Here is a 107787-nt window from a genome sequence, read left to right as displayed (position 1 = left end):
TGGGATTATCTAAAAGAGTAATATTTAAGGTCATTAAATGGTTAGAGACGAGTGCGGATGACCACGATGACGCTGGTAGAGAAAAATTTACCTTGAACCAGGAAGTTTAGGGTCAGCCGCTCAGTGTTATTCTTTAAACAATGATCACCTTGATAACTTTTGAGATGAACAAGAAATATTTGTGATTCTCTGAAGAGAGGATGTGGTGACAGATTGTGTCTGCCTCCTGATAAGGGCATGCCAGTTCACAGGACCAGTCTGGTGTTATTAAATGCTTGTTTTATTGTCAACAACCAAAACCAACAATGTGTTAGTTCGTCTCAATACTGTCTACATTTTCTGTCTGAGGCTCTCCGCTCCAAGCCCACCATTTCCGCATGTCGATCTTTTCAAAAAATCTTAAGAATATATAGTTTACATTTTTAGAAAAAGCTCAGCAATGTCCCAAAACAACTGGTCATGGTAGTTTTTATCAAAAAGGATGAAAATAATGCCGCGGATTAATCCATATTTTTTTGGGGTCATGACAATGACCTTTAAAATGAAGCAGTGCCCTCTGCACTGGTTGCACACATAAGTGAGTTGTGAGTTAGACCAACAATACATTATATATATATATCTTTCCATCCTTCAGAGTTATTTTTTTAACCAACTCATTGATGTTTTTAATGGTTTATCACCAGACTTCTCTTTCAAAATAATGCCAAAAGTGAACCCACCAGAGCTTTTATTGCCCCTACTCTAAAGAAAATTGCATGTGTTAAAACTCTGTCCACCATTTACAGCTTCTCCTTTGAGCATTTTGGTGGAAGTGAACAAGAAACTGTGTATATGGTGACATCTCCATTGCACACTTGTGCAACATCATTGTTGTTCCTGTAAAGTATTTCACATACTAACTGCTTTTGTTCTGGTACAAAGATGTCTTAAGTGCTTATTAACACTGGACAAAATGTTGAGCATTGCAGAAATATGGCATGCTTTTTAAAAATATATTGGATAGAATGAAACCTCCATAAGCCTTTTCACTATTACATATTCATGGATTTCATTTTTGTCTCCATGGAATCCTTATGCTCCATCACGCTCTAACTTATCCCACAGTCCTTAGGGAATGACGCACTGTCAAAGCTTCACAGAGGATGCAGTCTTTGAATCCTAACTTTAAAAAAAGAAGGTTAGATCTTTACGGAAGGAAGAAAAAGCTCCTGTTCAGCAATATAATATCCACAATTCATCTTAATTTGTTTTTTTTGTTGATGTAACAACTAAGGCATCTGTTAAGAGTTTCAAATCCTTGAAGTTAATTTGACATTTGCGGCAACAAAGATGCATCATCATCTGGAAGACTGGTTGTATAGATGGCTTGGGGGAGGAGAGAAAACAGTTTGAAGTAAACAACAGAGGTTTAGTTGGACAGGTAGAGACATACATCACTTCTAGCGGAGCATCCAATTTAAATGTCGGCAGTAAAGCTGGTGGAAGCAGCTTCGGTGATAGAGAAGCACTGCGTTTAGTTTCTCAGTTTCTGTTATCATTCTGTTGTTTGTTCTCTAAAAATACATTCAACTGTGTCGTCTATAGAACATGTATGAACAATGAGTCACCTAACATCCAGCTTTATGTGACTCATATACGCTGTACTTTTAACACCCTGTGGAGTTTATTCCCATGGCTGCAGAGTATCGGTACAGAATAACAAAGCAGTTCTAAAACATTTAACAGAACAAAACCTTCAAACTTTTCTAAACTTTCCCTCTGTATTCTTTCAGCTTGTATTCGACATCCTCACCGTAAATGTTATATCGAGTTAAAGTGCCATGTTTTCCTCCAAGGATGTTCAATTCTAATAGAACAATTTCTTTTTAGTGCTGAATCAAGTTTAAATGATATTTGGTACTGAAACCTGGGCTCGAGGCACAGCTGGACAAAAAACTGACTTTTATGAAATCAATAGTACGAGGACACCCTAACTTATTGGATCACGGATGAAAATGAATTCATGTGAGGTTGGAAAACTGAGGTTGTGTTGTTGTGGTTAGGGGATATAGTGGAGTGTTTCAGCTGCAGAAACCTCTTAAAAAATAAAACTAAATGTTTCTAACACTGCGGTTAATTGGTCTTTTTGATCAGTTCACCAATGTAACAATTTCCTTAAGACTATAAGTCTGCAGTCATGGTAGCATCTAAATGGTCATGTCTGATTACGTTATCACAGTGAAAATGCCAAAATGCTCATATTTAGCAGATATCGTTTTGCCGTTTAAACCACCTCTGTTTAATATAACACTAAGTAAAGCTGGGGCTGATGGGAATATCATTAGTTTTAATATGTATTTGGTCTGAACCAAAGTATTGGAGATTTACATGCACTAAAAGGGGACCAAATATCTTAAAAGTTTGAAACCAGCATTCCAATACCCTAACTACTAAACTATTCAGTATGCCAGAAAAAGATTAAGTATGTTTAAAATACACAGTATGCCAAATGCAGAATGCCAAAAAAAATGTCCTACTGAATCCGGGTTGCATTTTCAAAGGTTTAAAATTTCAAGGTGCAATCTCATAATAAAGTCCCAACTGAAGGAATAATGGATGCAAGAATACATACTCTGTAAGGGCAGCTGCAGTATGTACTAAAAGTTAAAAGAAAAAGTACACGATTTGGGACGCAGCTCATGTTTACTAGCAAGCAGTCTTCTTCTTCCCTGCATTTGATGACACATTGCTGCATAATATCGGTGGTTACTCAGGTAATGGGAGAACACTTTTAACGTGCACTACAGTAACCTTGTTACTTTATATCAGAGTATACATGCAGCAGGTCAGTAATTAGATTTCTCCCCTACCCCCAACCTTATTTTGGGAACTTTGGCTATCTAATTTTAACTGCATGATATAGAAACAGTTGCTACCAGACTTTCTTTGGGGGTTGAGTGTGTGAGTGTGTGTGTGTGTGTGATTGTATCAGTGAGTGAAGCACAGTCTGTTTTATTCGGTCTTTGGAAGGTCAAGAAATTGACTTTCTTCAGGAGAAATACCTGTGGAAAACCAGCTTTTTCTAATCCCCAAACAACGGAAACCAGGTTTCTTGTTTACATGATATTTAAGAACTTAGCTTACCATAGACAGAAAATTGTAACCCCATTACTTAATATATGTGTCAAATTTCAAGGCAATCCATCGGATAGTTGAGACATTTAGGTCAAAACCTGAAAAATCCTCCTCACGGGGGCACTAGAGGGAAAGTCATCAGGATGGATACTCTGGGGACCATGAATGTATTCACAAGGTGTAATAGTTGACGAATCACTTTTAACAGTCAGGTAGACCAACCTACAACAAGTCCCACTGTGAAACCAAGACCGTAATTTCCCTTGTGAACCTTGAGCTCATTATCTTTATTTTCTTCTGGGTTTTTTTCTGATTATCTGCTGCACAAGTAAACGTCAACACAATAGTTAGGCCTACATCTCCCATGTTGACCTTCTCTGCTCTCGTCAATCATTTACAGCTTTGTACCAACAACTCCAAGTTCCTGAGTGAATCGGTTGTTTGGCCATCGAGGAAACGCCCTCGGCCACGTTGAGGAGGGAGGGGAGGAGACTTGATCTGCGTCAGCATCGGTGTTTGAAGAGCCAGGGCAGACTGGAGGAATGTGAGGTATGATTACTCAATGACTAACTAGCTGTGGTTGTTTTTCTTGAAAATTGATTTTTACTAAAACTCAATTCAAAACAATAGATAGTCCACAATACATCTGACATGTAGGGAAATATGTTATTTAATTCTATGCTGGTAATTGTTTATCTCAACAAGTTTTGGATTGAATGCCCCTAAAGACAAAGCAAAAAATTAAGAAACAGCTGTGACTGATGATTGAAAATTGACCCAAGTAAAATTGCAACTTTGCTCTTTCTTTTGGTGCCACCCAACAAACTTTACATATTTACTTTCTTGGTATAGTAATATACAGTTAACTTTGAGAATGTTGACTGCATGAAGCGTAAGCTATTAAGTTCTGCAGTCTTAACACATACAGTATATAAAAGCTGCAGGCACCCTTGTTTCAGTTATGACTCGGTTTGCAAATAGCTAGAACATGTTTGGTAAACTTCTGGAAAATGTTCTTGGGAAGTTGGCAGGAAGTATGGGAAGTGTAAGCTTTCATGTAGGTTTTGAGTATGTTAAGTGAATAAAGATATTTAACATGTCTTATGATATCTCAGTTAACCATCAGAAAGTAGCCTAAAGCAATGTACACAATTTTTAACTTTCAACACTTTAGGTTAGTTTTTTCTAGCTAGTTGCAAGCATGTGGATGTAGTTTGATTGAGCATTATAATTGAGTTTCATTAATTCTTTAGTGTCAAAAATATATTTAAGAAATACTTTTTTCTCTTAAAGTTTGCACACAGCCTACATTGATATCTCTCCCCATGTGTTAACTTGCTAGCTAGCTAACGCAACACAGGGTCCATTTCACAATGTTTTTGACAGATTAATGGATTTATAGATTGCAATATTACTAGATTATATACCTAATATGGTGAAAGGTTTGTTTCTATCTGCATATGACACATACAGATTTAGCAGATAACCCTTGTATTTCCTTTTTTTCCTTTTAATTCCCATAAATTCCCATTATTTCCCATGGAAAGTTTCCACCTCGAGTATTAAGCAACCCTAGTTATGACCCTTAAAACATTATAATGTTAGACTAATATTGTTATTGTGGCATGAAAACCTTGTCTCCCCACAACCAGTGATATTATTTTCTCAACCCAGCAGAGGAGTGTAATACCCTTTAAATGTCAACCGCTGAAACACAACATTAATAAAAACTCAACTTTAATGGGTTTCACTTAACATCTTGCAACCTACAGAGCTGGGAAAACACTGTAACTGATCCAGTGACGTCTGCGCAAAAACAGCTTCCTGTTACACCAGAAGTGGAACTCTGCCCGACAGAAGTAAGGTCAGGCTGCCTTTAGAGGCCTGTAGATTACTATCTGTGTTTGTGTTTGCATTGATATGCCCAGTCAGCAGAGGGAGAGACTTGTTTTTCCACTTCTGTGCTTGTTATCAGTTTATCATGAGGTCATCTTATGGATATGTTTGAGAACATGTTGTGCACACAGGTTGAGTACATAACTATGTTTATTGGCATGTCTTCTCTCCACATATTTCCAGTTGTAGCCCCATCTCGTCTTTTATGCAGAAGAGATTTTACAAGATAAAATAAAGGATTTTTCTTTTTAGTTACACTACTTAATTACCAACGCTGAATTTGAAGATGGAGAGTAAAAAAATATAAAATGATCAAAATCAATGCAGCAGAACCAGAGATTTTTTTATTCCACAATGGTCTTGTAAACTCACGTCTTTCTAACTCCACGGCAAAATATATTTTTCATTTTAAAACTTCTAGTCTTAAGGCCAAACTGTCTAAATAACCCTAATGGACTCTTGCTGACTAAGAAACTGCAGCCGACACTTTAATAATGTTTAAAAGAGAATAACAAAACATAAAGACATGCATTATTCATATCTGACAGTTTCATTTACATAACACATAAAAACAAGAATGACAGTCATCTTTTATAAAAAACAATGTACATTCAACAATCCACTGAACTCTTGGTGACTGTTAAAACAACATTTCTGCAGAATAACAATACATCAAAAGGAATAAAACGTCACATTCTTTAAAAACTTGTGCGTCTTAAGCAAACGTTGCTGCACACACACACAAAGCATTTCAAAATCTGATTCTAGCTAATTCCAGTTCATGTGTACAAGTAGATTTAAGCCAAATATAGCACATCTGCATTTATACATTCAGGATGTGTGTTTCACTGCATACTAGTTCTTGTCTGAAGCCAAGTTTTTATCCAAATGCTTTACAAAATTTTAACTGAATTTTGAGAAAATCGGTAAAAGAAAATGCGAATGAATGCATGTTTCCATTCACTACCATTATGCAATTATTAGAAGTTGGTTCATCATGTAAAGCAAATAAACTCAGCATAAGTATAGTTTTGTCAGAAGTTGGCACTGAAAGCTATGCATGGCTGTAATCCACCAGTAAAACGAGTAAAAGAAGTAGAGTTTTTGAACTGGAAACAAAACAAGTTGCCTTGGCCATCTCACTATCTACAAGAAAGGTCTTCAGGAATTTGTTTCAATTGGGAAAGTTTGAATTGTTCCTTCGTGTCACCTAGTGATTGTGCTGTCGGGAGGCGAGAAAAGCATTTGCACGTTATGGGAATATCTGTAAAGAGACCATACAGCAGAAACAGCTGATCCGTCATGTGAGTTAGAAAAAGGCAAAAAAAAAACACCTGAAATAAGCTTAAAAATCATATTTTTCATATGAAAAAGTTTTATCGAATTTTGCCGTTTCCATACAGCTTTCTAATGCGATATTTCAAAATGTGCATAAAATTAGTGATTGGATACACGGATACTACTTTGTTATAACTTAGTTATTTTGGAGGTGTCATCTGATTAAGAAATCTGATGATTATTTGGCTTATATGTGAGATATGTAGCTGTGATTTGTGTAAATAAAAAGGAATTGCTTTCAAATGGAGAAGCTGAAAATGCTCTTATGCGAAGAAAGTCATGGAAAAGAGAAGAAACTTTCTCTCACAACCTGACAAGAATTTTTTCATAATGTCAGAGGGTCCCTTTAAACCTCTCATGAAATCCCACTGAATGTCAGAAAAGCCCACATGTAGGAGTAGTCAGCGAGTATCTTCCAATCACCCAGTTGATTAAATCACTGAGCTGGGGGGGAGTATTAGTCCCCGGGGCTCCAACCTGGCAACCCTGATTATTACCTGTTCTGCTCTGCTGACTTCTCTGGTCACACACAAAAGGTTTTCAGTAAACAGCAAACCAGACGAAACCTGTAAATCTATAAACGAGACATATTTCCGTTTATATACAGTATAATCCACATGCTTTAATCACAACCTGTCACAGTTTGACATTCAGAGTAATCCAAAGCCTGAATCATTGGCAGGAGGTGAACTTCGTGGTTCTGAGTCAAACCTTCATCCCTCTGTTCCACCTTCTGTCCTCCTTGCTCTGCACCTCCTCTTCTAGTAAAGCTGTACGATTAGATGAGCTGAAGGATTTTCTAAAACAAACTGATGTGGTTTGAAAAGGGCGAAGAGGAAGAAGAGGGAGATACTGCAAGGCTTTGCGCTCCATCTTGGCTTCTTCTTCAGTTATTTCTCTGCTGCAGTTCCCGCAGCCTTTCAGAATCCTCCTCCTCCTCCTCTGCCTCAAATAAGCCAGAGCTTTAACAATGAGGAGGAAGAATAGGAGGAGGATTGCTTTAAGCCATCCCTTTGTTTTCATCCCTCCGTATCCCACTACTCTGCTTTGGGGTGGGGGAGATCAGACGAGCTGGAGCAGGAGGTCCTGGAAGGTGTCCAGGCCCCGGCAGGAGTTCCTCAGGGTCTCGTCAGAACCCAGCTGGGCGGCCAAGAGGAACAGCTTCCTGTCCTCGGTCAAGGAGCCCAGAGACAAGGCTTCGCGCAGCTCCGACACGCTCAAAGCGTTGGGTTTATCCTGAGAAGAGGGTGAAAATAGTTCAACTCTGTTTGACAAGAAATGGCTGTCATCTTTTTTCAAGGAACAAAAAAAAAATATATATATATATAATAATATAATATAATAATTGAAATAATTTGATTTGGTTTGTTCTTGTATTCTATTTATTCTAATTTCATCAGTTGTCATTGTATGCATTTCAATGGACAGCACATTTCCTTTATAAATTAAATTGTCTTGGCTCAACTTTTATAAAGAATTATTTATCAGTCAATAAACTTCTCCGGTACCACATGAATATATAATAAACTCTCTGTTCACTATAGCTTTTTGTGTAAAAGTGTATAGGCCCTACAGATGTTCATAGAAAGGTATAAAAATGACCATAACATTATCTATACTCCAATTTTAGCTTGTGCGGTTAGCTTGGACACAGCTTTGTTAGCCAGGTTTGGTTGTTGGCATCAACACAACTGGATTATAATTGGAATCGGTTGCAACTGTTGTGAATGCAAGCAGATAACAGTTGTCCTGGAAGAAGCGAGTTACAACTTTGAGAACCTTTCAAGCCTTTTTTTTATTTTAACTAGATCTTACCTTTCAATTTTATCCCAAAGAAAACCTATCCGTACAGTTTCAGTACAAACTGGACGTAACCAACAAAAGTATTCCACTTTAAAAAGCTGATTTGACTTCAAAAGATGGAATAAATTACTATTAACTTACATATTTCAAAATATGTCATTACAAAAGACTAGATGCCATATTTTCAATGTTGGTTCTCTCAGTTAAGATTAAAGTGTGTATGTGAGGTCTGTGAATTTAACGCCACCCTCCTACACGAACCATTCAACCCCGGCTAGGGACTCGAGATGTCCGCCTCGTTTCTTTGCACCACCACAGTTTTTACAATACCCAGGTTCTGCTGGAAACATCCTTTGTACTGTTTTAAACAGAGCAAGTGCCGAGGCAGAGAACAAAGCAGTGTGGTGGGTGAAAGCCAGTATCACTGTCAAATACAGATCCTCCTCCTGAGGACATTATTTATTTTATTTCACCTGCGTCATGTGCACAGCATGTCAAAGGCAGTAGGCTTGTATTTCTTTTTAACAAATGAAGACTTTTATATATATGTATATATAGTGTTTTAAAATGCCTCTTGCTTTGAATTTTTGACCACAATTTTGACAATTATCTTACTGGAAATCCAACTAACAATGAGTTTTATCTTTTTTGCTAATACTGTGAGTAGCGCTCTCGGCACTGAGGGGATAAAAGCTGCAGCGCTCTGACAGTAGATGTGACAAATATTCCTGCCTCCCCTGGAGGGTCATGTATAATTCCACAAGCAGGGTAGAGAAATGTGATCTGAGGAGGAAATGTACTAATGTTTATTTCACAAGTCTAATTGATCATCACTGCTCTGTAGATGAGGAGGGAACAACGTGTACCTGCTCTCTCCAAAAATGTGTCAATTTTCTTTGAACACTTTTTCTGGAAAATTTTGACTTTATGTGACATCATTTTTTAGTACTCCTGTATCATTTTGGGTACAATTTTTCTAATGTTTTTTAAGAGTGACAACAGGTTTACTCCTGTAACTGCTTTCTTTTCCATTTTTACCAATATTGTGATCCAAGACATTCACAGGAAGTGGTTTTTTAAGTTTTTTGTCCTTAGTTTTACGTCTCAAAACGAAATTCCGAGCAAAGGGATTGCTTCCCCAAGGCTCTCAACATGGCAACGTCTGAGCCGACGGCTGGAAGCTGATGGTGCAAACAACGGCAACAGTGCTGGCAGAGCTAACAGTGTGAGGGGGAATGAGGGTGCTCGTTGTTGACTTTTGCACACTTTTAGAAAATGAGATGAAATGTTAATCGTTTTTAAAGGTTAAAAGCACAACAAGAGCAATATTTGGATAACGGTAAGCTGTGATGTAAATGACTGTACCTGCTTGTTTCCCAGGACGACCACGGGCAGCTGGGGCTCCACCCTCAGCAGGCGGTGCAGTTCAGCCTTAGCCAATGGGAGGCGGCTCCTGTCAGATGAGTCCACCACGTACACCAGAATGTGAGTCTTTCTCAGGTAGTCCGACCAGTAACGTCGAAGGTCCTCACCGCCACCGACTGCAGCAGAGAAAACAAATATGTCATACATCATAAGATATTGACTTTCTGCTTTGTATTCCAACAACTTTCCATTTTTTTACTTTTAATTTCTTTTGGCTCTGCCCATTGAGGTTTTACTCGACCAAAAGTCTCAATACTAGTGTGTTTCATGAAACAAAAATTTACAAATGTATGTGACAATCTGTAAATAATATACAATGTTTTTTCCCTTTCTACAATTACAAATATCCCCAAACACTAATATATGTGAAGTATTCCACATCAAGTGTATTTTTCCAACTCTGAGTGCATTAATCTAGAAACAATCTAGTACACCTGAAATGCTTCTTGTTGTTACATTTGTGTTTGGAGTTATGAGACTTTTTTTTAAATCTTCTGACTCTCAAAATGCATGATGCATTCAGGTGCTGGTAAAAAATGGCCAGCTTTTAAGGTCGTATTCTAAAATTCCCAAAATTTGAATAACTTAAACTGATCACCTCCAAGTCTGCATTCCTTGAATTGTATCTGTGATGAAAAAAATAAATCTTAAATCAAGGTTTACCTTCTAGCTATTTCCGCAATTTTCGAACTTATCAGCGAGTGATCGTCTGTTATCACGTGACAGAAGTTCCATATTTAGTGTTTCGCCAAAATGGTGATGGTCTGTTAGTTTGGTAAAGGGAAGTAGAAATGTCCCTGTGAAAATGTTCAGCCTTGTTTGTTTTTTTCGTATGGTTTACAACGTTTCAATACAAATGTATAAAATCCCAATATACTCTTAACTATGCCATAAAGTGTAGTTTAGACTATTCAAAACAGCGATCTGGATCCAGCTTCTAAATTGTGATTTAGCAGTCCTCGTTGGGTTTTCCATGATTATATAAAAGTTTTAAAAGTGTGAACTAGCCGAAACAGAGATAAACAGGATCTGATGTAATGTTCTTTTATGGATCTTTACGAAAGAAACTTTCCCCACATAGTCAGCTCAAGAAAAACAGCCTCTCACCCCTGACTGATTGCCTTGCTCTTGGGCAATTCAGGGGTGCAGATGTTTTGTATCAGTATCCTTTGTTTAGAGAAGAAGGTTGAATAATGAAATGGACGGATCGATAGGTAGAATTATAAAAGCTGTTGGAGTTCCTCCTTTAATCAAATTGGCCACATATTCATTTCAGATGTGCAACAGACCGAATTAAATCACTAATCTGGTTTTCACTGGGCGAAGAAATGAGCGAAGAGGACACTTGTTATTTATATACAGGTTTCCATGCTGGGAAAATTGACTGGATTTGTTTTTTTCCATCTTGTTGCCTCTGGACATGATACGTCACAGAGCCTGTTGGGCAAAATTGAACGCTGCTACTCGATTTTTTTCCTTTTTATGGTTTACGATTCCTATTTTGTTCTGTTTTTCTAACTTTCTGAGAGCTCTAACCCCTTTTCTTTTTTCCTCTTTCTTTTTTTGTAGTTTTCCTTTCTGTGCACAAATTATATTCTTCTTTTTATTATTATTCTCTAGTTTCTTTTCTGGAAAATTGTATTAGTATTGATGTATTTGAGTCATCCCTTATTAACTGAGGGCATATCTAATTTTGGCTTTTTTGGGAAAATAACCATCTCTGTGTATGACTCCTTGATTTGTCTTCTCACAAAAGGGATTTTCAAACATGGAGGGTGTCAGTGTTTTGGATGATAATGAAGTAAGAATGCTGAAAAGGGATTTTTTTAAGAATCAAAAGGTTTTTTTTCATTCCGTTCTTTTATCCCATTTATCATTTTGTACTGTTCTGCTGGATTGTACAAAGAATACTCAGAAGAGGCCTGGCTCTGAGATTCTTAGAAAGAGGTCCATCTTATGGTTGAGTGATAAGAGATGGTCAATGAATGCAAGAAACATGTGAGCTCAGGTTAGATCAGTGCATGAACAGATAATGTTCTTCACATGGCTTTTTCATAATTGGATAGAAATTGTTATTTTGAAGCAGGAAGCCAATCAAATTGGGGTTCTTTGTCTTTGAGATGCCATAATACTTTCTTGGAGAGAGGCGAGGTCTGTGCTATTGTAATTAAAATAATAAGTATGATTTTACTTTAAACCCTACATGATTTTTTACTTATTTCCATACATGTTGAGTGTTTTGCAGGCAATTTCCCATGTAGCCTGTTTACGCAAATAGCTATCTATCCTGCTCTGTGGACTAATAGTTGACTAAGTCCCTTGACTGATTGATTTATTGTGACTTGATAAAATGGCCCAATAAGGTCCAGTCTAACCCAGAAAAAGAAGCTTATCAAAGCATTCAGTACCAACACTGTTTACACCACACACAGTCACAGGACTTCACCCTTTTCTTAGAACATTGAATTACCATCTTTAGTGCTGGGGAAAGTTGCAAAGTAAGTGAAGGCTTTCACTTCCCACAATCCTGCTGTGCAGAAGAACTGACCTGCGGCAATAATGAGCATCGGCGCTCTGTGGCCCAACAAATCAACGCTCACACACCGGCGGGTCGTCACCGCCTCCGAATTCAGCGCAGCACAGCTCAGCAAGAATTCATTAGTGCTGGACTTAATGGAGATTGTTGCTAGGAAACTGGGCAGCGATGTACTTAGCTGATGTGATGTGGCAGCATTAAATACCTGTGTACCTGATACGGTACAGAGGGCGGACCTGACGCTCAGCTGTGTGAGCAGCTTGTGTTTTATATCCAGAGGGAGCTCAGCAGGACTGCGCTCTACAGGCCACCTTATTAGACACACACACACACACACACACACACACACACACACACACACACACACACACACACACACACACACACACACACACACACACACATACACACACCTACATGAACACACACAGCAGGCACTGAGTCATACGGGTGTGAATGATGCGGATGTGTGTGTATATATCGAACTAAGTTGTAGTTGTAGTCCTGAGGGTAAAACAAACAAACTTAGCAATGTTGTCAATGGAGATTGTGGCTGCACTTTCTGAGCAGCTACACAAGTAGTAGTATCCAAACAGTGGGTTGTTCTTACTCAAAGATTTGCAGCCAAAGTTCAACTGAATTTGACTTTGACCCCAGCATATATGCTGAATCACAAGAAGACATGCATCCAACGGCATAGGGTGTCGTGTCAAAGTCTGTTTCCCCATTGATTCGTGTTTCCCCTGGCCTCTTTTGTAACCTTGACGCAAATACAAAACAGTATTTTATTTCAATTTTTGTCTGGCAGCGGTTTAGATTGTCAAATCTTTGAATCTAGCATATCTATAGACAAAGTGTATTAGAGAAGAGCGAGGTATGTTGAAACTAAGGCCCGTTGAAACTCCTCCTTATAACAAATAAAGGCTGTAAACAGTGAATATGTAACAATCTTGACAGGATTAGTTCATTTTGTACCATGGTATAATAGGGTCTGTTTAAAGGCATCCATGTTGACAGTTTGTGATCTTGAGTTCAGGGAGTTCCTTGAATCTGCCTCGTAGATGTCCATGCATCGTTGTGGTACCTGGACCGTGGTCGTGCCTCCTGCTGTGACCCGGCTGACACCCACTGCTACTTCCATTATTATTATTAGTCACATTACTAATTATTCCCTATATCATTATTTTAATTCTACTACAGTCATTGCTGCTTTTATTATAATTAGTCTTAATTTGTTCCCTTTGTTACTCTGCTTACTACTGTGATTATATGAATCATTTATGTCATATACATTGAATGTGTTGTAACTCTGTTATGATGTTCATTCTGTACACATGACATCTATTGCATTCTGTCCATCCTGGGAGAAGGATCCCTCCTCTGTCGCTTTTTTCTCCCATAGGTTTCTTCCTTTTTGTGAGGGTTCTGGGACAGAGGATATCGCATGTGTACAGATTGTAATTTGTAATTTGTGATTTTGGGCTATACAAAATAAACTGAATTGAATTGAATTGAAAATTGAATTGAATCAAGATGAAAGCAAACTAGTACATAGTGTACTAACACTAGAGTGTCTATTAAAGAGGAAAGCTGGGAACATGGGCCCCAACTAACTTTCCAGTTCCCTTTTAGCACAAACCCAAATGTCAGCTACTGAAAGCCTGATCCTACCTCTCTAACTGATCTGATGATCTGCATCGTTCCATTTAGAGTTTAAAAGCTTTCAGCTGGATTTCTCCAGTGGCTCCCTGTGCACTGTACTGCTCCTGATGCGTGTAAGCGTGCAATAAGCTGTCAACATGCCTCTGCATCAATGTCAGCTCGACAAAGACTCCGACATTCACCGCACCGGGCCGCTGAAGCACTCGGAGTGAGTGGGCGGTGGCGTGTGTTCCTCTGACTTTCAGAGATGAGAAAGGAATTCTTTGCGCCCGCCGATCCCTGTGTTCAGATCATGAATAAATCAGCCGATAAGCGTGACACATTCCTGCGAATACATCCACAGAAACTCCTCTCTGAGACTGACTGGAGCTGAGCGTCTCGCACTCAGACGGTCTTGAATGGAGAGCGGAGTGATTCATGTTATTTATAGTGCATCGCAGTGGCTTTCAGTGGAATGCTAATTGGCAGGATTCATGAGTTTGTGTGTAAATACAATCTAACTGGACTCATCTGCCTCTCCTTTTTGGACCCTTTTCTTTTGATCTCCCCCATATTCATTTCATGCATATATCCACCATCCACTAATTATTCAGCATATTTGCAGCCATTGCACCACCGTAATATTGTTTGATTTATAGATATCGTATGTCGTTGTTACTTGTTGTATTGTTTATATGTATTTATCTTCTTTCTTTACTTTTGTCTAGCTTTGGTGTCATTGTTTTTAGCTGCATTTCTATTAATGAGTATGTACAAGGAGAGAAAAAAAAAAATCACCTTTCTGGTCTGTGTTTTCATACCTGGCCAATCAAGCTGATTCTGATTCTGATTTTAACGAAATTAAATCATTTTTGTGATAAAAAGGCTATAGTTCCAATTTCTCAGGTTCTCTGTAACAGATTTAACTTCCATGCTACTTTGATGCCCAACAGAAGCCCCAGTAACTGAACAAATAAGGTTCCAGAGATAGCCTCTGTGTTGGCAATGATGGATGCAGCGAGCTCTCAGGGAGAAGATTGGTGGCAAACAACCGAACTCTGGATCAGCCAAACTATGAACTGAATCTGTCCATTGTGCCTTCTAGATTTCAGATTATATTTACCACCACTTAGTTACTCATCAACCCTTAAAGCTGATATAATCCACCTTTTGTTAATTACAATGTGAAAACACAATGTGAAAGGGGCTGCTCGTATTGATGAACTTAGAGAATTATCACCCGAACTGCAGCTCCACTCGGCTTAGAGGAGCTTTATAGAGATTTTCAGCTCACTGTTTATCCGTCTGGGCCACAAATGTACTGTTCTGGTTCTCATTCAAAACTCTCTTTGCATAAATTTCGAGAAAAAGCTGTAAAAAGCCACCGTGCACTACCTGCTCAGCAACAAACAGCAGACAGACACAGTCAGAGACTAGCTATCGAATAAAGTAAAGCATTTAGCAGCTAAAGAGACAGATATTTAAAGTAAAGGGATAATATTGGACTAACATTCATCTGCTGGAAAAAACCCAAAATGCTTCTAGTCAATGATGTCACTCTGTATCTGCTGGATGTGGGAAAAGTTTCCCGTATCAACATAAAAGGTGATGATATGTCAGTTTTGTATTATCAACTTGGTAACAGTGCCCCCAAGTTTCCCAAAAACCCAGTTATTTAGGGTTTAAGTTCGTGACATAATAGAGTGCTTCAGGAATGAGACCTTAAACCCGGAAATGAGTCAGCATTTCTGCACTTCCAGTTCCTTGTCTCGAATTTGATATTTTTTTTGAATGGGCTTTTGTTAGATGCTTGACATAAGGTGTGTGGTTAATTCAAGCTTAAGATATTGCTAACAAGTGGCTAAATGAGACTATAAAACGTTATCATGCCTTTACAGCCTCATTGTGTATACTAATGGGGTCATGGTAGAGTTTGAATATATCTTAACGTTAGCTTTTTACTTCTACCAATTGCATTCATGCTTCAAAAATCGTAATAACATTAGCAATCTAACTACTCTAAATTCTAATCATCACCATGTTTATTTCTAAGTTGTTTGCAGCTATTTTCAGTCCCTGACTCAGACTCTCACCACCCACAACCTGCACTTCAGTGTCCCACTCTGGGAGTCAAATGGCGGCCGACTTCACTGAACAGAGCAGTATAAGCTCTTCACAATTCTCCATTCCATGCTTTTTGATAAAACATAAAAGCCTTCCAGACTCCACACAGAGCCTGTAGTGTTTTTATTTCAAGGGATCAAAAGGAGTCTTACTCTCCAGGAAGTCCAGCTGACAGGCGGGGGCGTTGAGGCTCATGAAGTTGAATCCACGGGTGGGCCGGCAGCGTCCCCTCTTAGCCGCCGACTCCCCGGGAGTCAAACCCTGCAACATGCTGCTCTTCCCGGCTCCGTCCAGACCCAGGACCAGGACCTGACGCTTCCCACGCTCCTCCTCCTCCTGCGGGCAGAGCACACAGAGACCATCAAGCTCCAGGAATGTTGGGTAATGTAGAGTAGACGCAGAAATTAACACACATAATTTATTCAACACGGAATGGGGTTATTTGCTCAGTTAAGAGGAGTGATGGTAAGGAAGAATGGCTGCTTTGCCTTAGGGCTACAAATATGATTAATAGTTGAAATGCTTTGGCACACATTAGAGCATATCGAACCACAGCTGAATCTTAACACAGCGCTTTTGGCACACACAGAACAGGAAATCAACAAGTGGCTTTGTGAAAAGTAATACACCCACTGATTTATGGGCAAGCCCCACTATGATCCAACATTTTATGGATTATAAAAAATAACTTATAGATCGTTTGAGGATGAAAATATTCATAATTTTCAGCCCTGATTGTATAAAACCAAACTCTTGTGCTTTTCCCAGCGCCAATCAACATTCATGAATGAGACTGCTGGAGACTGGTTCATCATTATGTAGCAAACTGAATGCATTAATCAGATGGGAATTTGACCATCGGTGTGCAAAAGACACTTCATAATGTTCAGGAATATGAAATCAGTGTCTGCGATCCTCTAGGGGTAAAAGTAGAGATAAAATACTTCAATAAAAGAGCAGCATCGTGATACGCTTCTCTTTATTTCTGCTTCTTTAGGTCCGATGTGAGAGAGACCATACGGAGCGCTATTCTTCAGGATGACTGTATCTGTAGAAGGACAAGAGGCTGACACTCAGTGAAGGTTAGCAGCCGGATTCAAACCTCCACGCTCGCTTTGCACCTGAGACGCCTCAGTCCCTCTGAGATCCTGCACACGTCAGTCATCTCCCTTTTTAAAAAGTCACACAAGGTTAGTCGTTATTCACACCGTGTGCTCATGTGCGGCTGCGGATCCGTGGAGGTTAATTAGCAATTCATATCAGCCCTTTTGGAGCTGGGATGCATCCGTTTCAGCTTTCTTGTTAAAAATATTACATTTAACATTTTTGATTGATGATCAAGCTTTAAAGAGGAGTTGAGATCACCTTAAATCCTCAGAATCAGCTCCTGTGTGATTTCTCGACACATAAATCTTCATAACAACAACCCTTTAATTATATCAGACAAAGGTCAGATGAAGAATTTAAGATGTTTTGGTACTGAATGTAATTTCCTCTGACATGTTTGCGTCCGGTGTTGCCGGGTAAACATAGCATCAGATCCCCATGCTTGCTCTGACAGATCTGTAGCTTGCCTCCATGTTTTTCTAGCTTATTCAGTCCGATGGGAGACAAACCTGAAACCACGACTGTGTTGAGCTGCTTCTGCAGCTGCATAAGCTTTTCCTCTTTTTCCGCACTATCAGAATGGACTTTGTGCAAAGTGATTAATTCTTTGCATATTTGCTCTGCGTCCTTCCATTCTTTTGATTGTATCTCGAAGGTTACACAGGAGACGTTTATATAAAGCTTTTGACCGGACAAGCAATTCCATGTCGTTACTTCTTTTTAGAAATTTCTGACATTTCTTTGGTTAATAAATGGATCTGACATTTCAAGTCAAGCCAGCGCACTAGCCATTTATCTCCTGATCCCTTTGTCCGTTCAAATCCTTCACAGACTCTTTCTTTTATATTTTAACCACAGTCGGTTCTGACATTTCTCATAAAAAATTGTATCGATTTCTATTGTTTTTCCAAGCCCAGCTCAGCTGCAGATCTGCACTGCCGGATCTGACAGGGATATAACGTCTTGCTCAAGGACACTCCAGCGGAGCAGACGCTTTTGTGACACATTGGCTTTATCACAAGGAAGCACTAAAGCCAGCTCGCCTGCAGCACTGAATGGAAAACGTAGAGCTGTATTTTACAGAGGAGAGAGAAGTGATGGAAACTTTGATCCCTGAATATCCTCAGTGCCTCATGTTCAATGTTCCAGGAGTTCCTCTGTGATTCAATGCTTTTATTTTTCGGTATCATTTTCTCTATCTTGTCGGTTTCTTCTTCTTTAGTGAATTACAACATTACATTCTGAATGCCTCTCAACCACCACCCCAGCTTGAACTTGTTGCATTCAGCTTTTAGAAAGCAAGAGCGATAATGTTGTCATAGTAAGAGCCTTTTTATATTACAACCAAGTGTTGTTTACTGAGTTATCGGACATACAATAAATCCACTTATTTTCTTACTTCCAGAGAGTGAGATGAGATGATCACTTGTCTCAGGATGTGGTTGGTTTAGCTTAGCCTATCTTAGCATAAAGACTTGAGGCAGGAGAACAAAGCTAGCCTGGCTTTGACCAAAATTAAAAATGAAACCTACTAACACCTCCAAAACTCACAAATTACCGAACCAAAAAACAAAAAAATGTATAATCTGTAGTTTTAGGCAGAGTAATTTATTACTATTTCCCGCCGAATAGAAATGTATCACTCCACTGCTTGATGTGTCCGGCGAGCTCAGGTTTTGGTTTGTTTTTGTACTATAAACAAAATAGTACCAAACCAAGCAAACCTCACTGTGTTTTGGAAGTGCTTGTTGCACTTGCGTCAACAAGACAGCAAGGATTTGATGAAAAGGCACTGTCCGGTTGCATTATGGGAAGTGTAGGAGCTGCATGATATCTCCACTGTTTCTGCTTTGATTTGGTCGATTTGTATCTATTGTAATTGATGGAAAATCATCTACATTTGTGCAAAATCTACACCAAACAGCTAGATGGACTCAGGACAGTGAGTGTCTGGCCTGCGGCTGCTTGAACAGTTTATCCAGCAGCTCAATCTGTTTCCACTCTTTCAGAGATTGTTTTGTCGCTGCGTAAATGAGCATGTTCCACCCTCCAACCTGCCGAAACTCCCCCAAGGTCAAAAAACAAAACGTGCTGTTAGTAAACTCCCCCGCTCTCTGAAGCCGGAGACGTGATTACAATGCATCTTGGTACAATGTGGCTCCTGGGGATGAAAAACATTTACGCCCCCCCTCTCCTCTGTCCCCTCAGCAGCGAGCTGCTGGCAGACACTGACAACATTATCCTCTAAATACAGACTGAGCCAGATAAGGCAGGCTAAGCTTATTACAGGCCGCGGCTGATTGAATGGGAAACAAGATTAGAGACGTGCAAACAGATTGTATTCAGATATTCAGGCTGCAGCTCAACTGCTCCATTGAAGAGTCATTCATTAAAACCTGGGCGGCTTCGTTTCTGCGTCTGTCTGTGCTGACTACACTTATGTTGGCCTCAGCCGCATGATGTGGAACTGAAAAACACATCTGGGCATTTTAAAGATTTGGGAAGAAATTGTATTCTTCACATCTTCATCACCTGCTTGTTCAATAACATCAACCCGCCCTCGTCATCATCATCATCTTTGAAGGCCACTGCCGTGTCGTCTTTTCGTCACCGTCTTTACCTTTTCACCTTTGTCACTCTCGTCTTCAATGTCAACATTTTCCTCTTCATCATCAAAGCGATCACCTCCATCAGTGTAATCAATACCATCGTCATCATCGTTGCTGCTGCCGCTACATCATTCTTCAACATCTTCACATTCTTCCTGTCACATTGACTTTAACTTCCTCAGCTTCTATTTAGTCATTATCGTCAAACTCCTCTTCTTCATCGTCTCATGAAATCCATCTTCTTCATCGTCAATATCATCTCTATTATTATAATGAATGGGAAGCGTCATCAACATCATCATCATCATCATCATCATCATCATCATCATCATCACCACCACTGGACTCATTTGTTAATCTTCTTCATCGTCATTATTCTCAATATTTTGTATTTTTGACTAGTGTTACCATCATTATTACCATCACATTATCAAAGCCATCATCATCATCATCATCATCATCAGCAGCAGCAGCAGCATATCATTGGCACATCAGTTATTCATAAGCAGCATCATCTCCCTCCTCTTCTTCTTTTTCACCATTCTCCCCATTCACATTGTATTGTTTTCAAACACCATCTTCATCATCATCCACTTCCACTGCCACTTATTCACCAAGCATCATTCCAGCCTCATCATCATCATCATCATCATCATCATCATCATCACCATCTCAATTATATTCATCAGAATTCTGCAGTGTTGCTTTCAGTCAGTCAGTCAGTCAGTCTGTCAGATGTTATATCACGCTCTTCAGGTCCAAGTTAAATAGTTGAATAAACAATAAAATAACATACACCTGTAAATGATAATACTAAGCATAGGGAACATTCCGTGTCACCTCTTTGATGGTGCAGTATTCCGCTTGTGGTGACCATATTCGCCTCTTGTAGAAGAAGTTCAAGGCGATGAAGAGAGCTGAGCCCAGGGCAGCCACGGCGGCGGTCAGGGCGATGGAGATGTGCCGGAGGAGAACCATATGTGGAGCCGGAGGAGCTGGAGGAGCTGGAGGAGCTGCAGGGGAGTCTCTGCTTCCTGAACACCACAGACAGGTTGTGAGACTGACTGCTGCTGATTCCTCCTCCTCCTTCTTTTTCCTCCTCTTCCTCTTGTTCTGCCTCCGCTGGACGCACTACATGTGACTGAGAGCTCTCTGCTTGTTTCTGTTTCGAGACGCGCAAGAGGAGAAGAAGGGAAAGAAAAATGCTGCGTTCAAGGGCAGCTTGTGAACTTCGCTTGTCCTCTGGACTCCTCTGTTCTAGCACATCCAGTTGCAACTTGCAAGAGACAATATTACTATTAAAGACAGGCGATTTAACTGTTTGGAAGTGCTTGTTTAACTTGCTTTTAAGGTAAGTCTGCACTGAATATATAAACTCACAGATGACTGTTATTTTACACCATGTCGCACCTTTAATCAGAATTTTAGAAATACTGGTCATGAGTCAAAATCCCCCCCTGCAGAGGCCACACAACAGGCTGTGAAACTATGGACCAGCTGCAACCAAACCCTGCTACATTTTCTTGATATTTTTAATACTTAATATTTTAATTTTTAATAGTGACATCACTAATAAATGTGTAGCCAGAAATGTAAAAGTAAATAAGTGAGAGAGCAGTGCAGCAGCTGCTTTCTGACCTACATGTTTTGATATTGTTTTTTTTATATTTTGCCTTATATAATTCCTCCTCCACTCAAATAATGTGTTTGCTTCTTGTCACTTCACTTGGATTTTTCACTGCACACAATTCTATTATAATATATTAAGATGATGTGCAGAGTACAAACTTGTCTTTGTTCACTTCATATCTATGTTACACACCTGAATGTACCAGCAGGATTTATAGCATCACAACTATCTTGAGCCTGTGGAGACTTGAAACACATACACTATATGAATAAACTTTTCTTTGAAGTAGGAGACACCTTGTGTCCAGCAGTTGAACTTTCGTAGTAAATAATATTTGCAGTATCCATATATGACACACACCAAGATTTATTATGTTTATTGGTTATTCAAAGCAGAGTTTATATGTCTTAAAACATGTCTAAGGGGATCTTTATGTCGTTCTTTATCTTAATATCTTAATATCCAGGTTAGTTTCACTTTTCTAGGAATGACTTACTCTTAATTTAAGGCACATTCCAAACGTGGAAACAAACAGATAATGATTGACTGAAATGAAAAGGCACCCAGTCTTGAGCATCATGGTTCAATAACTACAAATAATATGCTGAATATGCTGACCTATATGGGTAATCATATTTTTATCACCATTTAATATACTCAGAGTTTTAGTTCCCCACTTTGTAGGCTGATGTGTGCGACAATTGGTAATATTTCCGATAGGACTTGAACGCATCAGGAGCAGGAGTCAGGCCGGACCTGTTCGTCCATTAGAACCATAGACTGTCTGCACGAATCAGAACCAGGGGTTAGACGCCCCCCTTAAGTCTATTTTATTTTTAATAGATACAGATATGCTTTGAATATCAATATAATATGTTCACAGGAAATATGCTCATGTAAACACATTAATAGGGTAATTAAATCAAAACTGTATTATTATAAAACTAAATGTAAAATCACCCAGGTGTAGGTTGAAGCCCACAGGATGGGATCTGGCCTTACAAGTCATTCTGATCTATACAGACTTTGTATTTATACTCAAGATTTATTTTCAACTTAAAGTCAGCTAGTTATATAATAATGCATATCTTACGATTGTTTATCTAATTTTATTAATGTGTGAGATGATGATGTACACTTCCTCAGAAATGTACCATTAGCATTGGTACCCATGGGTGGAGGCATAAAGTGTTTGCAGGCCTTTATGTATATCCTAAAAGAACACAGAAGCTTATTTTGTTCAAATTATTAAAAAAACAAAAACCTCCAACAAGTAAATTGAGTTTTTTGCTATTCAAAGATGAGCAAGGCCAGCATCAAGGGAAATAACTTTTAACTTTGTCAGAAGGCCATCACAAAAAGCCTCAGAGTCTCTCTCCTGTCATGAGAGGAGGCGGTGCACCATCTAGAGTCAAATCAAGTTTAGTTTTATATAAATATATATATTTTCTTGCTTTACAAACACCATCTGGCCTCTGACTCCACACAAAGAATTTTAACAGGAAACTTTCTGAAAAGTTGTTTTCCAGGCTGCTCTCTCATAAAGCCTATTTCTTGGGGGGGAACTAAAAAACATTTTATTCTCCTACCTGGACCACACATCTCAAATAAAAAGGGTTTGAGGATATATTGCATTGTAAAAATACACCATTACAAGTAAAAATCCTGCATTGAAAATGTTACTTTAAACGTAAAAATATATTATATTTATGTAGGCTAAATTAGATTAGTTTAACATGCTTTAATGTGAAAGCAGGATTCTAGTTGGTTGATTTTGGAACTAATTTTGAACTATAAATGAATTATTCTTTTCATTATGGATTAATCTGCTGATTACTTTCTCAATTAATCGATTGATTGTTTGGTTTGTTAAAATTCTGAAAATAGTGAGCGATGGCGTCACAATTACCCAGAGCCCAAAGTGATACCTTCACAATTTTTGTTTTGTCCAACCAACGGCAATAGTCTTGCATTGAGAATTCAAGTTAAAGTTAATTAGTATTATCTGTAAACTGTACTTTAATTATCAATAGTAACGTCAGTTTATGTGTAGATAGCATTATGATTGATTGAGGTGGAGCAAATCTTTAATATTTTGTTTACTGGCACAGTAGTTTAATCAACTTATCAATGCACCATACATATTCAAGTTAAAGTCATGTTGATTTTTGCATGTAAAATAATTGAGGGAAATAAATGGAGATGAGTAAAAGTACAATTTTCCATCTGAAATGTTGTTCTAGTGGGGTATAACTATATAGCATACTCCAGTAAACTATAAATAGATTTATCAATGAAAAATGTTTTATAGAGTCATAAATCAGCACTGCAGCAGAAAATAAATTAATCAACTGGTAATTGAATACAGAAGTAGCTGTATAGTTTTCTGCAGGCAACCCTAAGAAAAATAAATACAGACTCCACCTGTGATCGAAATTTGCAACACATTTGAGGGGTGTCTTTCTACTTTTTAAATCCTTCAAAACAAAAGGTGTGTTTTGTTAAGTGACACAGTGTAGCCTGGAGTCATCCCTCCAAGTTTCACCAGAGCTACCTGAGATGCAGCCTGTAAAAACAGAAACTGAGGTCAGCCTTCATTCCTCAGCAGTGAGAGGATCCATTCGGCAGTTCAGGATGTTTACCTCTAGAGGGCGCTGCGGACTTGAAAGTTTCTTAATACAGAGTCCTGTGAAGGGCAGCATGCTACTTAGTAGAAAACACAGTATTTATATGAGAATAAATAAGTACAGTACCAGTCAAAAGTTTGGACACACCTTCTCATTCAATGGTTTTTCTTTCTTTCTTTTTTTCTACATTGTAGATTAATATTGAAGACATCCAAACTATGAAGGAACACATATGGAATTATGTGGTAAACAAACAAATGCTCAACAAACCAGAATATGTTTTATATTTTAGAATCTTCAAAGTAGTAGAATGAGAAGGTGTGTCCAAACTTTTGACTGGTACTGTATATATATAAATATATATATAATTCAACAGAAACCAAAGGAGTCCAACTACCACAGCAATAAGGAAACTACAAATAAATGCAATAAACAAATAGACTAATCAATAAAACAATTAAAAACGAACTAAAAGTTGACAAAATAAGGACAAAACTGTGATAAGTGACAATAAGAGAAAGATACAGATGAATACTGATGCCAGTTTACACATAGATAAACAAAGTCAATGATGTAGTTTATATCTCAGTTATACAGTACCAGTCAAAAGTTTGGACACACCTTCTCTTTCAACTACTTTGAAGAATCTAAAATATAAAACATATTCTGGTTTGTTGAGCATTTGTTTGTTTACCACATAATTCCATATGTGTTCCTTCATAGTTTGGATGTCTTCAATATTAATCTACAATGTAGAAAAAAATAAAAATAAAAGTAAAGAAAAACCATTGAATGAGAAGGTGTGTCCAAACTTTTACTGTATATATATAATCCAACAGAAAGCAAAAGAGTCCAACTGTCTTAAACTATAAGGAAACCACAACAAATAGGAAACCACAAATAAATAGACTAAACAAATATATAATAATTAATAAAACAATTAAAAACGTAATAAAAGTGGACAAAATTAGAGACAATAAGAGAAGGATACAGATGTATATGATGCCAGTTTACACATATATGGTAAACAAGTCAATGATGCAGTTAAATGTTATACACAGTTATTTATCAGTTGCTTCCCACTTCATCAAGATGACAAACCTTGATCGATTTTGATAATACTAGCCTATCATGTGTTTCAAAACTTTATGAAATGTATTTATTGTCTGTGTCTGTGTAGTTGTATAGTATGTGTATTTATTGTCTGTGTCTGTGTAGTTGTATAGCATGTGTATTTATTGTGTAGTTGTATAGTATGTGTATTTATTGTCTGTGTCTGTGTAGTTGTATAGTATGTGTATTTATTGTGTAGTTGTATAGTATGTGTATTTATGTGTCTGTGTAGTTGTATAGTATGTGTATTTATTGTGTAGTTGTATAGTATGTGTATTGTCTGTGTCTGTGTATTGTATAGTATGTGTATTTATTGTGTAGTTGTATAGTATGTGTATTTATTGTCTGTGTCTGTGTAGTTGAGCTGCTGCAACACTTGAATTTCCCCCATGGGGATCAATAAAGGAATATAAATTCTGAATTTAAAAAAAAAAGTGTGACCGGAAGTGCCCCTAGCTGAATTCACCCACAGAGGTTTTATTTTGAAAAGCCGGCCGGAAGCTGCGGTGGGTGCGTGTGTGTGACTTGACAGCGGTCGACCGGCCGAAGTCATCGGGACTCGGGGAAAGACTTTACCGCCGCCGCTCCTCTCCCGTCCGGTTCTCCACGGATCACTTAAACAAAACAACACAAAAGTTTTGAGCAGATTTTAACGGCCGTGTGGATTCAGTTGTGACTTTATATATTATATATTTTTTTATTTTTTCCTCCCTCAGCGGTGTTCACGCTGCTCGTCTACCCCGCGTCTGGCGGCTGCCATCGGTTACTGCTGCTAAACATGGTGGCCTGTCGAGAAGAGGAGCCAGGATTTTAGAGGATTTAATTTAATTTTTTAAATTTTTTTTAAACCCCACTTGTGACGACTGTGGTTGTGAAACACTACAATCCTGCTCTGCCCGCTGTTTCTATATTATTTTTTTTGACATTTTTTTTTTTTCTTCTTTAGGTTAGTAGACTTCGACGCTGTTTCTGTTTACGGCAGTGGACCGTGGATGATTAGAGTAGAGTTTTCGGTTTACTGCAAAAGTTGTTACTAGGCAACCTCGGGAGTTCTGCGTTCGATTTTTTTTTTTTTTTTTTTGGAAAAAGTTGCAACAACACGCGTTCACAACTGGAAGAACTGGTCGCATAGCAACGCGGCTCTGCCTTAACGACTAATGTTTACATTGACACTCACATGGGAATGAACTGGTGTCTTATATACTGATTTTTTTTTTTATTATTATTTTTTTTATAAACATTTCCCACTTTTAATTTCCATTTCTTGTTAATCTGTGGATTATTATGGATTATTATTATTATTATTATGGCCTAATCCAAACTGCATCAGAGGGATTTGGGGAATAGCTGCCCACACTGTTGATGATGATGATGATGATGATGATGATGACAGAGAAAAGCGATGGTTTCCCTTCGTTATGATTTTGAGTAGAGAGGAGTTAATTACATGGAGACTCGCCTGACATGCCAAGGAAGGAGTTGCCACTACCTGAGGGTTGGGAGGAGGCCAGAGACTTTGATGGCAAAGTCTACTACGTTGACCACATCAACCACTGCACCAGCTGGATCGACCCCAGAGACAGGTGAGAAGCTACTATTGAAGATGGATGACCTTTGACCTTCTGCAGATGCTCATCAGTAACTACACTGTGTTGCCCCCCCCTGCACAGATAACAGTTCAAATGAATGCATATCACAAATCTGCAAAGAAAGCATGAAAATTTTGGTCCTTAAATACATCATTGTAGCACATGCATTGATTGATTTGTATTAATATCAATCATAATCTCACCAATTCAAAATGCAAATATGTTTAAAAAAGGGTTTATTGAATAGTTTTAAGATACTTTGCATTTATTGTACATTGGATGTTGATTATTTTAACCTACCGAAGATGGATGGACTGGTTTTTGCACCTGTATTCAGTCCTTCATTGCAGTTAGCAGCAGATCGATACAGGTGAATACTGATGCCAGTTTACACATTGATGGTAAACAAAGTCAATGATTTAGTTTATATCTCAGTTATACAGTACCAGTCAAAAGTTTGGACACACCTTCTCATTTTGAAGAATCAAAATATAAAACATATTCTTTTGTTGAGCATTTTTTGTTTACCACATAATTCCACATGTGTTCCTTCAGATGTAATATTAGACCATGTACAAAAAAATCCAAAATAAAGAAAAAACATTGAATGAGAAGGTGTGTCCAAACACATATGGAATCCAACAGAAAGCAAAGGAGTCCAACTGTCTTAAACTACCACAACCATAAGGAAACCACAAATAAATAGACTAAACAAATGTTTAAAAAAGAGTTTATGGAATAGTTTTAAGATACTTTGCATTTATTGTACATTGGATGTTGATTATTTTAACCTACCGAAGATGGATAGACTGGTTTTTGCACCTGTATTCAGTCCTTCATTGAGTTAGCAGCAGATCGATACAGTGCCAGTCGAAAGTTTAGGTGTGTCCAAACTTTTGACTGGTACTGTATATTCAAATTAGCAGATACTACAGGACAACTAGGGGCAATGAAACACAGTTTAATGTTCAAAAGACTCAGAAGAAGCAGAAAAAATCTCTTAAAGGTTGTAATTGGCTCTTGCTATGTGCAATATCTTAAAATAATACAAAATAGTTTCAGGAGACAAATGTTTTCGTTCTCCATCTGAGTCATGTTAACTGATGAATATATTTTTCCCTGTAAATTAGAACTTTTTTGAACAGACTCTTGCACGATTACTCATTTTGTCCAACCAGAAGTCCAAACCCCCAAAATATTTAGTTGACTAATATGATACATAACAACGGATGGAAGCTGAACCTCACTTCGGAGCAGCCGGAAACCAGTGATTTTAACTGGAACAGTGATTACAAGAATAGTCCAGAATAGTTGGTTAAAGTAGGCCAAAAAAATGAGTTTGAGTCAGCACAACACAACACCCTCAATCCTCAGACTGTTGGGGGATGAAGATGCTGAGTCAGACCCCTTTTTTAAAACCAGAGACACATGTTTAGCTCGTTTATCCCCGAAACTAGTACGACTGTCTCTGAACTCTAATGACCTTTCACATCACAACGGTCCAGCTGTTTGGGACACATATCAGGCTGTAAACTATCTCACAAAATAATTGCACGAATTGTGAAGATATTGTAATTATATGTGTTTTTTAATGTAATTTCTTTATTAGTTATTTAATTGATTTCATAAGCACATCTTTGTGCTGCTGTAACTTCCCTCCTAAGGATCAATGAAGTCTGATTTTAAATGAAGGTCTCTATCTGAAACACCTTCATCTACAGGGGATTTCTCTTATACTATAAGTATTATTCCTCTGAGGAATATTGTCATTTCAGTCTCTTTTTTTAATAATGTATGGTCTCTCAATCAATCGTTATCTTCCGACACCTGTATGCAGACAGGTGTCGGAAGATTAATTACAGATTAATTACAGATTAATTACAGATTAATTACAGATTAATTGTTGTTAATTTTCTAGCAAAACACCAATTATTAGATGGTTCCAACATCTCACATGGGAGAATGTGCTGCCTGATGTTATGGTTACTTGAATACCTTTAGGGTTTGGACAGTTTGTTTGAAAAAAAACAGGACATTTGAAGATATAAATAATAATTGGTTTTAGCCCAAATGTCAAGATTTATGATCAGTTTATTAGCGAGTGCGACCGGAAATCTGTCAAGTGCGACACAGTGACTTATTTGTTAGGCAAAATATAGTTGTGTAGTAAATTGATGTGTTGACAAAGCCCAGGAGATTATTTTTAATGACAAAAATACTGAAGTTCCAAACGGTGACAAGCAGTAAGAACAACTGCTTAGTCACTCAAACCTTTTCCACCAAGCAGCCCACAAAACATGCAGGACTGGACTCTAATCTGAATGACTTAAAACTCACAATTAGGGCTGCAACTGACATATTTCATGCATTCATTGCAGATTCTTTTTCTCGATAAACTGTTCAAAAATGCCTGTTACAATTTCCAGCAGCTTAAAGGTGACGTCTTTTTTAAATGTCTTATTTTGCCAAAACTAGAGACACAGCTGAGTCTTCCTGCAGCCAGAAATCCAGATGGGACATTTGCATAAGAAACAGTGTTGTTTTAGGTATAATACGGATGTGTGAGACTGGAAACAGCTTTAAGTGAGAGTGATGAACAGAACAATGCCACTGAGAGGGAATCTTAATGAGAACTCGAGCGGTAAACTTTCCTGCAGAAAACGATGTCTGTTATTCAGAACCGCAGCCTATTTTTCCGATTTGAATTAGAAAATTCAACCTTGAAGCCGATCGACATGGTTCGGTGTGTGAACTGAATGCATTAAGAAGATCTTTGGGATAATAAACAAGGTGTTCCTTCTCACAGTGTGCTCCGTTCACAGGTGACGTCTCATTAGCTTTGAAAGGGGAGATGGGGAATAAACTGTTCAAATCATTAGAGACGGAACATGTTAGAACTCACAGGGAAAAACTCTCACGAGACAGTGCCCTTAATAAATTCCCCAGTTCATACACTCACTTGGGAATGAAATGGTGATGCAGTTGAGCTATTTTTAATGTGGTTATGCTATACATAATTGGAATTGTACTTTACACCTGGATTTATGTGCGCTTCTCTGCCATCTTATTATTTTATTGTCTAAAGCAAAAAGTTCAATAGAGAAACATTCAAGCCAGTAACCCTACCACTTAAATACACATCACATTTACATCAACATAGCATACCATCAGTTTTAGATGTCCTGCCTTTCAGTCAGCCATTGGTTTCCATTCATTTTACTGCAGTGTGAAATAAAAATGAATTTACAGAGACCTTAAAAGATATCCAGCATGATCATTGATCATGCGAGTCGCTGCAGGGAAAATTTGAACACCGTAGTAAAAATAAATGGAAGCCAATGGTTGCTTAGAAGGTTGAACACCATAGTAGAATAAATAGAAGCTGATTGCTGCCTGGCAGGTTTAACACCTTAGAGAAATGATTGAAGTTAATGGCTGTAAAGTATATGAAAATTAGAGTAAATGCTTCTTAATGCAAAACCATTGTTACATTCATGTGAAGCTTTACTTTTTGACATCTTCTACACTTTCAGACATCTTGTAGGTGGAGATAACAATCTCACTACAAGGTCCTTTTAGTGGCTTTTTCTGGGGCTTTCAATTATGTGACATGACTTTCACTTTATAGCCTTTTTAAAGGCATTTTTGATTTCAGCATAAAAGGCCTGAGATAATTGGTTGGACACTGCATTGTGTAAAATACAGGAATCAGTTATTAAGATGGTTGTTGTAATAGTGTTCACATTGAGTGGGTTGTTTAGTAAACTCCCATTTGACATCAGTTTAATGCCATAGTCATCAAAATTGGTGTTTTTCTTGACCGGTTATGAGCCAAAAGTTTGTTACAAAATTAGATTTGGCTTTTTCTAAATAACCTACTCAAATATAGTTACTTATAGCACTGAATAAGTAACTTCCTTCATAAGAAAATGGATACATGACGATGCCATTGAGGGTAAAGATTCTTCAAAATGTTCCAAATATTTCAAAATACAGAAAACTCAGTTTTGTTTGTAAAAGTGGACAAACGCTATCGGTCAGGGTTATGATCTTCTTCGCTGTGTTTTTTCCCAGGATACACCCCACTTCATTCACATTCCTGCTATTACAAATCAGGTTTGTAGGTGTGAGTTACCTTTTTTTTTTTTTTTTTTTTTTTTTTTTTTTTTTTTTTTTTTTAACTCATCTCTCTTAAAGACATCCATTGTTGTAATAGGCTTAGAGTGCTAAGCATGCAGCGCTACATGCCACAGTACCACTCGTACAAAAACACAGTGTGGAGGGTAGGGCAGATATTCACGGGGGACTCGTTTTTCGTCTTCACCAGTTCGTTAAGACCCCTCGGACTTTGACACCAAATCCCTTTAATGGCTTATGTCTGGAATTCTGGAAGCTTAGGGTTTGTTTTTTTCTTTTCTGTGTGGTGGTTTGGTGTGAGAGAACACACACATTCTTTACTTATTGCATTAGGTTTACTTTGTCACTGTATTTTATAGGTGTTTGTGTATGTAGTTAATGCTGTTATCAAGGGGGACAATAGCCTTAGTGGTTCTGTCATGTAAAGTCTTCACATGGCTGATAACTAAGTACGAATTTTCCATATCCATATATCCCCTAAAAGGGATCTGCCATGTTCTTCACCAACTTAAATATACTTTAAAATATTCGTCATCCTATTTTTGCTATAATTGGGCAGCCCTAGTCCGTGTTGAGGTTGAGCGATATGCCATTATAAATGTTCTGTAAATGTTCAACGATAGACGTTGTTTTTCAGGTTAATCCGTCGATAATGTTATTGATAAATCAGCTAATCATAATATCTTAAAAATCTTAGAAAGTAATTGGAACCAGCAAACATTTGGAAACCTGTCTAAATGTTCTTGTGGGACACCTACCTGTTATTTAAGACTTACAAATGTGCAAACCTATCCTAGGATTATGTGATTATTTTACTTGTTGATTCATTTTCTTTTCTTAGGTACGACTAAAATCTTAAGCTGCATTTGGTTTTTTGCAGGTAGTGCTGGTGGTCAGGTCAGTTTTGTGTCACTTTGACGAGGTACATTGATTTGTAAGGTATTTATTTTACTGGACAAACTAAAAACAGACAACTTATTTATAGCAAAGTAGTTTCTCGATTGAAAAAGATTGACTTCATCACAATGTAGCCCACTCATAGTCTGCATATTTGATCCTACCTGATGTGTAGTCATGCTTTAGTCCATCTACTGAAATGTCCCCAAGGCTGTTCTGTCTGCCAAAGGTACATCCAGTTCAGGGCCTTTTTGTTTTTGAGTGGCAGCGATTCTGTGTGCAGTTTTTATTTCAATCCATGTCCTTCCCCGATCACTGTCCCACAAATCATCAGTAGTAGCACACAGTGGACTGTCATGGAATTTAAATGTGAATACGCGAAAGGATATCAATACGTGGAATGAATAAAAACACTCAGAACTGGATAAAAGTAGTTTTGTATGTTGGGCTACATCCTAACATTGTGTTGTACAGAGTAATGTATTGGTAGCGTTGATTCATTTTGACTTACAGACACATTCGTCATGCTGTTGCAGTCTTAAGAGGTGGCAGGTGGAATGAAGACTTTCTCCTTTTAGTGAAACTCCTCTGGTTGCTTTTCCACTCCAGACACTTAGAGGCAGCGGGAAAAGAGAAGGAACCCCCAAACAAAGTCCTTTTAAAAAAACTCACATTCCTGAAACGCAACGTGAAGGACCGAGCGGCGCGCAAACTCGCCATCCAAAGGCCCCGATTCATCTGAAATCCTTTTCACTGCATGCCAAGGTGCACGGGGTCAAAGTGCAGCCCTGCAAACTGTTAACTGGGATCCAAACAGAGGCCGGCTCGCACACAGCTGCAGTGTAGTTTTCTTTAATACATAACCAACCATACCATCACGTATTTGTTTGTGGCAGCCTCGCAAAAAACGTTAGTAATACAGACCTGAAAGTGTTTTCCCAAACTGACAGATCACTGCTGGAACGTGAAGGCAGACGGCAGACATTGATGTTGCTTCTCATCACAAAAGCACATTTTTACAGTGTGTACTATTGTTCTTGTGGGAAAAAATTCAATCTACTTGTTCATCTATTTATCTTTTCAGGTCAGCCCATTTATACTCTTGCATAACTGCTGACACAATTAGTTAATATATTGAAATGTCAATAGATTTGATTATATCTTTTTACTGCAATTATTCCCCTCATTATTTTATACGCCATCTCCCAATTTCTTTTCTCTTTTTTTGTGCCATTTTCCCATGCTCCTGTTCACTGATTACAACCTCCGATTTTAAACGTACTACTAAAAATGAACCCCAAAAATGTCACAAGTTCTTCGACTTTCATCCAATCAGTAATGTACAGAGAATTTGATCATAATAAAGAGGTTGACAACTTCGATATTTGATAAATAAGTTAAAAAAATGCAAACTATTTGTTACTAACAGACTCTCAAATGTGAGGATTTGTAGCTTTTTATGTTTTATATATTCAACTGACTTTTTATTTTCCAAAACTTTTAACTGTTGTGCAGACAAGTTAAGCAACTACATGATGACACTGCGGGCCCTAAACTAAAAATCAGCACCAATCGTAAAAAGAATAATTCATAGGAAAAGCTGTGACAGAAAACCCCGCTTTGAGCTGCCACCACATCTGTTTTTGTGACCCGACACGGATACAAAACATTTCTGTTCCCTTCTCCTGTGCTGTGATATTTACCGAAGCCACACTTCACTGCTTCTTCAGTAAAGAGCTGCCAAAGATGTTTGAGATTTCTAAAATATTTCCCACTGCCAGACTTAGTTGTGCTTACAAGAAAAACTTACACTACATGTTTTACCAGTTATCACCCCCCCTAAAAATAGGCCTAAAATATTAGTCACATGTACTTTATTTTTCATCTCACTCTTGTTTTACTTTACTGTTGGCATTTCTTTATGTGATTACTGGCATCTGATATTTGCTTTGCATTACAATGTCAACAAAGACCGTTCTGCCTGTTCAGCCTCCGAAACATTTACATTTGTGGTATTTACATTTTGCCTTTAACCAAAGAAATGTTGCATGAGCGCAGTAAGTGAAATAAGCTTGAGTTCCTACATCGCAAGGGATGCAAGGAGGGTAAAAAAACAGCGTGGAATGATCCTTGATGAGAAAAGGAGAAGCTCTCAGAGAAGTAAACAGAAGCTTAAGAGACAGAAATATAAAAGAAAATTCAAGGACCAGTCGGCTTTGAATTCACTGCGGCAGTCATGTGAAAACCTTCCCATTATAGTCCGAGTTTGAGGAATGAAGAAAGACAGCAAGCCTTATTCTGACACTGACAGCTTTGTGTGTGTGTGTGTGTGTGTGTGTGTGTGTGTGTGTGTGTGTGTGTGTGTGTGTGTGTGTGTGTGTGTGTGTGTGTGTGTGTGTGTGTGTGTGTGTGTGTGTGTGTGTGTGTGTGTGTGTGTGTGTGTGTGTGTGTGTGTTGTTTAAAACTCGTCCTGCCCGGGGAAAGAGTCGCAGATATCTGATGGTATTTATTTGAATATCTAATGTACCTATTGTACTGCTGATTGCATGTGAAATATTCTATAACAGCCATGTTTCTTATTCTTCTTTTTTTTAACATCCCTTTTTTGGGGTTGCCATTTACATTTTTTTTTCAATTGAAACACTTGAAACAACAAAAAAAGACAACCCATTTCTCTAATTAACAATACATTCTGTATCTGGGTCATGTAGTCCCGATTAAAAAAGGTGGCCACAGGCTGTCAAAAAGTTTCTGCTGAACTTCAACAGCACTGATATAAGAAACAAAAGGAGTAAGTGAAAAGAAATTCTCTGGATGTTTTAAAAAAGAAAGAAGAGTATCAGCCAAGGTTGCCTACTCTTCAGAGTGCAATAACATCCATCCGCCCTCGCAGTGACGCATTTAATGCATGTCCTCAGGTGAAAGGAATGTTATCCCGATAACGCTCCGTCACTTTTTTTTTTTTTTTTTACGAGGAGGGTAATGTGCACAGAGACCGAGGCAGATGCTCTAATTCCTTTTTTTATAATAAATTCTGCTTTGTCTGTTAAGCATAATGGATTATACTGTGTGTGTGTGTGTGTGTGTGTGTGTGTGTGTGTGTGTGTGTGTGTGTGTGTGTGTGTGTGTGTGTGTGTGTGTGTGTGTGTGTGTGTGTGTGTGTGTGTGTGTGTGTGTGTGTGTTTACGGTTGGACCTTGAGCGGCTATGAAACATATTTGGAAGCCTTATAACTCCACTTGAGGAATTTATACGCCGCTCTGAATGAAGGTTTCTCTGACTCACCGTACAGAAATGCAGCCAGCCTCTCTGTGTGTTTGCACTTTGCCGCACGCTTTGTCAGTTTGCATTAGAGCGCCGGGGCCCGGCCTGGCTGTTTACCTTGGTATGTGAAACCTGTGTGTGTGTGTGTGTGTGTGACTTGGCTTTGGGTGATATTGGGTTTTATAGGGCTGAAATTGCACCTGTGTGAATAATCCTGCAGATTCATTTTAGACCACTTTGATGCCAAAACATCTCAAGAACTCAGTGTTTTCCGGAGTTATTCTCTCAGATAAGCTTCTTAAAAAAACATGCAGGCCATCATGTGACACCCTCCACGGAAACCCACACTTATTAATTAGAAGGTTTAGCAGTTGTATAACACAGAGGTACCCACTCTGGATATAAGTAGGAGGTTAAACATAAGCATAACGTCCATTTAAAATCGGTAATTCCTCATTTGTGGCAGAGAGAATAATAAAAAAAATGATTTGCCCTTGCTGTATACAGGGTTGACCCTCAGCACAAGACACTATGCTTTTGAGAACACTTTATTAACCTGCCATTAAACCTCCAATGAGCAACCTTGCAGTGCTCGGACTGGTCTGCCAGCAGCATGCTGTCGGTCCACATGGATGACCGGCATCACTGCAAGTCATCCATGTGACAAAAAGCTGTTTCATCTGAGCAATCTGATACCAATCTGCTGTCAAAGACACCGGCCTCAAAGTATTCAACGGCCTCAAAGTATTCAAAGCCAATATATAAAGATCCTGAAACATATCTTGGTGAATTCAGCTGATCTTTAGTTAGGAATCAACCGTAATAACAAGCAAGAACGCTGATTCCTCGACAGCACAACAAACTCATCTTATATTCTTATCAAATATAATACTCTACTGCGTGTTCTCAGGGTTGTTTGGTGATGTCAGTGATGTCACCGTCATTTTCGCACACACACACACACACACCACCACAGGCTATTAATCAATTCATAGTTTGTCATTATCTGGTAACAGCTTCTCAAAAGTGAGGATATACTACTTCTCTCTGACTTATGTAGTTGTAAATGTGTTTTTTGGACTGTGGGATACAAAAAACAAGCAATTAAAAGATCTTACATTGTTTCACATTTGATACACTAAAAGTTGAATTTGAAAAAATATTCTTTCATGGTCATTGTTGTGCTTTTATTAATGCGCTAAGGGTTTGTCTATTATTACCATGATGGCAGTTTTTAATCCACTACCTGTTCCCAGTGTGTGGGGGTCTCCCACAGCCATAGCAGACAGTTAGACCACTACAGCAGTGAAGCGTAGCAGAAGCACTACACGTGGCTATTGAATGACAGTGAAATGGAGGCTGGTCACTCTCCCCGAGGGGACAGCAGTGACGAGTTTAGACTGAGAGTCAGCCTGCGACTCCCCTCGAGTTAGAGGAGAGGATTTAGTGGGTGAGAGGAGTGAAATAATGGGACGTGGACTCCCACCCACCCACCCAGCCAGCCAAGCCAGCCGTTTTTGTTTTTTTCTGAGATCAGCCGTTGGCCGAAGTCTCCCTGAGCTAAATATAGAGCGGAGCTGAGGGGGTCTTCTCTGGGCCCCTTTCATTATTCATCAGCTGAAAAAGGAGCCAGTTCAGTTTCTCTCTCTCTCTCTCTCTCTCTCTCTCTCTCTCTCTCTCTCTCTCTCTCTCTCTTCAGCAGCTCTGTGTTTGTTTGTATCTGCAGTCACGAAAAACACGAGGCAGCAGAGGAGGAAAAAGGCAAAAGAGAAGAGCTTTATACTCCGCTGGTCGTAGTCAGCCATCATGGAATCAATGAGAGGAGGTTCTCATTACATTTGTGTGTGTTTGTTACTGGTGACTGATCCGGTGATGATACGGTCACTGAAGGCAAAGTTTCACTTTTGTTTTTGACCAGTGCTGATATTATATTTGAGTTTCAATACCCAAACCGAAACAATACCTTCATGGTTTGAGCCAGAATGACATTGTGAAAATGACCTTAAATCTTCAGCAGTAGGATCTATATTGTCGGCAGCAGGCTTATCGTTTTAACATTGTTTATATTTAATGTTACTACAGTTAGCTAAATTACAAAAATAGACTATTGGCTGTCACGTAGTACACATGCATTTCAAACCAGTGTCTGTACATTCGGCCACAGATGGTTTGTTGGAGAGAAGTGCCACCAGAATAAGATTATTTTGTGTGTACCAGTACATGTTATTGTTCTAGTAATGCATGAAGCTAGAAAATGCAGGTTTCTATTGCAAACTTGAACATCTTTTTTAAGCAGCACATAACATCTGGTTGTAAATTCCGTCACAAACGATGAATTTTGGATTGCAATGGCGTCTACAGTTACAGTTGCAGATATTCTCTGCTGGTGACGACTCTTTTCTTATCTATATTTGATATTTTCTTTGAATAGTTCCTTTGGTTTTATGAATGAATCTTATAAACACTCTCCTGAAGTCTGATCTTTAAATGGGACTAGAAGACACTGTATACAATAATAACTTCCTATAGTTGTAAAGTTGTTGTGTTTTCCCTGCTGTTGCAGTAGAGGCTAAACAACAACAGGTGGGATCTCCGGCTCACTCAGACTCCGTTATGTCAAAGACAATTGTAAAGTTGAGTTTAGCGTCCCGGCTGCAGTGGACTCTGTGAGGCCGCTGTGAGGCCGAGGGTTGCCCCAGAAACCTCCAGGCGATGCGTCAGCGCTGCTTGTGGAATGCCACGGGCCGGTTTCCTCCTATTGTGACCGGCTAGTGAGACCCCCCCCTTTCTCCTTTTCCCCCTTGGAGGTGAATAGAGGACTCAGTGAAACACCAGACTACCCACCCCCCTCACTCACATTCACTCTCCCTGCCTCTCCCTTTCAGCCTCCTGAAGCTGCTTTCACTGAGCCCGGATGTTTTACTTCAGTCATTTTTCAGACTTATTCTGACTCTTATAATATTTGTAGCATCATGTTCTAGATACTACATCATATATCATACATTGTAGGGGACTTTAAGATTTTTAGAAACATTTAGGGCTGCAGCTAAGAATTGTATAAAAATAAATTGTTTAAAAATTGCCATCACAACTTCCCTAAATCTTGAGTTGACATATTCCAAATAATTGCTGTTTGCAAAAAACAGGAAATCCTCACTTTTGAGAAGAAACAACCAATTAGTGTTTGCCATTTTTCCTTAAATAAATGTCTAAAATGATTGTTTAATTGTCAAAAGTGTTGACTATTGATTTTATTTGTTGATGAACTGATGTAACAGCTGTAGAACCATTTAAAAAAGAAGCTCATTGTGTATAATCTCAATCTCAATGTGAGCACTTTGAATGAACTGAAAGTCGTATAGATTATTGCAGGTTTGATACATTCCTGTGATTTGTACACTGAGTTGGGACGTCTGTCCAAAATGTGTTCACATTAATAAATAAAGTGATCGGTTTGTTATCCCACTGAGGGTTCAGCCCCCAGCCATACACAGCTGGAGCAGAGTGTACTAATTCACTCTCATATTTCTGTGCAGTTTTGTGCGGATAAAGCAGTGATTTGTAAAGAATAGCATTGTTTATTATTATTTTTATCCATTTAATGCTTGACCAATCGAACGTTTAGTAAAATGTGTGAAAATAGGGATGCATACCAAACATTCCAGGGCTGAAACTGTCGATTAAGTCCGTAAAAAAAGTAAAATAAATCTCAAAGGTACTCAATTTACATGTACAACGAAGCGACAAACAGAAAAACTGTAATTTTAAACATTTGTAAAGCTGAATACAGCTATTATGATATAATTCATAATGACACCATCATCTAAATTGTCACTGATTAGTTGTTTGAGAACTGCTTTTGTGTCAAAAGCAACTGTCAGTCTGGTATGAATTATTAAAATCTGGCTTAACATGTTCATTATTATCACATGACACACTATTTTTTCCTTTCCCTTTTCTACCTAGTTTATATCTTTAGTTACTGTTTTTGAATTTGTGTGGAAAGTTGGCACAGTTAGTGTATTTTAAAATGAGCTATCTTACTGTTTCTGTTGTCACACAAACACACACACACACACACACACACACACACACACACACACACACACACACACACACACACACACACACACACACACACACCTGAAATGCTTTGTCACATGTTAGAAAGCTTATGGGTGTGATTAGAGGGTTCAAGTGAGTTTGTATTGTTCAGAGGTGCAGGCACACACATACTTGTACCAGTTTGGACACATTTTTGTTAGGAAAGGGAGGTGAGGTAATATTTATAATCTCCGAAGGGCAATTTGTTACACAGTTAAACAGTCATCGCACTAAGCGGCACACAAACTGATTACAATTTATACAACTTATTCAACAGACCAATAACAGCGAGAACCAATGGATTCTTAATTCTATGCTGTTGCATCTTGGCAGAGATTGGGTCCAAGTAGCCATTAAGTCTCACACACAGTGACTTGAGATCTGACTTGGACTTGCAAAAAATGACTCGTAAACATCTCTGAGTTTTTAGAGTCTTTAGGGATGTCAGTTGGAGAACCAGTGTATAATTATACTGATCAGTTGTACTTTAACTGTTGAATTGAAAAACAGAGAACTGTTATTATTGCCTAATAATGTTAGCAATATGTTCTTGTTACCCTGAGTAACATTAGTCAATATACATATAGGGGCAAAGTACAGTAGTTTACTTTAAAGGAAGAAATGTCATGGTGTGTTTTTTTTAAATAGTGATTTGTAATACGCTTTTTAAAGTGATCGTGTACCAAACAACTTATCAGTGCTGATTGTGTAAGCTCATAGATAAAGGAGTGATGATACAGTACATCTTTTGAATCTCTGTGATATATTTTCAAGGCAGCAACCTCTGGTGCCCCATGTGTACAGCAGAAATAAACATGTTTAAAGCAGAAATAAACATGTTTACAGCAGAAATAAACATGTTTACAGCCTGGTACAAAAACGGCTTGGTCGTGTTCATGCACATGGCAACTGTATGAGGTGATGTTTTGCATTTTAATAATACAAAGGCTTTTTTTTGTACAGTCTGTGACACAGCTCTGCCATGTTCTAAGCAGACCAGATGGCGTGCAGCAGATGATTGAGCGTCCATTAGAACCATCAGAGACTTGAGACTTGACCTGGACTCTAGCTCAAAGACTTGATACTTGTAAACATCTCTGCATCTTGGCAGATTAAATCTGGGACCAGATAAAAAGAAGCCTGAACTCACTGATCAAAGCGTGACTAAGATCTGTAAGCTTTGACCGGACCGTCTTTCTGACTCTTAACCTCGTACACTTTGGAGAGGTCTTATAGATTTATGCCTGCAATTTTACTGCACATTCTTCCAATACCTTCTTATCTGTTCCTGTTTCTCAAGGTTAGAGACGGGTCAGGTTGGGTTAAAGAACAAAACATTCCCATACAGGTGGTGTCAATGGTGGAAACTTTTCAGTTTCCATTAAAAGTACATGTGCTGCCGGGCCTTTTGCACAAACAGCATCAGCTTTTGATTCCAAGGTTAACTTATACCCTCAGTTGGAGGTATTGCATAATAACAGTTTGTTTTTCATTTGATTTTTCATTTGCAAAATCTTGAAGTTACCCACAATCCCTCGAAAATCACCACCGCTTGTTGGTGATTAATGCTGTCTGGTCATGTTCTGTCTGGTTCTACTAAATATTGACCTTTCAATGCTGTGTATGTGTTTTATTTCATTCACTCTTTTGTTCTCTATAAATATTGTATACGTCCCCATACCAGAGGTATGAACATATATGTGTAGCTGAATATTGTGATTTATAATAGAGATGTTATTTCCGTCCCTCAGACTGATGAGGTCTGCGATGTTTGTTGATCACGGCGCAGAGGATTCTGTTTCTGAATCTATTTCTGATTCTGTTTCTGAATCTGTTTTCTGATTCTGTTTGTCTTCAGGCAGACGAAGCCTCTGACGTTTGCTGACTGCATCGGGGATGAGCTGCCGATCGGTTGGGAGGAGGCGTACGACCCCGCCGTCGGAGCGTACTATGTCGACCACAACACCAGTGAGTGTAGTGTTTGGTTTGACCTGTTCTTTCTGCTCATGGCTTTATCTTTATTCTCCATTTCCTCCCCATCTCATTCCTGTTCCTCAAGCGCTTCCCTGTTACCTACTATCTACATCTAACTGTATGTCTGATGTATGTCATTTAACCTATTCTTTCCGTAAACAGAAACCTAAAGAATACAAAAATCCTCAATGAAATTAGGAAGCCATTACTTTTCAATAGTCCACTGGTTGTGTAATTGTATTGTTTGAATTGCTCACTTGGATACATCAGTTCTAATAATCAGGAAGTGTCTTATCAGTCTTTGACATTGTTATGTCAACTCCTAAAATGTATTCATTGTTAAAAGTTAACCACAATTACTACAAGTAATGAGATAAGTCTGATAACTCATCATCATGTGTCAAACACGTCATGTTTGACACGTTTTTGGAAAATATTCAATAACTGGAATTTGACCACAGACATCTGTTGATTTAAACAACACAGACAGCGATGTGAAGCTGATCATCACAATTTCAATATAAATGTGCAAACACACAAATATGCTCAAATCCTAAATCCTCTTCCTTCTCCACGCATTGTCCATATAACTTTATGTTTTTATTATTTTATTATTTGCTATTCTTGGGTTGTAATCTTTAATGAAACTCTTCCTTTGGGTTAAATAAACTTCTATCTTATCTTATTTTATCTAATCTTATAATTTTCTTCCTCCCCTTTGCCTTGTTTTCCTCCAGAGAGCACCCAGCTGGAGGACCCGCGGGCCCAGTGGCAGCGGGAGCAGGAGTTCATGCTGCGGGACTACCTGGCTGTGGCGAGCGACGCACTCAGCGCCCAGAAGGAGATTTACCAGGTGAAGGAGCAGAGGCTCCGCCTGGCGCAGCAGGAGTACCGGCAGCTCAACGATGCGTGGCGGGACAAGTCCACGTCACAGACCAGCTGTGAGTACTGTGGAGGGACTGAGGGAGGAGAAACCACAGACATGGTGCAGCTCGGGTTATTTAACATTTAGGGACATTTTTGGAAGTGAGAATTGGAAGCGGAAAAACTAATAAGGACGTGCTACTTGGATCTGACTTCAATGTAACACACAGCAGGTGATACTGGAGGCTGAGTTGTCCGTAACAACAGAAATGGATTCCCCCCAACCCAAAAAAAAGGCACAATGCTCTGTCAAACTACAAAACTTAAAAATTGTTAGTTATTGTGGCCACCCGATTTAAAAACAAGACCAATGTGAGTACACTGCAAACCGGTCCTCTACTGGGTCAATCAACCACACAAAAACAAGTCAATAATAAAAGAAAAGTTTCAATCACACGTGAGAATTTTCTCTGCTACATTCGACATTCATTATAAGATAAGATAAGATAATCCTTTATTAGTCCCGCAGCGGGGAAATTTGCAATCACTGAAATTTGCAATCACTGAATAAGTGAACATTCTGTCAATGATAATGTTGATGAAAACATTTATACATATAAAAAGATTTCAGAAAAACATAAATGATGTTATTCTGAAGGTCATGCGGAGGAGAGAGGATAAGCAGCAGTGTTATGTCAGTTTCAGATGATTCGCTCGGCAAATCAGAAAACAAATTCTGTGTTTCAGGCTGAAGTTTGTAGAATGCTTTGTGGGGTTCTTTTGCCATCAGTGTTTCTTTATTTTCTATTAGAAGAGGGTAAAAAGTTATTAACATCAGAAAGGTAGATAGTTCCTTATTTGTGATAGTTTACTTTTTCTTTTAAAGTCCTGGCAGAAAAATACAAGTTGACATATCTCGTGAGATTTATGTAATTTAACAGATTTTAACAGAGACTTTAGTTTATGGCTGTGATGATGTCTCTGTCTCTTGGGCCCAGAGGTTTCTTCCGTCATCTCTCTGTGGTGAAATACAAAAACAGCTGTGAAATAACCAAATGAGAGAAGGATAGAATGGGCCGTTCTTTAACACCTCTCTTTCCTCTTCTTCTTCTTTCCTTTCCTGCAGTGAATTCTAGATCGTCGTCGTCCAGCAAGTATGACCCAGACATCCTAAAAGCAGAAATATCCACAGCCAAAAGTCGGGTAAGAGCCTCTCCTTCCTGCTCCAACCTCGTCTGACTAATACCTGATTTTTGAATTATTCTTTTAAGATTAACGTGTTCAGTAGGACCCAACGGGCTTGAGACACAAAGCGACAGAGGGACTGACACTTTGTTGGTTTTGGTCTTTTCATGGAATTTGTTGGCAGTAACAAAAAAATATGAAATATCACCGGGCTTATCCTTTAAAACATTTCCAACACTTAACATCTCTTCTCATCTCTGTGTCTCAGGTGAACAAGCTGAAGCGGGACCTGGCCTGTATGAAGCAGGAGCTGCAGTACAAAGAACAAGGCTACGAGACCCTCAAAGAGTAAGTGTTGCATCCTGACCTCCTCACACGGATACTGATCCCCTCGCCTCGCTGTTTAGCCCCTCTTTGTTTAGGAGGTGGTTGTTGTTAGAGTGTGCTTTCCTGTCTAGCCTCCCCCACCTTGAACTCTTGCTGAAGAACATTTTGACAGGTATATTGCTTGACAGCCGACTCTGGGATTTGAGCCTCACGCTTTTATGCTACCACCGGCCTTCCTAATTTAATTTGACGAGCAAAGCAAGACAGTCAGAATCTGACTTGAATAGCAAGTGTATGTGTGACCTTCCCTCTGTCTTTACAGGTTTATCTTCTGCCTGCAAAACACGTTTACTATGTGGTGAAGTGTCAGGGCAATCTTAAATCACCTTCTAGGTTCATGTAATATAATTGTTTATATATTATACAAAAATATCTCTTTAGCAAGTACTTTATAGGTCATTTCCCCCTGAGAATATATGTCACATCTTTCTGTTTTGGCCATGAGTAAAGACTAAGGCAGTGTTTTTTGACAGTTCAGAAACATGATCTCTAGAGTGGATCATTGTGATATCATATATCATATTTACTGCAGACAAGGAAATAAGGTGTAGTTAAGCAATGATGCAAGTCAGGTTGAGGTCTGTGAGGTTGTTAAGTGATGGCCCCCTTAAAGCGTAGTCTTTATATAAGACGTTGATGTAGTCATTGCGTCGTCACCCATTGGTTTGTGAACTGCCGTTTAGAAGCCTTGAGCTCGTCAATTTGGTCGTCGCCATCTTTGTTATTGGTCATCGCCATCTTGGTTTTTTGAAACCAGAAGTGACACGAGAGGGTGGAGCTAAGTACAATCGAATGCTGATTTAGACATTTTTAGGCTACCAAAAATGTTAAAGTTATCTTTCACAAACTGAAAACACACTGTGAAAGTGTTAAAGTTACAATTCAAGAAAACTGACAACTCCCAGACCGGACAAAACTGTGGTAGCGACCTGTCAATCATTAGGTGGCGACTTCCTGCTTTATCGTCTGTTTTACTTTGAATTGGAGCATCATTTACTAAATGAACATCATGCTGGAATGAAGAAGACTTGAAACTAGCGATTGAGACCATAAGCTCACAAAGCAAAGTGAGTAGTAGGTTCATTTTCTCGTAGACTTCTATACATCGGACTTCTTTTTACAAACATAGGAGTTGACCCCCGCTGGCTATTAAGAAATAACAAGTTTAAGGCACTTGCTCATTGGCTTCACTTTTCAGAACCGAAATGTGCCGGTGGTTACTTTCTTAAAGACCTCGGTTTCATTCTCTTTGGCGGTTTTTTTATGTATGTTTTTGGTGCTGCTGTGAATGTAAATATGTGTTTTGAGTGACAGCGAACAAATAACACACCAACTGTGTTCAGATTTTTGCTAAGTCCTGGTTGCTGCTAGGATGTACATTTTTCCAACTATGCATATTAAAACCAGTGAGACTAGATACAGACATCTGTCATATTTAAAGAGCCTGACGATAAGCTTACAGCTCCTTTTAAGATGACACTTTTCCGTCTTCTCTAACTCTGTCTGTGATCACCAAATTAAAAGTAAGCCACAGCTGATGTTGTACACCTGCATTCATTTTCATTGTCAGACATCAGTGTAACATCTAATGGACATCCTAGTGGAGCAGGAGTCATGTACACCTTATATCAGCTGTTATCAAATCAATGTTTTGTGCTCATTTAGTTGCCTAGCAACAGAAACAAACATGTCAATGAGCACCTAATCTAATCTAAATTTGACTGTATTAAAACAAAGCATACATGATCGGGAAGAGGTCGAGGGGATTTAATAGAGGTTTCAGTAGCTGAGACTCAAAACACATGTTGGCTCTCATCCATTGTTTTGTTGTTTGCTGGCAGAAAAAGGGTGAAGATGAAGACATATAAACATTGTCCTGTTGTTTTACTGAACAAAGATCGTAACAACATCTCCACACATTAAAAACACATAAAGGCCTTTTTGAAATCAGCCGTATTAGTGTTGATGTTGTTTGGAACGTGTTTCCTCTCCCCTGTTTCTACTCTGCTCACTCTAATGTGCTCTTTCTTCAAAGATTTTAGCAATATCTCAACCTAGCTCTCAATTTTCATTTGTCTTATCCTTCTCAATGACATGTTCAGGCATCAGAGGAAAGTTTTTATACTGTGGAAATGAAGGAGCACTTTTTGGTATTTTTACTGTTAAACAGTAAATGCGAATGTGTTGAGTTCAACGGATGAAAGTAAGCTTGAAACTGCAGCGCAGCGGACTCGCTTATCACCTCAGTTATTGCCTCAGCATTATCACACATTCCATCCGATCATTAAACACTAACACCTCTATAAAAGCACCCATGGAACAACGGCTGAAGAATGTGGATTTTTTTAAAGGGAAACACCCGTCCTATCTGGCCTACTTCCACTCCTCAGATTATGAAGTGGGCTTGTCAGAAATAGCAAGGTGTATCCAGGAAGGAATGTTGATTTGAAAGGGATTCCTTCTTCCATTTGTTCTTTATGTCAGACTGTGGGCTGATTTGTTTTTTTGTTTTTGAAATTAGCAACATTGGGAGGCTGACATGCTGTCGGCCCATGTTGAATTGAACAGGAATGTCCGGTCTGTTTGTCTTGCCTCACGCAGCACAGTCAGAGTGTCAGGAGGATTAAAGAGTAGCCGAGGCAGAGTGGTCGGACGGCATTCCTCCGTGACTTTCCTCTCCTGTTCCAGTCATCGGACGGCATTCAACAACCAATCGCTGTTTGCATAAATACGAATAGGCTTAGGATGGAATGCAGCCGAACACTCTGCCGCTGTTAAGATTTCACAGAATACTGGCGCATGAGAGCCATGATGTTTTCTGGTATGTAGAACAGAAAGGTGACAATATAAAACACTGCATGGACAAACACTTCAATGAGCTTTTGTCTGGGTCTTTTTTTCTAGGTTTAGGTTATGTCTCTTAGTTAGAATGAAGGAGAAGAACGTTTTAGACCAGTGGTTCAATAACAGAAATATTTCTATGTTCCAAACCAGGTTGTACAGAACATCAGCGGGTTTCACAAGATGATTATAAGTGTAGGAAAGCAGAGAGAGCATTTGTACTCCTTAATGTTATGCAAATGTTTTTCACATTTTCCTCTAATCTTTGCCTTTTTGTTTGTAATTTAGTGGATGATTTTATTTTAAATCACTTTTTTGGGGGATTACAAGCCAGAAAGGTTTGGAAGTACTCAGTATGACAATAGTGTGCTTCCAACTTTGTGCCAATGGTTTGTGTTTATCCTGTTCCGGTTTTTAACATCTCTGGTGTATCTTTGTAGGCCAACCCCGAAGGTTCCCTCGACAAAAAGCCCCTGAACTGCATGTATTTAAATTATCTCCCAAAAAAGTTTCTCTTTCATCTCGGCCTCGTCTTGCTTCTTGTGGTGTGTGTGTGTGTGTGTGTGTGTGTGTGTGTGTGTGTGTGTGTGTGTGTGTGTGTGTGTGTGTGTGTGTGTGTGTGTGTGTGTGTGTGTGTGTGTGTGTGTGTGTGTGTGTGTGTGTGTGTGTGTGTGTGTGGCGACAACAGTCCTCCGTAGCGGCGTATTCCGCTAAGCCCGCCCACTTCTTGGCGGTCCAATTAAATGCCAAGTATTGGATTTAAATCCCTCTTGTAATTGTAAACCCCTCAACTATTTTGTCTCGCTTTGAATTACGTCACAGTACAGAAGCTAAAGATGCTCTGACTTCAGACTCACTGGGACTTTAAGCTTGTGTTTACAACAGACCTGATTTCAGCGATCTAACAAGAAACCCCCTTCAAAAAACCCCATGACTTTGAGACGAGGGAACTGGAAGTTCAAAAATGCTAAGTCATTCCTCGGTTGTAGGACTTATTCCTGCAGCACTCTGTACAAAGCCAGCTCAGTTAAGAAATGGTCTAACCACTTTGGTGTGGAAGAAGTTGACTGGCCTGCACAGAGCCCTGACCTCAAACGCATCAAAAACACCTTTGGGATGAACTGGAACGCAGACTGTGAGCCAGGCCTTACACCCAACATCAGTGTTTTTAGACCTTTTTCAAAATCTCAGGAAATAAACCTTGATGAAAGTTTCAGGGGTGGACTTGTAGATTTATAGAAACCCTGAAACCAGGCAGGGAGGGTCTAACAGAGGACGGATTCTTCTTTTTGATCTTGACCCATACTGGAGATTAAAAGTCAGCATAGCTCGCCCAATCACCCCCTCACCCACACAGGGAGGGATTCTGTGTTTGGGATTTTTTGATAAGCAGATGTTTACTAAAACAGGTGAAGGCGCTCCCTTGACCATGAGACCATGACTCCACCTGTTAGTCCAAGAAAAAACAGTATTTTACTATTTACATTGTGGAACTGTAGTTGGTTAAATGCTTCAGCTTATTCCTTATCTGTTAGATGTTTCTCTGTCTCTCTGTTATTGGAAAGAGGTCATTGTGATTGTAATTATAAAAAGGTTCATAACACTGTTTTCTCTCAGCACAAGTCCGTGTTTGAGAAGGACTTAGCGAGGATTACTTATCGTCTCTGCCTGTTACAGACAAGTGCCTCTCTCCCTCCCTCACTTCCTCATTCTCTCTGTACCTTGTTTTCTCCCTCTCTCTCTCTCTGTCCAAGCCTCCCTCCCCCTCTTCCCTCTCTGAAGAATGTGGAAGGACCTGTTATTCAGATGCATGCATGACTTGCTGATGACAGGGTTTACATAGCTGCTGCTGCCTCTGATGGCTGTTTCCTGCAGCAACTCTTTCTGTCTGTTCCCCCTGAAGCCGGGTCTTCCCAGACTGCCTGCAGCCAAAAAACAGGGTCTAACGTGTGTTCACCAGAAGTTACAAGCTGAGCAAGCATTTAATCCTGTTCCCAAACTGGTCAAGAGTCTGTCCTCACTAAGCATTTTAACCGTTAAATAAACTTTGCTAATGTTTTAGCATTTTCAAGTCGTTTTTGAACGTTGCTGAGTCACCTCCTGCTTCATGAACACCTGTGCTGTTCAAACAGCTGAACTCACAATTTAGCTGTTTTCTCTAGCCTTTTCTTTCATACATGAAACATTTCCAATACTAGCTGACATGAAAGAACAATTCAAACTTGCCTAATTCAAACAAATTAATTAAGACCTCTGTGTTTTTTTTCTCGTTTGTGGTTTGGATGGCCAAGATAATATGTTTGGTTTCTGGTTTGCAACCTCTACTTCTACTACTCTGTTTTTTGGCAGGCAGTCAGGCATTGCACCATCTTTTGACCAATCTACCGTGTAGTCGAGTTTGTTCGCTCAAGCCAGTTGATAGAAACGTGTTTTATGCACATTTCTTTTTTGCAACATTCCAAAATGTAATTTCAAATTTGCCTGACAATTGAACACGGCTATTAACACGTTTCTTGCTTTTCTGTTGTGAGATACCAGCATGAAATAGTAATTTCATTGTCACTTATTTTGTACCGGTTGTCACTGAGACGTTGATCCAATCAGAAATGTATGCATTTAAACCCATCTAACAACAGGGTTTGTGCAAGTCTCGTAAAGTATCAAAAAGCAGTGAAATAAAAAAAAAAAGAAGGTACCCTTAGAATTGACAGGCTACCTGCAGTATTCAATCATTTTAGGTTTAAATTATTCATGTTGAGATCTTACATCTATAAACTAAAAGTGTGATCGTTAAAACATTGGATTCTGCTGCAGGAGGCTGTTCAATCATTTTTTTTTGTGGAGCTTCAGTCGACATATTCAGACCTGCAGCAAACACTGTCACTACTGTTGAATACAGCAGCTAAGAAGCTCACTCACAATGGGAAAATGTTAATTAGAAATAAGGCTTAATTATTTTACTTTTAATTGGTTAATCCATAGATACATTTTTGCTGCTTATTCAGGTCCAGTTCATGTTAATTAAATGAATGATATCATTAGGAATTATTATTATTATATACTTTCAGGAAATACTGAAAAGAAATTGATACAATAATAGATATTTTTCGGCTTTATTGTTACATTTTATTTTCCATCATACTTTCACATAATGGTAAAACAGGTGTTAAATTGGTCTATGATATGTTAAAAAAAGATCTGATAAAATCTTTGATCTTGTGAAACCTGAAGTTTATTTCCTTGTCCAACATTGTGGGATCGGCGGAAAAACCCCATGAACTCTGTATTGAAGGGTTTATTGTAGATAGAAGGCAAAAAACAGTTAGAAAAAGATGCATATTCAAATAAGCCATCTTAGTGTGGAGGCAGTCTAAAAGCCAGCTGAATGTGCTGCAGTCCCCAGCTGATGAAAATGCAGGATTTGATGCTGAGGCTGCAGGTTTCCAAGCTTTGGCCCATCAAGGTATCGTGCGTCTACAGGTTTTTCATTCCCTCTAGAGGAGGTACACCGATAAGAGGAATCAGCTACTGCAGCGGTCGATTTTGGGAAAACAAAGACTTGCATGTTCTCTGGCCTCAGTGTTTGAGAACCCTGAGCCTAGAAGTTTAAGAAACAAGACTATTGAAGTTCTCAGGTGGTGCTGGCAGTTAATTACCAAAATATACCTTTTTTTAATGGATTGCTGAGTGTTTTAAACGCAGTTTAGCGTTAACAACATTCTCAAGATAAACCCAGACATTGTATCCTCAGAGAATAAGTAAACACAAAAGAGCAGCAAGAAAAATATGTGCGAGGAAAGTGAACGAGCAATGCTGCGCCACCACCTGCTGTCTAAGTGCCCTTGAGCGAGTTGTTCTACCTTCCTACGTTTCCAGTGAATCCTGCAGAGTAGAAGGCTGTGTTTACCCCCGACAGCTTTTTATTGACACTTCCTGTAACTGTATGAAAATGAGTCAAAGTGTTGCTGTAATGTGTGTACGGTCACCTGACCCAGTTCCTTTTGTAAATATTAGAAAAAGCACCTAATTAAGAGTTATTTACCTGATTATCTGTCCAGAGCTGCTGACAGTGAACGAGGGGATTTGGGGGCATTGTGACAGGATGATGGGCTGTGGCTGAAACAAAGCTCATACTTACATTGTTCTAATTTATCATCCAAACTGACCTTCATATCTCCCGTCTTTCTTCCTCTCTTCCTCACCCCCCCTCCCCTCCTCCCGATCCACAGGATTGACCTGAAGGTGTCCAACAGCCCATATGGCTACAAGCTGCAGGAGGCGCAGACCATCCTCAGCGAGGTCCGCTCCATCCGAGACGCCATCAGCACTGGAGAGAAGGAGAAACAGGAACTCATGCAGGTAAAATGACATTTGTAATGAAGGGAACAAACCCAAAAAGTCACTCAAAAAAAAAAGAGAGAATGTCGTATAGGTCCTACCAAATTAAGTCAGATCAAAAATCTAATTCAGTGTACTTAGGCCTTACTGAAGGAGTACCATCATTTTGTTCTAGTGAATCAACACATATTTCTGTAACAGCTCATCCCACTTATCTAAGACTGAGCCCCCCCCTCACCAAAACACTATCTCCAGCTGTTATGCGTGTAGAAGCTCAGCATTGTTTAAAAGTCGCTGAAGGCAGGACGTTGAGTTGATCAGCTCCAGTATCAACTCTTAGACGCACAAAAGATGAAGGAAAGAGGAGACAGATAATCCAAATACTGACATGTGATACAGAGAGCCACGCGGACCATGTCAGAAATCACAGCAAGGTTGAATCATCACGTTGATCTTTTCATTTTATATCGCTGTAGTTTGGACAACAAACTTCTTGAACAACTGCTTCGTGGTTGACCGAGAGTTTGGCTTGGAGGGGGAAATCTATTTAAGAGCATTTCCTTCTCATCCCAGGTCTAAAATAGTCCCTAAATCCCCTCAATAGATTGAAATGTGGCAAGAACCAGAATTGAAAGGCTCTGGCTTATTCACCCATAGATGGACTTTGCATTGAGGTACAGTATAACTCCCACAGTGGCAGGAAGTGATTTGTGACAAAGAGTAAGAATAGGAAATGAACATCGAGTAGGAGACGAGGCTGTGAGGCGAGGAGATGAGAGCTTCAGACGACTCCCAGGAGAGTGTTTACGCGTGTTAAAGCCCTTTACATTATATTGCTGTGAGAAAAGGGCCAGCTGCACTAAAACAGATTTAGTGACTCGCCGACAGTAGCTGAGGCTGCAGGGAGGCAGGTGGTGTTTTTTAGTGTCGTGCCTCAGTCGTTGTGATGACAGCCTGTCGGGTTCACTCAGGAGAAGATGAGGGCTGTGTTTGTGAGGGTCGGTTTTGAGATGAGTTTTCTGGAAAGTGCAAAAAACAATCTTGCTGATGGCAGCGACATTTATCAACTGTGAGGTCTTTTCCTTTTTTGTCGTAGTATAAACTCTTGAGTGGAGGACTGTGAGTTAGGAGGTGCATTCAAGGGCTGTTATTTCTGTCAGTGCTGATACTTCAGGTGACACTTCATCTCAGAACACCCAACGTTTGAGTTTGGAATGTGATTGAAGGATGTAGGATTGCACCTAGGCAGCATTTTGATTATGACATTTCTACAATGTTTTTTTGGGTTAAATATTTAATATACAAAAATAGCAAAAACTTCCCATCCTAGAGCTCAAGATGACATATTTAAATGTCTTGATTTGTCCGACCATCACTCAAACACTCAAAAGCATTTCTCAGACAATATCCAATAAAATAAAACAGATAAAAGCAGCAGAATCCTATTTTTCAAACTGCTCAAGGTTGCATGGGGGCAATAGGTCCAATATGCTTTATTTTCATAAATGTCTCTCCTCTCCTGTGCTCCTGTCTTCCACAACACAAAATATGTTTCCACCCAGTTTCATAACTCCAGACTTTCCTCTGCCTGGCTGCCGACTTTTTTTGTGTGTGTGACAGCATTGCAGTGCAGCGTTAACTCCATATTTCAGCCATGCCTGCAATGTGTATTAAAGTTGCATGATGGGACTTGGAGTTCTCAGGCTGCAGGTAATGAGGGACATAGAGACGAGCATAAAATGTGTTTGATATATCTTTGGCTCTCATGGAACGACAATTAGTTTGTTTCCAGTTTGCAAATTCACTTCATAACTCATCATTATGACGCCTCCAGGTTCTATTAAGGATTTCAGTTTTATAAATTACATTTTATGTTTCTTAACAGTGCAGATGTTCTTTGATGCTCCAGGCTGCAATAGAAAACGTAGAACAACTGTCTATAAATCTTCTTTTTACCATTTGAGCATTTTAGACTCGAGTCCTAAAATAAAAGGCCTCAGTGTTGACAATATTCCAACATACACCCCCGTACATACATATAGATTTCAAATATCAGGTCTTATCAGGGCATTCTGGCTGCAGACTCGTTTGGCTCATATTGGTTTGGAGGTAGAGGGAGCAGAATGTGTTCAATAATACATAATCTGCTCTGTGGACTCTACTCTGCCTCCCTCTTTCTCCCACCTCTCCCCCTCCCTCCCCCTTGCCATCTGCGGCTGACAGCTCAGTCCGTGTGTCTGTGAGATTGTCTGTTGTTCACACACGTGTGTGTGTGTGTGTGTGTGTGTGTGTGTGTGTGTGTGTGTGTGTGTGTTGTGTGTGTGTGTGTGTGTGTGTGTGTGTGTGTGTGTGTGTGTGTGTGTGTCTGTCTGCGTGCTGTCAATAGTTGTGGGTTTGTATGGACGCGAGTGTGTTGTTTTTTGGCAAAGTGTGCACTTCTTAATGCTTGGTTGCATAAAGTCAGAGAAACCACGAGAGAAATGGAGAGGTCTGTTTTTACCAACAGAACCTCACTGACAGCTACAGTTTTGAGCTGAAACAAATAATCGATTAGTCCAGGTTCCCAGACTTATCAGACCATTTACGACTATCTACAAGACCAACATTTCCCAAGAACCATTTTCCAGATACCCAAAATAAAGCAAGTATAGAGCCAACTCCTCGATGTACAGTGTTTGATGTTCCTTTGGCCATGTGACGGTAAACCCCAGATTGATGTAGCTAGCTGTAACTTCTTTACATTATCTCTGTCAAGGCCGGTGTTGTCACCTTTGACCTCATAGCTATTATACATCTCCACCTATTCTGCTGCAATCAAAGACTGAGGAGTCCCAATCCGACTGCATTTAACTAACGCTAATGAACTAAATACTAGTTCATCAATATGTCAGACGTCATGTGACATCATACTAGATTTAATTTCTGTTAATATGTATCAGACTCACAACTAATTTCAGTGATGTAGAAATATGTGTATGTTAAATAACTAATAAGACTTGGGCCTGTTGGAGTGCAGTTGTTGGGTCTTTTGGCGAGGCTCTTACGTTACACCGGACCAGAGCTTTCATACCACCAGTGGGATGTCGACCATAGTTTTGGACTCCTAGGATTTGTCGACCAACAAAAATGTTGATAATCAATTGATAGTCAATTTTCAAGCAAGAATACCAAACTTTCTCTAGCTGCAGCTTCTCGGTTGTGAGAATGTGCAGCTTTTCTTCATCCTATGTGATGATATGAATATCTTTAAGTTTTTGGAGTGTTGGTGAGACGTGTTATGACGTGCAGAAAACAAGAGGACAATCTCTTATATTTAAATGATGTGGATGATTCACAAAGGAAGTGATAAATTAAGTCTAGCAGCTGCTGCATTGAGAGAAAACGACATCCGCTTAACCTGTTTTGCTGCTGTTTATCTTTAACCAAAGCCATGAGATCAAATATAGGTCTGAAGAGCACACAGTTTATGATATGTGGGTCATAAAATCTCCTAAATATAAATGTATTTACTATCTCTGCTTTCCACTCGGGGCTGACATTATGTTTAACAGCCACAAGTAGCTTCATGCTGAAACGTTTGTTGGTTAAGACACAGCATCATCAAAATACTTCAACACTGCCGTTATCATAGAGGTGGAATGTTATTTATTCTGCCCCATCTGTAAAGCAAAGATAAGGTGCATTCCACAGCAGGCTTTAAAACGAACCGCACAGTCATATTAGATATTCGTCACGGCTGTAAAGATGAAAGGACGACTGCGGCAGCATTCTCTGCTGCTGCATCACTGTAACAAATGGCGAACATGGAGCAAACACAGAAGGGGGGGCTCTTTTACACCTAACAGTTCTGTCATTTTGCAGATGCTCTTTGCTCTGAGCCACTCTCACTGAATGCCTTTGTATAGTGAGTCGGACAAACTTCAAAGTTTTTTTATAGCTTGAATTCCTAGATGATCAAACAAAAGATTGGTGTGCAAAGGACTAAATGTTTGATTGAGAAACAATAATTAAGGTGCTATTAATATAGGTTGATCCCCCAGTTCCACTCTATTCAATATTCAAGTATCACATCTTAGTTTTGCTCACTTAATAATTCAGTTTTTTATTGTCCCTATATTTTTTTTCTCTGTCCTTAATCCTATTTGTATTCCTTGTGTAGTTTCCTGCTGCAGTGTCCCAGTTCCCTCATGTTTTGACTCATGTAATCTCCAGTAAACCAATGTTTTTTTTCCTCCTCTGTTCATCCAGAAACTGGCCGTGTTGAAGGACAGTTTCCAGCTGGACTCGGGCTCCCAGCAGGAGTTGTGGGGCAGCAGTCCCTCGCTCGCCAACTCTGAGCTGTCCATCCCTCGGCTTTACACCGACGCCGGCTCGCAGACCGACATCCCCGCCGAGGTGAGTCCCAGGCTGAAAATCAGTTTCACTCTTTATCACCTTGGAGAGAAGTATTAAGTATTAAGAGAGCCCACAGTCTGGGCTTTGGTCTGGACTGCAGGAGTCAGCACAACATTCAATATGGTCAGACAGGTTAAAAAACAGCAATAGCATCAAAAAGTTTACCGCCTGTTAGCTGTAATCTGCAGACAGTTTTTCCTGAGCTGACAGATTGACACTCAGTCGACCTCTTAAAAGGCAGCCTGTCTATCACACCGAACAATGTCTTTCTTTGTGCAAAGCAAGGGATTTTACAACTGAATATTTTCCAGTCATGAAGTTTTATTGTCTAGGACGATTTCATATTAGCTACAAATGATTAATTCGTACCATGCCCGAATACACATTGATGCGTCAGAATTAACGATCCTATGATGTCATCTATAATGATATATTAGTCGGGGGGGCATTACTAATGTAGTATTTAATCCAGGAGGACTTGTAATGGAATGGTTTCACAATGTTGTTTTGGTACTTAGGTAAAGGATCTGAGCATTGGTTAATGAATTGATGTGTTCTGTTTGTATTCAGTTCATGACGAGCACCAACAAACTGGCAGAGAAGGTTCGTCTGAGTCTGAAGTACGAGGAGGCCAAGAGAAGGTACATTACTTAGTCTGGATAGAGAGGTGTGTGTGTGTGTGTGTGTGTGTGTGTGTGTGTGTGTGTGTGTGTGTGTGTGTGTGTGTCATGCATGTTACTGGAAAAATTTGTTGATCTACTTTTCCTGGATGGAGAGATAATTGATTGCTTCAATATTGTCCAAGATTATCAGGTTGATTAGAAACAAGTTATCAATGGCGGAAAGTAACTTACTGGAAAATTTGTTGATCTACTTTTCCTGGATGGAGAGATAATTGATTGCTTCAATATTGTCCAAGATTATCAGGTTGATTAGAAACAAGTTATCAATGGCGGAAAGTAACTCAATACATTTACTCAAGTACTACAATGTAATATTTGGCAAAACGTCCTAATAGCCAGTCAGCTATATGTAGGTGAAGTGCTCTGAGAATATCTGCTCATAACTTTGCTCTCCCCTGCCTGTGGGCCGCACCCAAAAATTGCCACCGCTCATTCCTATCCAATCAGAGCGATACCTTGTAGAATTCACAAGCGTGGCAGGGAGAGGCTTGAGGTACTTGTACTTTACTTGAGTATTTCCACTCTGCTACTTAGTACTTCTGTTTTACCACACTTCAGAAGGGAATATTGTACTTTTTGCTCCACTTCATTTGATAACTTTACTTTGGTTACTTTCCATATTCGGATGAATAATACAAATTTGAATCAACAAGTACAATGTGATGTAATATTACAAGTAAAGATAAGAGGGGAATTCACAAGATAGAAGTATATAAAGTAGTTAACATGAGCTCTGCCTTTACCAGCTGAATCATTAAAGTGATAAACACATTAATGATTCATGGTTATAATCATATAATGTAATATTATTGATTCTTGAATGGTCCATTCAGCATAATGAGTACATACTTCTTTTGGTACTCTCCGTATATTTTAATGCTACTACTTTTTTTTTTACACCTCCTCCTTCCCTTCCTTCCCTTCTTCCCCCTCGCTCCTCTCAGGATCGCCACCATCGAGGTGCAGATCGCCAAACTGGACAGCGAGGCGTGGCCGGGGCTGCTGGACCCGGAGCGGGACCGCCTCATCCTCATCAACGAGAAGGAGGAGCTGCTGAAGGAGCTGCAGTACGTCAGCCCCCGCCAGCGCCTGCAGCCCAACGACGCAGAGAAGCTGGAGTCTGAGAAGAAACGCCTGGAGAAAGACCTGCAGGCCGCCAGGGACAACCAGAGCAAGGCCCTGACTGAGAGGTGAGAAGATGATGGAACAGTTCATTAGAAAATGCATAAAGGTAGACGTACACACCTTAAATACTAATACACAGAAAGAGGACGAGAGCATATCTGTCATTAGCTGACCGTAAAAGCCAATAACATCTGGACCAGCTCCTCTGTTGTTATGCTCTGACTACATGTCTAAAGGAGGGCTGAAGAACACCGTCATGCAGAAGGTCGGAGCAGGTGGTGACAGCGGTGTGATGAGTGTAACTGTCGTCGTTATTGTCTCATCTGCCGATGAAACAATAACGACCTTCTTCTGTTTGACTCCTCCGACCTTTATAGACGTCAAACCGCCCCGATGATTATTAAGAGTTAGAGATGAGGATGACAGTGAGCACAATGAGGAGGCTCTCATCTCTTCTCCTCTCTTCCCCTTTACTATCCTCTCCTCTACAGTCCTCTCCTCTGATCTTCTCTCATCTCCTCTCCTCTTCTTTCCTTTCCTCTTCTCTCATTACCTTGTTTCCTCTCCTCTTTCATCCTGTCCTCTTCACTCCTTGTTTCCTGGCGTCCCTTCTCTTCTTCTGTCATCTCCTCACCTCTGCTTGTCTCCTCTCTTCTCCTTGTATTCTCTCCTAACGTCTTCTCGTCTTCCTTTCCTTGTCTCTTCCCCTCTCCTCTCCTCTCCTTTTTTCTTCTTCTCTCTTCTTCTCTCCTCCTCCTTTTTACCTCTCCTCTCTTCTCCTAACCTGTCATCTTCACTCCTTGTTTCCTCTCCCCTTCTCCTTGTCTCTCCACCTCTTCTCTCCTGTCCTCTGACCTGTTCTCCACCCTTCTCCTCTCTTCTCCTTGTTTCATATCCTCTCCTGTTTGTTTCCTCTCCTTGTCTCCTCTCCTCTCAGTAAAGTGTTCCAGTCTGTTACTCTTCCATGTTCTCTCTGTTCCTGCTCTCCTAAATCTTTTCTTTCACCTTTAACCCTTCACTCAGTTTTGTAGCACTTTCTCTTTTCTGAAATAGCAGTAGGCAGCGAACCAGACTCGCCAAGATGCATGTCTTCTCCTCCTCTCTCCCTCTCACCCCCCTCTCTCTCCCCCTTCCCCTCTAACAGGACGCTTGTTATTCAGCGTTCAGGTTAGACTCTACCTGAGCTCAGTCTCTCTTTGTGTCTCGTCTCCTGTTCCTGTAACCTGAGAGGCCGCAGAGCCTGGTCACAAAAAGAACCTCTTGTAGTCTGCGTGCGTACACACACACACACACACACACACACACACACACACACACACACACACACACACACACACACACACACACACACACACACACACACACGAAATATGCAGACACTCATGTATTCAGTGTCTGCAGGTTGTGAAGACGTCAAATTCACTAAATCTGTGTCCCTGAGTGTTTAAATTGTTTTGTAAGTTTTAATAATAATAATAATGATAATACTTTAATTTTGTATAGCGCTTTTCTAGGTACTCAAAGACACTTTACAGAGGGCGAAGACAAACAAAACAAAAAAGAACACAAAGGAGCAAACAAAACAAACAAACAGAACATTTTAGTAAAAAAATGTAAAGGCTCCACACAAACCCACCACTGTATAATGACAGATATGGCCCATAAGACCTCCACTCAAGTTTGGCAAAGCTTTGCTCTGCATTGTGTGTTATCTTATAATGAGAATGTCAAAGGAGTAAATTGCTTTTCTTCAAAAAACATAACAAAACAAGCAGAAGAGGGAGGCAGATGTCAGCGTGAGAACACCCACTCTAAAATGAGAACCCCAAACTCTTACACAAAAGTTGCAGAATCATTAAAAAAAGTATTGAATGTGCTTCGAAAACTTCCATGCACATTACCAGACACCTATTCTGACAAACCAACGGGTGTCACTGCTGGATATCTTCACCCCAAATTTAGGAATTTAGTGAAAGAGAGCAGTGGTACACATCATTTCACATTCTCCATCTGCCTCCAAACACATTTTTCTGTTTTCATGATGATGACGCACTCTTAGATGAGATACAGAATCCACTTGCATCCACTTCAGTCTAAGCTATATTGACACACAGACTGAGACCTGTGACAATACAATGGGCCCCGGCCCAGTTAGACTGAGTATCATTGGGGTTGGGTCGGTTCCTGATTACTACAAACACACTGAATTGCACGTATTTTCTTTACTGAGAACTTAAGCACATTCAATATTAATGCACCCAACTGTAGTTTTTATAGTATTGTTTTCATATTTTCATTGTTATTTTTCTATTCTATTTATGTTCTAGACTTTTGCAGAACTTTGCCTGCATTTTTATTTCCTCTCAATATGTTAATTGTATGCACCAAACACTTTTTCTGAAATGCAAATGTTCCATTTTGATTCAAATCAGGAACTATCAGATCAGAGGATGAACAAAATAATCTCACCAGACATTTGTTGCCGGCTTTTGGTTTTCTTTGTGCTACAGTAACATTTTAGTCAGTATCACACCTTTCTTTCTCGCTGGCATGTGAAACACAAAGACATATGTACAATATGGAAGAACTAAAAACAAGACACACAGTCACAAAGTTAATATGAACACACACACACACACACACACACACACACACACACACACACACACACACACACACACACACACACACACACACACACACACACACCAGCAAACCTGTAACCCGACCAAAGGCTTCCCCTCTTTGGCCTGTTTCCACTCAAAACATGGATCATAGTAACAGCTGTTAAAGGACGGGTTTCCTCCAAACAAAGCTCATACAAACAAATGACACCCGAACACATCGCCGCCGTCGTGTCATATTTGTTAACTTCTTAAACGCTCACACCTCCAGTGTTAGCAGAGATGGAGGATTATGTTCAGGGTGACTCATGTCCAACCTGGAAGCAGGCGACAAAGGATCTGATTTGTTTTAGTTAATTTTTTATAGATAGTTAAATCAAGTAGATTAAGACGCTACTTTCCATCTGCACGTCTGTAGCTGACTGAAAAAAAAAACCTATACAACGTATGTATATTTGTTTATAAAATATTTATATTTTTGGGTCATTTCAGACTGCGACTTCACTGCAAGAGGAACAAGCTGGTCAGAGAGCTGGAGGAGATGGTCCGACTGGCCTCATCACTACATACTCAACTCAAAAGGTTTGTTCATCTCATTTTTGCCTTTAATAACTGAAAAAAGAGAATTTCTTCTTTTTTAACTACAACTTGGATGTTATTTTTGTAGAATTGTCCGTTACAATAACATTGCACTCACCAAGTTATTTTCTCTGACTTTGAATCTTTCTCGTAATATTTTAAGCATAGAATAAAGTAATTGTCAAATATTTTACAGAGGTAAGGCTGACCTTTTATCTTCAGTAAAGTAGAGACGGTTGAATAAAGGGAAATGTGAGAGCAAAGGCATAGAATAAAGTTCCCTCATGTTCCAGATTCAACACATTTCTTCAGGTCATTTAGTTTTTAATTTAAATTTGCACTGTTTTTTTTTTTTTACACAGCCATTTATTTCATCCATCATTACTTTAGTTCAAGATATCTCTTACAAGGTCGTTGACCACCGGATGACTCACTGAAAAAAAATCATCTAGTTTTTAGATTCAAAGCAGGCAGTCAAAGACTGCAGGGCTTTTGAAGTGAAGAGGAGGGGAGGCTGTGAAATGAGCCACGATGGAAGTATTTAACCTTTAATGACCAAACATTTGCTGAAGATGAAAGACATTTTGTTCTCTTCGTATTTTTTGATTTCAGTCATGATCACAAATCTAATTTTTCCGGCCCAACCCAGATACCTCCCCAGAATTACATTTTTACGAGCTGATGCAAGGCAGTTGTAAGAGCTGTACTTGTTTAATATTCTCCTTTAATATTTAACAGTCGTGGATTTTAAATTCAACAGTGATATTCTGAAAGGTTGATAGTGACGGGGCTGTTGGTCTCCCCCTCAGGCTGGTTTCAGCCCCTCTCTCTCTTATGTCTTGTCTCGTCTCATTTATCCCGTCTGTCCTCCTCGTGTGATGGACATCAAACGTCTCCCCGGCGGACAGGAACTCTTCTCTGTCTTCACTAACGAGCCTCCCTGCTTTAATTAGAGAGCTGTTCATGCAGGGAGAGGAGGAAAGGAAATGAGAGCAGAGTAGAGGATGGAGAGAGGGGGAAAGAAAATGACTCTACTTTCCTCCTGAAAGTACGCCCTCAAGTCCAATATTTAAGGTGTACTTTAGGTCCTATATTTGGTTTGAAGCTTTGCAAATTGGCAATAAACATCTCGCCTGCTGGTCCGGGAGATGTGGAAAAAAGTTAACAAAAAATCTCTTGTTATTACTTAAAGTTTTATACAGCACATTTAATACATAAAGGCTACATAATGTGCTTTTCAGAATACATAAAACATCCTAAATAAATGAAGGAATCCTTGTTTAAAATAGTTGTGATCTGTTTATCATAAGCTGATTTTCATCTGCACTCTTGAGATCTTGCAAAATTATTTTAAGAGAATTTAGTTTTCTAAAACATGAAGAGGGAAAGAGAAAAGTTCAGGGAGGGATAGAGGAAACCTACAGAGAGAAAAGGAAAGGAAACAAGTGAAAAGGAAAGCGTGTGGAGGACAGAAGTCTGCCTGCAGTATTGCTTCCGGCTCCAAACACCATGTAGCTTTTTTAATCTTCATTTTTCTTCCCTCTTCTTCGTTAAGACTCCCTGTCACTTTTTCTTCACTTCACCATCTCTCTTGTCCTGAACCTCCTCTGATCTGTTATTTTCTCTCACCGTTGTCTTTCAGTCAACTCACTGGGAAATCATAAACTATGCTGTTAAATACAGCTATAAGAGTTATTAGTAAGTTAGTTCTTTAATTTGAAGTTAATCTTCCAGAGCAACGTCCAAGTACAGCAGCAAAAACAAAGTGGTTACAAATTAAATTTGAAGTTGAGTCATCACGGATTCTTCAGACTCATTAAAGAAGGTCGTTCTTATTATTCATTTTGACATTTTTCTAAAATTGTCCATGTAAGATTAAAAAAGAAATAATGTGAAATCAATGTGCATTCTTCTTTATTTATCTGTCGGTTTTTCAGAAACACAGTTGATCCTGCACTTAAAATCACAGCGTTTTTTTCTGCCACTGTCTGACTGGTTGACAACTTGAATAACGGCTTCTAACATCACTTGATAACACCGGTTTAGGAAAAGGAGAAATCTTAATCATAACTCTTCCTTTCTCCTCCAGCCTGTCGGCCAGCACTCTGTCCTGTTCGTCCGGCAGCAGTCGAGGCTCTCTAACGTCCAGCCGCGGCTCGCTGGCCACCACCTCCAGCCTGGGCTCCACCTCCTCCCTCAGCTTCACCGACATCTACCTGGAACAGCCGGAGCTGGCCGACCCGGACTTCCAGAACAAGCTGGACAGCCTCCTGCAGGAGGGCGGCCAGGGAGGCTACCGCCCCTCCAGCTCCATCACCACCATACATGAACACGAAGTGGTGACGGGCTCCGGAGGGAGGCACGCTGAGAGGCCTGAGGGAAAAGCAGGAGTAGACGCGGTGTGTTCTGCTGGAGGAGGTGCAGGAGGAGGCGTCGGCGGTGTCGGAGCGGAGTCGGGGTCATCCAGGATCCAGGCGCTCAGACAGTCAGAAACCCCCCGCTCTATGAGCTCTTTATCTCCTCGGTCGTCTCTCTCCTCGCTGTCTCCGCCGTGCTCGCCGCTGGTCACGGACACTAGTTTCCTTTCTGGAGAGACATTCACAGGCCAGACGGGGCCCGGCGGGCTGAGCCTGGATCTGGAGCTCCACAGTAGGCTAGCGGAACTTGAACTCAGCCTGGACTCTCAGGAGCAGCGGCAGGAGGAGCACGGGGGTCCAGGGAGGTCGGAGGAGAAGCAGAACCACAACACAGCGCTGGGCGAGGAGGTCAAAGGTAAACGGGAAGCTTTTGTTCTTTGATTCATTCAAAATGTTCTCGCAACTCATAATATGTGCCTTAGAAATGCCAGTTCATCTAGTAGAATAACAGAAAAAGTGGGGAGACATAGAGCGGTGACAAGCATCTCAGCCGTTTGTGATGTGGCATTCCTAAACCGAGTGTTTAATGTGCTGCTATGAAATCCTCCACTCTTCTGGGTTCAGTCTATGCAACAGATTTTGGTACCTGGTTGTAGGGATTTTCTCCACAAGCTGATTTTACATGATAAGCTCCAACTCGCAGTCAGCATTTCAGTTCATCCTTAAGGTGATGGATGGAGTTGAGGTCAGAGCTCTGTGCAGACCAGTAAAGTTCTTCCAAATCAAACTGGGAAAACCAATTCCTCACAGAGCTGGCTCTTTTGGAACCAAAGGAAAAAGTCCACAAGAACCCAACGTGGAAAGTCTTCCAAACAGACTACAATACAATCTGAATGGTCATAAATCCTGTGAGTGAATCTGGGTCTCTTATCCTCAAAGCAATCATGTCACATCTTGACGGCAATAAAAAACATGTTTGCATAATAACTCAGCAGGGCTGCAGGATAACGACTCAAATGATAATTCCAGTTAATAGCAGGAGAATGATAATCGTGATGAATTGTCTGCAATTAGAGGAGCACCAATGAGAGAGAGAGAGACAGGAGACTACGGCAGAGAGGCTGATGATGTAACACCTTTATCTCTGTAAGACTAGACGTCATAGAAAACACTCCAACTTTATTGGAAAGCAGGATACCAGGAATCCTTCTCCTCTTCACTGTGTGTGTGTGTGTGATGAGAAATGCAATACTGTGTGTGAAACCTGATTTCTGGTGGGAGCAATGAAGAGAGGAGAGCTGAGGGGAGGTGAAGGTTAGGAGGGTGTTGGATTACAGCCGGTGGGTCACATGTGAGCATGTGTGCTTCAAATATGTATATATATTTATATGTATAAAGAGATATATTTTAAGTAGATCACATTTGTATCAGATTGACAGAGAATTCAAACACAACAGTTTTGAACAAAATTGCAGTGCAGGATTTTGTTTTATCATAGTAAAATGTATATCTTTGAGTTTTTCAACTGTTGGTTGGACAAAGCGACATATAAAAGTATGCTGAACTACCTAATGGCAGCTCCTGAAATATACCTATGGATATATAGTGGAGTGCTTTGATACTGAAGGAAACTAAAAAATGTGAAGTATTTCGGCCAGGTTCTCCTGATGGTATCATCTTTTTCTATGATTTTATAAAACAGATTTATGGATGTTAATCTGTTTTGGACATCTGAGATAATGATGTCTGTAGAGTGCTGCCGGAATGAGCCCTAAAACCTGAAACCAACTTATCATTTTTGGACTACCAGGTTTCTCAAAGTGAATGGGTTTTCAGTTAGATTCTGAAATGAAGCCTGTGGTTAACACAAGCTTAAGTAGTAGTTTGTTTATAGCCTAACGTTAGCTTTTTACTTCTTAGTAAACAACAAGGTGGTATCATAAACTTGTGATTACCACAGATCTTCTTTTTTAGCAATAATCCAAAATCCAATGAAAAAGGCTTTTTGTTGAAGGAACCACTGCGATGCTTACTTGGTCTATGAAAACACGTCATCCCTGCAGCACTCTAATGTCTACATGTGAAGACTCTGAGAAGAAGTAACAGTGTCTTAAGTACCTTAATTGCCGACATGAGCCGTGTGTCACTGTCACTTTTGCAACTGACATGAATTAAAGCTGAACTATAGTCAGGCTCTGTTGAAGTTTGATCTGGGCTTTGAGCCTCCGACGCGGCTGAACGTGACTCCGGTTCTTGTTGCAGCCTCAGGTGAAAGGTGGACGTGGTGTCCGGTGTCCTTTTCACTCTCCATCGCTGCTGCCAGCTCTGAACATGTTGCCAGGTTTTATTTATAAGGCTGTGATCAGGTCATCAGCAGCACTGTTTAAAAAAAAAAAAAAAAAAAAAAAAAAGCCAGATTTGCCAGCCTTGTTTTATTCAGTGAGACCACTGCTATTTGTGACATCATCTAGCAATATAATGTATTGGCCAGTTAAATATGTGCACGTTTTAGGTAGATTGCATTTTAGCATGTACCGTTTAGCATTGTGCTAATTCTACATACATTTACCTGTAACATTTACATGTTACATATTAAAGGATCAATTCATTGTTTACTTATTCATGTCTTGACAAAATAAGACAAATACAGAATGTCACTGGACTTATTCAAACAGTTAAACAATAACCCAAGAAAAAATACCTTTCGTTAAATGTTTTTTCTTCTCCTGTCTTCTTTAGACTCGGTTCCCCAACTGCGGGGGACGGGGGCGGGGCCAATGAAGATAGGCGTGACCTCAGCGGTGTCTGACGAGTCGGTGGCCGGGGACAGCGGTGTGTACGAGCCTTCGGAGCGCAGGTATGAAGACCCTTTTATTTACAATACATTTTGTAAAATGAACATCCAGAATGGTGACCTTTGACCAGCCCTGTACATAAGAAATAATTATTGATCTTTTTTGTACCTTTGTTCTCTAATCCTTATTTTTCACATAGGCCTTCAGCACAATATCAGAAATTTGCCACCATACCTTTATGGTGTAATTACATGTCTTTTACACAGCGTAGAAAAATAAACATTTTAAGTCCCTCGTTAGTCTCTGTTTACATGATATTGTACTCAGAAGCATTTATATCTGGGTGGTTGTGTCTCCTCCAGGCCGGGCCTCCCTGCAGACCTCCTCCTGAGCTCCTACGAGGAGCGGTTGGCGCTCTCCTGCTCCCAGGTGCAGCTCGGCTTCCGCTACGAGTCCAGAGACCAACGCTTCACCATCTACGTCATGCAGCTATCCAACTGCAGCGCCCTCTGTCTGCCCGCTGACCAGAAAATGTACGTTCTTTTACTTCTGTGTATTAGATGACACTTGCTTGGCGAGTTATTTTGGTTTAAATGTTTACATATGCAGATCAAACAAAAGACAAGACACAGTTACAGTGAATAATGTATGTGTGGAGAAGACAGGGACAGGTAGAGTAAAGAGTGTTTACTTTTTCCTCAGGCGTGTCCCATTTGTTGCATGCAGCCTGCCATGTGTAACACCTCCGTAGAGAGTCTGTTTGCTCATGAAGATGTGTGTCTGAGGGGGTTTTCTGTATGTTTACATTGGAATAAGTGATGCTTATGCAAACTAATAACAGGAAATTGTTACAAATTATCAAAAATTCATCATAACCAGCATTACTACGATGTTTCATTTGATTTATCAACCTTGAAATTTTAATTAGATGCTACTCGTATATACTCTGTCCCATCAGTTTTGAGAAAGACTATGTCAGCTTGTTATGCATGTTCACATTAACCTTCAGTCTGACAAATTGATTCACACAAAAACGGGATGTAATGTCACATGCCCGACATAGCGAATGAAGTATATTGATCAGAGAAATCATATGGAGTAAACAGCGTATGAGACTGATGCTGCACTTTGTAGCCTGTTACAGTAATATCAGGAAAACAGGGTGATGCCACATGCTAAAATATTTCGTCTTCCATTACCAAACACAAGATGCAAAAAACAGTGACCAAATTATATTCCACGATTATTACTAATATGACAATATTCTGATTGTGATATGGAGGATATTCTGTTTGGATATTCCAAATTGGGTCCTTATCTAAATGTAGCATTTTTTCCGATTATGACATGTTGGATAGGCCGATTTAATTTTAGTTTTAGGAGCATTCTTTAGAGAAAGCTTAGTAGGAGTATTTTTTTTTCGGAATAAGAGCAAAAAGGGAATATTTTGTGTACGTAAACGTAGTCAGTGTTTGACACTGGTGAACTCTGGTCAGAGGCAGCAGAGATGAACGACACAGGAAACAGATTATTGAATTGGACAGTTGCACAGGCTTCAACTGAAGTGAATAATATTAGCAAAGACTGATGCAAGTTTTACTCCAACAGACTTTAATTAAAATCCATTTTTATGCAGATGATACAATCTTGCTCCTGTGTCTCTTGCAGATATGTACGTTCTGCGGTTCTGCCCTGCGTGGAAACCACCCGCTGCCTCTTCCGAACACGCGGCTCTCTGCCTCAGGATGTCGTGGAGATCAACGAGGTGTTCGGCATGCAGATATCCCACAGTGCATTGCGGCACAAGACACTGAGGGTCGACGTCTGCAACACCAGCAAGTCGGGCCATGAAGAGTGTCTGGTTAGTAGAACTTGGAGTGATCGTTTGTTTTAATGTATTTTGTTTCCTGTTATCATCCTGTTACAGCTCAGATTGAATTGTTTTGGTCAGTTTTGAAGGTTATATTACACAACTGTCTGGTTGAGCTGACTAATTAGATGGTTTTATGGAAAACACTCAAAGAAGACCAAAAGGGTAGAATTTTCTGAACAGACACAATGACCTGCAACCCTCCAGATATTTCTGTCTTCTAACATGATCTCCCTTTCTCCTCCCCTCCAGGCGGGGGCCCAGATCAGCCTGGCCGATGTCAGCTGTTCGGAGGAGAGATGCACCAAGTGGTACAATCTGCTGAGTCGTGCCTACATGCGCGAGATCAACAAGGACAAAGAGAGCAGAACAGCCGGCGGCTCTGAAAGGGTACATGGGGGGGAGACACTGTCACCTGTTGGTTCACATATGAACTGATACTTACTTTACTCACAATACAGCTCAGAAATTATTTGAAAATCATTTTTGAAAAGTTGCCAGTATGCTTTTTGCTGCTTATTATTAGTGAGGCTAGTTTCCCCCTTTTATTAAACCAGAGTGACATTTAAATATGAGATTTGACACTGACCTGTGATGTTAAAAGCTAAATGAATGACATATTTTCTCTCTGTGCTAAGGCTGCACCTGTGTAAATGGTTTTAGTCAGGTAGTTTGTATTACACAGGAAATGTGTCAAAAGGTTACCGCCCCCCATAAAACACATTTTTGTGGTAAATGAAGTGATGACTGGAGAAAAAAAAACATTAGTTATTAAGAAAAGACAGTAGTGACAATAAAACAAACAATGACTTGTTTTAATGTTAGTAAAACAAGTTAACAGCTTATAACACAGTCCGATAACAACACTTTTAAATTACATGGTAAACCTACAGATGTTTGATCCTGATGTGTGTCTGTTCTGTGTTTTAGACTCGTGTTTCCAGCAGTGACAGAGTCGGAGCTCCCGATGACAATGAGTGGTGAGTGTGTCCCCTTTCCAACATCTATTTTATTTTATTAATAACTCCCTCCTTTACTCATATTTGTGACCATCCGTTGTCCTCTGTCTTCATTTTTCTATTTTCTTTTTATTCCGCCACTCTTTTTAACATTTCTCCAATTATTAAACCACCAATTTCTAGATGTTTATGTGAGGGAATCTTCAAACTGCATGTTAAAGGGACAGTTACACTGTTTTGTAGTGGTGTTTTAAGAAGAAGAAGAATTATCTACAGTAGATGACGGTTATTTAAGCCTTCTACAATAGGATTACCTTTGTAAAAAAATCAATATTCGTATTTAGAGTATTTTTTAATTGTTTTAATTTTGTGATTATTTATTATTAAAGAGAATGTAAATAAATATGTTTGTAAGCCTCATACCTTTATACTGAAAGTCGATCTTATTGCTTCACTTAGCAGAAGTAAAGCAGTCAGTTACCACGTGCGTGTTTGAGGAGTGACGTAACACACACACACACTCACACAGAATGTAACCTGGCAGGTTCAGACTGTAAATAAAGCTGCTTGAATTTCGGATACACCTCCCCCCCGTCTTTTGAATGACACTTCTACCTTTTCTTCTCCCTCACTCCTACGACAATCACCATGTGGCCCGAGGTCAATGTGTCCTCTCTACACAACACCTGTCTTCTTCCAAAGGAAGGAAGGAATTAGACCGCCTAGTATTTTGTTTCAATCACTTTTTCACATGTAACTTCTCTCATTCACAGCATCTAATATCTAAGTATATATACCTACTATATATTATATCATTGTTTGAGTTTTGCACATCCTCTTTTACAGAAGCAAAACTGACAGATTTTCAGTTGTCATCTTATTTTATGTAATTCTTTACAACCTATTTTATATTTGGCTTTTATACCTTATATTTTTAGCACAATGTACAGTGTCTCAGTCTTCAACAAGCCTCTGTTAGTAACAGTAGCACCTGCTAATCGCAATCAACAGCAGGTCATAAAGAGTTCAAGGGTACACAGACTTTACAAAGGAGGAAATATCTCAAAAATAATCTTGATTCAACTCGAGACTGCTGGCACAAAAAAACATGAAAGTAGTAGCCTGACAACAGAGAAGTTGTAAATCTTGTTTGGTTGAACACACACACTCTCACTCTTGCTATATGTATATATTTAGTATTGTTGGATATGATGTGAAACAACACTGACTTCTGAAGCCGATACCAAACAATCTTTCTTTTACCCTGAGAAATATAAACATGTTGACAATAATTTAGTTATGTTGCACTCTCAGACTATGTTTAGTAAATAAATAAAACCCTTATTCATTCAACGAAAGCAGTTCTTAAATAATAAATGTTGCTGCACAACAATTTCACTTTCATAAAATACATTCTAAAATTAGCATAATTATCATTTAAATCAGAAAATGGAGGAGGAGGATATGAGTCCTTAGATCCTTAGATCAGAAGGTTTCTAACAGCATCTCTGTTGTTGATTGTCAGGCACGGCGACGCTCTGGACATGTTTGATGACGAGGAAGGAAATGGCGTGGAGGGAGTGGGACCTCTGGAGGAAGAGGACGGGTTTTATCCTGAGAGCAGCCAATGGGAAGCAGAGGAGGAGGAGGAGGAGGAGGAAGAGGAGGAGGAAAAGGTGACCAAACCTCCAACAGCAGCAGCCATCACAGAAAAGGTAACTTTGGGGATTTTAGGAACAGAGGGAAATTTCAACACCCACTTCAGCAGGAAATGGACTAAAATGCAGTAGCTCTTTCCATGTTCAAGTTGAAATCTTCTTCTTGGCCATCTTTTGTCCTGGGTAGACGTGCCTGAGAAGCCAAAAATGTCAAAAAACATTCCTTGTCTTTAAAATTTAGACATTTAGTTGTCTTTGACTAAATTAAAGGAAACGTTTTATGTGTAAATTTAGTTTCGGAAATCTTAAACCGCTTTTGGTTTTTGCTGTTTTCTTCTGTCTTCTTATAGGTTGTTGAAGTTGCACTTTCATACTTCCTAAAGAGTTGAAGTTAGTTAGTTAATTATCATTTTCCATTTTACCAGACATTAAAAAAAGCTCCTAAACTATACTTATAACATTTTGAGTCTCTCTTCTCTTGATCTGTCTACGTCTTCTCGTTATTAACGCTGTGCACTCTTTGTCCAGGTGAACAAGGAGACGAGCATGGACAACTTGTCGTCCCACCACTGCTCGGTGGTTCGACCCAAGGAACGCCGTCCGGACGTCCACCAGCAGAACCCCTTCATGAGGGGGAACACCATCATCCGCTCCAAGACCTTCTCTCCCGGACCTCAGAGCCAGTACATCTGCAGGGTAAATGAAACCCTCTGACAAGTGATGTCATCAGCAGATATACCACAATACAATGAAACATCAGCACATCAGACAGAGAGAAAAAAACAGACCTTAAACCCTGTCCTCTTAATAATTTGATAAATGTACAGTTGGGTTCATGAACTGAAATTTCACTTGTGTCTTTCTAGATTAACCGCAGTGACAGCGACAGCTCCACCCTCTCCAAGAAGTCTCCATTTGTCCGGAACGCTTCGGAGAGACGCAGCATGCGCATGAAGAAGGTAAAAAATACTTATTTTCTAATACTTGTGTGTTTTAAGATTGTCATTGTGTCAGATTAGGCAGTCATATTGTCATAAATTCTTGCTGATGCCAGTGTTTTTTCTAAGAAGTATAATTCACAGCATACACAAACATTTTTCTAATTTTCCTTTCATGGAAACTTTACATTCAATTTTATGTTCACAATATAACATTGACTATTAGATCACAGAAAAGAACAACAACATTACCAGACCTTCTCTCACTCGAACAAATCTCAAAGTTGTAACAAATGCTTTCAAGCTTGTTCCTCCTCAGGATTTTTTGGGCTAGGTGTTAGAAATTGCAAGCTTTAGGGCGTCTTAACTCAATCTGATGGCACGATGTGTGTGTATGGCTGTGACGTTTCTGTCTGTGCTGCTGTGTGCTTAACTTAAAACCATCATCAAAGTCTTCAACAACTTGTCGGAAAATGTGTTAGCAGCTCCAGTCAGGATTTTCCCTTTTAATGAACATTTTTATGGTCCCAAAAGTCTATGTAATGTGCCTGAATCTTTTTTTATTGAATTATTTTAACCTTTCAACAGAAAAATTGTTCTTAGTTTCACTCTGTCATTATAATAACCTTGTTTAGTATTTTTCTTAACATAGTTACACAGCGCTTAGAAAAAGTAGAAAAAGAAACAGTGAGAAAATTAGACAGATAACTATAAAATGAAACTTTAAAAGAATTATGATTCCGTCTTTGATTATTTTCAGTGAGCACCTTTATGTCTGTCTTTGTCAGATCTTTTATGCTCCCATGCGCTTTATATATTTTTATGTTTAAGCTGATGTTTTACGCATAAGAGTAACAATTTGAGTTGAAATGACCAAATTTGTGTCTGTTTATTGAGTCAAAGATGTCTCAGTGGTTGGACTTCTGTCCCTCTGTTATCGTCTGTCATCTCCATGCTTCTCAAGCTCGTGACAGTTTAACAGTGAAGTCCAACCTGCAGGTTTACGTCCACATTAACTGCCCTCTCTTTTCTCCAGAGAGAGGGAGACGGAGAGCCTATTTGCATTTTTCGTGTCTCCAAGCTGCCAGACGACTCCCAGTGTAGTGACTCTTAATATTTAATAACCGTCTGAATGTTTAATGCAGCTCTGACATTTGCCAGCTTCTATTAATTTAGAGGCAGGCAGCGAAATCTCGGTGTCCCTCCTGGGACAGAAATCCACAAACCCACATCCCGTGTTGGTGACAGTATTTGCTATTAATTCAAGCTGTTCCTGTGCGCTCAGGTGACTCTTAAGACATTTGTAGACATTAAAAACATCGCTGTCTTTATCAGCCTTTGGGCTTATGAGTATAGCTCTTTGTTACGTAAATGTGTTCAAATATGACAGGTTTGATATGGAAGGAACTGCAATGCTAGCACAATATACGGCTTCTGTTAACAGTGGTGAGTTGGAAAGTAATGAAATTAGAGAAAAGGAGTGTTTTCTGTTATCTTACAGGGTTGATCTTAAGTTATTTTTCAGTATTGAAGCCTTTATTATTGATCAACGAGAGTTCGAGAGAGGCGCTATTGAATATCTATGACTTCTCTACGTGTCTGCAGAACTTAACTGTCTCCCTCTCTCTCCTCCCCCTTCAGCCTCCTATGCAGGTCAAAGGTCTGGACGGTCTGCTGCGGACGTCCATGGACCTGGAGATGGACCTGCAGGTGTCCCGGACGCGGCAGTCCCGGCTGGCTCAGGAGCTGCGGGTGCTGCGGGAGCTGAAGTCGCAGCTGGAGAAGGCGAGGCAGCAGGGCCAGAGAGAGCTGCCGGCCTGGGTCCAAGAAGACGAACGCTTCAGACTCCTCCTCAAGCAGGCCGAGAAACAGGTGAATGAACATCCTATAATTAGTTCAGGTCTGATTACCAATAAATCCAGGTGTGCTCAAGTGTTCCGATCACAAGATTTAGTTCTCTGGAGGGCACTTTTTTCTTTAAATTTATAGAAGAAGAAGAGAAGAATTCAGTATCGTTGACCACCCCTTGTGCTCTTTTTCCTGTTCAGACCCGTGAGGAGCAGCTGCAGGAGAAGCGGGTGGAGAAGATGATGAGGGCGGCAGCCAAGGACGTCCACAAGATCAGGGGCCAGAGCCGCAAAGAGGTCCCCGAGGTCCAGACCTTCAGGTGGGAGAAACGGCAGACCAGGTTCCAGTCAGAGCTGGACAGAGAACCGACTCAGTTGTTTGTTTCTAGATAAGACCACCACCAGACTACCAAGGATGAGAATGCATTAAATGTTATTTTCAGCACAGTATGTGTTAAAAACTGCTCAATAAAAAATAGACATACTTCCTCGCCTGCTGTGTGAATAACGACTTTTTAAAGGTTGTATTTCAGACGGGAAGAGGCAGAGGATGGAATTTAAAGAATAATGTGTGAATATGTTCCTCATAGAAATGTACAGTAGTGTGAGACAAATATAAACACAGAAATGCATTGTGACATAAACTCATATAATATATTTACCTGTAATCTGGGGCAGACATGTAGATACATTCTGAAATACAAGGAGGGATAGTTCTCCATTATAAGATATGTAAATGAGAGGCAGCAGCTTTTTATGCATTGCATCAAACACTGCAGTGCTCCATAACACAGCAGAAATGCCCCTATTGGAAACCAGGTGAATAGGACATATTTGCCCCATAAATGTGGGGTGATAGTGCATAAAGAGCAAATATATAACATTTCTATTTATTTGTTAAGAACTTTTGACAGATAATTAACAACCAAAACAACAAATTAAATAGGAAATATAAAGCAAACTCTTAATATAAAAGTTCGCATAAACATCTCATCCAACTACTTTAACATAAAATAAGTCATGAAACTAAAATCCACTTGTCTGCTTCGGCCTTTAACATCTCACCGTGTTCAACTGTTCCCTTTGTGATTTCAGAGAGAAGATGGCGTTCTTCACACGAGCAAAGACCAGCATCCCCGACCTGCCGGCCGACGACGTGTAGAGAACCATTTCAAAGTATTTCTCCCCCCCCCTCCTCCAGTCTTAAACCTGCTGTTCCCATTCAAATGAAGCAAACGTTTGGCGGTGTTATGAAGAATTTAAAAAAAACCCAACCATAATGATTTGTTAAGTAGAGAAAAACACTCTAAAAACGTGAAGAAACACGTTTTTTAAAGAGCTCAACGTTTCTTATGTGGATAGTCTTTGTTTGTAAATTAGTGATAGCACTGCTAGAGCTTTCTTTTTTTATTATTATTATTATTATTTCACTCTCTCTTCCACTTTGTGTATAGTTGTGTTTCTGTTACTAACAGGCTATTTATAGGCTCTTAGGTGTTTAAAATCATTCCAGCACAAAGTCACACGGTCACACATGTGCATACAAAGAGTTTTGTACTAAAATGACACATTTGGACAAACAGATATATATGTATATAGCACAAAACAATGGTACTGAAGCAAAATAAGCAACTTAAGCTGATGATAACACAAAATAAATATCTAAAGTTAAGAGACATGTAATATTGCCCTTCCAGTTTTTGTGTTTTTTTTTTTTTAAAGCATTTTGAAAACTTTATGCACAGACAAACATAAGCACACCTGAAGCTTGTCTGCTGTGAACAATATAGAAAGCACAGATGGTTCAAAATCAGCATCATCATCATCATCATCAGCATGCCTTCTGTTTGAGCTCCGGCCTCGTTAGCTGAATGCTACGACAGCAAGAGAGGAAAACTGGATTGTTTCTTTACTTTACAAACACTGTTGAATGAACTGGATGTGATGATTCAAGAGGTGAGATTCTTCTCACTTCAGGTCAAAAGTATAAGAAAGTAATCATGATTGTCTCTCAACAGTTACACACACACACACACACACACACACACACACACACACACACACACACACACACACACACACACACACACAAAAGTGTAGAAACAACATTAACTCTCACTAACACTCAGGTAGATGATCGGATAGTCTGCACTTTAAGTAACTTGAGATAAAAGTTAAAAAAAAAAAAGAAAAAAAGAAACTTGATGTGGGTTTTTGGAAAAAATTAAAAAGAAATCCAAAAACCTTTGCCTCGAATGCGCTGGAATGATTGTTGATTGTCGAAAGCACAGGAAGATTGTCGAAACACACACACACACACACACACACACACACACACACACACACACACACACACACACACACACACACACACACACACACACACACACACACACACACAGGAAGTGAAGATCAAATGTATTTTTGATGACTGTGAACTAAAAAATTTGTTTTAATTATCAGACTTTCCTTCCTTCTGTTTCAACCCATAACTGGATGTTTTGGATACATATCTGAGTCGCTCTCATGTCTCATCAAACTGGATGCTCTGCAGCTGAATCTCTATAAGGTTAGCATGGTGACCCAGCAGAAACTGAACCCAACTATCTTCTGATCAAGTCTTTAAAGCTGCACTAATCGATGGTTTTAGATTTACAATGAGTTCAAATGACTACGTATTGTTGTGCCGCCCCCAAGAGGCCAAGAAATGAATTTCCGCAGGTTTCAATCCTCTCGTCTTGCGCCATACCACAATTAATTACAAGTTAAATAAATTTAAGTTTAAGCTAAAAGTTAAAACAGTCCTGTAACCAATCACAAAAAAAAAAAAAAAAAAAAAGGTATTATTTGCAAATGATCTGCCTAAATCAAAGCACCAGTGTTCTGTTTTGGATCGTTAGACCCTTCTAGTGTATGTGAATATAACGTTTTTAAGGGTTATATAAGGGTTATATATTAAGGACTGCATTGAAGTTTGAGAAATAAGTGCATTCAGAGAATCAATGTAAAAGGAAATAAAATATATTTTTTTGTTGGCCCTCCAGAATGCTAAAACTCTAAAAGTAATTTCAAGCAAACTGAATAAATATATAACATAATTTTGGGCACTTTCTTGGTGATCTGCTTTGTAAATCAGAGGAGAAAGTGTATTTACCTGTATCTGTTCAGAAGGATTGTCATTCTACACCTCTGACATGACGGAGTAGAGTTAGTTAACTGTTTGTGCTCCCGCTACGTGATTTCCATTCAGCTCAGTGAAGACTTCTGGATGTCTGACTTCTGTTTCCAAGGCAACCTGACTTATAAATCAGCAGCAGACCTCGACTCTGGCACATCTTTTGATTACTGACTCTTTGTTTTTGTACCTGGATGTTGAGTAGCTGTTGTAGAAGTTGTCCTTTTTTTTCTTTCAAAAATTCACCTGCGTTAAAGTAAAACTCTTGTTGATATATTTTATGTTTCTAAAGGTTATTTTTTTAATCCTCTAAGATTTCTTGAGGCCGTTTTGGTGTCAGAGGGAGGACTTTAATCTTGAGTTAGCCTTTTAAACTGACTTTCACATCGGAGAAGATACATAGAGGCCAAATTAAACAACCATAGGAGTAGGAAATAGACCAGAATGCATTGCAGCAACAAGACAGTTTTAGTTTTCAATAAGAACTGGAAAAGCGTTCTCATTACTTTGCTTACTACCTCATTTTTATGACCAGTTTCTTATCATATTTCTTCTACATAGAGTTTAGTGACCACAGTCCAAAGATACATCTAACTGACAAAATGAAAAGAAGCACTACAAGAGAGATTTACAAATACTAACCACGGCGGCACTACTTTGTGGCGGAAATCATTATCACCTCATAGCATTAATAAAAAAGAAAACTCTGAAAAATATGAAAAACAGATACAACTAAACTACACAAAAAAAAGTTGCTAAAAGGCATTCTGGGAAATGTAGATAAATGTAGAACATTTTGAAAAATGTTATCCATTGGACACTGAATAATAAAACATCTTGTGCATCACAGATTGAAAACAAGTTACTTTTGTGGCTCTAAATCACTAAAGGGAGATTAAGGGGGGAAAAAAGAAATAAGAAAACAACTACAAGGACAACAAAAAAACAATAAAATAGCAGAAAGCAGTGAATCAGAACATGAAAAAGAAATGATTTTAGCTTGATAACCTCAAGTCCTTTTAACAATTTCTCCAAATTTCATATATAAATGTTGAGTTTACAGCCTTAAAATGGACTAGAAGTCCCTCAACTGTGATGTTTTGCTGTTGTTTTGAGTCATAGTCCCAGAATCTCCCACCCAGCTCGCTGGTAAATGAACTCCACGCTGCTTTATCAGAAACAAATAATCCCAGATTGATTCAGAAATGATGGTCAGACATGCTGAGTTCATCATCAGCGTTTCACTTCTTGCTGGGTCACCGTACTAATCTTCTGTTTCGGGTACGTTGGGTGCTTTGGATGAAAGTGTCGATCATGTGACACAATCCCTTCACATAATCATGTTTCCATTCCCGGTGTAAACAAGAATGTAGCTGACAAAAAAAACCTCTCTGCTGCTGTCATTCCAGATGTTACTCTGTTTCTCTGTTTGTAGATAAACAGTAGCTCATAAGATGTTTGAACTGTAGATCAGATCCAGAGGAGAGTCGACCTTTAACTTTCTTTTTTTTGGGGCTTGTGTAGTTCATGTGTTGCCTTCAGTGTGTGTGTATGTTTAAGACCAACAGAGGAAGTTGATTTTGACCCATTTTCTTTAACTGTCTCCACCTTCTGTTCCTTTTCCCTCCTACGTCACCCTTCAATCCTTCAGTGATCTCCCAAAAAGTTAATACTGTAAATGTTTTAATTCCACAAAAAAAGAAAGTCACAACACATTTAAGTAGGAACATATTGCACACTTGTTTATAGGAATGATAAATATCACACAAATACATAAATAATCCAACAACACTGCAGCTGTTCTCACCTCGTCTAGAAAAAGACGAGAAAAAATGGAGGGAAAATTGATGTGAACTGAATCAAAAGCTGTGAGGATGTTCACTCTGAGGCTGCGTTCACATTGCAGGAACTAAATGTTTGGTTCTCATATCAGTCTGAACAGTCACATATCTGAACTTAACAATGTACAAAATATCAATACCAAAGATTTAACACCCGATGCTCACATAGAAGTACACAAGCAGGAACTGAGGCCGCAGTAATATTTCTTTACCCTTCGGCCTTCTTTGATCAAAGCTTCTACGTCCGAGCGGTCTCTCTTTAACTGCTTTTAAACACAATTAGTTGAGTCTGAGATCGGTGTCATTGTAGATAATCGTGCATCCTGAAGGGGTTGATCAAAATTATTGCAATTTACGATGTCCGAATACACCTTAACACCTCACTTTCTCTCCACTAAATCGCTCCATCGTCACGACAAACTTAAGCAACATAAAAGACGTGGGAATTCCGATCTGACTGTTCAGACTGAGGTCACGAGTCATTTGACAGAAGCACATCACATCTGGTTTCCTCCCGCAGTGTGAATGCAGCTCTCGTGGGACTGAGGGGTTTAACTGTGGGGAACACTGTGAAATAAATGAAAGCCTTTTGCGGTTATGTGAGAGAGTGTGCCTTTTGGAAAGCAACACGTAAACTATCATTTCTTTTTTTTCTTTTAAATGTCCAAACATGGCCGCCATTATGTGATCTGAAAGAAGCTGGAAATGTAGAGAAACGTTTGCATTGATTTTCCCGAATGTAAAGTGTTTGTTGTTTTGTTGTTTTCCTCCACTGTAGAGCGAGTAGTTTTAAAGAATAGGACTCTCTGTGTAGGAACAGTCTGTTTTTAAGTCCATGGAACTTTGTCGTGATCGACCGAATGTTGTTTAACCTCCAAATCAAAACACACAAAAAAAGACTCATTTATATTTAACAACATCTGGATGAAGGAATGTAGATTTTTGCTACAAGAAATCACAATCATTCAGAGAAAAAAACAAATGCTGTTAGTCACAAATAATTATTTTTTCATCATGTAGGTTGTGATATAATTCTTGTTTGTTTTTTTTGAAGTTCAATTGCATTTTTTTTTTCTTCCCTTATTTGATTATTGTTTTTTTCCCTAATTAATCTGTTTGTATTACGACTGGTGATGAACCTGGTAATGTGTATGGAGGCGGCTACCAGAAACATACAGCATGTATTTATTGCACTTTGTGATTTGGGTGTGCTTTTCCTGTTTTTCTTTGTATCGCGAGAGTCCCGAAAAGCTGTGAATTTTATTCTCAGACACTGTACTATCGACCAGATTTGTAAATATTTCACCAGCACAAAAAAATAAACCAAACAATATGTTTTGTAGTTTCACAACAAATAAAAAAAAAAAGTTCTTCTCTTCTATTTTGATGTGTTTTGTGGGTTCAGAAATTAGTTTTTGTATTTCTCTTATTTATATGCCTCTTAAAGTCCCTTATGACCTCTAAGTATAGATGTAATGCACTTTTTTTTTTTACAGGATTTATTCTTTACATTTTATTTCAGCTTTTCCTTTTAAGATTCACTATACCAAAACATTTCATCATGGTGAGTGTTCGTGTACATGCAAAGGACAGCAATCCTGTTTCTGTATCAGGGCTTAATTATCCGTATCATATTCAAACAAGTAGCTAATGTACGTTTGAAGAACACAATACATATAGATCTTATTAGTGATCACTGATTAAATATTGTCTCTAGCAACTAGATCATTTACTTCAGTAAAAGTAATGTAAATGTAAAATTATTATATTACAAGTACAAGTCTTGAATAGAAAATCATACTTGGTATTATCGGCAAACTATACTTGCTTACAGTATACTTCTTTATATATAGATGCTAGTTTAGTCCAATGGTTCCCAACCTAAGGGTCACAAGATAAATCTAAAAGGTCCTGCTTTTTTCATAAGGTGTCACAAGCCAAAAAAGTTAAAACAAATGAGTTCTACAGGTTTGATTTTTACCAATGTGGGTTAATTTATAAGGTTATTATAAGTTTTATTTATTTATTTGAAATCAAACCACAACTGTCACATGTATTTAGTGCAGCAAATAATAATTATTATCTCAATATTTACTAATGCAGTGTAGCCTAGTGGACGTTATGTTGCGCACAAGCCAAAAAAGTTCTACAGGTTTGATTTTTACCAATGTGGGTTAATTTATAAGGTTATTATAAGTTTTTTTTTTATTTATTTGAAATGAAAACATAGCAATCAAATGTATTTAGTGCAGCATATTATTATTATAATCTCAATATTTACTAATGCAGTGTAGCCTAGTGGGCGTTATGTTGCTGCATACAGCATACAGGAGGGGGCGCTGTGTTCCCTTTACGACGTTTAGCGACCCGGCGGGACACACGAAGAAGAAGAAGAAGCTGATGACGTATCCTGTCCCGGAAGTATATTTTAAAGTTGTGGAGTTCTTCCTCATTGCTCTGTTTCATCAGCCACGAGATTCAGCACCAGAGCCGACAGAAGAGTTTAAGGAAAGATGGGAGACCGATTAACCGAGACCACAGCCCGACTGCAACAACAGGTGAGAGACAAAGTCATGTGTTTATATATATATATATATATATATATATATATATATATATATATATATATATATAGATAGATATATATATATAGATAGATAGATAGAAAGCATAAAATGTGCAGATTTCTCAATGAAGTGTTGTGTGAGTAAGTTCCTCTGCACAGAGGACAGTTTGTACACACACACACACACACACACACACACACACACACACACACACACACACATACATATCTAATTAATGTTACACTATTAGTCAAATATAACTCATCCTGGGGGGTAACCAATAAAAGGCAAAGCTGGTTTCATCATTTAAATATTACTTTAAGGCTGCAATGAATTCATGTTTTCATTGTTGATTGGTCTTGTCTAGTTCTTTCTAGATTAATTGATTATTGTTTATTCTATAACATATCTGAAAATACACATTACAGACAATCCCCTACAGTCACTGTTGACATATTCAAATTGCAAGATTTGCACCCTAAAACCTTAAGATGTTCAGTTATTATTCAGGTATGACAAAGTAAAGCCTGCAAATCATCACATTTGAGATTCTCAAACCAGGAAATGCTTGTCATTTCTGTTTTTTTCATTAGAATAGTTAAATTTGCTGCGGATTGAACAATTCGTCCATCAAAAGTTTACATAGTCTGGATTGTTTGGGGGAAAAAATGTAAGTTCACAGGAATTTTAGGGAGTCTTTGAGGTCATTTTGTAATCAGTTTGTTGCATCACGTCCTGACAGGGAGGCAGGTTTTGGTTTCACTGTGACTCTCGACTTGAGGTGCTATAAAACTCTTTTATGGCCTAAATTATTATTAGAGTTCCTCCTGATGGGAAAGCGTGGTGGCTAAATGTTTATGATTCATATCTATTTAAACGGTCCGTCCCACCGAAACTAAATCATGACAAACATTTTATGTTGCACCTATCAATTTTTCTTACTTCTATTAGGGTGATAATCAGGCTCGGGGAGATATATTTGTTTATATTTTTGGCACCAATTAGAGTGTTTTTCATGAGCTATTAACAGTTCCTGTTTGCAGTGTACCAATTCATTTAAAGACATCAACCAGTGGATTATTTTGACACTGAAGAAAACCTCTTGTTTTTTCATTTCATTTCTAAGTTTATGTTTATTCACAGTGAATAGTGATAATGATAACTTGGAAAGTGTAAGTGAAACTGAATCCCCAAAAATATGTGTCATATCTGTATATGAACTTTGAAACTGCATATGAACTTCAGCTGAGTAGATCCTGTTCTCTCTACGGGAACGAGCTCTTGCATCACAAGTAGGAAATCTAAAGATTGGTTTGTTTTTACAAATCACAAATGTAAATGTGTGTTGTTTTCTTTTGTTTCCCAGGAGCGGGAGATCCGGAGTCTCTCTGCAGAGATCGAGAGCCTAAAGAAACCACAGAACCTGAGTCCATCGGCACAACTGGATGGGCTGAGGGATGAAAACACCAAACTGAAGTACCGCATCAACATCCTGAAGAGGGTGAGTGACACAGCAGGAGTAACAGCAGGGGGCGCTCTCATCTCTGAACATGGGTACCACTTCCTCCTTTTCTGCTGACTGCTTTGACTTGAAAGATAAAGCTTCTGTTCACTCATCTAAAGCTTCATCTATTTGTTAGTTCAGCAGATCAAATGTTGGTGATGGGTAACTGAATATTTATGATAATTTATGTTAAACTCTGAAACATAAACCTGTCTGAAAACACGAGGCTAAAACGTTTTTGTAATTTATTGATTTTATTATAATTTTCCAGCCTTTAGTTGTTTATTTAACTTGTTTCTTGTACAAATGTCCGTTTTATACTTTTCAGTAGATTAGAAATGACAACTGCTGTCAACACGAATCAACAACAAATAAATGCTTTTCCAACTCCTCCTGCAGCAATAAATTAACTTCTCAACTGCCCATCTGTGGGCATGTTTGTTCCAACAGACGCCGACTTGCCAAAATATGACTTAAAAGATTATACTGCACATCATCCAAATCCTTCTCTGTATTTCCCCTCATCATTACGTTCATGTTAGTGAAGCCGATGTTGCCGTGTGTCCTCAGAGCCTGCAGGAGGAGAGGACGGCCGACTGCGGTAAATCCATGATGAACATAAACCAGCGGCTCCAGGAGGTTTTCGCCGAGGCCATCCGGGCCTCCTGCCCCGAGCTGGACGACCCGCCGCTGTCCGTGGCGCCCAACCAGCAGGCCAAGTTTGGAGACTACCAGTGCAACAGTGCCATGGCCATGGCTCAGGTTAGACTGCCAAGTCTGTCTGTGAATCATAGTAAATGACTCTTTAACTGCGGTTAAATGAAAGTTGGATTATAGATCCTCAAACTGTTTAAACGTCCTGAATAATTTTAAAGATAAGATAAGAGATAAGATAATCCTTTATTAGTCCCGCAGCGGGGACATTTGCAGGCTTACAGCAGCATAGAGTAAAGTGCACACAAGAGACATAGTAAAGAAAGACAGATAAAAATAAAAATAAAAGTATTATAAATAAGCAATAAAAAACAGTAGAAAATCAACAATAACTGAAATATTATATTTACAGACAGAAAAAACTATTTTAACTATTATTGCACAGTGTAATGTATTGCACAGGTTTTTATTGTCATGTGTCATGTGGTCTGCTGGGAGCAGAGTTGGTTGTGCAAGATAAATAGCTAGCCTTCAGTTTTCTACGATTAAATAAATACAACATTTGAGAATTAGTTGGTTTTCAAGGTTTAAAAACAGTTATTTTAGTAGTAAGCCTTTTCTTTTCAGCAATAAAGAAACGTTTCTCAGAAAGGAACTATTTTTAACAGAATATAAAGTTTTTTTTATTTAATCAGGCCCGTCCAATTTGTTGATTTTTATCTGTAAAATGAAGTGTCTCCCTCAAAAGCACCACTTTAAACCTTGTGTTGACCAGAGATATGTTCATAAATTAGGGGGAAGCCCTGTTTTTTTTCATGATCTGATTGTATTTTGAGGTGTTTCATTGTAACAGTGCTGCATTTAGTATTACACTTTGGTGGCAAACTCTTGAACCAACACAACCACTGCATATTTCATCATCTGTTAAACATCTAACACATCAAATTTAGAAATGAAACTTATCAAAGTCGTTACTACACACACTGTTTAGCTCTTAGATCTGCAGTGATGTGCTGATATTAGCTGCCTGGCAGGTCAGAACCTGTGAAGGTTTCTTCACAGGATGAAAAATGTGATATTAGTACTTTTGTATCTGTTCATTCAACACATTTTAAGCCAAACTTCCTCTGACTTTGTCGCGTTGCAGATGCTGAAGGCAAAGGGAATGAAGATCAACCCGAGGGAAATCGCAGAGAAGATCATCCAGAATCTTCCGGACAATGAACTCATCGAGAAAACTGAAATCGCAGGACCAGGTACCAAACATCTGCCTGTGATCATTTTATTTAATTAATTTTTTTATGACTTTTCCTTGATGTTGGGAAGCTATTAGACGCAGCATTGGAGAGATATTTCTGTCTTTTTTCCTCACTGAGATTCAGAAATATTTTTGTTTATTAAACGCCTAACAACAATAAAAACATTACTATGCATTATATCCGGGCAGTGAAGGCCACAATAGAAATACATTAAAGAACTAAAAAAATAAAACAAAACAGATAATCTTTCATTCATTTATTTTTCCACGGACTAAATAGATTGTTTTTGGATTAATATTTCAGAATTATTATTTTTTTTGAAGAATAAAACATTTAGTCAATACCATGAATTTACCAATAATTTAGTAAATATGTTTGGATTTTAATAACAATATATCACAAATTGAAAATGTTCTTGATGCCATCAACTTAACAAGATAGTGTTATTCAATTAAGTTCAATTTGCTTTTACAGAAACATTCTTGAAAAAGATGAATAACAATCTGTCACTTTTTAACAAAATACTTAAATATCAGAAAACTCAGTAAATTTTGAAATGGTTGAAATATAAATCTAACAGCCGAGCATAAACGCACAACTTGACTTAAACTTCCAGTTATACTAAATAGGTTATATGTAATAGTGGAAATACAATAGTTAATTGAATCTCTTCAGATAGCCAGTCAGTAGTTGTGTTAACGTCTGATGTCAGACTAGAGTCTCACTCTGTCTTACTCTCTAGTTTTAGTCTGTATCCTCGTCTTCACCTCTGATGCCTTTCGTGTCTTCAGGGTTCATCAACATTCAACTGAAGAAGCCGTTTGTGTCCAAACTGTTGAGCAACCTGCTGATCAACGGCGTGCAGCCCCCCCCACTGGAGTCCAAGAAGCGGGTACTTCACACTCCAACATGTAGCATTAGGATGGATGCAGATGTTTTTAATAGCTGTACATCAAGAGAAGGGAAATCATTGGCTTTCCTACATATTTGATACTTATTGAAGCGGTTGGAGTGAAAGGGACTGAAGTAGACTGTGTAAAAGGAAAACTGTCTCACGAGTTTAATGAAATATTCAGACATGCTGGTCTCTATATCAAAGTATTGTGAGTTGTCCCATCTGCTGCAGCAGTTTTCTTATATAATGATCCATTTTACAAATAGTTTTCTCTCCTGTGTTAATGACTTAAGAGCAGGTGAAAAAAGGAGTTTTGCCAGGATACTTTTTCTAAGTGTTTTTTTTTTCAAGATTATTTAGGTGTTTTTCACAAAAGATGTAGCACATGGGGTAGTGTAGTGATGCACTTCAGCCTCTTGTGGTTGAAATGGGTATTACAACAACGAAAATTTAGAAAAATGACCAAACAAATCATCCTTGCAAAAACCTTTTTAATTTGTTTTAAGTCATAAACACAGGAGAGAAAACAATTTAGACGCATTTTTCTTTTTTATTCCATTCCCTTAATTACTGGCATTTCCATTCGGTTTGATGGTAACAAACTTATTTTCACCACTCCATGTCTGCTGGATCAGACTGTTGTCTGACTTATATGGGGTAGTCTGATCGTATATTGGCTATACATCATGCACAAAGGTAAAAATACAAAAGAATAGTTGAACACATCGGGTTAGATGACAACAAACGTTTTTAAAAGGGTAGTTTTTGGGCAATTCTATTTTTTGCTAGTATTTATTTAATTTACAATAGATGCTAAAAATTCAGCATAAAGTTTTTTTCCCTTGTTAGTTAGTTGTCTACATGAAAAAAATGTAGACATGTAATCTCTAATTTCAGTTTAATTTTAAATGTACGTCAATTTCACCAGTTTTGATTATTTGTTTGATCACATAGTGAGCGATGGAGGTAAGATGTTAATATAAGACACATTTTAGTTTGAGCATTAAACATTTAGAACATTTTTATTAAAAAATAAGGTTAGGTTCATTTTTTATCATTTATTGTTTAATCTGTCTCTCTCTCTCTCTCTGTGTGTGTGTGTGGCTCAGGTAGTGGTGGATTTCTCTTCTCCCAACATTGCCAAAGAGATGCATGTGGGCCACCTGCGCTCCACCATCATCGGGGAAAGCATGTGTCGGCTGTTTGAGTTTCTGGGCTATGAAGTTGTCAGGTCAGTTCAGTCACTGTTCATTAAACCTGCTGCATTTCAAACACGATCACACACTGCTAAGCAGCTCACTGTAGCGTACTCACAGAATGAATAAGGGACTACTTGTCTCACTGAGAATTATAGTTGGAATAGACTAAAAGTGCTCATCCACATGTTTATGCTAGTGAGGCCGAAGTTTTCATTAAACACCAGAACAGAAAACAAAATTGTTGCATGGATGTAAAATAGAGAGAGATCTTTTCTTTGTAAAGTTTGTCCTGCCACCTTTTGCTGTTACCTAAATCAATCCTCTCTTCGGGCCCATTTTTGATTTGAGTTAAATGCTTATGTCGACATATTGGTATGCATATTAGAGGAGGCGGGACCATGTCAACGCCAATGTTGTTTTGAAAGTCACAAGTTAGTCTCAAGTCTTTACACTCGAGACATGCAGGTCCAAAGTCATAAAGTAAATTTCTCTACATGCAATGCCATTTTGCGCTAAAGATAAATAACATATCAAATTAACAAAAGTATTGAATGCTTTTTAAAATGTGTTAATTATTGTGTTAAGTGTCTTTTTAAAAAGTGCAATTGAACTTTATCATAAAAAAGTAGTGCAGACGTTGTACTTTCAAAGCACATAGCACTATTAACGAAAATCTTTATGTTTCTGTCTTGTGATATTTAATCTCTTTATCTCTTCACATGTTGGAAAAATATCTATAACTTTCTCCTTAAATTTGTAAAATTATTCTTCTTTTATTGTAATATTGTATGTTTCTGCATGTGTTATGTATTACTAAATGAGATAAAAAGATAATTGTCAACAAATAACTGATAGGTTCTACAAGTTAGTTCCAGAGTTACTCACCTACTTTATAACCATTCTCAGGTTGAACCATGTGGGAGACTGGGGGACCCAGTTTGGGATGCTGATCGCCCACCTTCAGGATAAATTCCCAGACTACCTAGCAAGCTCCCCGCCCATTGGTGACCTGCAGGCCTTCTACAAAGTCAGTTATAACTCCATGTGTTTCTGTCTCTCTGTTTTCCCACTGCTGCTCACGGTGGTGGCAAAGTCTCTGAAAGGACACATGACTTAAACTTTAAAACATCATGTAGTCACTTATATTAGGTTTAATGCTAGCTAGTCCCATTGAAAGTAAGAAGAAGAGACCAACCACCGGTTCTGAAAAGTAAAGCAAATGTGGAAGTGCCTTAAACCTGCATTCTCTCTTATGGCCAGCAGGGGGAGACTCCGCTGTTTGCAAAGAGAAGTCAGATTGTATAGAACTCAATCAAAAATGACTCTACTTCTCTTGATTTATTCCCTCAGTAAACATTGTAAACATGAGTTTATGGTCTCAATCTCTAGTTTCAAGTCTTTTTCAATACAGAATTATGTTTTTTTTAAATTAAATTATGGTCTAAATTAGAGTTAAATAGACCATAAAGCAGAGTGTGCTTTAGGGCGGGGCTACCTTGTGATTGACAGGTCCCTGCTACGGCGTCATCAGTCTGGGAGTTGTCTGTGTTTTCTTCTAACAACTTGCCAAAAAACGCCAAAATGCCACAAACCAATGGGTGACGTCACTTTGACCACGTCCACTTCTTATATGCATGATTATGATTATTTGTGTATCTTACAGTATGAAGCCAAAGTTCACAGGGAGGACAGGGTTTAATGAATAATTTAAATTTGTTTTAGTTGAGACAGTTAATGTAAAAAGTGAGAGTTAATGCAAGAATATTCCGTAGAGCATTATGTGCCTGCAGTGCAGTACTTGTGTTGCAGACTTTGAATGTGTATATTGTGTGAATACATTATGTTTAAACGCAGAACATTATCTGCTCTTTCTGCCGTTGTCTTACCTCATTGCTCTCCACACCTCATTTACTTCTTACACCCTCCACCCTGCTCTTTTTGGTCTCTCCTTTCTGTTCCTTTCCCACCTCCTCACCATCCTCCTCCTCGTCTTCCCTCAATTAGGAGTCGAAGAAACGCTTTGACGAGGAGGAGGACTTTAAGAAGCGAGCCTATCAGTGTGTCGTCAGACTGCAGAGCAAGGAGCCCAACTTCATTAAAGCCTGGAACTTCATCTGTGACGTTTCCAGGAGAGGTAGACAGCAAGTGGATTCTATTATTATAACTATTATATAATATTAAAGGAATAATCCTCCCTCAAACACACAAAGCAACTTGCAATGCATCTATTGAGCTGTTCAAACATATGTTGAGTGAAATTCGTACTTTATCTTGACTTGGCTTTTTTGTTTTGTTTCTGGGTATTGCATTCTGGGTAATGTAGTCCATGTGTGATTTAAGTTGAAGACAACAAAATAAGTTGAGGTACAATCGCTTATTACAACAGTCAATAAAACAACACCCAAAATAAAATGTCTTTAGTTCATATTTTGTTAGTTTTGTAATTATTCAGTTTTAAAATGTATTCTAACTTAGTTTGAGGTTTACATTTTGTTTATTTGGTCTTAAAACCAGTTCTTAAGTGACGATTATTGTGTGTATGTGTTTTAGAGTTCCAGAGGGTCTACGACTGCCTGGACATCAAGATCGTCGAGAGAGGAGAGTCGTTCTACCAGGACATGATGACAAAGGTGGTGAAGGAGTTCGATGACAGAGGTCAGTGAGCAGCAGGTCAATGGTCTGATTAAAAACAGCCTTTTGGGGGTCCTATATTTGAGCCCCTGTTGCCTCTCCACAGTGAGTTATCAAAAGCTTTGAGACAATAATAATAATAATAATAATAAAATCCTCAACATTCAATGTGATGTTGTTCTCGGAAATTATAGCCTGCTGTTCGTGGTGTGACCACCAGGGGGCAATATTGACTTGCATGTATTCTTACAAATTTAAAAAGTTCCATCCTGATATTGTGAATCTTTTTTAGGATTTGTCTAAATCTTTTCCTTTTCTCTCTTTTTCTGTTTCTGTTTCCCCATTTCACTCATTATCTCCTCTTTTATTCTTTTTATTACTTCTAATCACACCTAAATTATTTCTCTCTCTCTTGCCCTATTATGACCATTCACTCATTTGCATCCTACTCTCTTCTCTCCTCTTTGTACCCTTCTCACCTATCCATTTATCATTCCTTTATTTATTTTTTTCCTTTTCTCTCTTTCCTCAGGCATGGCCGAGATGGACGAGGGTCGTAAGATCGTCTTCGTCCCCGGTCAGTCCATCCCCCTCACCATCGTCAAATCCGACGGCGGGTACACCTACGACACGTCAGACCTCGCAGCCCTTCGCCACCGGCTCTTCGACGAGAAGGCCGACATGATCATCTACGTCACGGACAGCGGACAGGTGGGTGAAGAGATGATAGGATAGGGAGTTCAGATCGAAAAAAAGGGTGACAGAGTGTAGAAATACAGGAGCTGAACAAAAAAGAAACCTGGAAGGAAAAAGGTAAACAAAAGGGGAAAAAAATACCAAAAGTTACAATCTAAAATATCTAATAGGGAGCAGAGGGAGCTTTTTGTTTCACAGCAACGTCAATCCTGTTAGTCCTGCACTAAAAGTTTTACTGCACTACTCGTTCTTCAGGGCTGAAGGGGACTATGTACTATAAAGTTCAGATTTTAGTTTTTGTCTTCACAGTGGTGACACCACAGGAAAGACAAAGTGTTGTTTTACACCTAAGTACATTTTTGGGGGAATAAAATGTATCCTAAAATCTATTTAAGCACAGACAAGAGAAAAATTATGGACACACACCCCACTATAGATAGAATGGTCCAAGATCCTTATTTTTTGTTCTTGTTGTTTTTAAACATTAACAATATCCAGACTACTATTTATCATTTAAATACATCTCGCTAAAAATCATCATTTGGTGCTTCCTACAGAAGTCGCAAGCTATAACCTTGAGATGTCATCGTCTCTGTCTCAGCATGAGGATCAGCATTGCATTAGCTCGTTAACATTAGCCTTTAGCTTAAAGCACCCACAGTTGTAAGTACAACCGCACAGAGAGGGCAAGCAAGGCTGTAGATTCTTAGTCTCATTAAAGTTAAAGTCATGAAAAGTGTCTTAAAAGTTACTACATCAGACAACAAAGTCTCCATAATGGACACACAGTCAGCAGAGGTTCAGTTTTGTTCCAGGCAGCCGTGACTTATAGGAAGTCTTCTATTTGTCTGGATAGTACAGCATTACATTTATATTATATATTATATATAACTGACTCTGTGTTTATGTGTGTGTGTGTTTTCTCTCTTAGGCCACACACTTCCAGGTGGTGTTTGCTGCAGCTCAGATGATTGGCTGGTACAACCCTCAGGTGACCCGGGTGGAGCACGCAGGCTTCGGAGTGGTGCTGGGGGAAGACAAGTGAGTTTAAAACACACAGAGCTGACTCTTTGTGAAGTGGTTTTAAAGGGTTGGTTTGAATTCACCAAAGTCCCACAATAACATAAACAAACAAACAAACGAACCAATCGAGGCAGCGGTTAGTGGTGTAACTGAACGCTGTCAATCCGTGAACCGTACGGACCCCCCCTCGCTGTGCGACACACGGATTAATTAAATTAAAATGAAAACGTTACAATGATGTGTTCAAATGTGATCTTGTAAAATGTAGTTTTGGTGAGAAACTTGAATATATAGATAGATAGATAGAGAGATTTTCATTATGGAATTTAAAGGACAATTGCTTTAACATGAATCCACAAATTAGTCCGTTAAAACTAGGGGAGGTTGAAGGGTTAAATGTGGAGGCTCTCCCGCAGTAAAACATCCGACTGTGAGTCAACACTGAGAGCGTTAAATAAAGTGTTGTAGCTGCATACAGACTAATAACAGTTTAGGAACCAAATCCCTGTCACCAGAGCAGCAACAAAGACAAGCATCTCCTCTTAAAAACCAAGACGTCTCCACCATCACCACCACACTGTCATCATCTGATGTCCTTCACTGTATCTTTATCACCACTCCTTCATGCTTTTTATTGCATTTATTATTATACATAAAAACAGAATTTTACTGCAGGACTGCATTACATAATATAAAAACGGTACAGTCAGGGTTTGAACTGATGGTTAAAACTCAAGGATGCAACGCTGGTATTACTCAGCATGTGAGGTGCAGGAGGGGACAGGAAAGTTCTGCAGTAAGTGGACAACAGTTATTAAAAGTTGGACAACGTTGGACACTTCCGTATGAGGAAAATCAAATATGAAAGCAACAGCAGCCTCAAACAAATACATATGGGGCACTGAATTTGAAGAAATGAATGTTTATCAGACCACAAATGAGACAAGAACTAGCTCAGCCCGCCTTCCTTCAATCTCCCCTCCCTGCTTCGAGGAGACTTCCTCTCCAGGAGGTAAGCCATCGGCAGCTCCGGAGACGGACCTTCAGTTAGTGGCTATAAAGCAACTCTTATTCAGCACCAGCAGTCACAGCAGGCTGGGTCTAACCTGTGTAACAGCAACACCAGAGAGTTTACTGATCCGGCAGGGAGTCGGTTGGTCTGGGATGGAATGGCCACAAACCCACTGTGACCCCATGTGCTGTGGTTTGCACTGGCTGAATACGAGTTCATGTACAGACCCTAACAGAAGGTCCGTCTCCTGAGCTGCCAACCGCTCTCCTCCCTCCTGTTTTGCATTCACAGAGATTAAAAAAGAGGAAAAACTGGTTAAATTAACTGTTTTTAAAATGCTGAATTCCTCAAACACGTATTCAAAATGTGTAATTGGCGGAATGGATGCTGATGAGAGGCCATACGAGTCAACACTGTCGGACATATTGCAGAAACTTGAGCTTCCAAACGTCGGCTTTCAGACTTTAAAAAAAATTTGAGACAAGGACTGAACTCTTAAGTGCTCAAAATTCTGACTTTGAATTGCAAAATTAGGAGTATAAACTTAAATATGACAGGCAGAACTTACAGAGCCACACACTTTGAATATTGAATTATTAGTCCTTTTGTACTAAAAAGACTTTGTCTCAAACAAAAACAGAACTAAGAGCTTTTGAAAGCTTTTCTTTCATTTAAATGTTAAACATTCAAGTTCCTAAATCCCAGCAATGATTCTAGAGATATGTGAAGAGCAGACAGACAGACAGACAGACAGACAGACAGACAGACAGACAGACAGACAGACAGACAGACAGACAGACAATAAGAGAATCCTTGCCTAATAGTTAGATGAGTCAAATGTTATTATCATAGATAGAAATGATGGACAAAACTAATAAGACTCAAGTTGTAATAAACTGAAAGTATCCTTTAAAAACCACTGAGAGAGATATTTAACTTTTCATGCTGCAGACTCTCCTTGGCCTCGGTTCCATCTACATCATCTTCATCTTTACGCTCACATCCTCCTCTTTCCTCTTTATCTTCACCTTCTTGTCCTCCTCCTTCCTCATCTTCTTCTCCCTCTTCCTCCTCATCTGTCTTCTCCTTCTCATCATTCGCTCCACTTCTCAATCCCACTTTGGTTGTCCCAATCGTTAGTACTCTGGTGCATACTGTACATCCCCTGTGTTTCTTCTTCCCTTTTTATAGTAAGCAGTGATTACTGTGTGGCTGATAGGGTGAGCACGCTCTTTAATTTGAACACTATCTGTCACGCTGTTGTTTTTTCCTAATCAATCGTCCAGAGAAGAAGAGCCAAGCCCAGGCAGGAGGTTGATGTTACGCTTCGTGGAGGCCCATAACTAAGTGCTGCTAAACGCCCCACGGTAACCTGAGGGGGCGTAAATTGGCCCCGCAATGTCTGCGCCACTCCAAACTCCATTAGAAATTTATCATGCTGTTTTCATAATTGCTCATCCAGACAATAAGGGCCCAGAGCAGCCACGGGGGGAGCTGTTATAGCTGCAAGTAAACAGAGGAATAAAAAGTGAGGTTATTACATTTTTGGCTCATTTTCTGCTTGTAAAGCTCATCTGATTTGGTTCATTGTAGAAAAAGTAACGGCCCGAGGTGTCGGCAAGCAGAAGTAATCTAATATTTTGTCGTCATGACAGCTCTTGGCGACAGAAAGTCAAAACCTCAGAACCGTGAAAGTTCTGTTTGGGGATATTGAGACGTCAATGCACAAACTCATAATCTTTTATTTTGTCTCCCAGATAGTATGTTTGGGGGTTTCTTGACTTCAAGACTTTACCAGTAACTCGCTGAACTTTTTCATTCTTGTCTTTCTCGCTTAGAAAAAAGTTTAAGACCCGTTCTGGAGACACGGTGAGGCTGATGGACCTGCTCGACGAGGGACTCAAGAGGTGCATGGACAAACTGAAGGAGAAGGAGAGAGACAAGGTGAGAACGTCATCATTTCTTTCTGATGGAGGAAGGTAAGGAGGAGAGAGACAGACTCGCTCTTTTTTCTTCATCATTTTGACGTCAGTTTCTCCCGTCTCGTCAATGATTTACAAGGAGAGAATTGGATTGTTTGGCATCATTTTTGGGCCGAATTTTGTGGGGATATGAAACCCAAACCCTACACCTGAGCTTTTACTTTTGAACATCATAAAAAATAAAACTCACTCTCTTCTGTAGGACACATTTGCTGTCTCATAAACTGAGAGAGAAAGGTGACATTAATAAAGGGCAAAGACATTATACTTAATTTTCTTACCTCTATTGGTGTCTAGCCATCCAGACAGCTTTGGCTTTTATTTGTCCAGGTTTTTTAAGATATTAGTGTCTGACATTTCTGCCTCCATCCCAGAACAATGGAGGTGAGTTTCATTTGTGATGCCCACAGAATTTCAAAGTCAGAAAATCAACACTTCTTTCAAGAAGTTCTTTTTACTACTTTCTAGTGAGGAAATAGTCAAGAGGAACAGGAGCAATTGAGTATGAAAGTTAGTTCTTGACCTTGCGGCTTATAGTTTGGCAGATTGATCATAACTCAACCCACAATAGACCACTTTTTGAACATTTAAGCACATTCTATTTGTTGATGAAGGATGAAGGATATTTGTCTACTTTTTTCCCTATACAGAAAATGGGTCAGGAATCAATAAGGGTTGTTTCGAGATGTTGATGTTGTTGAATTTATTTATTATAAATTCTTCTGAGCAGCACACTTGAAATGCCATTCACCTCCACTGTATCTCAGAGACATATCTGAAAACCTCGACAAATAAAACCAAATATTGGGTGAACCGAACAGAAGGTTAAAAGACATCTGATAGATTAAAGAATACAGTAAAGTTGGTATTAATCTGAGGGTAGCAGGAGCAGTAAGGTGGATATACATACACTTACACACAAAAGCAAGATGCCACTAAACCGCAACGTGACCAGTTTGATTCCAGCTGGGACCTTTGTTACATTTCATACACTTTTCCTCTCTTGTTTCCCATCTTTCCTGTACAAAAATGACATTGCTCCAGAGTAAAATATCAAAAAATGTTTGAATTGCCAGTCACTTTGCTACAGACATTCGTGTTCCCAAGAGGATGAATTCTACTCTCCTCTGACTTTTCTTCATGCACCACCAAAAGGATAAATAAGGGAACAAAAATAAATACATTTTAAAATAGCACACAGAGTCAGTGTGATGGTCGTGAATGAAGAGTGAGGTATGTTTTATTTTGGCCTGAGACCCCCTGAACTGCACATTAAAACTTAAAAGACTTAAATTGCACGGGAATAAACTTATGTTTTATTTATTTTTGGAGAAGAAAAAAGAAAGTTGAAAGTATGAGGACAAAACACCAAATTAACAAAGACAAATTAGCACCTTAGAAGCTGCGTTGGTGTAATTACTAAATTGTAACTCTGAGGTGTTTTTGTTTCTGGCCTGCTGTTTCATATTTAATCACCTGTAGGAGGGCTGCTTTGTTTGTCTTATTTCTCCTCAGAATAAATAATTACTGTCAGAATATTGCACACTATTTCAGCTGATGTTAAAAAAAGGTTTTATCCATATTGTTTGTCAAATGTTTAGCCTTTGACAAGCAGCCGTTTAGTAAAAGTAATGCCTTCCAGTAAGCAGCTCGTTATTTCAGCTTATCGCCCGGCTTTTGATTCACTCTGAATGACAAGGGTTTTTTTTCGATAATGACCTTCTGACTCTACAGTAGACAGAACCATTGTTCTTGCCCTCATCCTGCACAAACCCAGCCAGACACTGGATCTTTCTGATCCCACTCCAAGACAGCCACATCTGAAATCTATGAAACGATGCCACCACATTTTTTTTTTTTCTTCTCATCTGCTGAGCTCTGAGGACGGCTAGACTGCATGTGGTCTCTGTTGAACACCGACACTCTTTTCTTCATCAGGCTCCGCTTTTCTTCTTGTGAGCTTGAACCTCCTATGATGTCTGCAAACACAGATTTGTGTGTTTTTAGTTCAAGAGAAAAAAATGGATAATTCTTATCAGAGTGATCATCATCTGATTAGCCAGTAACATCGAATTTTATGATTAGATAACACTTCATCAAACTCAGAAAATGATGTCACCCTGTGTCACGTTTCTTAGAGCAGGAAAACACACATTTAATGATTTGTCATGATGTTACGAGAACCGCAATCCAAGTATTTATTGTGGTTGCATCTGTCATGGCAGTAGGAAAGTACTAGTAGTTATTAGATTTTCTGGAAATATTATTAATTCATAGGCAAAGTAAGTAGAGAGGAGACTCCAATCCAGTTCATTTTTTAATACCTGAAAGTGCCACAGCTCTTATTTTTTATTAATCCCTCAATTAGTTTTTCAATCATGTGCTTAATTGTTGGAAAATATTGAGAAATGCCCATCACAAGTTCCCAAGTCCAAAACCCAGAGACAATCATTCTATAATTATTTAAAATAGAGAAAAGCAGCAAATTTTCACTGGAAACAGAGAATTATTGTAGGGTTGTCATGTTTGATGAATTGCTTAAACAATTATTTAAAATTGTTGTTGATGGCATTTACATAATTGTTGACTATTTTATGGTGGACAAATGTCGCCCTTAAATAATCATATTGAGCAAACTTACTATAAACATAAATAAACCAAAAAAAAATGTTTGTACAACAAGAACTGTGTTTGTGAGTTTGGGTTACCTGTTACCGCTCTTAAGTAACACACGTCCAGCAGAGCTAAACAAGGTGAGCAGCAGTTAACCATTATGTAATAAGATGAGGTTACTTTTATGTAACTCCAGTTCTATGTATTTGCGTTGTCCATCGTCTCACTAAAGGAAAAAGTGAGCAAACAAATATAAACGGTCATTATGGGGGTAAAATGAAAACAAAAAATATACATATTAATATTTTGAGCTAAATGCTTACATCAGCATGTTAATATGCTCACAATTACAATGTTAACACGCATGATGTTTAGGATGTAATGTGCCCTCTGGTCGTTTGCTAGCATGCTAACATTTGCTAATTAGTAATAAACAGACAGCTGAGACTGATGGGAATGTCAAGTTTTCCAGGTGTTTTACTAAATTATTGAACAAATCAAAATGTTGACCCTATGATGGTGCTGGATAAAAGGATTCATCTTGGTGGAAAACTGACTTCAATACAAAATTTTACAACAATCGGTCCAGGATTTAGTCCGAACCAACGCGGTGGACCGGGATGAAACGACATTGTCCCCCAAAGCATCGCTGCTGCTTTCTGCTTCCTTGAATTGAAAGTTTTTTTGCCAAGGTTTTTTCCACTGAAATTCCTTCAAGCCTGATGTTTGTTTTCTCAGACAAAACCAACAGTATGTGATGATTTCATAAGCTAGAAGTCAGAGTTTTCACCACGATCATTTCCTTTGTAGCTTTTCTTATTCCAGGGAAGGCTAAATTAGTGTGCAATTGTATTTTCCCAGCAGCGCCCTGACTCACGCACTCACTTCCATCTTCCTTCTACAGCACAAGTTCTACGTCACTAGCCCTCATGCAGCTGAACTGGACCTTGTTAAGAGAACTGTATGTTGGTAGTTTAGGAATTGGAAGTGGTTTTTTTTTTCCATCAAACATTAGATTTTTCCAGCAAGTCTCAGTTCACAAACCCTTTTCCTTCATCCCAAGGCCATCGTCTGCTGTTGTTTTTCCCTTTACTTCACACAGCAAACCCTCACTTCTCTCTTCATTTTTATGTTTGCACCTTCTGATGTTGAGGGGGGGTGTATCTGAAATTAAACCTGCAGGGGGATATAGAGAAACAGAAAAAAAAAAAAACATCAAACCTGACCTGGTTAAGTATTATCTGGAGTACTTGGTGCAGTGTAAACAGTCCCTGACTTCCAGTTGAACTGCAATGATTTTAATGCTAAGAAGGATGCATGGAAACCGGTGCCAACACAGTTTCCCTGCAGGCTCTTCTGGCCTGGTGCTCCGCTGTCTGTCTGGGTCGGTGCCTATGTCTCCCATCTGCTAACCCTGCCTCATTAAAACCAACCCCAACCCCTGGCCTCCGTGAACCTCAGCCTGCTCGCCGCTGACACTGCTGCTAAGATTTGTTTTCTCCAATTGTGTTGTGTAATACTCTCTTCTGTTCTTCTGTTTTATTATTTACTCATGCCCTATTTTCTTTTTTTATATATATATACTTTTGTATCCTGTTATGTTCTGTTCTTTCCTGTCCTGTCCTGTTGTGTCATACTGTTGTCTGACCTCTTTGGTCCTATCCTTGAATGTCCGTCCTGCTACGACCTGTCATTTGGGCTTTAACTGACGCTGCAACGATTAGTGCAATTATTAACGAGTCGCACAAACGGCAGATTATCAAAATAGATGCAGATTATTATTTAACAAGCAAATATAACACATTAAGCCCTTTGTTGCACCCGACACAATGTCATCGCCAGTGTCAAGATGACGCAGTTGTAATTTTAACGCCCAGTGCCCACGCTTGCACCCATCTGTGCACCGATACTCGTTTGAAGACACGAGGCCTTCCTGATATATTGACACAAGACAGGTTTCTTCATATTTTGAATTTGACTGATGTGGTTGATCGATGAGCATCTCAAGGTTTTCTATGCTTCCATCTTCTCATATTGTGTTTCTGTCTGACTAGATCTAGTCAACAAGAATTTTGATTTGCCCTGCTAGCCTTTGAGCCTTGTTTGTTTGTTTCCAAATGAAACCGTTGTAATTCAACTGTTTTCATGGTGTGGTCATGTGTGGCCACTGGAATGATCTGAGTTAGTCAAAAATGTTCATTACAGTTTAATAGAGAGCCCAAAGGGACCAAAACCCAGAGATGTTCCATTAAAAATAGTACTGAGAAAAACTGTTAAATATATTTAATAATAATAATTAAGCCTTTATTAGTCCCACAATGGGGAAATTATTTCTCTGCATTTAACCCATCCCGGAGGAGCAGTGGGCTGCAATGAAGCGCCCGGGGAGCAACTTGGGGTTAGGTGTCTTGCTCAAGGACACCTCAGCATGTTGCCGGTAGAGGGGTTTGAACCACCAACCTTGTGGTTACGGGACAAGCGCTCTACCTCATGTGCCACAGCCGCTGAAACCAAGAGAGTGATTGGTATTTTGACTTGACAAAGGATTGAAACAGTCCAGCTGGTGAGATACTAGTTATTTCTTTAAATCCCACAAGAAGACCCAACTAACAATAAACTTACATCTACTAACATTACTTTAGTTTATTTTGGTGATTTTTGCCTTATACGATTCAAATACGCATGTAAAAAAAAAAATAAGTCATGATTTTTGAAATTGTGATAAACCAAAGCAAATTAATACTGTCCAAAAAGGTGTAGGTTGAAGTTTTTGTTTTTTTTGTCCAGTTCTCATTAATAGTATACACAGGAATGAAAGAAACCCAATATAATATATTTGTATTCATTAAACCCCAAAAGTCCCATACTAATAAATTCATAGACGCACTAGTGTTCATACGTCAGTTTGATTTTTGTTAATGGTCTCATTTAAAAAATATTCCAAAGATTTATCTGCAGCTGAATAATAGTCACCAATAAACAATATTTCCTTCTGTCTGAATATTTTTCCCAAAAATGTCACCATAAATTTGTGTCTCATCCCGTTCTTTTCTGTTATTTCATGTCATGTTCTCTTTCCTCTCTTGTCTTCTCATTGACATGTTGTTATGTCATATTATCATGTGTGCTGCTGTTGTGTCACATCCTGTCTCAACTATTCAGTCTCTTCCTCTCCTATTTATTCTAATTCTTTAATATAATATGTTATGACCTCATCCTTTACATCTTGTCATGTCATATCATATCATGTCATCTCCTCAGTCTCTTATGCTCTGCTCGACTGAAAGTTTTTTGTTTTCCAATTGAATCCCCGTCATAAAACTTTCTGCATAACTACCTCCTCTCCCTGTTCACTCCCTGTGGTATCAGACGCGTCACATGCAGATTCGAGGGAAGGCTATGACTTAATAAGTCAATTTAATCTTTGTCCTCAGGCTACTAAATTAGATAAATCATTTGGATTAAATTCAACTCTCCGGTTTTACTGTTGGAAACATAAGGTGGCGTACTGCCTGCAGTAATTACAAGCTGATAAAAGCGACAGAGTTATCTGAATATTTAAAGCCTGGAGGACTATTGGAGGGTCGGAGTCTCTTTTAAGCCGTCACTTTTAATAAATGAAACTTCACTGTGCTGAAATTGTCCATCTGCAGGTCCTGACCCCAGAGGAGCTGACCAAGGCCCAGAGGTCCGTCGCGTTCGGCTGCATCAAATACGCCGACCTCTCCCACAACCGCATCAACGACTACGTCTTCTCGTTTGACAAGATGCTGGATGACCGGGGCAACACGGCGGCGTACCTGCTCTACGCTTTCACTCGCATCAGGTGAGGGGTCACTCTGATGTTCAGCGCGTTACTAAAATATGAATTCTGTTCCCGCATTGATGCAAAACTTACATCCCTGAAACATTCAGCTTTGCCACTAAATGTTTTTTAAGCTTGCATTCAATTTTGAATCAATCTCAAACAGGCCCTATTATGCTATTTTCCGGGTGCATATTTTTATCTCAAGTTACAGTTACAACATGTTTACATGCGTTAATGCTCATAATCCTCGTTATTCTCATCCTGGCTGTCCTGCAGCACCTCTTCTCACCCTCTCTCTGAAATGCTCCGTTGTAGCTCTTGCTCCTCCCTCCAGAAAGCAAAGTCTGCCCTGATTGGTCAGCTAGCCTGCTCTGTTGTGATTGGTCAACGTTTCACATTTTTAAAAACTCTTCCTCCAGAGCTTCAGCTCCATCTCTCTCTTTTGTTGTTTGAGGGCCAAACTAACCGGAAGGAGTTTTATGTCACTTCTGTAACATTGTGACCTCATAAAGTTAAAGAAGTGAAGGAGAAAATTCAATGGAGCGGTTTCAGGAGCTCAGGAGCTAAAACACTAAAGAAGAGATCATAATAGGGCCACTTTAAAAGAAGAAACAAACAAACATGGCAGCAGCATGAACTAAAATACATTTTTAAATCTGATGTATGGGAGTATCTTACAGAGCCCTGGACTTTTTTCATCTAGCCACTACAGATTCATAGGCCTACTGGCATAGACTATAGTCCTGTTTTCTGCTGGTGTATTGATCAGCTCAGATTTTTCAGTTATGTGGTAAAACTTTGATATGTGACTGAGGCTTTAGCACAGTACAAACCATGATTGATTAGTTCACATACGGTAAGGCATAAGAAAAACACGACTATCTGTGTAGTAGGCAAGCTCGACTGCTCACTTTGGGACGCTGGAAGTATCCTGAAAGTTAAATTGAGTTCCTCTGATACGTCTGCGTCCTCGTCTCCACTCTGCCCTGTTAGAGACCCTCCTACTAGTCCCGGTATACTCTCATTACCCATATCAGATCAGCCTCGCTGGCCCTCTTGGGAGCTCGTGCCAAGGGATTAGTCTTTGGGGTCCTTCCAGTCAGCAAGACCCAATCTCTCCTCACCCCTTATCCCCTGTATCGAGTGGCCATTTCCTGGCCGCAGAGTGCCGCGTTGATCCCCTTCCTCTCCAGCTTCCCCTGGAGGTGTTAGACTTGGGACAGTGCCCGGCAAAGATTGATCTTCTCTCAGCATGTAGGTGGGGGGGGGGGGGGGGAGCAGACTCGCCTGAGAGGATTCGATGTTCCTGCATTTAGTCAATAGAGCACTCACTGGTGGCAGCTGCCCCCCCACTGTGGGTGTTCAAGTGTCAGAGAAGACAAAAAAAAGACCGAAATGCAGACGGTCTTCGGGGGGCGGCGTTCAAGTTGGAGTGTCCCAAAAAAAAGAACAAAATGGCAGCCAGTTGTACTAAATATAGACACTATGGCTGGAAGTAATAATTTCAGTTATGAATAATTTGAGTTTCCCAACACAAGGAAATTGTGAAAAAGAACTATCCAAGCTTAGCATATAACTTTGTAGCATGCGTAGCGATATTGTGAAAATATTCTAAAAGTTGGTAGATTTTATTTATGTTTAAAAGCCTTTTTTTTTTTTTTTTTTTTTTTCAAAGGTTTCCTTAAAATAACTAAGTTATTATTGGAAAAGTATTTGAACTGTTTTCCTGCCTTTTAACAAATTGCAGAAAGAAACATAATATAGACAAGTGGTATTCTCTAAATATGTCTTAAAAAATCTTCTTCTTTGCTCATCCTAATTTTTTTTTTAAAAAGTAGTATTAATCTAGTAGTACAGAATCTAAAGAGATTGATCAAGTTTCCAGAGGCCCAACGTTACATTTATGACTTGTTTTGTTTGACCAGCAGTTAAATTTGTCAAAGAAGTTGATTGAATCAGCTCCACCAGAGGCTTTCACTGTGTGTGCCTGATGTGAACTGGACTTCTTTTAAGACCTAAAAAGTAATTTTGTTGTTTTTTTGTTCTGAATAAAAGTTTCTCTTGATCTGGAAACTTTGCCATCACAAAGGTGCTGAAATGAAAGGCAGCTGTGTCCGTCTGTGTTTTTTCTCTGGTACAAAAGGAACAGACTCCTTTTGGTTGTTACTGTGAAGATGTTTGGGAACACTGTTCCTTGATCTCTCTGCTGTTACACAACCAGGTTTTTTTATATTTGTTTTATACTCTAACATTTGTCTCTGGGCTCTTTCCTTGCCCATGAGAAGAGATTCTGGTAGATCCAGACATTACTGCGGTAATGGTTCTGGGTAAAACAAGAGTGTTATACCACCTCACTCACAAGAAAATCATCCTCAGTAGTTACAGAGACACAATCATCCTCCATTGTTATACTAAACGTTCCCTCTTTTAGGCGGTATTATGATTTCCAACATAATTTTATTTCAAATTCTTTGATTTCTTACCTGCCAACACACATGATCTTTTCAATGTAAATCAGGAAAAGGCTAAACAACCTTTTTGTACCTCATTAAAATACTTATGTATGTTATTATCAAGATATTACATGGTCCTTAATGCTGTAATCAGCACAATGTTACACCATCATTATATTTTACAGTATATATATTATATACATATTCATAGCTGAACTGCAGTGTAAAGGGTGTGATCTTTATCTGAACTTTAACATGAATTCATATGTGATACTTTCATTAATGGTGATACTGGTTTCCCATAGGTCTATAGCTCGTCTGGCTAACATTGACGAGGCCACGCTGAGGAAAGCAGCAGAGACCTCGGAGGTCCTCCTGGACCACGAGAAGGAGTGGAAGCTGGGGAAGTGCATCCTCCGTTTCCCCGAGATCCTGCAGAAGATCCTGGACGACCTGCTGCTCCACACGCTCTGCGACTACCTGTACGAGCTCGCCACCACCTTCACAGAGTTCTACGACAGCTGCTACTGCGTGGAGAAGGACAGACAGACGGGTAGGTTTTTAAGAAAGATATCGAGGTCAAAAGTGCAAAGAGAAAACACAAAAGCAGACATTCATCACCGTTCTGCTCGCGATGGGAGTCTGCAAATGAACGGGAGGTTTCACTCTGAGGGGGATTTCACTAAAAGCTATCTGAACACTGTCAGACATCCAATTGTTCCTGTTAGAATCTCATCCCTGTGGTTCACTGAAGTGCTACAACTTCAAGTTTAGAGATGCTTAATTATGCTAAATCTCATTTTCTCAGCTGTAGCAGTAAATCCTGCTGGAAGTTATTCTTTTTTTATCATTTTGCTTTGTCAGAATCCATACAGTTCAGACTGATGGAAAGTGTGTTTTTTTTTGTCACAGAATACATGAAGTGGTTGAGTTTGTTGGATTGACATACTGTACATGTAGTCCTCTTTCAAACGGTAGTGGTAGTTGTGAGGGTCAAAAGTGGTTTTAACTTACTTACTTTCATTGATGTCTCTTATGGATAAAACACCCTGTTTGTCCATATACATTCAGCCACAGACTGTTTGTACTTTTTAAAAGTTTATGATGGTCGTTTTTACCGAAATATTGAACAAGAGTTGCATTTTCTGCAGCAAATAACAGCTCGTAGTGACATAGGAGTACTCTAAACTACTTCTAACCTCACTCAGACTAAGGAGTAAGTTTAATGATATAAAATGTTTTGTGAATTACTCTTAGGCTTTGATCCTAACTGGGCCATTTAGGAACTATTTTAAACCTTAAGATGTTATGTGAATACGGCCATTAGTACAGAAAATTTTAACTGAGAAGTTAAATTAATAAACGTTACGTGACTAAGATAAAAAATATTCTGGCTTGATTGATCACAAGTAAGAGTAGCTACAACTAATGTCTTGCAGTTTTCCAACATATTAAAGATTTTCAAATAGACATGTCTGCGTGACCTAATTTTTCTTTTCAAAGAGCATTAGCAGCACGTTGTCATCCATCTATACACTTGGATGCGTCTGCTTGTTTGTGAAAATTACAAACCAATTTTGCTGCCCGACCATCGACGTTTGCGCCCCTTAAACATCCTGCTTAATTCACCCTCTGCTGCTCATTACCGACTTAATTTCTATCGGATTTCTGCTCCGTGTAGCAATTTGGCCCTGATGGGGTGGACGGTCATGGATGTTGCGTGTGGATGCAGATGTCCAGGTCATTGATTTTCATTTGATGCTGCAGGGTCTGCTGCCGCTCTGCCATGGCGGCATCATTAAACGAGCCCCTCTAACCTTTCGCTGTTTTGTTTCTTATTGTTTTGTGCTTCACCTCTTTTTCATCTCTCAAATCGACTTCCCAATGTGTCCGTATATTTTCTCTCTTCCGCTCTTTCCATCTTCAACTTCTCTTCATCGTGTCTTCTTTAGTTGTTTGCAAATCACCTATTCAATCTGTTATTCATTATGAATCTATTATACCAAATTCGGACTACTATCTGCTCGATAACTGAAGAAAAATGAATGTTGGTTTTATCCCTTATGTTTCATTATGAAAGACAATCAGATAAATCATCAGAGGAGTCATGAGATGATTTACAGACTTTTCTCTAATCTGAACTTTTTTTTATGAAACATTTGAGTCTCAAACAGTTTAATCTATAACAATGTGTTTTATTCATTCCAGAAAGTAAGAAATGCTTTATTTGATAGCTGAGTATTTACCTGTTAAATCTCTGTTTCTCTCTCCAGGTGAGGTGGTGAAGGTCAACATGTGGAGGATGCTGCTCTGTGAGGCCACAGCAGCCACCATGGCCAAATGTTTCGACATCCTGGGCATCAACCCCGTCGGAAGGATGTGATGTCACAGTGACTCCATCTCTGTCCCTCTGCATCCAAGTTCACCAGAATCCAGATCAGGAGTGGGAGGAGAAGTGACGACATTATGATGAAGAGTAAACGGTCTCTTACATCACTCACATCACAGCCAAAAAACTCACCGGACTTTAGGAATGAATTCCAACAAAGTTATTCTATCCATCCTGGCAGGAAAAACGCTTATTTTAAGTCCATTAATTAATATCTCATGTAAAGTTTCTTTTTTTTAATAAAGAACCGAAGTGAAACCAAACAATCACCCAGTCTGTTGTCCATTATTTTCTAATTGTGGATCTCTCTGTTTAAAGCCAGATTTCGTTTTGTGATACAATAAACTTGATCTGTCAACAAAAAGATACTTGAGGAAAAGCCTTAATTATCAGAAATATAAGCTAAAAAATAATACAGGCACAAGTCACTTCCTCCTGAGCTGGACTAAATAACTCTCACTGCTGACTTGATACGATAATGGTCGACCAAACCATGACTTTATTTTGCTCTTGAAATTATCATAGTTTAGCCAAATATGTTTTCCATTTTCAGAGGGCTTTCTTCTCTGGATGGAAGGAAGCATCACTGCATTAAGGTCTAGGAATTAAAAATGTTGTGCACGCTCTAGAGAGTACTGGGTCCAAGATACTTAATAGCTCTCTGGAATGAATAAATCAGTAAAAATGTAAAAAAAATAAAAAATGAATCTGTTACAAAGTTAGTCATAATAATTGGAGAAAAAGTGATCTTAAGGCAGATGTCGAGTGTAAAGTGCAGGAAAAATAGCATCCGTTGCTGTTATTTTCACTATCAATAATTTCCTCTGTTAAAGTTACTGTGAGGAGCTTTTAGCTGGTTATGAAACGATCTCAGTTTAATACAGATGCCTCCATATGACCGACATAAGCAAATGTGACCATCAGTGAGATTGGCTGATGCTATGTAGTTATTCTTAAAGCTTGTCACTGGTGTCACCGGGTAGGATTGTGGTGAAAACAGAGAAAATCATGCAGCAGAAATAAAGTGCAATTTCCTGTCAGGATTTCCTAAAGGGGAGATCATCAGTTGCTGATATTCACTTTGCTGTCAAATGAAATACAGCAAATTCTCACAACTTAGAAACTAGGTTAAAAAAAATTGGCATTTTGCTTGAAAAATACAATAAATCAATTATTAACATAGTTGGTAAAACAGTTAGTTTCAATTCACTTATGTTAATGCTTTTTTAAAGTCTGGTAATGTTGCGCAAGGTGCATTTCCTGTTTAGGTGTCCACTGGACTTTTCTCTCAGGCGTAGGAGATACCTTTAGCCCCATAATGCATTGTGAATTACTCTTAGTCCAATAACTTAGGAGTCCTAAAGTCAGGATTGACACAATCCCTTTTTTTTAAATGAGTTTCTCCTAACTTGGCCAGAAGTTACTTTGAACTCCATAATGTTGGACGTGAATACAGACATTATTTTTTCCTCAAAACACTGATTCACGCTTGTTGGATTCTAGTAGGTTTCAAGGTATCGAATTCAAATCAGGTCCAAACTTTTTAGGCCTCAGAATTAATGAAAGCAAAACGCACCGCACCAGTGTTCACCGTGATCATCTCATTTTCTACGAACAACTGCAGCCATCAGAGTGAGTGTGTAAGATGCTCTAATCACACACACATTCAGGCTGAAAGCATCAGTGAGAGAGGGAGAATAGTTTTGCATGCATTTCAGCTCTAATTGCTTTCTGCGGCGTCAGCCTCTCTGCTTAGCAGACTTTGACATATAGAAAGTCGCATTAGACTTGAGCTGCTTTTTAGATAACGACAATTACAATCTTTTCCTTCCATGACTTGTGTGAGCAAGTGGGCTTTGTTTGCTGAAATTTTAAAGTCCGAGGCAAACAAACCCATTTGATGAAGTTAATTATACATCACACACTCTGAGGCCGCCTGGAAGCCTGTAATTGTTGAGTCTGTCTGTAAGCACCAGACGGTTGTGCACTTCCATAGATATAAAAGCTGTACAACTCTGGAAATTGCCACAAGTCATACACTACTTGTTAGAAGAGTTCTTAAGCAGTGCTGTGAGGAAGATGCGGGCCTGTGACCCATCTTTGAAACTTATGAAATATTGTCACTCCTCTCCTTTCTAGTAGTCTCTCATCATTCCGTACGTCCCAGGACTTTATGGCTCATCTCAGTACCTTCTCGGGCAATAATTCCCAGAGCAGCTTCATGAAAGATTCATTAAGCTTTCAAAGCGTTGTGCCTCTCTTTTTTTTTTTTTTTTCCTTTTCTCCTCTTTTTTTGAGCTGCTGCAGAAGGATGGTGTTAAAGGTGTTTTGACAGTCGCTCCAGGAGGAGAGAGCCTGCCACGCTGCTTCAATAACGCCTTCGGATGCAATAACGTTCCCCCGGCCTCAACGGGATAGACAGATCTCATCACCCGGTGGCCTCCGCTGATATTTATTCCCTTTCTCTCGTGTCTCGGGGTGGATTAGAGAGGCGGGGTGGTGACGGGGAGGTCGCCCCGTTTGAAGGCCCGAGTGTTTTGGAGAAACTGCCTGTGGAGACCGAAAGGAGTGTCTTCCTCCTGGCTGGGTATTTAACATTCAAGAGAGAAGTTTTGGGATGTCCTGGTGGGGCAGCTGGGACGTGCAGACCAGAGGTGGAAGGTAAATATGGATATCACTTCAGTACTGTGTACAATCTTTGTGTTAGAGTACTTAAAGCTGCACTAATCAACAGCAGAAAGACTTTGTAGAGGTAAGTTCATCACAATGAGTGACATCTTTCATATTACACAGAGCGTTTTCGCCTCTTTTAGCTCATAGTTTTTGTTTCATTTCACATGAACTGTATGCTGCTTTTATCAAGCTCCAGCAGGCAGCTGTTTCCAGTTGAAATGCTCAGATGAATCCACTGTACACTACCTGTCCAGCAGCTAGTAGCAGACAGATTTATTGAATAACTCATGAACATAGTGGAGCATTTAGCAGCTAAAGAGCCAGATATTTCCCTCAGGTGGTTGAGACCAAAACGGAGATAAAATAAGAGTGAATATTGGACTTACATTTGTGCTAATATTGCTGTGTCTGCTGAATGTGTAAATAACAAACCTTTTAAGATGAGGATAAGGTGGCAGCTGTGTTAGTCTCAGCTTGTTTTGATGTTTTTCTATCCCCTTGTGGCCAAAATGTCTTAATGCAGCTTTAATTGAGGTAAATAAAAACACATTTTTCTTCTTTCCATATGTACTTTTCCTCCATCTGTGTCCTTTAAATTGTTTCCTGTTTTTCCTTCCTTCTTTAAGAACCATATTTTTTCATCTGCTGTTTTTTCTGCCCTCCGCCAGTCCTTATTATGTCTCCTTTCTGGCAACAGCTGTGTTTTTGTACATCCGTCCATCCCATTATTGTGAATTTGAAAATCTGGCCTTGAGGTAATTTCTTCAAATTTGGCACAGACTTCCACATGAACTCAAGGATGATTTGAGTTGAATTTGCTGGTCAAAGGATGGGCTCACAAAACACGTTTGTTGACCTTAAGTCAAGAATTCATATGCTTCTTATGAGAATTTTACAGAAATGTCTAATAGGATAAAATGATGAAGTGGTGACATATGGGACAGATGTGGATGTAAGCTGCTACTTGACTGGTACCACCACAAAGCAATAATTCTACTTTTTAGTTTAGGATATGGTGTTAACATGACAAGAGAAAATGAG

The 107787-nt window shown here is 39.1% G+C and overlaps 3 protein-coding genes across 3 annotated transcripts; 2 read left to right on the top strand and 1 right to left on the bottom strand.

The window, feature by feature from the left end:
* Window positions 1-4942: 4942 nt before the first annotated feature.
* On the bottom strand, window positions 4943-20740 carry arl10 (ADP-ribosylation factor-like 10). Its single transcript, XM_054626179.1, has 4 exons — window positions 20434-20740; window positions 16030-16213; window positions 9517-9692; window positions 4943-7584 (listed from the first exon to the last, which is right to left on the bottom strand). The coding sequence occupies exons 1-4, from the start codon at window positions 20569-20571 to the stop codon at window positions 7411-7413; spliced, it is 672 nt and encodes a 223-aa protein (XP_054482154.1). The 5' UTR covers window positions 20572-20740; the 3' UTR covers window positions 4943-7410.
* Window positions 20741-26223: 5483 nt separating this feature from the next.
* Window positions 26224-74423, top strand: wwc1 (WW and C2 domain containing 1). The gene is made up of 22 exons (XM_054625652.1): window positions 26224-26546; window positions 40812-40921; window positions 41665-41868; window positions 42918-42994; window positions 43245-43324; window positions 50434-50563; window positions 54791-54937; window positions 55508-55578; window positions 56565-56810; window positions 59862-59951; window positions 62038-62720; window positions 65045-65162; window positions 65463-65633; window positions 66769-66961; window positions 67223-67360; window positions 67901-67950; window positions 69455-69644; window positions 70116-70283; window positions 70454-70546; window positions 72167-72397; window positions 72574-72692; window positions 73468-74423. The coding sequence occupies exons 1-22, from the start codon at window positions 26428-26430 to the stop codon at window positions 73532-73534; spliced, it is 3495 nt and encodes a 1164-aa protein (XP_054481627.1). The 5' UTR covers window positions 26224-26427; the 3' UTR covers window positions 73535-74423.
* Window positions 74424-79820: 5397 nt separating this feature from the next.
* rars1 (arginyl-tRNA synthetase 1) lies at window positions 79821-104339 on the top strand. Its single transcript, XM_054625805.1, has 15 exons — window positions 79821-79946; window positions 81322-81456; window positions 82030-82221; window positions 83261-83369; window positions 84164-84264; window positions 85377-85498; window positions 86373-86493; window positions 87471-87600; window positions 88017-88121; window positions 88630-88808; window positions 89725-89834; window positions 92667-92772; window positions 99077-99249; window positions 101990-102237; window positions 103958-104339. Exons 1-15 carry the CDS (start codon window positions 79902-79904, stop codon window positions 104065-104067), a joined length of 1986 nt encoding a protein of 661 aa, XP_054481780.1. The 5' UTR covers window positions 79821-79901; the 3' UTR covers window positions 104068-104339.
* Window positions 104340-107787: the final 3448 nt, after the last annotated feature.

The sequence above is a fragment of the Anoplopoma fimbria genome, chromosome 24 (genome assembly GCF_027596085.1).
Source record: "Anoplopoma fimbria isolate UVic2021 breed Golden Eagle Sablefish chromosome 24, Afim_UVic_2022, whole genome shotgun sequence".
In the NCBI taxonomy this organism is placed as follows: Eukaryota; Metazoa; Chordata; class Actinopteri; order Perciformes; family Anoplopomatidae; genus Anoplopoma; species Anoplopoma fimbria.
The sequence above is the reverse complement of the archived record's forward strand: the minus strand, read 5'-3'. Positions and strand labels throughout refer to the sequence as shown.

Coding starts and splice junctions, on each gene's coding strand:
- arl10 (XM_054626179.1), bottom strand. CDS start 20,571: ATGGTTCTCCTCCGGCACATCTCCATCGCCCTGACCGCCGCCGTGGCT. Junction 16,214..20,433: donor AATACTGCACCATCAAAGAG/GTGACACGGAAT, acceptor CTCTGCCCGCAG/GAGGAGGAGGAGCGTGGGAA. Junction 9,693..16,029: donor TCAGCTGGACTTCCTGGAGA/GTAAGACTCCTT, acceptor TCTCTGCTGCAG/TCGGTGGCGGTGAGGACCTT.
- wwc1 (XM_054625652.1), top strand. CDS start 26,428: ATGCCAAGGAAGGAGTTGCCACTACCTGAGGGTTGGGAGGAGGCCAGA. Junction 62,721..65,044: donor GCTGGGCGAGGAGGTCAAAG/GTAAACGGGAAG, acceptor TGTCTTCTTTAG/ACTCGGTTCCCCAACTGCGG. Junction 69,645..70,115: donor CAGCAGCCATCACAGAAAAG/GTAACTTTGGGG, acceptor CTCTTTGTCCAG/GTGAACAAGGAGACGAGCAT.
- rars1 (XM_054625805.1), top strand. CDS start 79,902: ATGGGAGACCGATTAACCGAGACCACAGCCCGACTGCAACAACAG. Junction 79,947..81,321: donor CAGCCCGACTGCAACAACAG/GTGAGAGACAAA, acceptor TTTGTTTCCCAG/GAGCGGGAGATCCGGAGTCT. Junction 88,809..89,724: donor ACGTCACGGACAGCGGACAG/GTGGGTGAAGAG, acceptor TTTCTCTCTTAG/GCCACACACTTCCAGGTGGT.